Raw genomic sequence first — 122135 nt, forward strand, 5'->3', positions numbered from 1 at the left:
AGACTTTCTTATTTTACCTCTAGTCTGTAATATGTCTTCCTGTACTGTAACTTTGCATTGTATTGTGGTAGCCAAAAGTCTGGTCCTCCATGGGTGTTCCTAAGAAAATGCATGCTCTGGAATATTTTTTGTCACTCCTTTTTTTGTTAGATACACTTTTTCCCAGCCATCTGCTGGCAGCATTCAGCTGAAAGCTACTATTCTAAGGAACACTTTAAGACTGTAGTATCCCAGTAAGGAAAGAAATTAATTATCTTGAAACTCAGTCCTACACATAAAGGAGATAATCATTCTTTCCCTCCTTAGCTCTAAAATTAACTAACGATATCTCCTTTGTCATTACTGTGGGACAGAAGTATTTAAAGTCCATCCCAATTATGTTTTCATATACTGCAAAGATTTTTAACATAGTCGCAGCTTGGCTTTTTTCTATTTATGTGGAAATAAATCCTAACAGGCTAGTATAAAATGCATTCCCAGGTTAATGGACTGAGCATGCATGTGCTGTAGTGTTAAGCAAGCACATTGTGAAACACTGGAGGCTTCATGTGGAAGAATAATGAGGCCAGCAAGATTCTAAAGAAGTCAAATCCTCAATTTATATAGCCATAAATTGATTGAAATCAATGCCATTATTACCATTTGAACGAGTCACAATATGGCTAAAAGTTGCATAAGAGGCTAAAGCTTTTTAAAGGTCTCTTGAAGACTGAATGTATGATTTCTGTTGGGATTGCAGGAAGACTTTAGTGTTCTGTTGGCCTTCTTGTTTTATTTCAACTTGTTTTGACATGTTGCTTTGGTTACTATGTGCATCAGTTAAGACTTTAGGTGCTTCAGATGTTTTTTGTTGTTTTTCTTTGTGGAAACTTGCATATAATCTGAAAAACCCTGAAAGTTTTTAAGAAGAACTTAAAACATTATTATTTACAATTAAATAAAAGATTTGGAAAGCAGATTCTACTCACATAAGAAATTGAGAAAATTTCATCTTTATGGATCAGAGGCAGTAACAGAAGAATATCTGGTGCTGAAATCCTGTTCACTTCTTAATATTTGGAGCCCAAGATATCTTTTTTTCATTGAAGGAGAGGAATATATGTACACATAATAGGGAGAGCTGGTTATGTAAGTGGGAGATAACGAACACGAGTCCAAATACTGGATGTATCAGGTGACTGGCATTTTGATCTACTCTTCTGTCAAAGTCTGTTGTCAACAGAAATGAATGTTTCATTAAACATTTGTTTCTGGAAAAAATGGTGATACATACTGACCTGTACCATCCCAGTGATCCTCACAGAGGAGGTCCTGTCTGTCCTATTTACTCAAGACTAGATGTAGGTTTTTGACTCTTAATGGGATCCTTTGAAGCCCTCTTCCAACAAAGTGCTTAAGTATCTTAATAACTTCTCACACCTGCATTGTCGCATGTGAATCAAAGGAACAACTAACATCTTTAAAATAAAGTCCAGGCTTAAGTGCTTTACTGGGTGAGGGCTGTATGGCACAGGAAGACTGAGATGTTGGCTGTCAAAACAGACTCGGAGACTACACTGAAAAGTCCATTTGCTTTGAGTTAGTCTCTAGGAGATTACACCTTTACAGTGATCTTGAATTAATCTTTGTGAATCACAAAATGCTTTGTGGGGAAGAGGAGAATGAAAATCAAGCATGGAGATGAGCGTATATTTTTCTGTATACTTACTGTTGCTTTGCATAATTGCTTTTGTTATCTGCATAGTTTTGGTAAGGAAAAATGAACTTTCTATTTTTTTTTCTTTCTGTACCAGAAATGCCGATCAAGGACTGTATTGCATTTGAACAATGTCAGGATTTATTTTTACTTTCCAAAGTAAGCAGGAAGGGATTTTAATTAATTATTTTTCAGTGATAACTTTTATTGGAATATGATTTTATTCTTTTCTCTCCTGCTCTGTGATGATCATATTCAGGAACGATAACAAAGGGCAGAGAGAAAACTTAAGGTGCAATGATGATGTTTCCAAACAGAGCTCCTCAGAAATGTGTGTGAGGAGGGTGCAAACGGCATGTGTACCTTTCTGCAGCCTGCTCCACCTTCTTCCACGTTGCCTTTGCTCACCGAGCTTCAGGTCCAGTCTCTTTTGGTAGCTGTGTGGGAAAGAGGATCATGCGTGTTTGTCCTCTATAATGCAGGAGAGCCCTGCAGCTCTGCAGGTTGGTTATCAGCTCTTTCATTGGGTTCAAGTTAGTTCTGTGGGGACTTTTTGATACCTGTGGGATCTGCTCTGATGCTTCTTGATCTTAGTGCAGCAGAAGCTGGCTTGGAGTCTTCACAGGGGTTGAGCACAGCATTTTCTGGCCCAGTCTGGCTCTGGCTCTACTCTGGTGTATCCTCATTCAGGGAGGATTTTGAAGTGCATCAGCTGTCATGGGTTGAGTGGGATGTAAGCACAAGCTTGAATGCTTTCCCAAACAGAACAGTTGTCTTGGCCTGTGTTTGTTTTGGGCCAAGCTTTGTGAGTTAGTTTGAACGCGGTTGAGAAGGACATCGGTTGCTGGAGTAGCAGCAAGGCAGCGCTTCTTTCTGAATGCATGGGTAGAGCTCAGGGTGCAGGTGGACAGCCACAGCATTGGCCTACTTGTTGGGATCCAGGTGTGGAGTAAGAGGAAATTACACACATGCTGCTTTTAACTATGGATACTGTGATTCGGCCAATGAAATTAAAATTCTTTTTGATTTTCATCAACTGGATAGTGGTTTTGGAGATGGTTTATCTCACAGAACCATAGCTGTCTACAAATGAGAGGCCCAGTCTAAGTTAATCACCTACTTTTCTCTGTAATAAAAGGAAGGAAATGTCCATCTCCAGGACGAATGGACCTGAGGTACTTCCATAATTCCTTGAGGTAGGTATTCTTCCTAGTGACTTGAATTCTGGCCCATACAGTGAGTTTTATTATAGCAGTTGCCACATTTGAAGTCATGCCCGTTCCCAGAAGGGTTCAGGGCAGTGTCAGCTGGAGAAGGACTGGATCCTCTTTTTGCCAGTGTGGTTCCAGTTTTTGCAACAGCCGTGAAGTGAATAAATTGAAATGTTAGCAGTGTAATTCAGCTTTCCGGACTTACTGAGCTGTAGTTTACACATTTCTTCTGGTTTCGCAAGCTCCCTCTCTAGTTAATGGGGACTAGCTAGGCAGCTACAGAGGCAATTCTTCACACTGAACTTAGCATCTCATTTGTGGTCTTTCCTAGGCATGTGTTTTGGGCACTGGCAGAAGATTTGGAATTAGGTAATGTGACAAAAAAGTATTGTTTGCTCTCAGGGAGGTACATAACTCTTGCACTGAGTATCAAGGGAGCCTAGGAAGGTACCTTAGATAGTCTGCCTATCTGCTCTGGACACGTCAAGTTAGAGGAGATGAGCCCCTGTACGTTGCAACTTAAGAGCTTAAAGCTTTGGTACTTAGACCTTTGGAGCTGGAAGTTCAAGCAATTTCTTGCTAAAATGGAAACTTGTTAAAACTGATCTTGCATTGTGGGTACCGTAGGACACTTTAACAAGTAGATGTGGTGTTTGAAGTTACCTTGTTTCTGTAGCCCTACTGTAAGTTAGAAAAGGTCTGGACTTCACCCTGAACTCTTGAGTGTTAGGATTGTTGTTTCCTTTTAACATTCACCAGGGCAGCAAAGATCCCTGCCAAAAGCAGGAATATTGGAAAACATCGAGGTTGGTTTTGGCAGTAGCTAGCTATAGGCTCCTCCAGAGCAGTTTGACTGTGGTAGATAATCGGTCTGTATTCCTGCAGAGGGGATCTCAGTGGTAGCTGCAGAGATACTGTCCTACGTGTTGTTCTTTTTATTTTGAGAAAACGATCCATTTTCCTACAAGAACAGCCCGATAGGGTGCAATTGCTCAGGAATTTCTTTCCTTTAGTTCTGCATGGAAAGCCATTTATAAATTACGATAATTTGAAAAGCTGTTGGGAACTAGAAGTAGGCAGAAAATTATACCGTGTCATGTCCTCTGTAACAGTTTGTGACAAGCTGATCATTGCTGTGCCCGTGACACTGCCACACAGCACTAGTGAGTGCATAAATTAAGTGCTGAGTGTCACTGAAGTTAATCATGAGCTCTGCTATTCATGGACAGGGGCAGTAGCATTTTCAGGGATCAACTCCTACTGTCCTGTTCTTAAACACCTGTTTTCATAATACATAAAGAGATTGTTGTAATATATCCCACTGAGTGTTTTTTATAACGGTGGATATCTTTCTGGATCTGTCCAAAAGTTGCAGGTTGAGCCTGCAAGCATAACAAGTTTCCTTTTAATTCTGTGCATATGTAAGCATATTTCCTTTCTGTACACATTTCACATAGAGTTTGTGAAGGAGTAATGGTACCGTAGAGAATGAAATCTAGTTTCAGTGTTTTTATTACTTTGGAATCTTACAATGACCCATAACTTTATGCAGTTGTCAACTGTAGGACCTTCCTTTAAGAGATTTAGATTTCTGTTGAGACCCATTGCTGGCACAGTAAAACAAAGGGTGACCGGTCAAAATACGTATCCTTTGGCACAAGAAATCCCCGTGGCTCAGCCTGCCAGCCTGCATTCTCTGCATTGTTTATGCCTTCAAGATACATCAAGATTTTGTCGACCCATTTTCTTTCTGGGGTCCTCCGTGCAGCCTAGCCCATGCTTACCGATTGCTTGTGTTCTTATTGCTAGATATTCATGGTTGCTGTCCACGTGGGGTGTAAAAATGAGCTGCTTGGGAACAGTGTGAGGTAGGTAGAGTTGGAGGGACGACTTTTAGACTTTTTTGAGCTACCAAATGCCTAATGTGCTGGATCTATGGGTGTGCTTTACTCTTTCAAGAAGCAAAAAAATCTAAAATGTCTTTTTAAGCAGATTGCAAGGTAACATGGAAGTCTTTACTTTTAAGGTTGACGGGGTGTTTTACTTCAGTGGCATCTGTGATGTCTTTTTTTCTGACCCCACTGTAGCTTATTTTAGTAGCCCATTTAGGGTAATCGTTACACAAACTCCTTTCTATTACTTCCAAAAACCAGCTTTCCTGGCCTCAGTGATAATTGTACCAGCCTGTACAAATGTGAATTAGTTGTTGAGCAATTTAAAATAATATGGAAAAAATGCACTTAAATTATGGTAAAAGTAAATTAAATTTAAGGAAAAGATTTCATTGATATATCTAAAAAAGACAAACAAGTCCTGCAGTGTAGCCAAGCCTTTACCTGTGTCAGTAAAGATTTGTGGAATACCTTATCTGAGTCAGTTGACCTTATTGTCAGAAACTGCCCTTGAATCTGTTACTGAATTATTTAACATCTGTTCTTTTGTTTTTAAAGCAAGAGTCAATGCAAGGTATCATTTTAAATCAGCGTGCTAAAGTGTGCATATTCTGTATATCTAATATGTCATTGTTGTCTCTTGTTTCTGTAATGCATTTGCATTACTATGAATCAATTTTATTACGCTTCTCTAGAGACTATTGCTGCCTGCACGCTGTGATATATTTGCACTGTTGTAGATATATATATATACTTATATATAAATATATTATATAAACCATGTCTTTTCCAGGTTGCTTGTTACCTTTGTAGTTTACGCTTACCGGTACAGTGGACCTGAGTAAAAATGTGGGATGTGGGGCATTCTGATGATACATTACAATAATAGACAAATCTTTGTATATTTCTGTATACTTAATACCCGTAAAGAAGAGATTTGTATGTGCATTATTTTCCAAACTAGGGCTTTCTTTTCTGAGACTAGAGAACATTTATGATAATGTAACAAAAAAAAAATTCAAATAAAGTGTTATTATTTTCAGACAGATGCCTGTGTCCCTCTTCTCTCTCAAAGGGAAGCGGTAGGTGCATTGATAGTGATGCATTTTCACTGCCTGCTCCTAGGTTCTGGCAGCCAGCAAGGACATCGAATTGCCTGTTCCAGATGTACATTGTGGTGGTTTCAGGTAACTCCCAGTACAAGTAGGTTACAGAATATGCAGTAAAATTCTTTAAAACATTAATTGCAGTCACATTGCCTCAGAGCAAAGGTCTGTATTGCACAGTACCTGACAGTGAACAACAGCACTGCACAGGGAAGCGTGCACAGGGGGTGCTTCCCTGACAAACCCTGCACAATTTGAGGACTTCCTGAACCAGTGGGTTTATCTTTGTATTTTCTTGCCTTTGATGGATTTTTCTTCCACAGACATATCTTCTGTTCATCTTGACCACGCTACCTCCAAGTGTCGGCAGATGTTCCCCATGCTCTTGGGTTACAGGAGGCAGTAAAGGATCATTCCCCTCTTTACCTCCTGTTCGGCACTCTGGAATGTATACATTTCCTCCTCCCTTGTTCCCAGCCGAAGAGAAACCATGTTTTATTCTGGCAGTCACACCTGTCCATTCCCCATTTTACAAAACATCGTTCTCTCTTGTTCAGCCACAACACCCGTGCTATGTTCTTCTGCAGCCTTCTGCGCTTTTCTGTCATCATGAAAGGTCTCTTCAGCTAGTTTAAAAAGCCAGTATTCTTCTTCACGTGTTTCTCCTGAAGATCCATATTGTTTCCCAAAATATAGTCCATGAGACATTGGGACTGCTGCTTCCTATTGCACTGGCAGGGAAACTCTTGGGCAGAAAAGTCGACCTGTGTAGGGCCCCAAGAACAGCAGTGTCACAAGAAGGGTTGCAGTGTAAGTGTCCCTTACTTTGCCATATACTTTGTTTGGCTGGGTGGCTTTTCATGCTACTAAGCTGTCTGTTTGTGTACTGGACTTAAGCCTACACAACATTGCTGTACTGTGCCACCCCTCCTGACCACCACAGCAACAAAATTGCCTGCTCTGGTCACCTCAGTTCGAAGATAACAGTTGTAACTTCTACAAGTTAGTTAAGCGTCCAGTCCTGGATGACATGAACAGTGATGCTTAAAGGATATATTACCCTAAGGACACAATAGGATTGTATTTTGAGAACTGATGGCAAGACAATTTTCTAATGATAACAAAGATCATACTTTATGTTATGTTTTATAGGCCTGCAAATAATACTAGATTGAAGGAATTACAGTCTCAAAAACTAGATGCCTCCCCATGCCAACTGTCTATAGATCAGGAAGGGAAGAAGAGGAACAGGAGTCCTTCATAGCCTGAGTGGCAACATAAATTACTTTAAGTGGTTTATATTGCAGGTAATGCTATGAAATAAGCCAACCATAAAATTCTCATTGGCGATGCTGCAAAAATTAATATACTTCACATGCAATTACCATCCACTGTGTACTCCAAATGGATTCATAAAATAAAGAGCGTTTGAAAATAAGGGACACTTTATGTTGTATTTTCTAATAGCTATCCATTTAAAACCTGCTTCGTAAGGCAGGTTGAAAGGCATTGGAAGCCAGGAAAGCTGCTACAGGAAGAATGATGACCTCTTTCAGCACGGGAGGATACAAGGATCTGTGCAGTGCCCAGGTGAGCAATGAGCAGCCGTCATGCTGTCAGTCCCTAGCGCTGACATCTTATCTTGGGAGAGCCTTAATAAAGGGCTTGGCGGGGAAGTGTATGTTGCAAGTTCTATTTAGGGCAGTAAAGATGTCAAGGGCTGGATTAATCAAACTGGCACTGACTACATCAATTTCTTTATTTTATTTTAAATTTCATAACCTCATTTGGTTTCTTTGATTTTTTTTTTTCTGTGCCTTGAAGATATTTTCAAGATCCATGAATTTTTTATGCAATGTTAACTTTGTGCAATGGCACTGCTGGGTACCTGACATTTCAGTTTTGTGCCTGTGCCCACACGCACATAGGAAGGCTGAGAAGGAAGTCAGTATCTGGTCTCTTCCACAGATGGAAGATACTATCAAAACACAAAGCTGATCCATTGTCAGCCTCTGCCTGCAAACACACCCGTCAGAGTTGCGCTATATTCCCCCCTCTTCTTTCTAACATATAGTCATTCTCTTGTCCCACTGCCAGTTCATCTGCTCTGCTGGGCAGGTTGAATAAAGCTCCACCTGTTCCTAGGCCTTGCTCATCCCCACCGACATCTGTAGAGTAGATTTCATGGCTTTATCAAGAGTCTTACAGGTGCTTTTTGTCTTTCTCCTGTGTAAGAATCAGAAAGTAGCCCCAAAGTAGAAGAAACAGAAGCTACAGTAAAGATTTTGATTTTGCTCCTTCTGTTGAAACCCGTATCCAAAGTCTTGGTGAAGCATCTCTTGGATGGGGCGTCATGCCAAGTCTGAAAAAGGGTAACAAGCAGGGGAAATCCTACGTTGTGGCAGGAAGGAGCATGTGTCCTGGCTGGGTTTTACTTGCCAAATTTACCTTTCATGAAGCTTCCTGGAAACACCACAGACCAAAAGCATCAAACTGATGATACCTGCTTTCAAACAACCGTCAGTCCGCTCCTGTGTTCAGTCAGAACCAACTAAATTTCATGGGCTTTCAGCGCTGGGAATGTCCTAGAGTTTCTGCAACAAGTTCAGCAATGATGGTGTTTGGCTTGAAATATTTCCATTCTAGACTTCCAGAGTTTCATTTCAATTGTGGCATTTCAGTATTAAATCCCTCAAAATTTCTGTTTTCCAAAACAACCTTTTGTTATGCTCAGAGATGGAAGTGCATGTTGAAGGAAGCCTGGGAGACCTAATTCAGAGACAGATGGGAGCAAGACCCTGCAAAAGCCTGTCTTTGCCTAGCATCTTCTCTGAAGGGAATTTCTGGGTACTCTAATGGATATACAAAGGGTGCTCACAAAGCACAAGAAGTTATCAGAGCTAGATTAATGGATCCAGTAGTCTCCAGCAGAAAAGTAGTTTGTTTTCTTACCCTGCTCACCTCTGATGGGCACACAGAAATCTTACCATTCACTAGCAGGGGAAGTAGCACCAAATGACTGCAGACACTTGAACAAAACGGCGTCCTCTTCTACTGCATTCGTGAGTGCTACTAGTTAGTTCTAGCACTTGAGTGTATTATGCATTGCAGCACACATATTTTAAAACAATTCTATCTTTTGGCCGTTGTCTTCTAGTACTGAGGACTTGTTTGTAGCCTCATCCTCCCGTTGTGTACCTGGTGGAGTATGCTGGGACAGGGACCATGCATGCTGTCTTAGCTAGTCAGGCAGCTCGTTGTTTGTATACTGACACTGGCAGCTTTCAAAAGCTTTAGAGGAAGGTTGAGATGGGGAAAAAGAGGTCTACAGGGCAACAATGGACCATTTGCCCAAAGGGGTTTTGTTTCTGGCAGAGAGCTGCTTGGGAAACTCTCACCTGAGAGCTTCTGAAACTCTCACCTCAACTTTGTTTATAAGGAAGGTTTTGCAACCTGCACCTCAGAGCAGTGAGTTCCCCTTTTTGGACTCAGCCTGGCAGTGAGGGGAACCTCCTGGAAACTGAATCTGGGTCTTGAGATCATCATTCTGCCTGATTTTAACACAGGGAATCAGATGTGGTTCTTGTGTTTTACCTTCTGCTTTCCAAGCTGTTTGATGGCATCATGGTCAAGTTTTCAAGCTTTAATAAAAGCAGTAGCTCATTAGAGACTTGTGGCAGAACTGTGTGATTTAGCTGCTCTCAACACAGGAAGATTTCATTTTCTGTATTTTATTTTTTTTGCGTTGGATTAGCACCTTGTCTGAAACCTTCCTTTTGAACCGGAGCTCTGCTGGAGGAGGTGTGTGATACTAGCTGTAGCAGGAAGCATATCCTTTCCATAGACATTTGGGAATGGTATCTGAAGTAAGCAGGCACATTTTGGAGGTGTTTTCAGTTATATCCCTTTTTCACATTGCTACAGGTTTGTGCTTTGTTGCTAGCACCCATCTGCTCTGAGCTCCTTGTCTGTCCTAGTTTTCTCCCCTGTTAATTCTCCACGTCGGCCAAATACAGCTTTCCTGCATTGCTTCAAAATGAATGATTTCTGAGACATTTTCCTGGCTACAATTGCTTTAAAAAACAGTAGAATATCCTCACTCACTGAAGAACCACACAGGCAATCAATCTGCAATGTCAAACATTTTCTATTCAGCCCTTATTAGAAGCTGAAGCATTGGTTGCACACAGCTGTTATGATTACAGACAGTTTTGGACTACCAGGCATTCGTCATGTTAAACGTCATTCACTATCTTCATAAAAGCCTCATCAGCACAAATACTTTGTGTCGCAAAGAATTGATTCCTGTTACGGTAGCACCTTTGCTGACGAAAGTCATGTAGCTGTGCTACTTTTTTCCCCCCAGAAAAATATTCAGAACTTTGTTTATTTTTTCAGCACTTGCTGTACAGTGGTGGGGGTGTGCAAGCAGAGTTGGCAGAGATACAAAGGGCAAGTCTTCTTTTAGGCTTCTCATATTTGCTTGTTAAAACTGAGTCATGTTTGTGACAGCCCTGCATTTTGTTAGAAGAGCAGCTTCGTTACGTGCTTATCCTGCATCTCTCCTGAGACGACCCTTTTGGTCACTGACAGACAGAGGTCTACATGAACATCTGAAATGACCCAGTGTGGCCACCCATCAGTCTCAAGGTGTTGTGGGTGCACTCGGATTTCTTTCCTTTATATGGATCAATTGGGTAAAGTGGTAAAGTAACCAGCCTGAAACACTGAAAACAGTTTCAAAGTTTCTGTCTTAATTTCTCTTCCTAGTGGTGGATAGGGCTACATACAAGCAAAAAGAACAAAAAGAAAAGACGAAGAAGGGACAGAAAAGGACAGACTTTACACAATCCAATAATGTGAAGCTATTTGAATCGCATTAGCTGGTGAAGTTTATCCATCTATTGACACAAAATAAATGAACGAACTGCTCATGTCTACTTGTGTCTATCTGCTGGCCAGACTGTGAGCTCCAAAAGGCAATCAATTGCCAGCAGCCAGGACACCTCTGTTCCCGTGCAGTGATTTTTCTTTCTTGGGCCTCTGCCACCAGGTGGGCTAGGAAAGCCAGCATCAAGCCAGAAATCTGTGCCAGGGCAGTGGTGATCCCCACCTCTCTCTCTCCCCCATCCCTTGAGTAACTTTCTCCGGGATCAAGAGGCACTGATGGGAAAACCCAAGGAAGGAGAGCAGATCTATGGAGCTGCTTGTCTAGACAACCCTTGGAGCTGGGCAGGAAAGGAGGCCTTTCTGGGCAGTTCAATTCACCCTACTGGGGACATGTGAACTAGCCAGATGATTTCCATCCCAGAGTTGTCTCCTCTCTGAGGGCTGTCAACGGGGCCCGTGGTGGCTGACTCAGGCAAGAGCAGCCCGCAGAGTGACCTTGAAGGTGAGGAGAGGAAGGTCCTTCCTTCTGTAGCCACATCTCTGCAGGTCCTGCACTCTCCTCTTTGGTGTGCATTCCTGTTTTGGCATGTCACTTTGCTCTACCTTGGCTCTGCCTGCCATCTTCAAATCCTCAGTGGCTGTGGCCTTATTCTGTTGTTACCAGCTTGTTTTCTCACCAATAATGTTAATTTTAAGAATGCTAGGTGGGTTTTTTCAAGTGCATTTGGATGGGTATGGATAACAATCTACATAGAGAAACCTCAAACATTTACTTAATGTAAATTCCCATCCGTTACATTTACTTAATGTAAATTCCTAATGTAAATAGCCATCATCCCTCAGGACTAGCTGATTATGACAGATCCTTAGGTCGTAATTCTTCGTACTATGAGCAACTAACTGATTTATAACCTCAAATGTCCGGAGCGACTGCATGAGCCAGTGCCTTGGCTTAGCATGCTGTTGGGAACAGTTTGCTGGTCAGCACACAGCAGTTCGTGGTTTTTGCAGGGGACACCGTGCCCAGGTACAACAAGTAAGCAAGTTCAGCCCATTATGCTTCATCCCTTTGAGGTCAGGCTGCTGTCAGTGCGGCTTTCCTGCACCATCACTGCTGTTTTTCTCCATGCCAACATGCAAACCATTTCAACAGAGGGGCTCGAGCAGTTCCCAGAAATTTTGGGGGCTGTGCCTTGCCAGGCAGACTTTCCCAATCAGGTTTTGCAGCAGAGGACTCCACAATAGTCACCACCCCCCTTAATAAGACATTTCTGTTCATAATTTTTCTTGCAAAGCCAAATACAGCCCCAGTATGCTGTGGCAGGGGAATTTCAGCAGGACCACCGACCTGCGCCTGTCTCACTGGCACAGCCCCAATGGAGAGATCTGGGAGGGTGAGACAGGAGTAGTAAGGAGTTATTCATCTGAGCCTGTCCCTCTGAAATACCTGCATGCCCCCTTACACTCTGTGTCGTGCACGTCAGCACGTGCCTCTGCAGAAGGAAAAGCGTTTCGGTGAGTACGTGTGGCTCAGTGAGAGCTCTGCCCTGGAAGGGCACTGACCCTCGCAGCCTAATTGCAGTCCCTGCAGATCATTTCCCATAGCACTAATTTGTGGTTGCATTTTCATTCTTTCTCCCAGTGAGACTCCTGTGAAGGCCCCAGTACCTGGTGGATGCACCTACCTGTTGCACCAGATTTTACAGTGCAGTATTATCGTGATTACACTGGGCTTAGGCCTTACAAATTCACCTGGGCTACGGTGCCAAACCTTTCTCAGCAAAGACCTTCGAAGTAGACTTGTCAGTTTATTGCTCATATTACAGCCAATATCCTGCCATATTCAAATCCTATTATTGAGCCTATTGCAAACGAGTGATAATGAAGTTTTATGAATCACTAATTTTTGCTCACTTGGATAAACTTACTCATCACAAAAGTGTACTTGGAGAAATCTCTAAGGAGGCATGCATCTCCACCATTTTCTCTCTCCTTGCAGCACAACCCTGCACAACCGTTCTTTCCTGCTAAGCCCTGAGCACGCTTGCTGCCGCGGCAGTCTCGCATTATCCATTTTGTTCCCAACGGTGGTTTTAGAGGCTCTTTACTGCGCTCTCACTCAGCTGAAGCAGGGAAGCATTGGAGCTGCTGTGCCGAGCACTAAAGACACCCAGGAGGAAGCAGCCACGCTCAGCTGGAGACCAGGAGCTTCTCCTGTGTCTGGTGAGACACAGCAGGCTCTGTTTCAGGTATACATCAGGGCCAGCGAGACCTGTGTCTTGCTTTTAGTGTCGCAGAGACTTTTCCTGAGCATGACCCATGGGACCTGCTTGTGGGGACGCCGACTGACAGTGAGAACGCCCGGTGATTCAGCTGCACGTTGTGTAGGGTTCAGTTATATGGAACTTAGTTATTGGGCCTGAAAATAGCTCATGGTCACAAGTCTGTTCCAGGCGCCTTTAGAAGGCCTTGAACAGAATAAATAAGAAGACAGAAGAAGAAAGATCCCAATTAGGAAAACACAGGTGCACATTCCACGATAAAGGGAGCTTGGCACAAACAACCTCAATTCAGGGGCTTATCTTGACCAATTGGACTAAGACAAGTCTTGTATGCTCTAATTAACACAACCAATTATGTCTTGTGTTTGTGCGCGTGGACAGTACCGATGTAACCAATCACCGCTTATGCTTGTGTGTGTGGACACCAAGTGCTTGCATGTAGTAGCCAATCAAAGTCTCTCAACAACTTAGAGAATTGTATAAAAATGATTAGCTAAGCTCAATAAACGGGCGACTTTAATCATCACATTGGTGTTCCGTCGTCCGGGCCCCGCACGGATTAATCCCTAAACCCTACACGTTGCATCAGCAGCCGGGGCCCGTGTTGGGTTAGGTAGGGTACCAGGTAGGTACCTGCCTTCCTGAGCTACTCCGTGCCCCGCTGGGAGCAGCACCGAGGGATTGGCAGCACCAGAAACACAGAGAGCAGGAGGTGTCTGAGCCAGACCAGCTCAGTGGTCAGCTAATAAAGGTACCCTTCCCTACGTCTTGAGAGGAAAAAAACCCACCCAAACCCACAGCTGTAGCCATATAAAGGGAAACACTGAATATTTTCAGTATTCAGAAGGGTGAGTGGCCCGCGTGAAGCCACATATCAGCTAACAAATGCAAGCAGTCACTTGCAAGTGTGAAGTGTAACTAACACAAAAAGCTGAGTGCCATGTTCCTTTCGGAAGTGTTAGTGACTACTGTCTCATCAGCGGGTTGCTAAGATGCTGAATTTCCTGGGAAACGGAGAAATACACAGCTTTAAAATAAAGACAGCAGAGAACTCACGAATGTGTCTTAGTTCTTTTATTACAGTGAAAACCGACATGGTACTAGCCTACTGAAGGAAGAAAAGCTGCAGGTAACTTTTCATCAGAAAGGAGTCAATCCAAGGTAAAAATCACCTAGAAATCATAGCTGTTGCAGACTGTGAAGTCTGAGTTGGGACCTCCGGCTGTTGTCTCCTATTGGACTAGGTCCAGAGATCGCAAGGGTCTCGATGGAAGTTTCTCCTTTAACAAGCTGGGAAGGTAAAGAGGAGAAGCAGATTAAGGGACATGTTTTCTCCACGAATTACACAAAATGCTAGGAAGAGTTTTGCCTAGATGCAGGACATCAAAAAGGCAAATTTTAGCAATTGCTTCCCCCCTCCCCCCATCCGTACATGTGTTTCTTAATGATGATGCAGATCAGTAAAACCAAGTTATGGTGAATTGTTTCCAGTACAAAATACACTGTGGGGTGGGTTGGAATTGGCTGAGGCTCTCGGTTATCTACATTAGATGTGCTGAAAGGTCAATCCTAATTAAAAAACACGTAAGTAGGGGATCAAAAATTTCTGTAAGTTTCGTTCCACATTTCTAAAGCAAAGCCTTTTCTCTCTTGTGATAAAGTAGAGTGAGTTTCGTAGCTGCACCTCTACCATTGCATTAGCTGAGGGCTTGAGCTCAGCCCTGAGCCCAGACTACCTGTGCAGCCACATCGCCCACAAGTCCCTGGCACAGATGCATTGGCAACACCCACCCCTCTGTGCAAGAAAACGGTCATTTTGGGGTTCAGCCATCTCTTTCCCACTCACGCTGGGGGTGAGGAAGCTCTGCACCCACACCGGGAAGGGGGGGGAGACCCCATCCTGCTCGCTCCCTCCCGCCGCGCCGGGCTGGCACAGCTCACCAAGCCCGGGCACAGCACGGACCCTGCCAGGGGCTGTGGTGGGGACGCGGGGATGATGTCTCATGCAGGACGTTACCTTCCTCCACCATGTGGGGGTAGAAGCACCAGGGGACACCAGCGGGTTGTGCCCTGAAGCAGCAGCCCTTCCTTTCGCAGTCCTCAGCCGAGATGCCGGGGAAGCCGCAGTTTGCCCTGGCATGGGGATTGTTGGGACATACTTTCTTCACTGCGTAAAGCAAAAACAAAGGAAGGAGGCTATGTTACTTTACACTCCGTTTACCTTGCGGCATAACTCACAAATAAAAGGCAGGCCATGAAGGTGAGGTCAGTGAGCAGACATGACACCCATGATGACCTTCTCCATACCAATTTCAGGCAGCAGGTTCACCCGACTGCTTACAATGCCTGTTAGGCAAAACTAAACACCAATGGGTGAAGAATTGCTGCTGTCCTCTAGGGGCCAGAGGGGGAAAACTTCATCCCCAGAAGCGTCTGGTAGGCAGCAACCCAGCTTTACCTTTCCTAGATCCAGCAACGTGGTGAAATGCCCTGTGTCTCCCATCATGGTACCACAGACACTGGCCTCGGACAGGGTATATTCATGACCTGACCCAATGCTAACGCCAGAGCAGCCTGGCTAATGCGGGGAGAGGAAAACCCAGCTTCTTCTGCATGCCAGCTTGAGTTATTGAAAGGAGGTAGGTAGGTCATTTAGGAGGAAATCACAGCTCATCCAGGCAACTTAAACTCAAATCACAGGTAAAGATGTTATACCTCCTGGCCTGAGTAATTCAGTTTTCATCTCCCGGAACAGTTCTGCTCAGAAAAGCAGTTCTTTGAAAATGACACTGTAAGTGCTGCAATTTGTTTTTCAAGACTTTCATGAAATGCAAACAGTGTTCAAAAGCAAAATTATTTTTCTGAGCCCTGTTGACCAATCTTGATTCGTATCAAGTTCTTTTATTGGGTAACGTTGCCTTTGCACCATCAATTCCTTTCATTTCACCTGTGCAACTGCTGAGATTGCCCTGAAGTTCTCCGAAGAAGGAGTCACACAGCCTAGCAAACGTAGCTTACGTTCAGCAGTTATGTAAAATATACATGCAGTCCTTGAAGGCCTGGGAGAGCAGCTCTTGCTCTCTCTGAGAATACAAAGGCAAAAAGTGGAAGCAGGACTTCAGAATCTTTAGAAGGAAAAATCTAAAGGAGAAAAGGATTTCCCCTGGGGTATTTTGAAGATTTCATTGAATGAAGACTGGAAGCAAAAATGGGAGCGAAAAAAAGAACCACCAAATGCAATTATGCTAGGAAACAGACAGGAGAGGAAGTAAGTAGCAAGTATCAAAACAGGCTGGAGAAAAGAGCAAAAAACCTAGAAGTTACAGGATGCCTGTGGTGTTTTGTACAGGTGTCAGACGACTACAGAGGGATTCATCTACCGAGGACTTTGACATGCGGTGCTAAAGTCTTCCTCAGTCACACAGAAAACCCATTTAAATAAGCACTGAAGATCCCTTGCTCTACTGATGAATAAGACCACAAATGCAGTGAAATGTTCTTAAATAATCAGCACGGCTTATTTGACAACTAGAAGCCTGAAGGAAGTGGAAATATATTGTGTGAAAAGGATGAGACAAAAGCCTGACAGGTAAGCGAGGTTTGACTTTGCATTTTACTACCAGTCGTCTTCTAATAGAGGTTTGTGCCCACTTTGCTGGCCTAAGAAGAAAAGCAGAGCTGCTCCCCAGTTGTACACATTTCTGCATAAACCACCACTAGGTAAATCAGTGTTTCTGGCAGAGATATTACCTTTCTTTGCCTTAGGAGCAAAGCACCAGGGAACGCCGGCAACTGAATTGCTGAAGCAGCACCCAGCTTTCCTGCATTCCGCTGCTGAGATTCCCGGGTAGCCGCAATTCTTCCGCTCGGTGGGGGCCATTTTACACTGGCACCTTGCTGTTCAGGACAGAAGTAGCAAGTTACTGGGTGTCGGTTTGCACACTTGTTAGCAGCAGTGCATTGATCAGACGTCCACTGACAGCAAGGATCTTTTCCCTACACTGTCCATCTTTGCATGCGTACCTTTTCTGTTGCTTGCTAAGACCAGAATTTGTGTGGTTTAAAAGCTGCTTTTAAACTCGCACCAATTTCAGCAAGGGTTGTACCCCACCCTTGCAGAATCTGTGGTCTTGCAGCCAAACCAGCCCAGCACAGTGGAGTCTGTCCTATAGACCATATCAAATAGTAAAACCCCACAACTTCACATATCGTGCTAGTAAATGTTCGTTGCTTTGCGCAGCTCATGTGAAGAAAGAGTTAAGGGTCCAGTGGATATTCAAACAGGTGTAAAGATAAAAAATCTTTGCATTCTTGTCAGGTGACTATAAAAACACAGGATTACATGCAAATAATTGCAGCTATACTTTTATAGTCTACTGCACAGTCATCTGCAAACAAAAAATTCTGGAGACGTCCCTAGGTGTCTGTCATTGAATTACTTGCTTTGCACTTGTCTAAATGACTTGTCTTTTATTGAGGAGGCAGAGAGAGTCCTTTAAAATTGTATTCACATGGCAAAGTAGCATAAAATAAATGTCAGAACACTACTTAGACAAAGCTAGCTCCTGTTCCAATCTTGGTCCTGTTCTAGTGAGCTTGTGGGCATGGCTGTCCCTCTGCAGCAGGTTCCTGGGTATTCCACCAACACAAGAGTTCACCTGCAGTCTTTTTATATTTTGCCATAGATTCCTCTGAAAAATTTAAAAAGTCGACTCCAACTTTGGTGATGGTTCCAGAGCAAGACATTGGCTGTCTGACACATAAACTGGAGACATGCTCTTGCTGCAGTTACAGTCAGTAGGATCAGGCCCACGTACATACCTGTGAAGGCAACAGCAGATGAATGTACTTACTTGGTAATTTCTTTCCCTCTGCAAAGGTGCTGAGGGACACGATGAGGATGACGGAGAGTGCACAGATCACTTTGAGGTCCATTGCTCTTGGAAGGCAGGTGGAGGAGAGGTGCCGCTCTCCCTGGGAGCAGCTTGTTTTATACGCTCCTCGTGTTTGCCAGGCAAGGTCTGATAACATTGTTCCATCCGATGCTTCACATAGAGGTTGGGTTTTCTTTTGTTTAATTAGGAAATGTTGCTGTGCGTATTCTGATATTCCTGAGATAAATTTCTAGGCTCCCATGAGCTATTGATCACGTATCTATTACGTACCTATAGATACACATCTATTACATGATCCCATAATCTATTAAATGGATGCTGCTGGGTGCCTCTGGTAGCCCCAGCTGATTTTATTGCCATTGAAGGATTTCAGAGCTCTGGGCTGCTTTAAATGGTTGCCACTACTGAAAAATATGTAGATATATTTCCTATCCAAGTGTATCTCTTCTGTCTCAATTTTTCCCTGGCCTTACGGTTTCGGTTATGCTTACTCTGAAACAGGAGGGCTGGAGGTCTGACACCTCCAAGCTTCAAGAGACCACAGGGCAATCTGTGCACCTGAAGAAATACAGAAATGCAGAAGGTGGAAGGTGTGACTGTGAAATACTGAGTCTGGCTGAGGCCGCTGTTTGTTTCCACACATGAGACAATTTGCACCAGTTTGGAGTAGGAAAAGAAGGTAAGATCAGGAAAAAAACCACCAAACAAACCCAAGAGGGACAACAGCATAAAGAGACTCAAGAGAGGAAAGGAGAGTTTATATATGATCTCAGCCTGACCCGCAGGCACGGTGCTCATCCAGGGGTCAGACCCAAGTGTCCCAGCCGATATTTTGGGGTTGCTGTCCTGCACAAAGAGGAAGGTCAGGCTCCTGGAGCAGACACCACCACCCCCCCCACCCCAGTCCGTGGGTCCTGTCCCAGGGGAGCCACAGCAGGGGCTGCCCCCATCCCCGGAGCAGCATACTGCTTTGCAACCCATCCGACACCACAGGCACAGGATTTGCCAAAATAAAACTTCTGAAGCACCATGTTTGACCTATTAATTTCCCAGTTGCTTTTCTCCTGGTTTCAAAGGTGGCCTCTAAGGTAGCCTTTGGGCTGTTTCAGGACAACAGGCCTTGGCACCTGGACTTCCCGGTCAGGCTTTAATCTCCCTTTTGGCCATTTTTCTACCACTGACTGTAACATTCTTAACTTCTAGCTACTTCCCATCGCTTGAACACAAGCAGAGCAGTGCCAGGGAGGGGGAGACAAGCAGTGGGGATGGTTGGACCATCTCTACACCCTCCCCAACACAGACACCTGCAGAGCGGTAGGGCTGGCCACAGCCCCCGTGGTGCTCTGCAGCATCCCTTTTTCATGGGAAAACCACCAGGGAATCCTTCCTGTTCATCACCAAAAAAGGGATTCAATGCATTTTTTTCATCTTTGACAGAATTGTGTCTTCACGCCTTTGATTATTATATATGTTTGGTTTGTGCCTCTTTCCTTGATGAAGTCCCAAGTGAGAACTTTTAACTTCTGTAATTGTGTCTTGAAGGTAATTTTTTTGTTGAAAAGTATTTTGAACCCTGTGGGAGGGATTTTGGTCCACAAAGGAAAAAATAATAGAGCTAATTTTCCTGCTGTTTAACTTATCTAATACTTTATGGACTTTATTTATGTCCCTCCCTATTTAATATGTTGGTGGCATTTCTCATTGCAAGTCATGATTCGTAAACCAGACATTTTGTGTATCTTTCATTTCACAAGATACCAAGCTGCAGGCAGAAGAAGACTGTGTTCCAGCACTCAGCAGTTCATATCACACCTTTAACCTCCATCACTGGGAGAAAACGTCAGACTTACAACTTAAAAATCCAGTTTTCTCCTTACGTGCAATGTCAACAGTGCTCCCAAAGGCCCATTGTGATGCCTGGTACAGCGAAATCTTTAGTAATTTTTCTATCAGCTTTGTTCTCATGGTGCAGGGAGGGAGATTGACTGCAACGTTGCCCGTTCACGAGAGGAAAGCAGTCATCACAAGGAGGGGACCGTGCTGCTTTCAGACCTCCACGGAGTTCTCAATAGATTATCGGCCCATCACATGAGTCAGGTGAAACTGCTGATAACATTCATCCCTCCTGGACATTAATTAAGTCCTTATCTGTTGGCTGTCACCTCTTGGGCCCTATCCCAACCGGCATGCACAAAGGCAAATCTACCATTGAGTTTTTGCTGCGGAAAGAGTGTTTGATTGGCATCTTAAAACAAACACACCAAAAGAAATAAGCTTCTTGCTTTCTGCCAGCGGGTTAGTTTAAGATCTTTAATATGTTTATATAGCAAAGCCTTGAAAATTATCTGGGTTATCCCTGTACATGTGTTTCCTTCCCTGAGGCCAGCACCTACCTAGACGTTTTGGTAACCCAGCATAGGGCACCCAGGCTCTGCAAGTGCCCATGGCCAGAAGGGGCTTGGAGGGCTCCTTCCTCCTCCCCAGCCTTCGTGTCCTCCCTCACCATCCTCCTCTGGTCCCATGGGGCTTTTAGCTGACCTGTGGTGCTCTCATTTCCTTCCCAGCAAGGAAATGGAGAAATCACCATGGCTGGTACGGACCTTCTTGCTGGAAGTCAGTTAACAGGCTGCAACTTTTTATTCTGATATTGCAGAACTTTTAAAGGATGTGGGTATTTTTTTTCTTTTTTCTTTTCATTTAAAAACAAAGAACCAGCAACCAACAGTACAACTTAGTTTTTCATCCTAAAGGGAGTTTTTTGACCTAAAGAGAATTTCCTTTTGTGGTAACTGTTAGGATGAGTGCTGACCTGAGAAATCTGTCACTGGGCCAACACCACTGCATGTGAGCCCACAAAAGAAATGCCAAGTTTTGAGTGCTCTCTAAAATAAATCGTCATAAGAGAGAAAAAAATCAGAGGCAAAGGAGTGGGGGGAGTCTTCAGCAATTTTGCTCCTTCCAGCTGTGCAAGGGGTGCTCAGCAGGAGGAGAGACTCAGGAGCCGGGACAGCCTGACAGCACCACTTCGGTGAACCTCCCTACACGCCACTCGTTCATTGCAATACTGTTTTTTATGAGTGTTTCTAGAAAACACAGCAACGAATAGTACTCTCCTCCCTTATCATTAGGCTTACTGTTTGCCTGGCTTCACGATGGCTGCTGGTGCCCTGCGATATCTCCCTGCCTCTGTCCCTTTTGGAGGTACAGGGGGAGTGGTGTGGGTGCTCTCCCCCCACGGTGTGGTCTGTAGGACCACAACATTTAAAGGGTGTATTTTTCAGGGTGTACTTCCCATGGGGCCCGTAGGACCATGTTGTGGGGCTGCTCTACCGCGACAAGTTCTATGAGCGGTTTGTGTACAGCACCAACACAAACCGTCTATGTGTGTGTATACACAAGGTACCCGCGCAGTGGGCAGCTGCTGCATCCGTGGGCAGGTTCTGGGCTCCCAACGTGGGGACGTTCATCTCGGCATGCATCTCTGGATGAGATGCTGTGGCTGGAATTAGGGACACGGGTCTCTTCCAGCTACTGTTCTGTGGACCCCTGTGTTTTCAATAGGGACATTGTCCTTGCAAGGCATGGCACAGCAATGAGCTTCCTTGCTGCTCCTGTTAAAACCCAGAGAAAATTAAATAAAGATAAATAAAGTAGGAGACTGGATTTGGAGCTGCAGGTTTCTGCATGCAGCAGGGGTCCTGGGCTAATGGCAGAAATCATTCCAGTCCTCCCCAATCCCTGGTGTAAACTAGAGTTACCTGGAGGCTGAAAGACTTGTAATAGAATCTTTAAGTGATATTGCAGTCAATTCCTAATGTTCCTTCCTGTTCTGAGCCTGTACACATTTATTTCCGTGCCAAACACATCTGGGAATGGAAATTTCAAGAGGCCACCAAGGTTGTTGGGATTGTACGGGAGTGTGTGTTTGAACAGACGCAAAAATACCAGGAAGATGTTCCCAGTAAGATTCGCAGCTCAGTGCCCGTAACAAGCATCATGGTCTCAGATTTGTATTGGCCTTCCCTAGCAGAGGTTATTCTCTAGCCCACACAGGAAATCCCCATGTTTTTGAAGCTTAAAGGTCAATATTTTGAGTGTGTGTGGGCGGTGCATAAGCACGTTATTTTTAGATATAGGTCTGTTGTAAAACATGCTGGAAAATTTTGTTTCCCACCAAGCAGGCAGGAGCTGTGCTGCAGCTTGGAGATGTCCGTGCAGGGGGGTACGAACTGTGCTGTGCGCGTGGGTCACCCTTGTTGGGCACGGACTGGGGCTGGCTTTCCCTTTTTCTTTCAGGGTGGCCCCCATTTCATGAGCAATCAGCCAAGCAACGCTTCAGAGGGAAGCTTAAAAATACCACATCTGGGTAAACACAGCTGGACCTAACTATAGCGCATGAGACTGTAAAGGTTGAAACTGTGCATGTTGTTAAACACAGGCCGAAATATGGGACAGGTGAGATTTTTGGAAAAATTTCAACACTCATTTATGTATGTAAAAGTCCCTGGCGTCCAGCCAAAGGTTTTGCAACGCTCCAGTTGCATGGTTGCTGCCTGGCTTACTTTTGCAAGCCATGCTACAGAGAAACCTGTTGCATAAAAATGTCAGCCATCAAACCAGGGGCAGGTATGTGTCACTAGGAAAAACTGACTCAGGAGAAATTGAATATAGAGATGAACTCTGTGACCCTCACGTACGCCGAAATTCAGATGTAGGTTACTGCAGCAGGCAGTGTCCCGCCGTACTTCTTGTCTCCCCAAGCTGCTAAACTTGCTCTCAGTGGGACCAAAATCTGAACAGGTCAGGAGAAGGAACTATAAAAAGAGAAAGAAACATTGAGCTGTAAATGGGGGGCAGAAAAAAAAAAAAAAAAAAGAAGAAGAAGAAAGTAGTAGGGATAAGAGGTACTATACAGGCTCTGACGACCTGTTTGTGTAAGATGTGTTGATCCATGCTTGGAAGCAGTGAGCCAAACCTGGCAACTCTGGTGTAAATGAGGGAGAGGCCATTATCTTCCCCTATATTTTAACTGATGAGTTAGCACACAAAAGCCCTCAAATCTGGATATTATCTGCCTATCTACCAAATAACACCGTGGGTTAAAAAATAAACAGAGAAAACCCTACATCTTAATTCTGGGAATGGACAGTTCAAAGTAACCATTGAGATCCACTGCTTTGATAAACATACCTACCTGAGATATACTAACACAGGTGTCAAAACCAACTTTAACCAGGCGTGTACAGACTCCTTCAGGGGAACTTTGTAAAAGAATATGCCATTTCTACAAACCATAAACAGTGCTGGAGGAGGGCTTTTGTCACCTTTCTGTGGCCAACATCCTTGCACGAGGTAAAATGAAAAAATAATAACATGAAGTTATTCAAATATATAACTCAGAGCTGAGTCAGATCTAAAAGTCTGAATTTCAACATCCAATACATTGCAAAAAGTTTTAATTGCAACTGCAAAGCTTAGTGCCAATTTAGAAATACAGATCCCAGCCTATCATTTTTCCTAATGCTTCTGCCTTCTCCAAGCAGCCCGAGATATCTGCACTGCCAGCATTTGCCTTTTTTTTTTTTTTTGTGAGCACCAAAGTAACACCAGAAAATGCTTATTGTTCCTGTGATGAGATGGGGACCAGCCTGTGGAGAAAAGGACACACTGGCTGTAACCAGCAAGGCAGGAAAAGGTGGGTTTTTTTTTTCTTTTCTAGACCCCATCAGTTTTGCAGTGACCCAGAGAGAGGAAGAAATTCTTGAATGGTGCCTGAGAAACGTGGAAGATCTGGTTCGAGACGTGGCCATTGAAAGGTCTCTTTATGATAGTGGTTGTCATGCATTCCAGTTTACCATGCCCCAAGCAATAAAAAAGCCCAAATCCTGATCTATTACCTTCTAAAAAGGGAAGCATATAAACAAAGGAGACTTATTAAATGGAACTTAAAGGAAGAGTAAAGTGGGTTAAAAGTTTGCAAACAGCAGGGTGCTATTTAAAGACACAACATGAAAGACTCAGGGTAAATATTTACCATCAAACAAAAAATATGAAAAGGATGTCCTCAGGCACACATGTAGACCCAGAATAATTAAATGGCAGAGCAAAGGAACTAGAAGAACTAGAACAAAAGACTTTTTTTCAAAGACAAATTAAAAAAAAAAAAAAACAACAGAAAAAAAATCCTGACCGCAGGAAAGTAAAATCATAAAGAAGTAAACAAATAACTTCTTTTAAGATAGGAGACGAAGGTCAGCAATCACAAGGGAGAGGAGAGGATTTTTGTTGTTCAACATACTCATAAATGATCAGGAAAGCTTGGTGAATAATAAGGCAATGAATATGCTGATGATTCAGAATTATTTTTCATATTTTTCAAAAGTGCAGGTAACTGAACAGTTTCAGAAATATCTTAAAAGACTGACTGGGTGATAAATGGCAAATGAAAGGCAGAGTGGGTAAGTGCAAAGTAAAGTGCATGGAGGAAGAGTAACCTAATTATATAAACACAAAGATGGGCTGCAAATTAGCTATTGTCACTCACATAGCTTTGCATCACTGTGGATATGCCAACTGAATATTCAAAGTGTCAAAAAGGCAAATTGAATTTTAGTAGCTATTAGGAAAGCGACTGAATACAAAGCGGCAAACATAATTTTGATACCACACAGTCCCTGCTGCTCCCTTGCCTCCATCATTTTGTGACGGTCTGGTTGCCCCAAGTTAAAAAGGAGGAAGTGTAATTAGAAGAGATGCTGAGAAAAGCCCCCTGGATCATGGGAGCAATGAGCTATGAAAAAAAGATTTTTAAGAGTGTAAGGGTCTTAGAAACTGAGTTGTCACGGGGCAGACGGGGAAGTTTTCTCCTGGATAAATAACGGGGTTAGAAGCAGACGCCAGGAGCCAGTGGACGGTTGGCACTGTGTGGAGAGGTCACGAGGAGGCTCCTGCAGAGAGTTATGCCGGGACCTTTGCAGCTTAACAAACTCATAAACCATCTGGAAGAGGAGGCGAGAGGGTAAAATTTGTTGACGACACAATATTTCTGTGGTAGTAAAGATATGAGCCAACTGCTTAGATGGATTGTGCAAAATTGAATGACTGCAGAATAAGATGGCAGGTGATGCTTAATGTCCATAAATATGAAGTGATGCACACCTAGGAAAGGAGCAATCCTACCTTTTCAAATAAAATGATGGGCCCTGAGCTGATTACAGTCGCCCAGGTACACACGAGTGTGATGTAAGTACGACATGAGCATACGGAGAATAACAGTTAGTTTTATGAAAACACCAGCTCAGTGCTTAGCAACTGTGAGAAAAGCAAATGGCAGGTTAACAATTATTAGGCAAGGGATAGAGAATCATTCAGATCCACAGTTATGCCATCTTATAAACCCACAGTACGTCCTCTTTTTCATGCTGTGTTCTCAATCTCCAGACTGTAAAAGTCCCGTGTTGGGGATGGCGGTGTGGGACAGCATCCACACCAGGAATGACCACGTACCCTAGCTCCTTCCAGGCTGCGAGCTCCATCCAGGTCACAGGAGGCAGAGCTGCTTGTCTCATCTAATATAAAAGTCTGAGTGACAGGTTAGAAGCACGTGAAGGAAGATGGTTCTTCACCGAACGTGTGGGTAGGACGCAGTTCAGCTGTGGAGCTCCCTTTTGCAGGACGTCGTGGATGCTAAAATTTCACGCAGGTCTGAAAAGCAACTGGATGAACTCATTGAAGAAAAATTGTTTGGGGCTATTAAATCCCCAAACTACACATCTGTCTCAGGAAATGTCTAAGCTGCAGATCACTGGAGGTTGGAAGAGTATTATGTGTTCTGTGAAAGTATCACTGCCCATGGCTGGCAGGACTTTAGCTAATGTTACTCATCATTTCTCAGAATGCCACAACCAGAAGGCATTCAATAAAATAATAAGGCAGGGTTTGTAAATTACAAGAATATGGTGTATGACTGTATTCTCTCTACTCCTTCTTGAAGTTTTCCTGTAAGCACCTGTAAGTGGCCATGCATGGCATAAGGAACTGGGCTAGGGATGGATTTAGCTTAGTCTGGCCAATCTTATGATTTTATCATGGCAACTTTTGATTGTCATCATTTTTCAGGAGCACCTCTTCAAACTCTTCTGAATTGATGAGTTTAATCATCTGGTGAAAGTTTCGAGCTCAAAACCAAGATAATCTAGCCTGGTTTTAATACTGAATCTGGTAAAAATGTCCCAGTTTGGAGAATGGAAAATGCTGTGATAGGTGGAGTTTCACAGGTGCTTCTGAAACTCACCAAAACCAAAGCAAACCCACCCCTGCAGATTGGTTCCGATTACCAGAAGAAAGACCCATATCTAGCATCGCTTGTGAAGTGGGGAGGGTTTCTGGGTCGGTTCCCTCCCATGGTCACTGGTGGGAAGGAGGGAGGGAGGGAGGGAGGGAGGGATGCTCGCAGGTGCAGTGAAATTGTGTCCCCCATGGTGCAGCCAGCAAGGGGTACGAGCAAGCCAAAACTTCTCACGTGCACCCGGGACGGGGGACAGGGAGGCACCGAGACTGGTCAGCAGCTCCCAACACCGACGTGCTGAGGGCAATGGCATGGAACAGCTGATAAATATTGCCCCTATTGTATCATTTTAGCATAATTCATTCATTAATGTCAGAGTAAGTTGTAACATAAATCGGAGCAAGCAGGGGTTAGCAGCCATTAATCCTGCAAGCTAAAGGTAAATGGTCCCCTTTTAGTTTTCTTGCAGCTTCCTAGAGCAGGTTGTGAAGTCTGGTTTTCACCTTACATGTCAAGGACTGAATATTATTCAGGACACATGAGAAAAAAAATAAAAATCCGTGTTTCTCATTTGCTACTATGGGAACAGTGGGTGATCAAAACTTTGAAAACCAGGCAATGCAGGTAAAGGGCTGTAAGGTTCTTTCTGGCACAAATAGCTGAAGAGATAAACACAAATGAGAAATTCCTGAAATAAGAGAAGCAGGAAACCTAGGAAATAATACGTGGGCCTAAGACATCATGTGGGAGGAAAAGGGCATTTCAGAGAAGTTTTGCTGTAGCCATTTCAGAAGTGGGTAGCAAAAAGATACTGCCCCGACTGCTGTCTCTAAATAGCAGTGAGGTCTGGAGAAGGCTCAAAGGGAGGTACAGTGTGGCAGGGTCTGTAAAAAAAAAGCTAGAGGGCAAAAAGTGACCTGGACTGGCTCAGCTGAGCTGCTGGCAAAAATTACCTACAGTGGTGGCAGAGTGGAGTCAAGACAGTTGCTGCTTTTAGCAAGCGTCAGTTATTGCTCTTTTCATTGATGACAGTGAGTGGGGGAAATACCGGCCAGGAAGTGTTTCTTCTGTACCAATTAAATGTGGTTAAAAATAGAGGGAGAAATATTAAACTCTAATGTTAGCAAAAGTATATGAGGATTAATAGGAGAGCTACTTCAGGGGAAAACCCTCTCTCTGTCGTTAAATTCTTCAAAGGAATTAACAAAATAATGAAAGAAAAAAGTTGAAAGTAGAAAGAAAAAAGTCGAAATGTTGAAAGAAAAAAGTCGAAATGTCAAAAGATAAAAGAAGGCTAGCTATAACATTCCTTCAAAACCTTCCTTTTAAGGATTTTAAAGAGAGTGAGCATATGAAAGGTACTGTAAAATTTTGGCAAGAATCGGAAAAGGAAAAAAAATATTTTCCTCCTCTCAAAACTATAAAATTGTAATAAGAACATTTTTCTTTACTGTGTTTTTTATAATACGTTACTGCAGGTGAAAGCATTGCAGAAGCCACAAAGATCTTTAGCCCAGGCCTAGATGAGCATGTTGGCGGTCTCCAGCTGGGATGAAGGCTGCCACGGCAGATGAAATGGGACCTGAGGCTGCCCTTGCTGCGTCCTCCTTATCTGGTGTCACCCAACAAAAGCTGATGCAACACACTGGACTATAGCTGAGGTGCAAGAACTAGATGAAATGTACCCAGCAGGATTAAAACATTGCTCGTTAGAGTTGACTGGGCTTTTTTTCAACCTAAAGATTTGTCAGGATGAGTAGATTGAAATAGAAACTTCATGCCCGCAAGGATTGCATTGGCAAAACACCGCCGTGCCAGTTCTTCCTGATCTGAAGGTGTTTTGGGATGGGACAGACAGCAAGCAAGAGAGCTCTCTGTCAGCTCAACAGAAAGCCATTTACAGCTGTTCCTGGAAGGGAAAATCCATCTGGGTTTTTAAAAATACAAAAATATTACACTTGCTTCATGAGTCTGGAATACCCAGCAGCTGGGAGTATACTTGAAATGAATGCTTGCCCTCTTGGTGTGACCATGGAGGCTGGTGTCTAGGGCTGAAGGCAGCACAGCTTTGCTCTTTCACACTTCTCGAGGACGTGACACCAGCTCGATCTTTTCCCCTTTCATATAAGGCGCTACCTCAGATCTGCGAGGCAAAGTGAGAGCTAAAGCCAGAAAAACACTTTAATAGTGAGAACATAGTGCCGTTTTGGTGCAAATAGGAAAGCAATTGAATTTTGATGATAAAAGATATTGTTCACATTTTCTGTATGTCACACAGAGAATACAGTAGCCCAAGAGGGCTCTCATGTTGGATCACTGGATTAAATCTCTCATTTGTAATACAATAAATTGTCAAACACATTTCTGTCTACAGTAGCAAAACAGTGATTGATTCATGCCCATAAATAGAGGGAGGAAAATGTTAATATTGCCGGAAATCAAGCAGCTTCCCTTTCTATCATATTTTGCTTTTCAGAAGTGAGACCTGAATTCTCAATGTCTCTCTGCTAATGGAAAAATTCTAAAACCTAATTAAAAAGTCTCTATTCAATAGGCTGTGGAGAATTTATAGCAGTGAAATTGTCTGTGTCAGACAAATATGCTATTGATAGTCCTGTGGGAACTAATGATGAAGGGACTACAAATAAGAATAGAGAGAAAGAAAGGAAATGGGCAGTACGCCGGGCGTCGTTTCAGACAGCTGGATGCTGGTGTGCAGTGAGGCTGAGGAAGGGAGAGGGCTGGGGGTATGCTGGTGCCAGCACTTAAATGCCACTCCGGGAGAAGTTTTGGTGGGAGAATCAGAGATGTCCTGTGCGCCTTTACCTTTTCTAAAGCAAGGGGCTGCTGTGGTTTTGGTTAACCAAACGGGCAGTAAATCATCCCACCAGGCATCACTGGCTGGCGACATCACAGATCCCTCTGGAAGGGTGACAATAAATACTGAGGCACAGCACCAGACCATCCTGGACGCTCTGTTACCTCCGGCGACATTTGGCCACCCCGTAGCTGTTTTCTGACAGCCCTTGTCACAGCCTGGCTCGGCTCTAGCTCCCTAGAAGGCTTTTGGGGAGTTCAGGGGCTGCTGCTTCCCTGGGGCTATACCATGAGATATGGATGCTGGGGCTGACCCGCACCCTGGGCTGAAGGAGGACATCGTTGTAGGTGGTGCGGACAGTGCTGCTGGGATCAGCTGTGCACAGAGCTCCATCCACCCCCAACTTTCTCCCCAGGACCTGTGGTATCTGCACTACAGCTCTCAGCTGCACCTCGCTCTTAGGCAAAGGCAGACAAGGCAAGAAGCGCTGGTGATATTCAGTGACTGTTGTAACAGCCATCGAGGCTTCTGGATGCCCCTTTTCAGCACATCTGTGAAGCAGCGTAGGCACCGAGGGCAGGCGTTGCCATTGATGAACTTCACGCAAACCCAACGGACTTCAGGCTGAGTCTGTGGCATTTCTTATTTCACAAGCCAGAGACCAAAGACGGCATTTCTCCCAAAGTGAAACTAGTTTTCCCAAAGCAGGAGGGGATTCTTGCCCAGCTGTTAGAGGCACGTTCATGCCAGGCAGGTAATGGAAAGCAGCCCAGCCCTCTCACCAGTCCTGCCCCACTGAAAACACTTCTTTGGTGGCAAATGCCCCCCTCCCATACCCTTAGGACCCAACACCAGGTCACATCCTGAGCCAGTTACCGGTGCAGAGCACAGGTGCACAGCACTTTGCAGCCAAGAGCTTTGTGATGGCAGCACCCGCTGCTGATGGGAGGGCCAGCAAGATTTAATTACATATAAACTGGACGATGAGTTTCTGGTTGCTGGAACTGACTGGTACTCTGTTCTACAAACATTGTTTCTGGGTTTTAGTCTCAGGCTGGCTGGACTTTGTTTGGAGAGGTTCAAACCCTCTTTATTCATCTCCTTGATAACAAAGGAGAGCTTTAGAAATGTGGAGAACATGAGGCCCCTGTAAGAAAGGGCCTGATTTCTGAACAAAAAGCCAGGCAACCTTACCTTCCTGCCAAATGTCCTCATTAGGCAATAGGATCAGCCACTTTCGCCTAATGCCCATTTAATTGTTTGCATTATGGAGGGCCACCTGCAAGAGGAGAAACTGAGAAGGGAACTACGTGAGTCAGAACGAAGTTGTTGGGAGCCCCAGCTAGGTGCCTTCACCTGAAAGTTTCAGGGTTGGGGGTTTTCCCCTTGTTCTCTCCTCTAGCCTGGACTTGGAGGTAAATCCCTGGATCAGTCCTTTTGCCCCTTTAAAATACTAAAATACTTAGTGAAATTACATTAGCAGTAAGAAGAAGTTCTGCCAATAATTTAATTCAAATGATTTGTTGCCACCTATACAAACTCTGATGTTTGTGTTGGGATCTATTCAGAATAACTATTATTTAGTAAATGTTTTGTTTGCCGTTCCTAAGTGTAGCTTTCTACAAACTTTGATTAGATTGTTCCCTGCCCTGTTACAGGAGCCAACACACTGGTCAGAAATTTTCAGTCAGAGGTTTTCTTCCCATGCTGTTAACTAAACTTGGCCATTGTAACTGTGCGATGTAACAAAATGATTGCTACTTTAAGGGCTAATTTGGTGAATTTTTTGCTATTACATTAGTCTCAGAGATTTTCAATGTTCAAAACAAACAATCCCTGTTGCTGGCCTTTGGGAAATGCAGATCTGCAGCTAGTGCGAATACTGAGATACCCTCAGCTAAAATGCTTCTGAAAAAATAGCTGTCAAACAGACTTCAAGTGGCAGATGCCATCAGGACAGCTAGGAGGTCCTGCAGAAGGTAACTTTGGCAATGAGACTTGCTCCCATTCTGAAAGAGCCTGTCTGGCCGCACGGAGCCAGGAAGGTGAGCTTTGCTGGCTTCAGATGGCCCCAGGGTCAGGGCTTCAGCTTGGCACGAACGTTTGTTTCCCATTCACGTTAGGTGGGTCATCCTAGTGCCAACAGGACTTTCTGCTACTGGCCTGACCTCATCCATTTCACCTTTTAACAGAAAGAAAGAAAAAAATTACGTGAGTTCTTGAAGAGAGCAATGCCTGTGCTGTGGTCGTAGCAAAATGGCTGGATGAGGAGAGCATGAGGACAAACGGCTTTATATGCTCCATCTGTCATCTTTATGTTCCTCTATGATATAGAAATGTGAGTCATCTATCTGTGGGACTGATGGGGAGAAAATAAACCCTTAAATATTGTTTATTTTTCTCTCTCTCTCTTTTGTTTTCTCTCTTTCTCTTCTTAGGTGGTTGAATCAAAGTGGCTCTGGGCATATAGACCTCTGCAAAGCAGATGTGCTTTAAATCCCATGCTTTGTTACACTAACATCTGGGCCGTTCCTGTCTTGAACTCATTACTCTCCCATGACACAGCTGGAATGAGGATGAGGTTCAGGAGAAGGAAATAATTTTCTCTTACTACCCTTTTATAGACATTTTAAAATAAAAAATATACTTGCCATAGGGAATACTTGCTTTAACGGCTTCAGGTCCCCAGTTGCACTACAGGTTACCCCTCCAACTACTTGTCACCTGAAGCTCAGTGTGCGCCAGCGATGGCTTCAGAGGGCTTCACGTGACTGTACCTTGCCACTGGGGAAAAGAACCCAGCAGAAGGCTTATGCTAACGTTGCTGGCTTTTTCCTGCTTGGGCTGGTGGCTTTTAAGCTGATGCACCCTGGACTAGTGTCCAGAGAAATGCAACAGCAGCCCCAGATTTATTTGGCCGGTCACCTTTCCACCTGCCTTCACAAACCCAGAGGCAGCGGGGATGTCTGAGTCCCTCTGTTCACGCTGGGTGGGTGCTCACTCCTGAAGAAATAAGGTTGCACAGGCTGGATCAGCCCTCTGCCCCCAGCTTTGGGTGCTAGCCTTTTCGCCCGAGGTCTTGCCTAGCCCAGTTTGCTCAGAGGACATAGGCAGCAAGTCCCCTCTGCAAGAAAGGAACACGAGGAAAGCGGATTTCAGCAGGTCCTTTGCCTCACCCCTTTCCCATTCTGTTAAACTCGGAAGATGTCTTTCCTCTCCGGTCCTCCATAACAAGCCTCCTGGGCCTAAAAGTTAGCAAAACTTTCTGAAATCCTCTTCCACAGGCAGTAGGGTTAGTTATTCAGAGCTGAAGTCATGGGAGCAAACCCCCTCCGAGATGCAAGATCCTTGTAGGAGATGGAGAGAGATGGGGTCACAGTGTTTGCATTTGGCAGGTTTAACCCTGTGCCCAGCACGCAGCTCTGCTGCCGCAGCCTTTGCCTGCACCAACACCTTGCTGTCTGTAAGCAAGCAGACCCAGGCCCACGGGCTCCCAGCAGATCCACTCGCTCCTTCTGCTGTCCGAGCCTTTTTGCCCCACTTCCCCTGAAAGCACAAGTGTCCAGGGATAAAGCAGCAGAAGTTGAGCTTCAAGTGAGCCACTGGGAGGGCAGAAGCTGCAGCAGCCATGGCTGGGTCTTCCCTGCCTGTCCCTGCCTGTCCCTGCCTGTCCCTGCCTGTCCCTGCCTGCCCACAGCCCTGGACCTGGGGCCATCCCTGGCCAGGAGAGCTGCTGCAGCTCCGGAGAACCACTCCTGCCCTGCCAGCCCCTGGGGGTTGCACGGGAAGGGTTGATAACTGCAAACCCTAATTGCAAACCCTAATTGCAAACCCTGTGTTTTCCTCCTGCTTTTTCTTCTTCAGCAATATTGGGCCAGGAAATATGAAGGGACTAATTACCAGAGGTAAAAGTCTTTATTTTTTTCTTTATAAATTGAGCACATTTGGATCTAGGAAGCGCTGATCATCCATCCAAGGCACTGTGCCCTCCTTTGTGAGTGGGCTTTGCGCTCCCTCTTCTGGCATACGGACCGGCTGTGCAGGGGGAGGAAGAGGAGGGACGGCGGTGGTGGTCCCCTGCAGAAGGGCTGCTAGCTGCTTGCAGGTGCTGGCAATGGGGGGCCCTGCCTGCTCTCGGCCCCGCTGCCACCAGCCCAGCTCTCCCCAGCCGTTTTCACCTATCCAGAGTGGCTTCTGCTTCTCTCTGCAAGGGAAACCACTTGTCCCTCTTTTTCAGAAGCCCCCTGCCCCAGCTGCCTAGGTGCAGGCCCCGGTAGGAGGGTCTCCTTAAACAGAAACCCCACTCTGTGGGTTGCGCTGGTGAAATGACCCTGACGGTGCTTGCTTGTGGGTTTAGGCACGCCAGAATCCCCGAGAGCTTTGCATCAGGGCTCCATTTGGTTGTGTGCACCCCTAGTGCCGGCCGTACTACGCCATGGAGTCTGCGACGCTCCTGGGTGCTGGTCGGTGTCACACGGGACCTGGGGGGCTCGCTGCCGGGCACCCAACACCCAGGTGTGAGCGACCCACCCCAGCCCTCAGCCTCTCTTCCCTGTCACGGTTCCTGTGCACGGGCCACCCAATGCTGCTTGTTTAAAGGGTTCCCGTAATCCATGCACCGCGTGTCCCAGAGAGTTATCCTCCCTCCCACCACCCCCGGCTGAGCACACCCATGCCTCAGCTGCCCCACAGCACTCCAGCTTGCTGCAAGAGAAAGAGATCGATTGTTTCTAGCTAGTTGGGTACTTCATGGCCTCAAGACAGAATCGTTTCCCTTCGGCTCAGGCCAGTACAGGGATAACCCTGAGTTCTTCCTAGCACTTGTTCTTGCTCCCCAGTTGCGCTGGCTCAGAGGAGGAAATCTCTGCTACCAGCACGCAGTGGCGTTTGCCTCCCCCGAATTCCCAAGTGCCTCCTCCCACGCCGCAGCCCTGGTAGATCGGGCACCGAGGTTGCACCACACCACGGGCTGTCTCCTTCTCAGGACCTGAAAGTTGCATGTCACAGGGCCCTGGCATCAGCAGAGGACAGGGGAAGGGGCAGCCTCTCCTTGGCCCTCCGTTCACAGCAGGGCCATACCTGCCGTGCACATTGGCAGGTAGCCAGCCCTATATCTGTGTCATAGCATCGTAGAATCACCTGGGTTGGGAAAGCCCCTTAAGATCATAGAGTCCAACTGTAAACTTAACACCGCCAAGTCCACCACTAAACCATGTCCCTATACCGCATACTGCTTTCCTTCAACCCGTGGCATTGTGCTACCAACCAGCGAGCAACAGAGCTGCAGGTGGTGTGATGTTTAGTTCACCCTGGGATCCATTCTGCAAGGTCCAGCATGGATCTTAAACTGCAGATGCACCGGTGCTGAGCCCTCAGCGTAGCGCAGATCTGGGAGAAAGCCACGGACAGAAAGGCCTGTCATTAAAAACTGCGGAGAACTGGCAGTGCTTCTGGTGGATACTGACCGCCTGGAGACAGGTCTGAAGCACCAGGGCACATTTGGGATGGATGGGTGAAAGCAACACATCTGTTGTAAGCATCACGATGACTTTGTGATGCCTAGAAACCCACGGTTTTCCCTTGCTTTTGGGTACACTTCACAATAATTACAGTCTATCTAAAGCAAAGGATAAGGTAAACAACATGTATATATATGTATATGCCACACAAACATATGCATACACATACATTTATATAAAAATATATAAAAGCATAGAGATGCATAAATATTTTCTCTTTCCTAACTAATGAATGCAGCCACTCCAGGGTCTGCCCAGTCAAATATCAAAAGTAGCTGTGAACTGAGGGGTGTATTGCCTTCCACTATAAATAGGCCCAACACGGGTCAATCCTCTAAGCAAAGTGGTACTTAGTGAAGTAGGTTCTGGTCTTGGCCTGCTATCGGAAGCAGAATATGCTAATCTACACAGTTTAATGGTTTCTCTCTCTTCATGTTAGCCCCTAGCACCTGTCTGTGTGTACGGCCATAACGTTGCAGTGCAGACTGGTACGTCTCTAAACATCGCCCCGAGGAGCCTCCGAGGGGGTGACACTGCCCGGCTCTGCTTCCCCGTGGAAACAGGCTGCTGGCAGCGGTGGCAAGCTGAAAACATCAGGTATTAAAAGCTGGTTAGGTGTAAACATGGAAATGCTCTTCTGCAGCCACCTCACCGAGGATGCTCCAGGGACCCGACAGAGGTCGAGCCGGAGGGTCTGAGTCGTGACAGCTTGTCACACCCTGCCTCGGCACTAACACCCCCAGCAGGAATCCTTTTTCATATTTTGTGGAGTACTGCCCATACACGTGGGACTGCGAACACCTGAGAGACTCTCTGCCTGGCGCTGTGGCTCTTACACTCCTCCTTTGCCAGGGAGCTGAAGGCACCTGTATAAGGAACATTTCTGAGCTTTGCACAGCAAGGATTATACAGGATGATGTTGTGGAAACTTATTTAAATAAATCTTACTTACTTTCTTAACGCTAGATTAACTAAACATTTAGAAAATCCCCTTGGCTTCCGAATATTGGATTATTTTCTGAGTTCATTTAACCAGGAGAATGAAAATTGATTAGATCTTTTGTAATGTAATCCTTTAGGGATGTTCTCAACACCACTTTATTTTTCCTGATGTCACATACACAACAGAGTGAGAGACACCCATGCACAGTTTGAAAGCAGCTACATAGCTGCACTCCCTGATTCTCTGCTAGTAGAATGGGGCTGCTCCTTTTGAGTTGCTGAATTGTTTAAATCCAAAATTAAATCTACTTTTCACCAACTCAAGAAAGGAAAAAAAAGCTGCAGTAATTCCTGATCAGATTCAGGAAAATGTTAGTTTTGAGCTGCTCAAAAAGCAGCGCTGTTGGGAAAGTAGATCTGTGTGTGACTGTGCTACCACAGCTAAGAGAAATAAAAATCATTGGCACTCCAATCTCTCCCCTCCCTCATTCTGACAGGAACAACACTGAAAGTGTCTTAATTTGCTGTGTCCATCATGTCTTTCATGATCCTGTACTGAGTTATGTTTTACCTCTGCACATAGCTTTACACCTATGAGCATAACATTCACTTAATGTTTAGTATTTCATGATAATGAAGCAAGCTCCCTATGAAAAATGTTATTTAGCAGCGCAGGCTAATTTCAGATGGCTTGATTTTACACCTGGAACCACTGCTGCATGCCGATATACAAACTCCTGCACTTACTCTCTGGGGCACTGCTGAGCCCTAAAGCCAGTGAGGTGGTGCGGAGCCAGAACAACGTCTTCTGCATGGCTGTCCTCCATCTGCAGAATTTAGGCAGCATGTGTGTCCACAGAAAAAAAGACACTTTTGAGGCTTTTATTTTATATTGGTTGTGTTTGTCCAAATACTCTGATTTACATTTGCCTGAGGAAGAATTTTTGTGCTGCTTTATTTTTTTCTAGTCACTCTTGATTAACGTGTTATTGGCACATTTGGTGTCCCATAAACAGGCAGATGGCTGATCCTGGGCAAAGGCTGGCATAGATACCCAATTCAGCATCAGGTCTGCGTGGTAGAAATGTTCAGCCATCAAACTGGTCATTCTCACCAGCACTAGCCTGGCTCTCATTTATCACTGGGCGTGTGTACTGCCAGTTGCTAAATAAGCTATCTTCAACACGGTGAATCACCAAGTCAATGCTTTTATGTGTATGTACAGCAATATTTTTATTTATTTCTGAAATTATGCAGGTGATGGGGAGCCTTCAAATAGTGCTCAGTCCAGGGACAAAATGAACAGGGGCTGCAAGTGATAGGGAAAAAAGCAAGAAATGGGGTTTCTTCTTTAGTGATGCACAGATCCAGATGTGAAGGCATTTGCAGAGGGGCTTGTTATTACCCCTCCTTTCTTTTAACAGCGTCTGGTAGATAAGTACCCCCAGGTAAATGGTGGAGGAGCGGTTGTGCATCCCCTCTGCTCCCAGCTCTTACCACCTTGCTGGGTAGCATTGACAGATTGCCTGTAGCACTGGGGAAAATTGGGACTGTGGGTCAGGTGGGGCTGCACTTGTCTCCTTCGTACTGCAAAACCAGTCAGGTTCCCGTGTCTGTCTGTGGTTTCTGTTGCTTCCCAGGAACTTCAACAGGGCTTAATATTACGCTCGTTGCAGTTGCAGATTCTACCCATAAGGACTGATAGTGGCTTAGTCACCATCACAGAGCTGGCGATATCGATGTGGTGAAAGGGGTGACGCTGCTGCCTGCCGCACAGCGTAGGTGGAGGGGTTACCCCAGGTAGGTGCAAGCTGGGTGCAGGCAGCCCTCGGGTGCAGGCAGCCCTCGCAGGGTGCAGGAGCCCTTCCTGGGGACAAGCCTTTGGTGCCAGCTGGGGGGTCTCCCCAAGATCCAGGTGGGTGCTGGCCTTCTCCTGGGATGGCCCCGGGTCTGTCCCTGCTCTGCCACAGTCTTCACACTTCAGAGCGTGTGTGCGTGATTTATGCGATTCCAGCGAGTGACAAATCCCCCGTGACACGCAGGTCTCCGTAAGGATGGGTCTCACAGTGATGTCCCTGGTGGCTCACGAAGGGATGCTGGCATGGCTCAGAGGGCTGCCGGGAACCGCAGTCACCGCTCTCCCCTCCAGCTCACCCATGTCTCAGGGAGGGATGAGGATTGTCAAGTCCCACAGGAGTCAGCGGTCAGCATTTGCTTACTGTCCTACTGCAACGTGAAGGGGAATTAAGTCATCACCTGGAGCAGCATTTCTGAGTCTCTAGTCCCAGTCTGTTAGTGACCAGAGGGTGATCTGCACAGCAGCTGCCGAAAAAAAAAAAAAGAAAAAGAAAAAAAAAAAATCTTTATAATATGAACACATGCCCATGCATACAGGTGGGTGAACAGAAAGAGGAAACGAGCAAAATAAACAAACATTTCTACTTGTAAATAGAAAATCATTTCAGCTGCATGGTGCAAAGTGGTCCCTAGCATTGTTTAAAATAATTCTGTGGCCCTCAGATTCTGAAAGGTGGGAAATGCTGATCCCAGTGTAGCACACATGCAGTACATCTGGCATTACACAGAAGGCAGGGCTGCCAGCAAAAAAGACCTTGCATTTGATGATGCATAAACTAGGATGCTCCCAGTTTGCTCTGCCTGCTGCTGGCAGGGAGGGCAACAGCTCTGAGTCCCTCTGATGGAGGCAGGGTCTCCACCACGGGGGTCCTCGCAGCCACCCGAGGCAGTGAGATGTGCTCTGCCTCTGTAGCTGCTGACCTGGGCTTGATTTTCTCCGTGGAGTCCAATCTCCACCAAACACACCCTTTTGGGGTTGCTCCCGGGCTGAGGGTGGCCATGAACTGGGGGGGGGAGTGCCAAGGTCCTGGAGGGATGCTGAAAATGAACCACAACCATAAAGCTCTTTAGCTTTTCCAAGGTTTTGGTTTGGGTTTGGTTTTTTTGGGTTGGTTTGCTGTCTTATGTTTATTTTCAAGCCTATCTGTCTTTTTCTCTGCTTCATCCAAGAAGAAAAACCCTCAAAGGCTCAAATTCCCCAAGGCCAATGGACGAGGGGCCAGCAGCGCTGCGGTTGCCCTCGGAAGGAGGGGTGCCTGGTGCCCAGACGGCACGGCCACCACGGGGGGCCGCGTGCGGTCCCCCTCGCTGGAACAGGGGAAAAGCACGAGGATGCTCAAGGACCCACGGGGCTGTCGCAGGGCTGCAGGCACGGTGTGACCAGACGCTTCGCCCCGGGAGGGTGAGGAGGTGAGGAGGAGGAGAGGCTGCTACCTTCGGAAGGGAATGAAGGCTCAAAGCTACCCCGTGCCTTGGGGATGCCTGTGGGGTTTTGCCTGTATTTTTGCAAGCAGACAGCATGTTTCCCCTCCTCCTGCCTGGCTTCCCAATCCCCTAATGGCTCCTGAGCCTGTTGGACATTTTAAAGAATTTGAGAGAGAAACTGGAGGAGAAACTATTGAAACAGGCATACCAAGTTCTGGCAAGTTTTGTGCAAATTTGCAGCTGGGAGGAAGAAAGAGATCTGAATGGCAGCTCCCACCGGAGGAAAAGCAGGGAGGTTTCAGGCTCTGGTTTGGCATCAGCAGATGAGCTGCTGGGCTGACTGGCTGGCTGGTGCTTGTCCTGCCTCCTGCCCAGCCAAATGTCACGGGCAGGGGATGCGAGGGGCAGCCAAGGGAGGGAAGATGGGTATTTAGGGATACAGAGGGGTGGAGAAAGCAAAGGGCTTGTGAGGCAAGAAAGAGGTCTTGAGAGGTGGAGAGGATCTAGGGGTATTGCGGAGGAGGCACTATAAAAAGCAGGGATTATCGTGGTGTGGGTGGACGCGGGGTCACAAATCCACGGCGGGGCAGGGACGCAGAGCCCGACTGCAACCTGCCGCTGGCACGGCCGTGCCTTACTCCTGCTGCAGGGAGAAGCAGGAGGAGGAGGTGAAGGAAACCTTGAATAGGTGATCATCTTTCCCTTCACTCTCGCTGCAGCCACAGTGCCATGAAATAATTTGTTTCCAGAGAAGCTTAGCTTCCATTTTCCTACCGGTTTTAAAGGTTTCTTAAAATTAAGCTATCTAATGGGTATCTGCACATGGCTGTAGGTGTCTAGCACTGGGTACCTGTGCAGAAATATTTCTATGTGAGTTACATTTTTGCCCTGACGTCTGTAAGTTGCGACACCATCCTAGTCCTAGTAAAAGTGCTAATAAAAAGGAAGGTTGCTAAATCTCTAAATAAACTTTTTTTCTTTCTGCCATTGGTGAATGACACAAAATAATCTGTAGGGAAAAGGTTCTTTTTTACTGTTATTGTCCAATTATAGCTTCAGTCTCAAAAGGGAATAGTCTAGCCAGGTAGCTGGAGATGTGGATAATATACTGCTCAACGGATCTCTCTGGATCAAAAACAGCTCTGCAGTGACATCTTACTGCTATTCCGCTGTAATTTTATCAAATGTATCACTTTTAAATATATCAAAGCATGAGAAAGTCTGAGGCTGTGACTTCCAGGGCATCCCCTACCACGAGGAGCCAGCAGCACTAACACACAGCACAGCTATGGAGTTTGGGGAGCCAGGGCCAGCACCCCCCAGAGACCTGGGCAGGCATGGGGATGCTCTGACCACACTCCTGGGTGCCTGAGAGTCCCCTCCGCTGCTGGGGAAGCTCCATCTCCCCAGTAACCTCTCCTCAAATAGCCAAGAGCGCGCTGGGAACCATAACTGTGTTTGCATTACCCACTTTTGGTGGTTGAGGCATGAACCGTTGTTGCGGAGGATCCACAGGGGAAATCACGCACAGACCAATGTGATCAAGTGAAGTCCGTTTACTACAACTTTTAACACAGTTATATACCTTATGTGCTTGTGCACACGCCTTATACAATACTCTAATTGGGACAATACCCCGGTTCACGCGACACTATCTTATCCTCTATTGGCTGTGCAAGCTTCTTCACGAGGTGTCCAGCAGTTACTTATCTCATTCTTCGGCATCCAGGAGTTGCTTGTCAGGCTCCTCTTATCTTCCTTTTTCCCAGCGTACAAGGACACAGCGTCCTTGTCTGCTCCAGCACTTTGTAAACTTATGCTTCGTTCCCACCTAACGGCTGGATTGCTCACATGCCCTCGCCCAGCCAAGAAATCCTCAACAAACCGTTTCGGTAGTTAGTTATTTTTTTTTTTAAATAGAGTATGTAGGCAAAATTTTGAAGTATGCTGCCATCTGCTGTGGGCTTAATATTAACATAAGCATTTCAAATTAGTTTCTCATAGAGGTAACGCTGCTGAGGGTAAGGGTGCCCAAATAAATGATACATGGCAGTCATACTAGTTGTAAAAAAAGGATCTAAAACGCCCTTCCGTTTGAACCTCTATGCAAAACGTACTTCAAAAAGTCGGAAATCTGTAGAAAGAAATTATAATTTACCGGTGATTTTATTTTTAAGTGCAAATTATTGCCCCCCTCAAATGCTTTATGCTGTGGTCCTTCAAGACAGTCTTATTCTTTACTCTTCCCTTCTCATTTTTTGCTCCCTCACTGCCCACCCTCTCTCACCCGAAGGCTTCAGGGGGACCATATTTATTTTAAGATCACATATCAGAGAAGGCGGCCTCATTCCCACTACTGCCCTTGGGAGCCACTTTGATTTAATTTAGCAAGAATTAAGCAAATTGTTTCTCGGGAAAGCCACAGGCAGTCACCCAGGCACCGGAGCCCCACCAGCCTGCCCTGCACCAGGCTCAGCAGGGAACAGTCCTTGAAAAAATGGGTGCACAGCATAGCATCCCACTTGCTGCAGCTAATTTCCATTTATTTAGTCCTCTGCTAAAGGATTCAAGCAGTTGCTTTGGCCTAATCTTCTAAGGTTACATTTTGCCGAGCTTCTTTTCACCATGCGGCTGTACCCAGCCCTGGCTATGGGGACACAGACGTGTGCTGGCAACCTCAGAGCAGAGCTCTAACATGGGTGCCCGAGGCAAGGCTGGGCTCCTCATTCAGCTGTCAGTCGTGTGCCTGCATTTACCTTGTGTAAAACCACTCCAGCATTAGGAGATGGGGGATCAGTAATTTTTGCACTCTTGCCCGTTGCACTTTGCACATTCGTATTGCTCAGACTGGCAGCTACCAAGGTGCTCTTCAGGAAAATAAATCAGTTATGGAGTCAATTTTCTTTTAATCAGGAAAAATTGGTCTGATCATTTTGTGCCATCCTCAAGGCTGCATTTTTACCTCTCCCCTGCCAAATTTTGAAGCAAACTGTTCAAAATCCTACCCTTCTAACCAGTGTCAATGCTGGGGGCACAACCTGCTGTCTTGTGCTGGAGCAGCAGCTCCACCAGCAAGAAAACGTGTGACAAAAGCAATAAAACAAACTCAGAAGCCTCTGCTCATGTAAAATACATAAAAACAGAGATTAAAGGCAATGATCAAGTGTACTCTTTCAGTTCAGATAAGAAACACTTCCTTGTACCTTCCCTAAAGTTAAACAGCTGAAGTAAACTCATTTCTTACTGTGCTTTATGTAATCTCAGGCTCCTGCTGCTTGCAAGTGCGATACTGCTTCTCACAGGGCTACTTGCTGAAGAAAATAAAGTTGATCTGCACATCTTAAAATGGTACTACGCTCGCAGAGATACTGGAGAGTGTAGACATTTCAGGGATGCAACTAGGTTTGTCACCAAAACCAGCAAGATTTCCAGTGCAACACTTATATTCTAAGATTTCAACCTGCTTGCTTTGGATGTTGAAGGCAGTCAAAAAATTGGACGAGCCAGATCTATTTTTTTTTTTAAGTTTAATGTACAGTTCTTGAATTTGCATTTACGGACTTATAAGAAACTTGCCAGTGAGACAGCCCCTTTCAGCAGAGCTGTGAGGCATCCTCACCCCTGTGCAGTGATTGCTTCCTTGTGCAGGATGTCTTAGCAAGTTAAAAGCATGTCACCCCTCAGAAAACACTTTGGCTTTCTCAGACACCAAACTTAGGTATTTGTTTTTATGCTTATCTCTGTATCATTACAGAAATTGCCTTTTTATTTGTACATCTCAAGTGAAAAAAAAAAAAAAAAAAAAAAAGAATTTTGGATTTGTCAAAGGAGAGTTTATCCATCTGATGTTTTTCAGTGTGTCTGGGAAAACCACATATTGAATAAAAATCTCATCTGGTTCATCCAAACTTACCAGCTTTGTCTCAGTTTCCAGACTCAACTATAATGATGACAGGAAGAAGTGATGAATGGCAAAGGAATTTTTCTTCACGTGCTGGACATCTCTTGCAAAGTTATACATTGGATTAATTTTCTGAAAGTCTCTTTATTACATGTCGATGCAAGTTTTCTCTACAGGCTGTGCATACAAGCAGGTTGTATTTCTAAGACATACTACAGCTGTAACATAATCCTATGTTAAAGCAACCATTTTAACCAGTGATCTGAGTTCACAAGCTAGAAGCTCTTTCATCAGCCTCTTTAATAATGTAGCAGATATACACTCCTCTAGTATAAAGATCTTAAAACCTTCCAAGGTGTTTACCATGAAATTCCTAATCAGGATTAGTTAAAGTAGAGCTGCCTTTAACCCCACCTGGTCTGGCAAGCCTCTGTACTTGCACACGTGGTGTAGCCAGTTATTTTCTTTGATTAGAGAGAAGAAAATCCAAGGAAAAGGAAAGGCTCAGTAACCTGTCATATAACCTCTTTGAAAAGTTACTTTACTGTCTACCAGTTCATTCCAGCTGTAATACTGACTACCAGAAGAGACCAGCTCATCAATCCCACCTCTCTTTGAATAGGATACAATGCCCATCTCTGTACAAAACCCTTCCCACAGCAAATGTCCTAAACCCCCACATATCTTCACCTGGGTTAAGACAAAGAAATATGCTAATGTTGTGATTATATTTATTTTAAAACCTCTAGCATGTATGTTAATGGCATAAGTTGGGGGAGGAAAATCCACTTTTACAGAGTGAGTCTTTTGTATTCTGCCTATACCTAAGAAACCACAGCAAGGGGCATAACAGAAATCAGAAGAAAGATTTGCAGGCTCCCTGGGCTAGGTCTACCCATAAGCGACTGTCATTGATCCGGGGGTCAATGTGGCTTCTTGTTGGGAAGAGTTTACTAGCATTCTACATTTTACATTGGCTTGCTCTTTAATATAAAGGCAGACCACGATGGATTCTTATTGTACAGTCTTTTTATGGAAGTAGAGGGAATTCAAAAGGAATTTTCAGGGCTCCTTTCAGAAATATGAAATAACAACAGCATGAGCTCAGAGAGCAGTGCCCTCATTTCCAGACTGCTGATAATGCTAAAACATGAGCCATGCTGGGGCTGTGAAAATGTTATGATAATAAACAGTGAACATTAAAACTCCTCTGAAAATGTCTTAGTTACACAAGGTTTCAACAGACTTTGTTTTAATTCTGTCATGGTTCTGTCAAGTTGAAATTTCCCATTTCATTTCAGTTTTTGTGTCCCTCTTCTTTTCAACAACATGCCATTTTTGGAAGTGCTGTTTCCATTTCATTGTAGTTTCTTTAACCAGGGCGAAATGTATTGATGCAGTGTCCTCTGAGATCAAAGTCTGTATCCACAGAGCAATGTGGAGGTTGACAGTTCATGCGGGTTTGCTGTTGTCTCTTGGTTTTGACCTGACGTGTTGCAGCGAGAATGCAGTTCCAGTTCCGCTAGCACTTTTTTGCAGCAGTGGTGGATGACAGTGATGATGCAGATACTGATTCAGAAGCATACAGGCTGCATCCAAAACCACATTTTAAGCAGATCAGCAGCACTTGATCAAACGATAAGATCAATTTTGGCTGATACTGAAAAGCTCTGAAAATATTATCCATTATTCAGCCTACCTAGTCCCTGGCAATCAATTCTTAAAATTGACAACTTTCATCCCAGGATTTTTATAAGGGGCAAGTGCAAAAGGATCAGACATTTGCCAACCTAACAGCACAAGGCTGTTATATTAAAATGGCTGGTAAAACAGGAAACCACAGCAGCACTTCAGATATTTTGTCCCTTGCCTGGCTGGCATCAGTTCATCTGCACCACTGATGTCACCAACAGGTACAAAGAGTGTGGGATCTACACTGTCCTGCCTGCAGAGGAAAGGGGGAAAAACAGGGAAGGAGACTGAATATGAGTTCCTTGGTGAACTGTACTACATGACATGAGCTTGGGAGTATTGAATGGCTATTGCACTGCATGGTGCATCATAGAGCAACGATTTTGGCTCTCTAGCCTATTGAAAGGCAGTAAAGAAGCCCCTCTTCCCTTTAAGACTATTCAGTAATCTCAGAATTTTTCAGTAAAGTTACAGCCTGTGTGTTGCTCATCTCAGAGCTATTCACTACAAGAAAACACCCAAGAACTCAATTTTTAGGGACTTTCGTTCACAGCCACATGATAAAAAATGTGAATCCAGAGGGGTTTTTTTCTAACGAGAGTTGAACATACTTGCCAAATGCTTGCCAAAATTGCCAGCTGCTTGCTTCCTGCTTGTTTTATGGCTTCAGAGAAAGCTGCTGCTGCCTGTGCAACAGAGCATGGATCTTATATATGAATGCTTTCAGGAAAAGTCTTTTTGTAGTCTGGTTTTTGGAAGGTAAGTGCTAAAATAATAGCTAGCAACCTGATCTGAAGTTGCTCTAGTCTTTTAGTCATGATGCCTGCAAAACTTTATTGTGATAGCATAGTGGGTTCTCAGTCTTAGCACTTTCTCTACATATGAAAACTGTAGCTGGCAGTAAATACACATACCCATCATGGAGCATCCAGCTGCCTCTACCATCCAAAAGAGGCTGAATGTGCAACAGTTTTCATTACGTACAGTTACCAGTACCAAAAAGAAATGGTAAAAAGTAGTCTGTAAAAGTACAAAGCTCAGAGTAAGTGTCCAGAAAAGTGTGGTGGGTCCTTCTGTGGGGCTGGAGGCTGATGTGGGCTTTCAGAAGCCCAACGCACCGCCGGTCTCCTCAGGTCTGCAGTTCTTCTCTCTGGGAAGCAAAACCAGTTATGCATCTATTTAAAAGCTCATGTTGCCACCTATTGAGCTCTGAAAGGGAATGACTGGGTTTTCTCCCTGCTCTACTAGGGTCACCAGAAGAACCCGGGGGCTGCTGGAGCCACTTCTGCCAGCTGAAGTTCTTCAGATAAACAGACCACCTCGACAGAAGAGGTGTGGTCCAATTCCCATTACATACGCTGTGAACCTGAGCAAATGCCATCAGCTTCTCTCACTGCTTTAGTTCGCTGGTTCTCAGCCTTGCATGAGCTGAGACAGGAACATAAGGCTCATAAAGAAATATGGTTATGGGGGATGGAGGAATATATTAGTAATGGTGGTAGATACTGCGTGCATGGGACACATGCTTACGGGGAGCTAAGTAGGCTTTGAAGGGGTTTGTTTTATTTCCTCTTAGTTGTTCCATTGCTGGTTTCTCTTTTTTTCTTTTTTTTTTTTTTGCTGGGGTGGGAACCTTTCACGTCTATTCAGATTTAACAGTAGAAGCATAATATTTCTCAGACTGTAATGTATGTAGGTCACTGGCACTCCGCTTAGTGCTATAAACTTTTTGCTTCCGCCCTAGTGGGAGAGCTGTTCAAAATGGAGGCAGCAGAAATTCTTTTCACAGTGTTGGAGAAACATCTTGCTAAATGACATCAACTAATTTTCACCACTTAGTGGAAAGCAATAAAAAACTTTCCTTTGCACTCCTAGGAGAGAGTCTTTAGCAAAGTGTTTGTATCGTCCTGAAAATCTGAGAGACAGGAGTGCTTTATTCAGGTTTCAAAACTGGAAATGGGAGATCAGAAAACACAAATGCCCCTTCTTTGATCATGCCTTGCATTAGATGATTAGCCCTGACAGGTGAGCTGTTATAAAGCTAATTTCCAGAAAGAAAGCTTCTAAGGGCATGCTGCTAGCCAAATTCCTTATCTTGCAATTTTGCATCTCTTAGATCGAAATGGATCTCTTTCCTAACTCCTTTGGTAAGCCTTAGCTATGACAATTAATTCTGTTGGAAGAAAGCGCAGAAACTTCTGGAGACACCAAATGAACCCCAGTCCATGGTGAGCAATAGCAGGTAAGAGCAGATCAGAACCATTACGCCACAATACAGATCTGCCAGGTTCAAGCCATTCCCTTTGCCCCATTTTCAAAGGCACACTAGTTCTACTTTCTTTTGGTTTGTTTCAGAGTCTATTAAAAAGTGTCCATGTTTCTATGCTGCAGTTGAAAATCCTTTCTAAGGGAATAAATTGTTGAATTAATGTTTACATCTGAAGGATGTCCCTGTGAAAAATTATAACATGTCAGCATTTAGCTAAACAAAGATTTAGCTGTACTTTTTTCCCCTTGATCACTTCTTTATAACAGAGACCTGTGCTTTCATTGGATATGAACTCTTCATCTGAAACATCTGGGCTTCTGCATCTGCAAATGAATCACAATGATGTATATATTTGGGGAGGAAGAAAAAAAAGTAATATTAGAGGTCTTAAAGATTTAGAAATGTTATCCTGTCTTCTTTAGCTTTGTTGAGTGACAAATAGGCATGCGATAGCATAAATCTCCATCTGTAATACAGGTTCCGAAAACAGCGTGTGTCCTATGATATACAGATGGGGGGCTGAACCGAAATTGCACACAAAACCTTATTTTAGGCATTTCCTTGTCTGTGAATGCTTGATACTGGCACTTTGGTTTGAGGAGGAAGTCTCACATATTTCACAAGCGAGACGGGAGCAGGAGTGGTTTCGCCGCATACTATCACGGTGGCACGGGCAGCTGTCTGGGCTGGGGGCTGTATTCCTGGTGCTGGAATACCATCATTGCTATTCATTCATTCATTCCAGCAAACTGGGTGCTGGAATAGCAGCACTGGCTTCACTGTCTGTGAGGACCAGGCTAGAGCAGGACGGGACCTACGCTTTGGTCCTTAGGGGGACTTTGCCATGAATCTAAGAAAATGACAATTAAGAGCCTGTGCATAGGTGTCTGCCCATGAGCTGTGTGTCTAGGCTCCTGCCAGGGCAGTGGAGGACGGTTCACTTGCCTTGCACACGCACTATCTAGCGCCACTTGAGGTGTCTTACTGCACTTTGCCTGACCTCTGGCAGTTGGTCCGGAAGGCCTCGGATCTCCCATAGATCCTCTACCACATCTACCTGAGCCATCGCAGGGCATCTGAGACACCCCCATGGGGATGGTGGATACATCATCCCATGGGGCTGGTGGATACAAGGGCTAGATGCAGATCCTTGCCCTTCTGCAGGTACCTGTGAGCCAGGTAGGACAGCCTGGGGTCTCTAAAATGGCTCTAGATGCCTCTCCTTAGGCAACAGATCCCTGCCTGGGAGTCCACCTGAAGCACAACGACTCCTCCTGCTGAGCTGACTGAACCCAGCACCTCCCTGGCAGCGCTGGAGGGGAGCTGACAGCAGAGGACCTCGTCTCCGGAGAGTGGGCGACCCTCAGGTCAGGCGAAGGTGGCTGCAGCGTCCTCCCACTTCCTTGCCTCTGCTCTCCTTTACTTCCAGCCAACACCGTCTCCCCCCATCCCATTTCTTTGGCCCACTCAGCTTCTACTCCCCAGGCTTTTTTTGTAGCAGCCTCACAGCTTCAGGTAAAGTCCCCTAGCATCTCTTCCCTTGGCCCCCATCTCCTTACTCAGCCCTGTCACACCTCCCTGCTCCCTGCTCTGCCCCCCCAGACCCCCTCCCCAGTCACTCCAGTGCTCCTCTCCCCTCTCTACCCCTGCCCCTGTGCCCCCCGCATCTCGCTAAGACCCTCACACCCTGGTCTGCCCACGGACCTGCCCCCATCCCCAAACACCCCCTGGGGCCGCACGTGCCCGTACGACACAACTGAGCCGGGTTACAAATCTGAGCGAAACCCTGGGTGGCACAGGCGGAGCAAAGCGACAACCGGTGATGGAGAGACGGGGCAAAACCAGACCTCCATCTGTTCGTGTATCCAGTCCAGGAAGGAGGTGGTTCGGCTGTAGACGCCCGGCTTGTTCTTTTCTGCACAGCCCACTCCGAAGCTGGTGGTCCCCACCAACTTCCAGATACTCATATCTTCACACGCTAAAGGGCCCCCACTATCTCCCTGGAGGACAAAGAATTAAAACAAACGTCAGTGCCCCAGAAAAGGAGGGGAATGTGTATTTGGGGGAGTAGGGGGAGAGACATAGTCCAGTAATTCAGTCTCCTGTTTCTGCTCTGTTCTGGGTCCTGGGAAAAGCGTATGTTACAGCAGAAGTTGGAGACTTCTTAGAGATGTGTATTAGATCTTATTTTTCTTTCCCCAGTTAGCAGTACAGTACAACAGAAGTAATGTTGAAGCCTGCTGTTAAAACAACATTCAGGTGCTGGGGAGCATGCCTGTCCTGCGGGCAGGGTGTCGCTAATCTGCAGTCTCCGTGCCACGGTCTTGGTCCCTCACAGCTGCTTCTCTCAAAAAGCTCCTAGCTATTGAGCTGAGCCGAGCCCAGGGTTGCAACAAGAAGTTAGTTCCCCACCTCCTTCCCTGCCTGCTCCCGTGTGCAGTCTTGCACACTGCTTTTCTGGCCCTTCCCAGACACATTGCTAAGCAGATTTGACTCAATGGACTCACATCTAAGCACTGAAGACTCCCAATTTATTTTGCTGGGGCGGTTTCCTGCCTTATGAGCAGCAAAGCCAGCACAACAACAGCGAAAAAGGGAGCAGGGCTCGTTTTGTCACTTGGAGCCGTATGCTGAACGTGCTCCCTTTGGGCAACTCTCCCAGGCATAGTGACGTGCTGGTGCCAGGTACCTTGCTGGGACCGTTGCGCAAACCAGTGCTTAAATGAAGATCTATGCACCTAATGCCTTTGCTTTGTCTTGTCCCATGTGTAATTGGGACTGAGCAAATCTGGAAACATGAATTTCCTCCCCAGCCCTTGCTCTTTATCCATGACTAGCTAGGTGAGTCCACATTAGTGTGTATGGGGATGAGACCTGGCACAAGGTGGGCACCGTCATGACTCTGACAGTGATTTTTGAATCATCGCCACACTGTGTTGTGAAGGATCCTCTGATCCATCACTGCTACGAACCCCTCTCCCCCAGAGTCATTGCAAGTCCTCTGAGTTACTCAAAACCTTTCCCTTTCTTCCTTCCCCTGCCTCACTCTTTCCAAAATCACATTCTTCTGCTTCTCTACTGAGATATGCTTTGGCTGCTTTTCACCACAGCGTTTCTACACCTTGCAGGTCTCCGGAGCTGTTCTCAGTGCAGTGCAGAGGCCACAGCCAGGGCAAAGAAAGGATGGCACCATGCTGTAGCACATGCAAGAAGTTAAGAAATGTCTTAAGTAAATTTGGCTTCAGAAGTAGCAGATATGGTCCACAGAAGTATAAGAAGGGAATTGTAGTACATGAATGCGTGCACAGTAACCGATATTCATGGTAAACAGATTAAATGGCAAAACCCCAAATGTTTGCCCAAGAAAAGCCTGGGAGTGCCTTCTGATAACTTATCACCCATGTTTTTCCATTGAAGCTGTTAATGAGCACAGTTGCAGTTTGGAAACTTCCATACCTGGCAGGTGTCTACCCCTCCCTTTAGGAAACCGGCACAAAGCATTGAAGGAGTTATGATCCCACCGTAGACATCCCTGTGATTGCAAATTGCATTAGAAATCAGAGGAACACCTGCATAATTCATGGTGTCAGATGTATCACCTGTTGAAAAAAACAACAACAAAAAAAAGAAAAAAACTGTCTATCTTTGAAGTTAATCTCTATTTATAAACAGAAAATATTTTAGTACATGAAGAATTGGCAAGCAAGGGTGAAAGAAATATGGTTAATGTGACAATATACAAGTAAGGCAACTAGGTGTCTCATCACTTCCAGAATCCAGTAACCAACAACTCTATAGAGCTGTGGATTATCATGGTATATAATATAAAGCTGTACCTTATATGTTTCTGCTTCAAACTAGACAATCAATGACAGTAATGAACTTAAAAACTAATTGGACCCTGTCTTCAGTACTAGTGCCAAAACTTATCTTGAATGTATTGCCTGTTCTGTTAGTCAACAAATCATCTGCAAACATCTGATTTATTTTATTTTTCATTTTATTTTATTTTATTCAGAATGGATCATTTCTATAAATGGGAGTATTTGCACACTGCCTATTGTCAATTTATAGCTGACTTTTTATGTGGTAAACCTTGCTTTCATTTTTTTCCCACCTTTTGCTATTGTCTGTATGTGAGGTAATATGCTGTTCTTGTTCTCTGAACAATGCGAACACGTTAAACGAGATGAATGAAGAACGATAAAAAACAATTACCTGAGAACTCAAGCATTTTCACATGAAAGTGATTTGGTATGTATTACTGACTAACATGGCCTGTGAGTCATGGAAAAAAAAATAGAAAATTTGTTTTCCTTTGTGACATTGTTCACAGATTCAATTTCTGCATCATCCAACCTGCCTGAAAATTTGTACATGCTTTCTCTGAAAACATGGATGGTCGATTCTTGCATTCATGCTGAGCTTTCTGTGCTTGAAGCTGTAAAGGACACAGCCTGTTTGACTGAGGCTGAGTATAAGATTGTGGGCAGTGCTGCTGTCTACATGTCATTTTCAACCTTTTCACAGAGTGTACCCATCTGTTCCTCGTGATAAGGTTTGTGCAGCACTTTTGCAATTCAGGGTAAGCATGAGATTTAGCAATGTGTCTTCTTCCCCCCACCCCAAGATATTCCAGAAAATTTAATGTGGAACAATGCTCCAACCAAATCCTGTATTTACTGTATGTGAGATGTTTTCATGTAGTGTAATCAACAGCAGACCATTTCAAATACCTCCTTCCACGGTTGCTCCCCATCCTGATACCCAACACATTTTCCCTTCCGGGAACTGTTCACCAAAATTAGGCAGACAAATTGGCTCTATGTGACCTATTTTAAAAAAGAGAGAAAGAAGAGAGAATCGCTTTTAAAATTTAGCAAAAAACTGTATGACTCGGTAAAACTTGAGGATTCGGCTTGCTGTGACCTTGTTATGAACACCACCCACTCCCCACACAAATAGCCTGGCAGTTCGGCAGGTCTTTTGTCTTACAGCCAATACCATAGGTTTGGAACAGTACCTACACCAGGCCTAAGTAGTTTCAAGAATAAAGCAACAGAAGGAGGTGTTGGCAGGTCAATAAATTGAAGAATGAGCAAACAAGAAATGCACGGCGTACGCAGCTGATGGGCAGATCAAAGACCCCATGGCATTTCTGGCCTTGGCTAACCACGCCGTGACTACACGGCACCTCCTAACACGTTTTGTGCGGTGGCACGTACAAAGAGCCGTCTGCGCACATCTCTGCGCTCTTCTGAAGGGACAACAAGATGTCCAGGGTGCTCTTTGCTTCCCACCCATCAGCTCATAGAGTTTCAGTGCCTCTGCACTCCGGGGCACTGAATTGCTGTACCTCAAACAGTGTTTGATGCTTGCAGGACCAACTGTGATGTGTCGAGATGAGCTGGCACTGAGCAAAGGGACGGAAGGTACGAGGTATTACTGGGCAATTCCTAGAGGTTCAGCTCTCCACAGTGCAACGATCCCAGCTTAAAGCATCAAGCCCCCAGTGTAGAACCTCCAAGCCCCCCCCCCCTCACGCTGCCCCCAGACGCCCAGGGCATAGTGGGTGTCTCGCTCAGGTGTGGAACCATTACTGTTCTTGACAGCATCCCAGACTTATTCCCGAGCAAAAGAAAACAGCACTAGCTGAGATATAACAAAATCAAGCTTAATTTTCATTCAAACTGGAAGTTTAAAGTATTTCAAGGGAATTGATTTAGGAACTGACAGTCTAGATGCGTCACAGAGAGCCAGCTACCCATTGCAGAGAGCTCACAGGGATTAGGAGGTACTGGCAGGTGATCATTTAAATTCATACAATATTATTATACGTTATTTCAATTCACTAACTGTCAGCTGTAGGTAGCATCCTGCTGAGAAAATAAAAGTAGTTTTAATTTAAAAGCTTCATTATATTTGAATTGCCTTTTCTTCTCTTCAAAATTTAAGCTTGATTTTCAGCTTTGGACACTGCTGGATTTCCCTATACTCACAGAAAGGATGTGATAATAATCTCTGTGACCTCCAAGTAAAATGAGGTAGGGCATTTATTTTAGATAGGAAAAATATTTAGAAAGAATGAAGTTAATGCTTGCCTGTTATTAAATGCCTTCAGTAAGCCAATACCAGAATGGACTGGGAACATTTTGCAGAGCCCTGTGCCCACATTGTTGCTCTCTGTGCCTGGATATCGAGCACAGAGGAATTCCTGATACTGAGGCCGGAGGGTTTCTGCCGGTGCAGTCTGAACAGGGATCGCTGCCTTGCCATCACAGCCGCAGGCTGGCTACACCTACGCCGCACATCTCACTGCTTTCAGAGGTGGCGGGGATCCACTCGACTGTCCTGGGCCACGCATAGGGTGCCAACAGAAATTTCCCTGTCTGTACCAGAAAGACCCTTCTTGCTTTTAGCTAGAAAGTTGGGAAAGTCAAGTGAAAGCTAACAGAAAGAATTACCATTGAGAGTAAGCGGTGCTGTCAGTTTCATCAGTGCTATATCATTTCCCATTGTCTTGGGTTTATAATTGCGATGGTATATAATTTTTTCCACTGAATATGGGTGAACCTGGGTGTCTTGCTGAGTCACAAAACCAACCTGCACACTCCACGAGCTCGGCAAGTACAGGCTGAAACAAAGAGGTAGGAGAGAGAGAGACTTTTTTTCAGTAAAGACTTGCACTCTTGCAAGAAGAGAGAGAGATACGGTTTAAATGTTACAGAGCAAGCCCGTGAAGTAAAGATAACCCAATCTCTCCTGCAGTTTAAGAGAAAGCACAGTGCATTTGCCCTCCTCTGCAGTGGCCCCCCACGCAGACCTGCTGCAAGCGGGGTCAGTGGAGACCCCCAGCAAGGCGATTTATGGACTTACTCGTAGACGCAGTGGGCGGCTGTGACGATCCAGCGTGGGGTGATGACGGACCCTCCGCAGAGGTGGTGCCCGTGGAACTGCAGGCTGACCTGCCAGGGCCACTGACGGGGGGAGGACGCGTTGCCTCCCACGATCCGTGGCCCGTAGCTGGCCCGCATCCCACACGCTGCCAGAAAGCAAAGATTATGGTCCACGGAGGAAACGCAGGCATGGTTTTGGTCACCTTCAGCCCCTCTACTCCCAGCCTTGCTGAGGTTGGGAGGTCTCTGCAGCAGGACCGTCCCCATCACCGTGGTCCACATCTCGGGCTGTGGGTGCCCCCAGAGGTTTCTCCTCCTCCCTCCCATCCCTGCAGCATCATGTCTGGCAGCCGGTATGGGGGCTGTGGGGCTCACATCTTCTCCCCTGCGGTCGTAGCGCTCAGCTGAGCTGCAAACCCCACTGTTCTCCCCTCCTTAAATGCACAGGGTCCCAGGGGCCCCCATAGGCAGGCTGAAGCATCTCCTCTCCCCTGGTGATTATTTTGCGGTTGTTTTTTTGACTTTTCGTATCCCAATCTGAAAACTAGCTGACATGGAGAGGTGTGGGATGAAAGTTCAAATGTTAAGACTGGACTTCCCCTTCCCCGTTGAGATGGCAAAGAGTTGGATTTACAGCATCAGTCCGTGGACTCAACTCACAAACCTTAAACGTCTACTTCCTACTGTGATTCTCACCAAAATGCTCCTGCTACCTGATGCTCCCAAACTGCCCTCCCAGCCTATTCTTACTTTCTGAAATTCTTTTAAATTTTATATAAGAAATACAATTTTTCTTTGGTGTGATAAACTGACAGTATAGTATGCCCTCAGTACACAATTCCTTCCAATTCTTGCCATGCAGTGGATGAAGGACAGTTTCTGATTTTATTTTCCCTTTTCCTGATTCTTACCCAAACATTTTAAGATGATCACGTTGCCAGAAGTGCATTCCTCTCTAAGATGAAAAGACAGTGCAGTATTAGTTCCAATTCACAAATACTTTTTTTTTTCCAATATTGTGTCATCTTCCTGTACAGCTATGTGCACATCAATATAAGTAATTCATATATTGAAAGAAGTGCAAAGTCATGTACTCATCCAATCTACTTAGGGCATTTAGCTGAAATACTTAAGTTAGGAGCTTAGACACCATCAGGAGCCTGCAGACCATATGCTGCCCTGCTGAAGACTGCTTCACTCTTACGCAAGGGGAGGCTCATTAGCAATTTTCAACATGTGATCCGTAGTCTCCTTGGATCCATAGCTTGCTTCTCAGTGAAAGGTAACTAAGAAAAACAAGCAATTGTCAGGAGGAAGAAATGGCCCATAAAAGGTTCATAAGCCCACTGGGAAATATCTAGGGATCTGTAAACTGAAACAAACCGCATCACAATGGAAAAAGATAAGAGCCTGGTGTCTATTCATTTGCGAAAAAAGGGATCATGGGACAAAAAGGCTTTTCAAATAGCTCATTTTAAAGCCTTTGTTGATTTTAATGGGCCTTGGATCAGGCTCTTAATTCGTATTCCAGCAAGACTGGTACTGAACCTTGGTCTATGATGCATGACATCCCCAACCACCTATGAAGTACTACATGCCTGAAAAAAGAGGCAACAATCTCAGACTATTAGTAATTCTCCTTTATTGATTGCTCTCTTTCTGTCAGAATGAACAAGCTGAGGCATACCTGAGGTTTGTTGCGTTGTGCAGGGATGTCACTTGATCAGCTGATAACCAGTGGCTGAGGGACACGAAATGTCTTTGAAACTGTTTCTCAACTGCAGCCACGGGCAGGTAACCTGAACTCACGTAACTGCAAATAAACCATAAACACAGCTTTCTCAGACAGCATTTCAGTAATCTGTTGAAATAATTCAGCAGTTCGGCTAATGAAAACCCAGTGTAGCAACCACAATAATTGGATTCTGACACTTCATGGAGTAATCCTATCCTCCCCAAGAAATACCTCTTATAATGTACATGTATTTTTGCCATAGTCACGTGTGGAAGTCACACATGCTGAGAGGCATTTAACCGGCAGAGAAAGTAAATTTTAATTCTAACATTGTAATAAAGCTTTTATTGTAACTGGTTGGCACATTTCCTGAAACACTAACAAGCTCATTGTCTCATTTTTCTAGAGTTGTGTTTTGCATCAGGGAGGATGAATAATTTGTAATTTTTTTCCTGTCTTTTTTGGTGAACAATTGAGATGTATTTTATCCTAAAGGCAACAAGAATTTATTAAAAGAAGCTTTATGCTGTTAACTATAACGTGCAGAAATCAGAATGACGCCATTGTAAGAAATGACAAAGCATCATTGCAAGTCACAACTTCAAACTCTTTCTCAGTTGTGAAAGTTTGTGAAAGAAATGGCATTTTTCAGGAATGGTATCAACCCAGTAAGAATCGCCTTGCCAGGTTCTTCTCTAATTGTGAGGTGGACCTTAATTCCTAACAGATGTCATGACTTGAATTGTACATATGATTCTTCTACAGAGGAAGTAAAAGAGGTGGAAAATGCTCTTATGTTTTTTAGTGCCTCTCTGACAGGCTGTAAGCTACTCGAGAGACAAGTAAGATTCAGGCACCTGCACCCCATAGGGAAGATTTAACCAAACCATTGTATTTAGCCATCATCCAGGATTTATAGCAGTAATAAACAGTATTTGCAGTGCACAAGTATTCAGGACTATTTCCCACATCATCCCAAATCTCCTCAACCATATTGTTCACAAAGGTGGATTGTTAAACCCATTTTTCTTTCTAAGCACAGACTAATACAAGATTTCATTAGAAAGATTGAAAACCTCAGAGTTTGTTCAAAATGCCAAGCAGGGCTTCTTCCATTGTGTGTTCATACCTCGAGAAACCCAGGTGTTTGCAGGTAGTATTTCCATACTCTGCTTTCCAGTCGTCAGAGCAGACCGTTCGCCAGGATCCAGAAGTGAACACTTGCAGCACTGCTTTCTTGCCACTCAACCTGACTTTGAGATTCAGAAGAAAAGCCTGAGTGAGTTGTGAAGAAGAACCACAGGATACACAACAGCATCAATGCACCACTGTGGCATCCGCATTTCTTGTCTCACTGAGTTTTTGCTATTTGTCTTTTTCATCGCTTGGATCCTTCAACAGAATTTTTCTGTGCCTTTTTGCTTCCCCCTTAAGGAAGACAACCAAGGCACGCTGAGCTAGAACAGCCAGGAGGAAAAGTTCTAGGCTCATGGGAATGGGTAGGGGATGCTAGCTCTAATAGAGATGGAGAGCGCTGCCTTGCCCTCCAGTGAGCCTAAGCAAGTCTTGCTGATTGCAGTGAGTTGGAGCTGCAAGTGCTTGACACTAAGGAAACCTACGATCAAGACACACCATGAGAGGTGGTTGACACCTCCCGCGCTGCACAGCACAGTCAGAGGGGTGGACGTATTTGCACCCTGCCATCCCTGGGCTCCCGTAGAGTTTCCTACCTCCTTCCCTCTGCTCAAATGGGGCTGGCGCGTCTGGGCTGATGAGCGTGTAAAGGCTGGGGAGAGGAGAGATGCGCAGGTTGGGAGCTCGTCTCCCAGGGACTCCCTCCCCGTGCCAGCCCGGTTCTGCTCAGCGCAGCCCTTCCCCACGGGCAGCTCTTCACACCAGCCTGGCCCATGGAGCCGGCACTGCTGCAAGCTGCGCTGCCTCCGGCCAAGAGACCGACGGGGAGATACTGCCGGGGGGGGGGGGGGGCAGGTACAGATTAATCACCCACGGTCCCTTTGTCCTGCGTGTCGCCACGTCTTCCTCACGCCTGCACCCCGCACCACCGCCGCTGCCGGGGCGCAGGGCCCTGGATGAGGAGGAGGCACCTGGACCTGGGAGAGTCCATGTCTACCTGGTCTTCCCAGGGAGAAGGGAGGCCATGCACGTGGTCACTGCCGGACAGGGGGTTCCTCGCAGGCACCCTCGGGGCAGCGTTATGGCATTGCAAAGGCAGACAAGAAAAGCAGACATTTTGCCCACAGGCTCCACTGAGGCCTGAAGCCTCCCTGGGGAAAACGCGCCAAAGGTCGAAAGGGTTGTGCGGGGTTAGCTGCAGCCAAATGCTCATGGTTCTTGTCATTCCTCGTGCTGCGCAGATAGAAAGCCGTGCTGCCTCCCTGCCTGTAGGTGCAGGAGCCAGAATTACAAGTGCACTGATCTAAAAATAAGTTATTCTGTTTACTACTATTAGAGTCCTTGCCCTCCAGTGGCTGCAAACACCACAGTCATCTTCCATAGCACAGGACAGGGAGGGACCATTTAAAATGGCCCTGTGATTCCCTAAACCATTACAGAGAGAAACTCAAGCATCGGAGCATGCATTTCACGCATGAAGCGGCAAACTCCACAGCACTCAATGCACGACAGGCAGTGCTGATCACTCCCCTTCCCACGTCCCCTAAGAAAATAACAGGCTTTTGCAATCTTCAAAAATGACACAACACAACTGTGTGCCAGTGGAATACAGAGAGTGCTGTATATGCACACCATAATGCAGTGCTGGTATACCTTGCAGGCAGAGGAAATGTTAGCAGTCAAAAAGCATCTAGACTTCTAATGGGGAAACATGCCCAATAGGGCAGTAGCAGTATTCAGCAATCATCACATTTACCTTAAGAGCAGTCTGATTTCTCAGAAACTGTAAATCAATACCTCAGAGAGGTTGTTCTTCTGAAGTGGTGATTTAGATAATCCATCAGTCTCTACCTTTCTTGTCTCACCCAAACTCTTTACAACATGCATTTCTTGATAACGTGCCAGATGCTACAGGAGGAGGTAGGAGGGATTTATAATCAAATTTAAATTACCACATCCGTACTCATCCTCCCCTTCTTTACAGTTGAAGACACCATTGCACCTGGCTGATTTCTGGATACACTTAAAGGATGATCGGCAGCGAAACTTCCCAATGCAGTTGTATTGGACTAACAAGAATGAAAGAAAACAGGGTGATGAAAACAGACTTGGATATGAATTTAACACTTCTGACTTCCATTATCTGGCCAGATTTCTGTCTTGCTAAGGAAAAGACAACTCCTGTACTCTAGGAACTTTTGAAATGCAACCTGGAGGTTGCCACATGGTGCTGCTAAACTTATCCATTAGTAATGACTCGTAGGATGAGTCAGCCTTGTTGTCTGTGCTTACTCCTTCCCAGCTCCCTCTACCCAGTTTAAGTTTCACTCCAGGGCGAGTTTTTGCCTGGAGCCTCAGCCCCTCAGCAGCAAAGCAAGGAGACTGTCCTGGTTTCAGCTGGGATGGAGTTAATTGTCTTCCTAGTAGCTGGTACAGTGAGCGGCTGCGTGGTGCTTAGTTGCTGGCTGGGGTTAAACCACAACAGTCCTTGCAAGGGTCTCCCTTGCAAAACATGGCCAGCGCACTCTCTTCCTGAGGGGATGCCTCAACCTCCCGCAAGCTTATCCCCATTGCAGGTGTGAAGGCACTGCTCTAACATCAACACATTTGGCACCTAAACCTGGGCAGGTCACACTTTCCAGTTGCAACTAAACTCATTCTGCATTTTCTTTTCCTTTGTAGAAGTTGTTTGTGATAGGGGAAAGTTCTTTAATTCTTTGAGAACAAACTTAGAGAACTGAATTACAGGACAAAAATATGATGTGTGCTACCTGAAGCCTCCCCCAGTTTCTAAACTCTTAGCTCACCACCCCAGGGGAATCGGTGAAGTTTTACTAGAGAAAGGTTTCCTGGAGCTGTGGGTTCCTCAGTGTTGTTAAGACTACACCAATCCTTTCATGAGTGCCAGATCTATTTTGTCCCTACATGTAAATAAAATTTAAAGCCATCACATCAACAAGATTTTTTGCTTCAGCAAACAAGCCACAGTAGCAGTTTAATTCCATCCTAAGTAAAAGGCTCATGAAAAATTAAGCATTTGAATGGTTAAGCGAGAACTTAATGAATAACTAATTGTACTCACCTCCCAGGCCAATGGCAACTGCTAGGATTACTGCAAGGAATAAACCACAGATATATGGAAAATATTTTAGGGAGATAAAAACATGGCACATTGAAGGTGGTTCGATATCTCCTAGAAGCCAAACAGAGAGAACAGCTTCTGTGAAGTTAAACCAGCTTGAGTTTGCAATGAAAAAGATTTATCTAGCATTAAACTAGATGGCAGTACTAACACCTGCATACACTTTGTGAGCTGACCTGACCCAGAGTGGTTTGGATCCCCCAGCTCAGGGGCTGAGAAGGCTCCAAGTGCTTTGGAGGCGGCTGGTGCTCTCAGACAGCACTTCAGCATTTGCCTCACAAGGGGTCTGAATCTTACCCTTACAGAGCACCTGGCCTGTCCTCTATGCAATCGAGAATATGAGCTCTAAATTTTTATTTTCCTGGGCTACATCACACTGCGAGCTTTAGAAGTATACAAGCACCTCTCCTGCAAACGTGAGTCCCAGAATAAAAATGAAGTTCAGATCTGTTTTGCTTGTGTAATCAAACCTGCGTGCAGGGTACAGGTATACTCTCTGAAGACTTCAGAAAGCTCAAGTGGACTAATAAATTCTTTCAGTGGAAGTAGCAAAGAACAAACTAGGTTGAGTCTCCTCCTTATGACTGTTCCTGTCTGTGATGCCTTCTGACTCTTGCTGGTACCAAGCCTGCGGTCCCAGTGCTCCCTCCAGCTGTAGCCCCACCTGGACACTGCTCTGAGCACTGTGTCTGGGACAACAGAAATCCTGGGACAAGGACAGAGGCCACAGAGCTCTGGCTTGTGCACCAGAGAGCTAAGTCCTGTGCATGATGCATTCCTCCAGAGCTGGCGTAACAGAGGCACAGAAACAAGTAAGAGGAGCCTAAACATTCGAACAGGAGCAAGGATATTGGAAAAAGACAGGACTAGCTAGTAAATAGGTGTTCAAGACAAGAAGGAGGAAAGTCACTGGTCCTTTTGGACTTGGAAGTAAGGTTAACTGAAAATTATAGAAAGCTAAATTTGCAAAAAAAGGGGACCCCCAAACTAGTCTGGAAAAATGTGAGGAAAGGCGTTCCATTCAAAGTTTTGCTATAAAGACAAGGAGACACCTGAGCAATGGTTCAAGCCTGAGTTTTGAGTTTTCAAGGAAAAAAGATGCATACAAAGTTAAAATATATATCAGTAGTAATTGCTGAATACATTTCATGAGCTGGACAAGTCCTGTTCACCAACTACCTCCATAGCTGACCTCAGCTTAGTGATATTGTCAATCTGGAAGACAACAACAGATTCCACTGAAAATAATGAATGGTTCACTTGTTTCAAGTGTATTCTGATATACAAATGGCAAACTGTGGGAAAACAGGATACACAGCTCGGTCATGGGCACACACAGGAACTGGCAGAACCTTGTCTTCAATTACAATTCATGCAGCTCTTAACCCCCTCATTCTTCAAGCTTTGAGTTTGAGATTGGCAGACACTTAAAATTGGTCAAGGATGAGGAGTGTCTCCGACTGCTTATAGACTGACAAGTAAATCCCAGCCTACACAGACTCTCTCAGCAGCAGCTGAATAACTGATGTTGGCAATGGAGTTGGTGTCTGGTATGCCAAAAATCTTAGACAGCTGTAGTAGCTAATGGACTAGAAAATTAAATTGCTCTATTTTCCTCCTTGATGCTCAGCCTGTCCCTGTTGGAGTTAATGATTATTTTTGCCACTAAACCTATGGGAAGTAGCAAACATGCATGCTATTCGTCCAACTGCTGTAATTGTATATTCAGTTTTTTAATAGAACAATTTCCAGGTTGGTAGAATTTCAAATAAGCCGTTCAAAAATGTGTCTGAAAAGCGTGGGCAAATATTTGCTATGTGGCTGAAGCGTGTGAATAATCTGGCTGTGAAAAATGCTTGTGCATGCAAGCCAACACAAGAAGTCATCATCTGTTAATATCCTGGCAAACCTCACGGCTGGGGGAGTGAGGTTGTGTTTCTTCTTCCTCTAAGGGATTGTTTCCTCTGACTGAGTGGGCTAGCATAGTTTTGCAAGGCTAAAGACATACATTAGCCATTTAGATTACAAAGGTCAAAAAGCTGTGCCGTATCCCTACCAGATCCATCTGCAGTGGGGTCCACTTTTGCTTGTGGTATGCAGAAAAATCTTTTGAAGGAAAACTGAATTTCTGGTACTGGTGGTTCATCTTCTGTAATAGAGATGATTTCAAGACTTCCAGTAGTGGGATTTGTCTCTTGTACCTGACTCAACAGGAGAAAAAAGAAAAAAAGAAGATAATCACCTTGTAAAATGTTATCATAGAATGGTTTGGGTTGGAAGTGGCCTTTAAAGCTCATCTAGTCCAACCCCCCTGCAATGAGCAGGGACATCTTCAACTAGATCAGGTTGCTCAGAGTCCCGTCCAACCTGACCTTGAATGCTTCCAGGAACGGAGCATCTACCACCTCTCTGGGCAGCCTCTGCCTGTGTTTCACCACCCTCATTGTAAAAACTTTCTTCCTTGTATCTAGTCTAAATCCACCCTTTTTTAGTTTAACGTCATTAGTCCTTGTCCTATCATGACAGACCCTGCTAAAAAGTTTGTCCCCATCTTTCTTATAAGCCCCCTTTAAGTACTGAAAGGCCTCAATAAGGTGTCCCCAGAGCCTTCTCTTCTCTAGGCTGAACAACCCCAACTCTCTCAGCCTGTCCTCCCAGGAGAGGTGTCCCATCCCTCTGATCATTTTTGTGGCCCTGCTCTGGACCCGCTCCAGCAGGTCCGTGTGCTGAGGGTTCCAGAGCTGGATGCAGTACATTGTTATGTACCTAACGTTCATGAGAGGAGCTCTTATAATTAATTTACCAGCAAACTACTGAAGTTAATTTTTGTTCAAATTTCTCTAAGCACCATAGATACCTTTAATAACTCACACTGGGGGTGTGAATCCATCCCCTGTTCTTTAATTGCAATAGAAAACAAGAGAAAGACTAAAAAGCATATGACACCTGCACAGCACCTGACAGGATACTCATGCAGAGGCCCACTGAATTTTATTCCAGAAAACCTTTAATCACTTTCTACGCAGTGAAAAACAAAACAGGCTACAATAGAATTCAGGGTAAATAGATTTGAAATGCTAATTTCTGAGTCTGGCTCTGCACTATGTCACTGGTAAAACGAATCAGATTTTTGAGCTCACAGTGATGTGAAATAGGTCTAGGTTTGTTAAAGACGGTGGAGCTGGTAAGCTGTAAAAGCAGTGTGTTTGCAGAGTCAGTCCCAGAAAATGTTTACAGTGACACATTATAGGTAAAGAATACGTGTTTTATCTGTGAACACTATATCTTTAAGTCACCTGGAATATCTTTTCACCTTTCAGCAAACAACTAAAATAGGATTTCTTTCATTTGGTAAAATTTCATGTACATTTCAATGAACATAAATTAAATTTTATATAGAATCTGCTAGCTTTAAGGCAGAGAAAAGGACAGCTTGCTGTGCATGATTTTTAAATATTAAAAAAAAAAGCCTTCTAACTCGTATGCCAGCTGTCCATCAGGAAACAAAACAGCATTGCAAAGTATACTACATGAAAGCTAAACACTGATGTGGCATTTATTTAGAGGATATCACATGCTCCTAAAGCTTCACTCACCTCTTCCTGAGAAGTCATAGTTAAAAGCAAAACTGTTTTCTTTCTTCATTATCAAAAGAAACCAAAAGGAAATTCTGAGGTTGCTAAGCCAGTCTGCTCTGGAAAGGTTTTCACTGAGCTGCCCACAGCTGCCCGTTCAGTTATCTGCTGCATACGGCATTACGGCAGCAGCCTGTGTAATTCAACCTGGTGAGGGTATCAGGTAGCCCCGGATGGCATGGCTACGGAAAGGGGAAGATAAAAATTCAGCATGCTTTTTAATTAGCCTAAGAGTGTCAGGTAATCTCGTAGTATTTGCAAACCTTTCTGTAACCCCTCAGCAAAGGAGCACCACAAACGGCACAGGCTGCAGCTTGCTCATCTTTTATCAAAAGTCGTGCAGCTGAGAAGTCTGCTGCCAGCTGTGGGTGGCAGAAGGCAGAAGCCCCAGGTGCTTCAACTCTTCGGCACACGAGGCCCATAGGTTCCCCTTCCTCTTCCTTCCCTTGCTTTAGCCCTTGCTGTGTGCTTGCAGCAAAGCGCACACTTAAAGCGGGTTTTTGAAAAAGACCCATGCTTTACTTATGGATAACTTTTATAATTAAATATTGCACAATATTCTGAAAGTACTTTGCAAGCAGTATCTCATGTTTCTGAAGTATCAGCTCATTTGTACTCTGGGATCTAGAAAATTAAAATATATGCTTAGCTTCATCAAATGCTCAAGAATAGTAATAATTTGGCTTGGGTTTTTTTTAGTAAGAAGAGAGATTGATGACAGAGGGGATGGTGGAAGGAAGAAGGAGGAGGAGAGATTAAGCAAAAAGCCATGGCAGTGTAAGTGAAACAAGGCTTCTGAGAGACAAGGGAAGAAATGAAGATTTTCCATGGCAAAACCCATGTCCTTGGAACATGGCTGCGATGAGGGAAGCTGTTCAGCCCCTTTGCTGTGCGCAATGGAAACTGGCACTGCCAAAGGAGAGGTCGCCACATCACTGTTCACATCTAGACCATGATGTCAAGAGTTCTTCATCATCTTTTATGCCACTCTTTCAGCAGCCTTCCCTGGAAATGGGAAACACAGGGGGACATAAGAAAAGAAAATAAATTAAAAAAAAAAAAAGCAGAGAAGGATGTATAAAGAAAGCTGCACTTCTTGAGTTGCTCTCAGTGCTCTGATGGTCTCCCCACCAGGCTTTAGAGACAAGCATTTGGAAAAGCAGCCCACACTGGCCAAGTGCCCCAAGGGGAACTTCAGCCAAGGGGGAGAAAGTGAGGGCTCATTTCAGGAGACCAGCAGCTCAGGTGACCCTTTCAGTCCACACAGTGAGATGTCCTGTCCTCCCCCGGGAGCAGCGGTACCTTCAATGAGGACAGCCCAGGCCAGAGTAAATTGTCTCCAACCATTTCATCTGTTCTGGCCACGCTGAAAACCCTGGGGACCAGCCAGCGCGACTCTGCGAAGGCTCCCATGATGGGACTGGCACCACTGGAAAGGACAGGCTTCTCCCAGCTGCCACCCTGAGCTGCTCCAAGCCCAGCCTCGGGGTCTGATGTCTAGATTGACATTGGGTTTGACTTTGCACAGTTGGCTACCCCATTGCCTTTGGCTGAGGAGACCAGAGCAGGAGCCATGGATGATAGGGTTGGGAGGACATGAAAATTGAGCCCAAAAGGAAAGAATTTGGCCTGCAGACTAACTTCTTGCGTGCTGAAGGACATCCCTGCTCGCCTCCCCCATGCTGCAGTAGCAGCTCAGGTGGATTTCTTGGCTTTCAGAAAGCAATTTAAAATGAAAGGCTAAAAGATCCCATCTCAGACCCTTCAGCAAGTCCACCCTGGCTGTGGTGTTTACCTTTGGACTACTAGTCTTGCTCTGCTGGGGCGGATGGGGAAAGCCTGCAGGTAGCTTTTGCTTTTTTAGCCACCCTAAACCAAAAAATCGGAGATGCAGATGCTACGAAAACAGGATGTCAGCTTTTGTTAGAAAAGATCACAAGAGGTTTGAGTGTTTTTTTTTTATTTTAGCTGCCTCTTTCTCTTTCTCTCTCTTTCATTTTCTTACTCCCTCCCTTCCTCTCACCCTCCTCCCACCTCCCAATTTCTGTCAGCACTCAGCACACGGCCAGGGGAAGAGCAGAAGAGATGGCGGTGGCGGAGACGCAGCTGTACGCAAAGGTGGCCAACAAGCACAGGAGAAAAAGCACCTCTGTACTCCTTGAGTCCCTCCTCGCCAAAGGATTCCCGGCTCATATCGCGTGAGTAATGTGTTCGGCTGCCTTTGCACAGTAAGATGAATTTAAGATATAAGAGGTATTTCTCATAAGATCCTGACAGCAGGCACCTTGCTTTTTTTCATCAAGAGACCACGCTGTTTCCTGAGGGTGATGTCTCTATACAGGGATCAGACCTGTCTTGCTTTGAATTTCTTGTAGAGCTGTGTGTATTGCTCATACTGCAACAACAACCCGCTCTGTACCCATTTTAAAAAATACTGTGCATATCTGAAGACAAAACACCCTTCCACATCTTCAGGTTGAGAGGCTTCACAATAAGTTAAGAAGTTGATGTCCATAGTTTAGTCTTGGGATATATACCCTGTCATTTTTTTCTGCTTACCACTGTTATTATAAGGGAGTTAAATGTGGATGTAACTTCTACCCAAAGTTTTCTTCAGGCCTGGCAAAGACCTCCTGCTGGATTTTGTCACTGGAAACTCTTTTAAAAGAGTAAGCTTTCCTTAACAAGATGCCACCTAAGTCTGTCGATTTTTCTTCCTGTCTTGAATCAGGATCTTGTTCCACAAGCGTGTCTTACCTGGAAAATGTAATAGTAAAGAATGAGGCGCTACTCTTGGCAACCCGAATGGATGAGAGATTAACTGGTGGCAGCTAACCAAGTTAATAAAAAAGAAACGTGGTGGCCACTCCTCCCCCAAACATCACTGCGGTTGCACAAGGAAGTTTGGGGGAGGATTTTCCAACCTCTGAAGGGCAAGTATGGACACTTTGGTTCAAACTGTTAAAAAAATAAATCTTTTTATTTAAATGTCGAAGAACCCCTCATAAAAATATTTTAGAAAGGAGAGCAATATCTCTCCCTTTTGACTGAAAATTAAGCAAGTTGAAAAGGCTCCATTCAGAAGTGCCATGTTGCTTTTTTAGGAACAGCTGTGTTTAGCAGGTCAACTTTAGACATGATGGGAACAGCTTGCAAGGAAACTGTGGGTCCCTTGTTCCCAGTTGAACATAGTGGAATTTTAGCTGTGCAGCTGAAAACCTGGCTCATCATTTCTCTAGTAATACTATAAGTTTGGCCACCCCAAAGTAACAGCTAGTTTTTGAATTTTTTTGTCCTGTATGTGATGTTCTTCAAATCCTCTTCGAAACAGTTTCTGCTGTTACAGAAATGGCTTTGTGCTTCCCAGGTCAAAATCAAGAAGCAGTGGCAGAAGCACTATGCAAATCAACATAAAATGATAAAATGTCCAAAAGCACTTTATTTTTTAATTTATTTGCTTTTATTGACTTGAAGACCTTCAAAATTTTGATTGCGTTTTATAAAACCTGTTAGCTGTCTCTGCAGTTCCTGGGTTGAACCGTAAATGAAAGTACTGAAAAGTTGTTCTTTTGAGATGTCCTGGCCTGACAAAAACAAGGCTGGGTGGAAATATTACTAAATCTTTCATAAAGTAGAACCAGCATGCCAAAGCAACATTTCCCCAAAGAACAAAAACCAAATATGTGAGGATCAAGCCTAGCATCAGATCAACAAAATGGGCCTTCCCTGGTGCTTTACACAGAACTGAAGAGTGTCAGCAGTTTCTGCTTTAGGGAAGACTCAGTTTGTTCTCACTGTAAAGACACTATTTTTAATACAGATTTTCAAAGATTTATTCCTACTCTCTATCATCTGAAAGAAATTGGTATATACAGAATTTATTCTATGCATTATCTTTCAATCTTCACTGCTCATCTTGGAAGCATAGGATGTCTATCACAGCCTAATGCTCTCCTGTTGCTAAGGGCTCTACAAACCCTGCTGGAAAGCATCCTACAGCCAACATATATGATGAGACAAAAGGTGGGAACAGGCACAGAGAGGAGCACAAGAGAGCGATAGTATTGAGCAGCATGACAGTCCATGGTCTCAGGTCTCGCTTGTCTTATTACATTTACGATTTTGCAGGCCCTATGGTAAAGAAAAGATGAAGTCATGCTCGATTTGCCTTCGGGGCAGCTTGCACAGAGCTTCTCTCCGAGTAGGAGGAGCAGCATGACATGAAGCAGTAAAACACTGACTTTGAGGTGTAACAAGTGGTTGACAAAGTCTGGCATCATTGGCTGAGCAGAGGCAGGCACTGACATTTCAACAGAATACGGCAGGAAGGGCTGTATGGGGAGAATGGCAGAAACATAGGTTGGTTGTGTTTGATGTGATGGACAAGGGAGAGCCAGCAGAGGTGTGGAAAGAAAATGTGCAGTATTCAGTCACAGAGGACACAGGCTAGTTTTAGACAAGCTAGGTCATGGTTTTGCATTGATTTGGCCACGGTAGTTGATTTACTTTATGGAGAAGAAAGGTAGAAGGTAAAGCTTGAGGTAGAAGGTAAAACTCATGTTTAGCCCTCATCCATGTTGAACCCCCACTAAAGAGCCAGGCATGATTGCATAAGTACATTTAAATGTTTTTAACAAGCCCATGTGTAGTTTTTGCACTAGAGAGAAGACAGAAGGCTAGGAGGAACCACCAAGGATGAACCTGAGTCCTGCTGCTTAATGTACTCATTGCATTGCTGGTGCATGCTCGGGTGTCACAGGGATGGGTGGAGGATAAAAATGTGAGGAGACTAAAAGAATGAAGGCCCTCAGGACCCACTGGCCAGAAAGGATGGCCTCAAGAGAGAAGGAAAGACATGAGCAGATGCCAAATAATTTAGCGGGTTTTATTCCACATCCACTGTCTCTACTTCCCCTTCATGTCTCTTCTGAGAAGTTTGTAGGTGGGTTACAGGACTGGAAATGGGATTCATGGGTGCAGGTGCTACTTAAACACTGGAATCCTTCACCCATCACCCAGCATTTAGTCACAGAGACTTGTTCGTATGAAGCCCATAGTTGGCATTTTGAAAGCTCTAGTGAGAAAAGGAAATGGGAATCAAATCCAATCCCAGAGAATGACAGCTGCATTAACAGAGAGAAACGTGAGATATTGTCCCTCATCTTGGACTGAACTGGTGGATTAGATCTGGCTCTCTGCTAGCCTCTGGGAGATCCTCAACCCACATTTTCGAACCCCAACATCAGTATGTCTTGCTTTGTTTATATGTATGGGCTTGGGCCTGACATCTTGAACCAGAACATAACCCTATGTACCGAGCAAACCCTGCTCTTCCAGTGCGTGGTTTACCCAACCCTAAGGAAATCCACATAGTCAGTAGGGCTGCTAAGGAAACACCTCCAGAACACAAAGGAGGACGGGTTAGCAATCTTCAAGGAATTAAAGACTTGTAGCGGAAAAAACTATCTGGAGGGCTTCAAGAATGTTAATATTTGCCAGGAATAACCTAGTTGTTTAAAGGTCCTGTCTGTGCTGGAGAATAGACTTGGTGATGACAGCATGTCCATTCTTTACTTTCTAGAATTTTTCTTTCTGTTATTCTGATGAATCGGTTTTATTTTTTTGTTAGGCAAAAGGCCTTGGCTGCTACTGGACAAAAGACGATAGAAGATGCTGCAAAATGGTAAGTACTTGTGATTTCTAAGGAATGCTTTCAGATTAAACTTGGCTAAAAATCCTTGTTCATGTGCTGATTCTGTCACTGAATGTGAAGTTAGCTGCCATAAAACGCCCTGCATCTGAGTTCTTTTTTTTTTCTTTTTTTTTTTTTTTTTTTTTTTATTTTAGTTCATGCAGAGAAAGAGATTATTTGCAGAAGGTCCAGGGTAAATCAGAAAAGCTGGAGAGGAAAGGGCAGCCTTGGGCAGAAGCATCTACTTTTACCACAGTGATGTTAGTGAATTCATGGGACCAGACACTTCTCCTCAGTTTGAACCCTCCTGCTTATTTATGGCTGTGGCCGCCGAGGTCTGCTCACTGCCTCTGCAAGGGGTTCCCGGGGTCCGAGCCAGGATGCGGCCATGCACTAAGGCATGTTCAGGAAGGTGCTCAGAGCCACCCATGGGGTAAATGTCCTTCTTGCCTCAGCACGGAGCTCACACCTCGTGGTGTGCACCCATGGGCAGCTGGAATGGGACTTGAGGGGGGAACCTGGACTTTCCATCCTGAAGGAAAGGAGGAAGGAAACAGGGAAAATATCTGTAAACCCATGGCTGCAGTTACAAACACGTGCAGTAATAACATGGGGTTAAATGGCAATGGCTGAAGGCAAACAGCCCATCTTCTTCCCTTGAGAAAGGCTCATTATAAAATAAGCTGAAAGGCTGATGATCAGAGGGACTTATCATTAGAGTCAAAATGACTTGTTAGTCTTGAGCTCTACAAAGTTTTTTCTTCTGTACCAAGAGTCCCACAGAGTATTCATATGCTGATAATTGATTTTTTTTCTTTAATCCACTCTCAAATCAAATCCAGTCTTTCCTTGCATTCTTTTCTGGGTTTTGCTGTGGGATTTTTTGGGCTTGGTTTGATTGTTTCTTTCTTTTTTTTTCTTTTTTTTTTCTTTTTTTTTTGGTAAAAAGCCAGAGGAGACATTTGAGAATGGCAGATTCTTCCCAAATAGTTTTTTGTCAGCAATGCCACCACACTTTCCATCAATCACTCCCAATCCAACAGCTGCAAAGCCAAACATACAGCATGTGAAGATCAAGGTGAAGGATGTCATCGCATGGGATATGAGTTTCTGATCTTTGCTTGTACATTTTCTGATTTGTCTTGTTTGCTTTTACTAGGGCTGAATAAAAATGCTAGCTCTTTGGGGGTATTTTTTTAATCTTCAGTTATTTTTCATTTGGGCATTATTCAATATTTTCTACCCATTGCTTCTTTTTCCTCCTCCAGTCCTCTGTTTCCAGTCATGAAAAAGGGGGAAGAATAACCCCCCAAAATCTAAAAATATCTTTTTTGTTGCCTCATTTTCAGACATTGAAAGAAGTGAAGGCACATACTAAAATGTAAAGTACACGAAAAATAAGCAGAAGAAAAACCCGTTCTCCATTAGTTAATATTTCAGAGAGAAAATTTGTAAGGAGCTCTTAATTTAGCTTTTCCTTTGTAAGAGAACAACAAGTTTGTATTTCCTTTTTCTGGTCTCTACTATGGATGCCTTCAACCACAGGAAACAAGAGTAAGCGGTGCACATACTTTACTCTCTGTGATATGCTCTTGATTTCAGGTTGCACTCCCACTGCAACGATCCCTCTTTGGATGACCCAATCCCTCAGGAGTATGCTCTTTACTTGTGTCCCACCGGCCGTTTGCATGACCATCTGCAAGAGTTTTGGAAGGAGAGCAAGCGCCAGTGTGGGAAAAACAGAGCCCACGAGATTTTTCCACACATCACTCTCTGCGACTTCTTCACGGTAAGGCGCAAAAGATGTGCAAGGGTCAAATATAAACTGCTGGTGGGAGTGGACCACCTACAGTTGTCTTACACCAGAAATTCTCCTTGGTGATCAAACTAACATGACCTAGGTCCAGGCGTGTTTGCTTAATATTTGAGTGTTCAGCCCCTGCACAGGCACCGGGGGCTTTCTTCCCACTACCCGCTCTAGCTACCTACCTTAGCCCTTGGCATACCTAAAAATTGGGTGCTGGGGCCAGTGGGATGCTTCAGGGTAGCTGAGTGACAGGTGTCTAGCATCCATCTAGAGCAACTCTGTGCAGTCCAGGCTGCCCGTGGACCTGCCAGCAGTGAAGCACTGGTCCCCACACGCAGCTATCAGCAGGCTAGAGAGACCATGCCCGTTGCTGCATCCATCTAGGATGTTAAACCTTCCTGCCTGGGGCAGCAGTGGCTGGCTTCAGCCAACTGTGCAGCAGTGACAGTGTTATCATAGGATATAGACAACTTTGGTATTATGCCTTTGGGAATCTCAGGGAAATCGCTACCTAGCCCAGAGAGCCCCAGCCAGAAGGTCATTGCTATGGTGGCATGTTCCAGTCTTTACCCTTTCTACTGGAGCTTGGATGTTGTGAAAAAGGGAGAAGCAAAATGCACAGGGATGGAAGGAGCAAGGGGAGCTGGACGGGAGTCCAGCAGTGCAATTGAGTCACTTTGTCAATAATTTCACATGGAAGTTAGGCTCCTGTGCTGGACTCTTGTTGGGCTTTTTTCTGGTTCTGGAGGTGCTACTGTCCTCCTAGCCGGCCTTCTAAGTGAACGGTAACCCTCTAAAGAACTTCCCAGCAGAGCTCCTTCTCCTGCACGGGTGAATACCCCGGTATCAGCAAAGACCAGCAAAGGTCTGGAAAAACTCTGGAGCCAACTGGTATCCAGTTTTCGCACACTGACGGTGTTGCACATGAACACCAGCTGCAGCTGAGATGCGCTGAAACAGATAGGAGCTAGAGTAGCTGGACAAAATTATTATGTTAATCATACTTTCATGCTAAACCATGCTGTGAAGTATAGACAGCGAAAATAAGAGTATTTTGTTGCAAAATATTGAATAGCAGGGTACCCTGTGGCCATTAATCACAATTATACAGAACAAAAATCATGAATTAATAACGAATGCCACGGTGTTGAAGGGTGTCAAGTTTAAAGGCCTGCCCCTGGAAGAGATGACTGAATTGCAACCCTCACCTCAGGCACCTCCGCCCTGTTTCAGGTAGCATATTTCTAGGGATAAATGCCCCCTCCGGTGCTATTCTCTGCTCGTCAGCTGTCAGCAAGAGCTGGCCTGGATGCCTCACAGGCAGAAAGCGAGACTCACTGACCTGCCTCCCACCTCCTTCTCCCGACACAGCCCTCTCCTCTTTCCTGACTCCCCACGTCTTTTGCAGCTCCCGGACTTGTCAGCCCCGGCGGATCCTGCTGCACGGCACTTGCCCTGGTGCAGGATCCCACCTGCCTCTCTCACCCCACAGCCCAGTCTGCCCAGTGCCCCTAATGCCTCTCTCTTCACCACGCCTGAGCCTCGCCAGGCAGTGGGTGTGTGGCTTGAGAAATGCTCAAGAGAGAAAGACGGTCTAAGCAGGAGGAGCTCCTTTCTTCTCTTCTGCTCTTCCCCTTCAACAGTGTGACCTAGTGAAAAGGCTAAATGGAGCAAACAGCCCTGTGGAGGAGACTAAAGCAGTGTGGAAATGGTGCATTGTTAATGTTTTTGTCTCTGATTAGACAGCACAAATTTCACCCTTGTCTCTTCACTGTTTAAATTGCTTAATTGACACTTTCTGTGGAAGCATGGCTCCGTACAATCCTTTAATTTGCTGTGATTAGAGCATTAAGGGTCATAATGACAAAGATGCCTCATAAATTTTGCTAGGTATGTTGCTCAGCATCTGAGATCTTGAAGTTTTAGCAGGAGCTATTTCAGCTGTCAGATAACAATAATGCAAATTCTTACTTAGAATTGAAGAGGGAATTCATGATCCCTGCTTCATTTCAGTCAGGTTACTGCACACCTGTCAGACGGTAAAATCTTTTGGCTCTTTCCTATCCAGCCTCCTGGTAGAAGGCTCCCTCTCCTATTATAGCACCAGGATACTGTGCTGATCAAACTGCCCAATATTACTGATCTTAATACCAGGAATTTCAAGCAAGTTTGTAGGTGTGTTGTCTTTCTCAGGAAGTCTAATTCCTGCATTGTTTTCTGCTATTACTGTATGACACAGGCTACAATAGTGGCTGTTGAGCCAGTGGGTAAAGTCTGTTCCTCCTGTTTTCTTTCAGTGTGAAGACCAGAAAGTGGAAATATTGTATGACACCTTAAAGCGAGTCGGTGACAGCTTTTCACAGTGCTTTCCACCATCTATTTCATTATCACTACATTCATCCACCAGCTACCTTGGCTTCTTCATTGGTGACAGCCATGCAAATATCCTCAAAGAGTTTGCTCTGGCATTCTCGTCAGAGGCTTCAGCCCAGGCAGGTAGGACCAAAATTAGAGGGAAAATGGATGGATCATAGCACAAATGCTTAGGCATATTACTGAAAGTATTTCTTGTGCCTGCAGGGAAGCTTAGCTGATGTTTTATGCCAGCAAACACCCTTTCCTCCTACAGATTTGAAAATAGCATGGCTAGGGAAGCATGGTTTAGACTTTGAAGACACAGTGCTTTTATCTAGAAGCTGAAAAGGTTAGCTGTGTAATTTGATAGGTCAACGATCAGGATATCCAAGATGGGTGGGGATATAATCCTCCCTATCCCCAGACCTCCATCTCCATGGTGCTATGGACCAGCCTAATCGCCTGACTGCATCCTTGAGAAGAAGGTCCTAATCCCCACTCCAATGTCATCCAAGGGAAACTGCATCACCAGTTGAGACTGAGGGGATACAACCCCAGAATAGCTGCGTCTCAGAGAAACAAGTTCAATATATCTCAGGCTGGGAGAGGAATTCAAACCCTGCTCGTTTCTTTTCTCCCAGCTGAAGCCAGGGAGCAAATCAAGTCCAGATTTATGAATCATTTTGGCATGATTAAAATCATGACATTCTGCGAAACAGTTATTCAGCAAAACTCTGATCTACTCCACTACTGATTACTATGGTGTTTCCTGTAGCATGCAAAACATGTAGGACTAAACAAAAAGAGCTTTAAATGACCTTCACTTCTATGTTGTGACATGATTGTTTTATTCCTAGATTGCCATGTGAAGCCCTGCCTAAAGCAGCTCCACCTTACCTTGGCTCACAAATTTTATCCTCACCATCAGAAGACTTTGGAAGAATTGGCCAAATGCATTAACCCGGGGGAGAGCTGCCAGTGGGTAGCTGCTCTCTACTCACGGGACATGCGTTTTGTGCATTACCAGGTACTGTCATCAGATTTATTTAATTTCCCGAGCCCATGGTCAGACTCTTTGCTACAGTCATCTTGCCTTTTTTTTTCCGTGAAGAAAATCAGTGCATGCACAGTACAGTGTTTCAAAAAGCATGGTTATTTCAAGCACCTCTTTGGGTTGAAAAACTGTACTCATGAATCGGTAGAAGATACATTTATGTTAGGCTGTTTGACCTGCATGTCATCAAGGTCTAATTCCCAACTCCAGCAGAAAAAACTAAACTTACCGTGACAGGAAAAAATAAGAGAGACAGGAAATGATGATCTTTGAATATTTGCTAGGATTTGCCAGATCACAGCTTTGCAGTAAAATTCCATTCAGCAAAATCAGTTTTCTTGATTGTTCCAGCCATGATGAAAACTGCACAGTTTAAATATCAGTGAGCAGGGCACAGTTGTCGCTGATGATTTTCTGCTTGACAAACTCCTGGTTAAAACCAGTCGACATTTTTCCAGTTCTCATTTCCAATTTTAAGTTATGGAATGATCAACATTTTTTAGTCAGATCAGTATATTGCTTTGTCACAAGTCTTACATTGGATTTGGGTCACACTCAGGAGAGCTGCAAGTAATCACAAAACCAGCTGACAATGCTTTTGCTATGTTTGCTTCCGTATAAGTCTGTACTAGTTACAGGGAAAAAAGTATTTTTATGAAAACCAAGTGCCCATTTTTACACATACTGCAAATGCAGTAGTGTCTTCCTTTTTTCTCTGCCAAAACGCCATTAAAGAGCATTTGCAGAGCGGAAAACAGTAGCGGTCGCTGCGTCCAGTGGAGAGTGGAACAAGCATCTCCTGAACCGCTGTGGCACGGGCAGCAGCGGGTTCTGGGCAGCAGCCTGACCCTGCTGCGTGTTCCCCCAGACGCTGAGGGCCCTCTTCCAGTACAAGCCCCAGAACATCGACGAACTCATGATCAACGCCGGCGACTTCGTCTACGTTGACCCGACGCAGCAGTCCGACGTGAGCGAAGGCTGGGTGATCGGGACCTCGCATCGGACCGGCTGCAGGGGTTTTATTCCCGAAAACTACACTGAGAGGGCCAGCGAGTCAGACACGTGGGTTAAGCACAGGTAAGGTGGGTTTTCGTGGGTGTTGCTTTGCGTCAGCCACTTTTCCTGCTGGGGAGCCGTGGCAGCGTTCCTCCTCGCCGGGAGCTGTGGGCTGCCAGGCGGGAACTGGAGGCAGCGTGGGCAGAGGAGAGGGGGGTCCTGGGGGTCTGGGTGGGACGCCGAGACTTCTGGAAGAAGGGACATAGGACACGCACCCACAGACACCCGGAGTTCATTAGTTCAGCTGCTCAAGGGATGACCCCTGTTTGGTCTTGAACAACCTGAACATCCTAATGAATTTTAAAAGACCACGTTCTGCCGGGCAGACTGAGTCTTCAGCCTGGCTCAGTGCTTTCTCCGTTCTTCTTTATTCTCATTTCAAAGGCTTGCAAAGTTAACTTGAAATGAAACCACGCAAAGGTTGCTCCACCACCTTGCTCCACCCTTGTCTTGTTGATTTACCCTGTATCAGCAGGCATCTGTCTGGCTTCCTGCACTTTGTTCTGCTGCTGACAGCAGGGCTGATGCCACTTGTAGATTAGAGCTGATTTTTCTAAGCAGGGAGGTGTAGGTGCACTTATTGAGTCCTCAGAGACAGAGGAGGCAACCAGGGAGTTTTTCCTGTTTGAAGATCACACTTCAGCAGAGTTACACACAATATATGCCATCGATTCATATTCTTTTAGATTCATTTTTCCGGGGCAGATTCTAAATCAAGAACAAAGTGATGAAGTGGATTGCAAGTGTGCAAAAAATATTGAACGGAACATGAATCCTGACTTACACGTCTCTGTAGACAAAAATCACAACTTAAAAATCCCTTCTATTTGTGTGTGCACCCATATGTTTGTGTGTGTGTGTGTGTTGCTTCTGCTTTTTCTACAGGCAATATGTTTTTGTAACACCTTCGAGATTATTCACCCAAACTGAAAATGAACCTAATGTAAAGCTGAATGGAAAAGTCCATAATCCCAGTATGTCAAGGAGCGTAACCAATGTACTTTCTCTTCAGGTAATTGTTTTTTTTTCATTTCTAATCTTTGCCGTGTGCTTGTGCAGATATACTATGTATTAAAAGCATTCAGTAAATTTAATATTATTTTCCTTGTTCTCCCTCACATTTTCATGTTAGGTTGTAATGCACATATATACACACACACACACAAATATGCTTATACTGTACAGTATAATATCTCATAAATATTTTGTGACTTATATCATGTGTATTACTCCTGCCTTCTTTCATAAGACTTTTTGTTGCTGTCATAATAGCACAGCATATGAGTTCTCTGCTCAGGTTTCTCTGTGCACAGCCTTACCGGGCAAGCTGTGCAGAGGTATGGTGAAAAGTCTGACAAGTGAGACATGGGCACAACATCCCCTGACTTTCATGTGGGTTCATAGCAGAGTAATTAGAGCAGAATTAGGCTCATTGTTCATTGTTACTTTTATGTCCAGATCCTATGGATGTCACCTTGGTGGTTTACCTGGTCCCAGATCTTGGCACATTTAAATGTTTCATTTTCTTTTGTATTTTTAGATACAGAGTTAATGTAAATAACTGCATAGAACTGCTGCAGGAGAACAGCCAGCTGTAAAGGTTAGCAGCACTGATGGGATTACGTTTTTGTCCCAGTTTCAAAATCCATGTGTATCAGATTTTTCCCCAGGTTTTCCACTGGTCTTCTGGTAGGAAGAGCAAAACAAATAAGGACTCTGGTTTTTTACCTACAGCACATTTGCACCTGCACTGCCCTATTGGCTCTGACTGTCAGGGATGCCAAGACGGTCCTTTCCAGCACGCTGGCATGCTGCAGAAACTCCTTTGGGCTTGCTGGCCCCATGGCCTCTCTTCTGGCTGTGCTGGGGATAACCCTGGGTTCATTTGTGTTAGCATCAGAGAAACTTGAGGGCACCTTGAGGGAACTTCCATCCTGGGGGGTCCCAGGATGCCGTGTGTACAACCGTAAGATGGAAACATCTGCACAAGTCACACGTATGTCCTTCCACCGGCTCTTGATTGCTCTTAGCCTCTCTTATCTAGCTCAGATCTGTGGCAGAGCCACCACTTGGCCTGAGGAACATGTTTTGCAGATGTGCACGTCTCCAGTCTAGGAGTTTCCCCAGCCTCTGGGTTCCTCCTAAGCAGAAGAGCAAGACCACAAAACCCTAGTTTTAAACTCTGATCTTGCGGCGGTTGATTCTTGTTTTATGGCAGAAATGCAGTAACGTTTAGCAGAATACATGAATATAAATCTCATACCACTTCTTAAGAATTCCCTTCTCTGCTGCTGAAGATACACATCGCTAACCTCAGTGCTGCAGCAGTAATGCTGCAATGGGTTGAAAAACTTTTAAAGCCTTTGACCTGTTTCCCCCTATCTTCTCATCTGTACTTAATATGTATTGTATACTAAACTCAAACTACTCAGAATTTATTTGTAATTCCATGCAGTCTGAGTAAAAAGTGGCCTCAGAGGAAAACTGGGTTCACTATTGACTTGGCCACACAGTTATGAAAAGTGTAAAAGTAGTGTTTTCATTAGGAAAAGAAGGATGACCTTGGTGTTAGTCCTGGTGTAGAAAAGAGCATTGCCACTTACATCTTAGCTAGTTTCCCTCTTTTGTTTATACCAACTATATGATAGATATTAAAATTATAATTCCTTCCCACACTGGAATGAAAAGCTCTGTTATCAGCACTACCTTTCACTAGTGTAAACATAGAATTAAAACCTAATCTGTGGCCCATGAAGGTCAGGGATCTCTTTCATTTGCTGTCAGTGGAGAGCCAGTCAGGCTTACTATTGTCCTAAAGATAGGCACCTATTATAGCAGCTCCTTCTCTCCCCCTCTGTGTTTGTTATAAACCTCCCAGGGCAGGTCTGCTCTTCCTTCCTCCATCAGGCAGCATCCAGAAATCCAGACTTTTTATGCAAGGTTATATTTAATATCGTAATGAAAAACCCTTTTTACACAGCTGTCGCAGAATGTCACCCTCCGAAGAGGTGTGCTGGTCACGCGTCATGGGGAAAGAGTTGATCAGGTCTTCGGCAAATCTTGGCTTCAACAGTGCTTGACTGCAGATGGTGAGTAAGATAGTGGAAGGATCTTAGCAAATCAGAACCAAAACCAATTAATCCCAGTCATAGGTACAAGAGAGTCAGTCTCCTACGTGTAAATGTAAACACTGACACAAAAGAGTGAGTAACATTGCAAGTCAGGTACAACACTGCTTTGATCTGCATGCAACCAGTATTTTGTAATGTCCTAAAGTCCTTCATGTTTATGTTGGATAAACTCTGCAGGCCAAGCAAAGCTCTTGTGATACTGATGGATGTGTGTTTCACTGACGGATGTACAAAACACAACATCTCTACCGCTCATTACACAAGGTGGTGGTCATCAGACCCCTCCAAATTTCTGCGCTTCAGTCAGAATCATGGTCTGTTGATCAGTCACAGTACGTCACTAGTCAAATCTGGGGAAGAAGAGCAAGAGCAAACCATGGAGGAAAGGAGATGTCAGCACTGACCTAAATGAAAAGTTGAATTTCTTGGCCCTCTCTCTCAAAAATGTATGTTTTGAGGTGAAGAAAACTGACCCAGAACAGGGAACTGTGTGTCAGGAGGAAGGAGGGTAACAAGAAGGTGGGAGTTCAGAACGGAGAGCTTTACGCTGAAAGTCTCCTTTGTTATGCTGGAGATCTCCTATCTAAAGTGTCCAAAATTCAGGCTAGATAATGAGCATGGTACCTTCTGGCTGCATAATCAATTCATTGGTTTCATTTTCCTTCAGGGCAAATGTTGGGTTTTGTCATTGGCAATGGTAAAAGAATATCAATAGGGAGTGGACTTTCGCTTCATTTGAGCCCCACAAAGCCGAAGTCTCACAATTTCCTGCCCTCTCTCTCCTCCCACATTTTGCTCCTTCGGAACTTGCATAAGAGGTTCTGTTTTGTTAGGACAGGTGATTTCCCAAGCCAGTGTTGTGACCTTAGAATATGGTACCTTTAAGGTAATAGTAGTCACCAGGTTTTTACACCAGTGAGACACTGACTGTGTCTGTAGTACTGAAATAATCCTGTAGGTATCTGAGTTCAGGCACTGCCCCATGATCCCCCAAACTGTCTCCCTGGCGTGGTCTTGGCTGATGGCAGCTCCCCCTCACCCCTACGGTTTCCAGGCGAGGTTTGGGGAGAGCACAGACCAGGGTCGGTCCCCACTGGACAGACAGCACGGGTGTCTGAGGTGGAGGGAAGAGAGACTGGCTCCTTGGGTGGACACCCTGCTTCTTCACTTGCCCTCGTGGCCAGAGAACAGACCCCGACCTGTTTCACTTGCCAGTCGAGATGTCATTCCGGGCTGAGTTTTCAGAACCAGCCGTTCTACCATTCAGAAGAAACGAAGCCATTATAACGAAACGCAGCCTGTGTGTTAGCTGCTGCCTCCCTCGTACAGTGGCAAAATGTCCCACCTCGTTTCAGGAAAATACTACAGAGCTGATCTGAACTTCCCTTCCACCCTGCCGAAGAGGAAAGACAGCATGAAGAATTTTGAGTGCGATCCTCCTTTATCTTCCTGTGGTGTTTTCCAGTCTAGGCTTATAGGTAAGCTGGATAATATCCTCCCGAAAATGGAAGGGCTTGGGAAGCAGGCTTTCATCACCTGCAAAAGCTCCTACTGGCTTTGTAGTAGAAAAACTTCTTAGTAGCGCTCGTTGTGGTAACACTTCCGTATGGGCAACGGCTGCAAGATCTTGTTAAACAGTAAAATAGAGGGTGGGGCTGGTTGCTCATCTTGGAGACCCATTCTGCCAGTTCCTGGCAAAGAAAAAAAAAGAAGCTGCAACACTAGCTGTGCCCTTCTGCGTGTCTCCAAGGGACTAACGTCTTACGTGTTTGTCACTGAGTGGGCAGCGAGGAGCGAAGGGGCTGACCAGAGGAAGCAGCTTCATGTTCAGCAGCATGTGGTCACCTCATCACAGGTGCCTGACGGCTGGCTGCTGGGGGTTAGTCGGACTCAGATCACTCATCAGATGAAGCTGTTTCTGCTCCCTGAGCAGCCACACCTGACTGTGACAATGCAAGTCTGGTGCAAATGTTTATCTCTGATGATTCAGATATATGGAGACACCCAAATACCTAACTGCTGTTTGCAGAATTTGGGCGAATCTTCTAAAATTATTTTCCAAGCACTCGTTTTAAACTTGCTGTTATAACCAGAATGAGCTTTTTAGTGAGCTCAGGCAGCCAACAGTGTGAAAAAAATTGATAGAAAGGGACTGTCAATGTATCCCGTGTCAACGAAACTGAAAAGCTCCAAGCTGTTTTTTGCAGAAAGTATTTTGTGGTATTTTCTCATCTGTCGTGGTTTGTGAAAGAGGAATTCACTTTGCTGTTCCCATCCAGGAGAAGCTTTGCTGGACCAGGGGGTGACAGTCAGCTACGTGTACTCGTCACCCGCGCTCCGCTGCATACAGACAGCTCAACACATACTGCAGGGTAAGGCACCAAAACTGGCCGGGTGCTTTTGCCACGGTGAAAATGTCCTCGTCAAACTTTTGTGAAGTCTCTGAGATGAGTAATTAAGAAGATGTACGACTTTGTGGCTATTTGTTGTTACATTTAAGCAGGGAAGACAAGGTGGTTTTGTCTAGCTTGGTAATACAGGCAGTAACAAACGTGCTGCCACGTGTATGGTCTGGAGAGTACCGTCCCATTAACTCTAGTCCTCGCTAGTTAATGTGGAATCTAATGTCATATGAAACAGTGGTGTTTCACATCAGGTTGAATTCAACATTAGTAGCTGCTCATCAGATCACCACTGCTACCTCTTCCAGAAAGCAAATGTTTCCAGTGCTCTGAAGGATACGTATGTGAATCAGGGAAGACAACTTTCTCCTGAAAGCATTTGCCTTTGCAAGCCAAACTATTTTAATTCCTTCATATTGCAGAACCTCTTTCCTTCTCCTCCCCCTCCCTCTCCTTCTCTTCTTTTTTCCTCTCCTGTCCCCTCCCACAGGTCTGTCAGAGGTTCACAGTTTATTATCATGTTTATATCAGAATTACGATGGGAGTGCATTTCTTCTGGGAACCAGTACCACTCGGTAACCTCTCGAGAATTATCAACAAAATAACGTGTCTTTTGACAAGAGAATTCTATTTTAACACTGTAGGACAATTTATTGCCCCACCGAGGACCACTGAGTAAAATGCTATATAAAAATGGTAAAAACATTTCCTGTCTAAAGTTTATTCAGATTGCAACATTACTGAGGTCTTTATTATCTCCTGTACTTTGCAGATCATCACAAGAGAGCTCCAGAAATAATAATAATAATGTAAGAATTTGTAGTGACTTAACATTAGTCAGACAAGAATATAATGTTGACTTCATTTAATCAACATGATCCTCTTTTTTTGACAATAATTCTTTTTCATTAATGAAAACCTTACAGCCAACAAGGTATAATGTACAGCACAAATGTAACACTTCAAGTGTACCTTTCTCTTCTTAACAAATATTTTTTGTTCTTCCAGGGCTTAAATTAGATCAAAAAGTCAAAATCAGGGTGGAACCAGGACTGTTTGAATGGACCAAGTGGGAAGCAAGCAGAGTAATTCCTAACTTCATGGATGTGACAGAACTGGCAGAGGCCTCTTACAAAATAGACACAAGTTACAGGTAATTGCTCCATATCTAGCTGTTAAAGCAGTTGGGTGTTTTTTTTTTCCCTGAGGTATCTCTTCGTCTTTATATTTGTCGTAAACCACTATGAACACTGCAAAAAATGGGTGATTCTGATCAAATTCAAGTCTGCATGACGTGTTCCCCAAATATGATACGCTGTCAGCTATCTTGTGCCAAGAGTCAACTTTGCTGCTCTGACACAGAGACACACACGCACGCTTGGGAACGTGGGTGCACATAGCACGTGGGTACACCTGCACGTGCACAAACAGCTGATACTTGTGTATGGGACCAGCCCTCCTTTGGTGTCGCCTTCAGATTCGCCGGCTCAGACCCATGGTTTGTCACGCGCAAAAATAGCTGCATTATAGGCATTAGTGACAGGTACCAGGAGTTTTGTTTTTACCTTTGGCTCAAGCAAAGCCCACTTTAGAAACGTGATGAATAACCTGTTGGGGAAATAACATGCTGGTTTTCAGCGACGAAGAAATGTGATTTTCGGAAAGGACAGTAAGCGCTTTTTTTAGGGTCTGCAGGGCAGCAGCGAGAGGTCTGCCCCGCGGCAGAGGGTGAGCACAGGCTGGGAGGTGGCAGGGAGCCCACCTCCACGCCTGAAACGCCGCTGCTTTGCGTCCCTGAACCAACAGCTACAAGAGGAAGGGAAAGCGGGGGGCCACCCCCCGTGCACCCCGGGGCAGATCCATGCAGCGTCTGGGGATGGGGAGAGAGAGGTGAGCCCGACACGAGCCTGCTGTCCTTGCGGTTTTGGGAGCAGGCAGGGTAACGGCGTTTCACTGCAATTGATGTTTGTGCCAAATTCATTCGAGGAGGGGTGGTGTTTTGTTTTGCATCGCTCAAAGGTTAGTACTGTGCTCGTCAAGGACTTTTTGGGGCCCTTGCAACTTGAGGGAGGTGATGCCTTTTCTGAGTGCTTGCAAACCACAGCAGGGTAGGAAATGATAAGCCCCCAGTTCAATCTAGCTCCTCATCTTGGTCGCAAACCAGGCTGCTCTGTGTTTGCACTGCAGAGCCAGATCCAGGAAATTACTCAGCTAATAAAGGTGAGCGTCTCTGGGGTTTCCCACATCTACAAGAAAGGGGGAAAGGAAACTTCTCATGTCTTGGTGCATTTCTTACAGCCAAGCGTCTTCATTTGAAATTGCATGAAGGAGTAAAATGCTTAATTTTCTTGGATCATAGTGCTTTCTGGTGTGTTTTACCACCAGTAGAACTTTTTCCCTAGTTTTTTCAGTACACTTGCCTCAAAAGAAAGTGTGCAAATGCAGAGCAGTGGAAAGTTCAGAGGGGAAGCTCTGAAGCAATGTGAACTACAGGGTTCAGAACCCTCGCACCTCACTCGGGTCCGGGCAAAAATAGGGTGGATGAGCAATTGTCCTGGTTTCAGCTGGGATAGCGTTAACTGTCTTCCTAGTAGCTGGTACAGTGCTATGTTTTGAGTTCAGTATGTGAAGAATGTTGATAACACTGATGTTTTCAGTTGTTGCTCAGTAGTGTTTAGACTAAAGTCAAGGATTTTTCAGCTTCTCATGCCCAGCCAGCGAGAAAGCTGGAGGGGCACAAGAAGCTGGCACAGGACACAGCCAGGGCACCTGACCCAAACTGGCCAACAGGGTATTCCATACCATGGGATGTCACATCCAGTATAGGAACTGGGGGGGAAGCGGGGGAGGGAATGGCCGCTCGGGCACTAGCTGGGTGTCGGTCGGTGGGTGGTGAGCAATTGCCCTGCGCATCATTTGTACATTCCAATCCTTTTATTACTACTGTTGTAATTTTATCAGTGTTATCATTATCATTATTAGTTTCTTCTTTTCTGTTCTACTAAACCGTTCTTATCTCAACCCAGGAGTTTTACTTTTTTTTCCCCGATTTTCTCCCCCGTCCCACTGGATGGGGGGGGGAGTGAGTGAGCAGCTGCGTGGTGCTTAGTTGCTGGCTGGGGTTAAACCACGACAGCAATAAACTTGTACTTATGATACCAGTTTCTTCCCGTCGCATGCAGGGTTCAAAATCCTCAGGTCCCAGGGGCTGGTTTTACCATAGTCACCCACTGCAAATGACAACCTTCAACTAGGCTGTCAGGGCCTCCCAACATCAGGAATTTGGTGTTCCCTGCCCTTGGCACCACTGGCCACTGCAGACTGGAGCCCTGCAGGCTCTTCCCCACTGCCACCGGACTGGGGCAGCCCCCAGCCCTCCTCCCACGGCCGGACAGAGCTGGTGTCCTGGAAGCTGCTGTGGAGCCTTGGGATGGGTCTGTGCAGGGTGCGCGGCACCCACCAACCCAAGCCCTACTGGGTCTGTGGGGCTGCCTTGATTTGCAGCAGTTTGGAGGTCTGGCTCCCGCTTTTTTAGGAAATGTTTATACAGTGCCCGAAGAGCCCTGGCATATAAAAGAAAGAAGGACACCTGGTCCCAGTTGAAGAGCTCAGATACTTAGGAGTGGTGCATTTTGGTGCTGGAAACGCTTTTTTTTTTTTTAACTCTAGGAGTGAAAGTCTTTACTATCCATTTGTCCAGCTAATACAGGTATGCTTCATTTGTTGCTGAGTTTGATTTGATTTGTTTATTAAAGAGACTAACACTGAGGCACCAGATTTGAAAGCATTCACATCGTCAGTGTCTCGCCTTGGTTTGAACTCGGTCGGGATTGCTAGAGCGGGGCGGCTCTGCAAGTCTGCAGTCCATAGCTGGGCAGTGGTCCCTGCTGACCGAATTGCTCAAAGCTTAAGCTTTTCTCAGGCATGAATCCTACTTTAAATAATCTCCACTGTAAACTACAAGTTTTATTAAAGCATGGTTTTCCCTGCGTCTGGTGCCTTATGAGCTATGAGATTTGGCTATAAGATTTAATGGCAATTACCGTGGGGGACACTAATGCTGCATGCAAGCTGAGGCAGCAATATGTCAGCCCAGTCAGTAGAAAAACCTACGTCCTTTTAACCAAGTGCTTTTTCTCTGGTGTAGTCATTCAATAGTGCTGACAATGTCCCAGTATTCATCTAGATTAACATACATTTGTGATTTTATTGTCAGGGGTAACTTCCCACTCTCTTCTCTGGTACCATCGGAAAGTTATGAAGAATATGTAAGCAGAAGCTCTGCGGTTATAAAACAGATCATCACTGCCTGCCCCAGTAAAGGTAAAGGTTTCAGATCTTTGTATATTCTGTCAGAGACTTTCAGTAACAGGAACTGGCAAAGATTTGCCAACAGAAACACATTTAACGTGAGTTGTTTGTATTCAACAGAGCTTAAGGTGAACTCTTAGTCCTTGTCCTGGGCTACGCTAAATTAAAATAAATGCGATTTATGAGATAGAAATGAAAAAGCAAAATTAAACAGGAAACAGTAGACTACTAAATGGCAAGAGTATACTTTGCTTCATCTTTCTACATCGGGATGTAGCTCAGCATAAGATACTATACTTTTCTGGAAGGTTTTTTTTTTTCTCTCTTTTCCTAGCAAATGCTTTTTCTCACTAGCTGGCATGCATATAACACACCAGACTTTTTCTGACCAGCACAGTATACCCTGCCACATTATCAAAAAGGTCTGCAAAGATGAATAGCCCCAAAAGAGCCTCATATCCATCTGCTGATGGGTAACCTGACAGTGCTGCAGCTCCCTTACTACTTTTCTTTGCTTTTTCTGGTGTATCAGGTGTCATCCTCATTGTGGGCCATGGCTCTTCCTTGGCATCTTTCACTCGACCTCTGTTAGGGCTCCCTGCCAGAGACAGCAGCAACTTTGCTCAGGTGGTACGAAAGGTAAGAAGATTTTTTTCAGCAGGAAGCTTTGGTTTTGTTTTATTATACTGTTAATAAGAAGCCTGCTTACGTGGCGAGACATGCACGTAACTGCATGCCAATACCAACAACATTAGCTTTCTCATTACAAACAATCTCATGTAGTTTTAGCAAAGCACAGGAGGTCAAGAGAATGATTTTCTCCTAGTATGTGACTAGCAGCAAAGTCTTTGGAGAAATTTTTTGTCCAACTCCCGTGGAAAGTCAATGCCAGGTAACATTTAACAGAAAAGAGGCACGTTTGGAAACCTCTCCATCTGGACCTAGCCTTCCGTCTCCTCCCCGTGGTGTTGTGAGTGTAACATGCAGCTACATTCAGTGAGTCACTCTTTAAGAAGCTGTGTGTTTTTCAAGTCACTGTAAGTTCACAGCTTCAGTGCTCAGCTGCAGAATGAAGTGGAGAAGGGTTTTCTCTCCAGCTTCACAAGTGGGACCTGTGCTTGAGATTGGTCGCCAATGTTTTTTGTTTACTTTATTTGTGTATTATCACCAGTGGCAGAATTCTTCACCCCAGTTTTCTTTACCATCTGCCTTGGTATGACCAACCAGAGACGTCAGTCTTTAGATATATTTTTACTACCACTGTCAATGCATAAGGAGGAGTGAATATATTTTGATCATCAAATCCAAGTATGAACATGGGAAGATGTCACAAGTTCAGCTTTCACCCCACAGGCCTCAGTCTGGTTTTAGTTCATTTTGGAAGAGGCAAAATGTCCTGGTCTCTCCTCCCAGAACAGTCTCAGGGTCTGCTCTCTTCTGTAGCAAAGCCCCCTCTTTCATGTCAAAGCAACGACCCTGCTAGTAACTCTGCTGGTAACTTCCTTCCTAGATCCCATCGCTGGGCATGTGTTTCTGTGAAGAGCTGAAAGAGGAGAACAAATGGCAGATGGTCAACCCACCAGTGAAGACGTTAACTCATGGAGCAAATGCAGCCTTTAACTGGAGAAATGGTATTGTGGAAGATTAGAAGGCCGGCTCTGCCTTTTGCAGTTGTCAAAAATAAGCCAAAGACAGTTTATGGTTCAGCACAGTCCAGTGTTTCATCCAGAAGACTTACAGTGGATGGGAAATACCATCTCTAAGTTGTCAAAGCACAGAAAAACACTTCCAAGTTTGGTGCCTGAATATTGTTTTTATTTCAGTGGCTGAGAGGAAGGAACACAGGAACTAGTGTGCAAGGGAGAAAGAACTCTTCTGGTGGTGAAGAAAGTACCTTTTAACCTTTTCTGAGTACCAACTTTTAATAAATACAGAACTACCTGATTGTAAATTCCACTGCTAAAGGCACTAACATAGAAAATGTTGCATTTTCCAAGACCAAAATACATACAGTAAGAATTGCTTTTTTTCATGAACTTGGATCTTTTCAGACAAGCAGAGAAACTGGGACTGCAGAAAAGTCATCTCCTACTCAAAGAGGAGACCAGCTTTACCTAAAGCCACTGGGTTTCCTGTTCACTCCATCAGTTTTGTGAGAGCAAATACCCCACTGACTATTTATTTAACTCTTCTACAAAGGGGCTCCATTTTCTGTCACAACAGCTCCCCATTCAGTGATTCCTAAGTGATCCATATTGCAGAAGGGACTAAACGATTCTTTTTTGCAGAAAACTGAACTGATTGCTTTACTGTTGCTGGGACAAAGAAAGATGCCCTGCGTTACTTTACTGGTGACAAAACTGTGGCGTGAGCAACTCTTAACTGCTGAACACTGCCTGAGATGGCACTCTCAGGACAACAGCTTTGCTCTGTCCTGTTCCGTGCCAAATTGTATAAATGGCGACACACCTACCAGATGTGTTACCCAAAATGTGTCTGTAGCTCTTCTCTTGGTGATTTGTTTAATTAAGGGAATGTAGCCCTGAAATTTTATGCACAAACAGGAACATGCCTTTCCACTGTCTGTTTTCCTTTCCAGTTATCCTCTCAGATTACCTCTGGGAAAGCACAAGTGTTTCTTTCAACGAAAGGAAAAAATGGAGGTTTTTCTCTCTCTTAGCATGACTAAAAATGTTTTCATTTTCACTCTTCATCTCCCTGCTCCTTCTTGACATATCTCTGTATGCATGCCGTTAGCTGTCAGGGCATGCGGTAGAGCCCATCCAACATTCAGGCTTTGGGGCTGAGAGGTGTCTGACAAGCACCCCTATCTGTGGGCGTGGAGATTTCGTATCTCGGTCTTGCACCTGAAATGAGTCATTTTGACTTTCCAGCTCTGGTGAAATTGCTTGAGCTCTTGCTTTTCTGACAGCGCTGTAATTTTAAAGTGAAAACCAAAAGCCCCAGGGCCAAGACAGGAGCTCTTTGGCTAGCAAGTGATGCAAAGAAGGGCACAGGACTGCATCACTGGTTGCAGCTCGAATGCTTGAGATGGGTGGCTACGGATGCAGACCTGGGAAAAAGGTGAAAACCTCAAGTGCCATCATGGCCTCTTCTTGCTCCAAGGGAGCAGGATGCCACTGCAGCGCCGAGAAGACCATGGCTTGGTTACTTCTCCACATCTCGCCCCGCCACGCACTCGCTGTCAGCTGAGAGGGGCAGGTGAGGTGAGGGACGATTTTGCCCTGAGCCCCGAAGGCAGTGGCGAGGCTCCTCTGCCGTCTTCAGGGAGGGCTGTGAGTCAGAGGTCTTGCTGAGAAAGGGCCAAGAAAACCAGCCCGTAGGGGAAGAGCAGGGTGATGAGGGAGGGGACAACACCTCCGCCTTGCGCTCAGCCATGCCAACAGCAGCCAGCCAGGGTCTCCCACCCACCACAGCACCTTCTCCCTCGGGCTGGGCTCAGCCCCGGCCATGGGTGCAAGCCCAACCATCCGTTGGTGAAAAGCAGCCCCTTTGGGCGCCCTGTTTCCTCACCAGGGAACCTGTCCAAGTGGGAAGGGAGGAGGAAATGGGGACAGTGGGGCAATGGGGGTGGCATGGGGCAAGGAACTGGTGCTGGGCATGGCACATCTCCGGTCATTCCTGGGAGGTTTGAGCTCATTGCCGGCAGAGGAGTCAGCTCCCACCTCACAGTGCTCCCGTGGGGCTTTCCATTCTATGAAAACTGTTGCTTTTGGTGTGATTTGCTCTGATTTCATCAAGTGATTTCAAGCCATAGGACAGGTGTCAGCTGAGAAGCTGTCACCTCATACTGAACCCCCCATGGGAGAGATGGCCCCAGCTCTGACCAGGACTTGGGGGTACGTAGTACCAAGATGTGTGGGCGTTGGTGTGTGTTTCTGGGTCAAGCTTTTTCTAGGGATACAGCCTCTGGATAGGGACCTGGCTCTGTTTTAACACATGGTAGTGGCGGCTGTGCTTGTTACGGTCCATGCTACTGTTGTCTCTAGCCTCTGAAAAGCTGCCTTTTGAGACAGATTTTGGAGTCTGTGTCCCAGGTTTCAGCCTATTTTCTTTCAGGTTTTTGAGTTGCTCCGGCCTTGGGACTGATCCCTCTTCTCTATGGAGGCTGCCTGGAATGGAAAAAAAAAAAAGCCCAGTTGAGGCTAAGTATGGGTGGGAGTGACAGTGGTCCTCCAGGTTCATGTAGCAAAGGAAAATGCCTGCTGCTCAAACGACACCCCGTGATAGCGGGACATGATGGCACACTGCCCACCTGGGGATGCAGCCAGAGGCAGGTAAGACCTGTGCTCTCCTCCTTACATGACACACCTGCCTGGGGGAGATGGAGTCGGCGCTAACTGATGGGAAAGAGAAAAAGGAAACTTCCTTCAGGAACAGGAGTCTTCAAAGCCACTTAAAAGACTGGCCATTTTTGGAGAATTAATGACATAAAATTTAAGTGCTTTCATGAGTCGTTTTCCTCTCTTTTTAGAAATGATGTGGGGCTTTTTTCCAGAATGATCTTATATATTAATCCTAGAATGTGCTGCAAATACCAATTTGGGTTAAGAATCTGGGTCTTCTTTTCAAACACCAAAATAAGATACCAAGTGATATCTCTCCCTTCACCAAATGGCATAAGAAGCATTGTCAGTGGGAGCCAGTTGTGAAAAGTAACCTGTAAAAACAGCATCATCTCCTTTCTTTGAACAGCTTTCCTACGCTGCTGCCACTGTGTACAACTTAGCAATGAGATACTTCTCTTTGCTTTTCACTCCAGAAATAATGTTACTAAAAGCCAGTTACTCTAATCCAGTTATTGTCCATCAAGTTCCTGCCTGAAACGAGTGCATGCAGGTGTCGAGAGGGGAGAAGGACACGGCTGGGGGAAGTGCCCCTCTGACTGGTAGGACCTTTCTTACAGGTGGGGGCATGGGGGATTCAACCGGTTCACCCAATCTTGGCATCTAGTCAAAGGCCCTCAGAGCATGAAGAACAGCATTTGCAGACTAAGTATACTTAACAGGCAGATTGCTAAGGCACTTGAACCAAAAATCCCACTATGCTTTTTTTTCCAATACAGATGCACTCCAATGAATTTTACTTCAGTGAATGCAATGAAATAAACTTCAGAGCATGTGGGGAAAGAGGGTTTGGGGACTTAAATATTTCTCTTGTGGTGGTTTCTAATCGAGACACTGCAGTGCTAAGCAAGTGAGGACAAATTCTTAGGTGCAAAATACTGTCTTTAACTTATAAAGGCTTCTCTATTTCCACCATCCAAATCACTTGAACAGAAAGAACAGGCAGCGGAAATAGCAAGCCATTGAAACTGTGTCTCAGTCTTAATAACAAAAGGGCAAGGACAAGCTCTTCTACTTACAATGACCCCACTTTTGCCTTTCCTGGGACCCCATGTGAGCACAGGTTCACCGCTAAAGAACACTTTTTAGGATCAGAGCTGAAATTATATTTTTAATGTACGAGGGTTCTTAGCTGTAAAATGTAGTGCTTAGGAGAGAAAAAGAATTCCTAATGTGGTGTGTTAATAATATGAAACTAATTGCTGAACACAGGTGAATTGAAGAAAATATATCCTTGGAAGCTTTGAAGTTGTTTTTGTAGTAAGCGAAAGAAACAGGAAATTCTTTTCTAGTTTCTTGATTTTTTTTAACTTCAAAAAATAGGTGTTGCTTTACTCCATTGCAATTTTCTTTAATTGGATCCATTTCATTACAAAGTTATGTACTTTAATAGGTGCTTTTAGTACTACCTAGAGAACCTGAATGTTTTGCTTGTATCTTAAAAACTGAAAATATAAATTCTTTTGATAGAGACCTACAGTGAAGTTAATATATGGTGACACCTTGTGGGAAAACACCACGTCAGATTTACATGACTAAATAAGATCTGGTGCGATTGAGGGATGGGGAGGAGGAGCAGCAATTTTTCAAACAAAAGTGCTCCTTCTATACACTTTGAAAGGATAGTAACACAGAAATTTATAATAATGTTTGGGACTACTTTTAGGCAGAACTGTTTGGAGAGACACTTGAATCCTGTTCTTCTGAAAAGCAAGATAAAAAAATGCTACAAATGTTTTGTTCCTGAGTTTTACAAAGCTTTTTTCTTGTGCCAGCATTGATACTGGTGCAAGGCTAATGTGCAATTCTGCTGACTCAAAACAGTAGTTATTTCTATCCACTTTGCACAATTTTAAATCATCAGGCGGGGAGTAAAGCAGTTGAGTAGATTTTTTACTGTCTCCTGAGAGCTTTGTTCTAGAAATGCTCTGAAACAAAAGGAAAATTTTTTAAAAGACTGTACGCAGCTATTTATTGTGAGTTCAGATAAATGTATGGGGAATAGAAAGGAGTTAGTGAATCACTGAACTTTATAGTCCAGTTTTTTGTGGAGATCACAAAGAGTCTGGAGAGCACTTTGGGGCTCTTGATTCTAACACTTAGTTAGAAGAAAAACTTGGAGAAAATCTGTGCAAAACCTCCACATGGGATCTCCCCAAGCTTCCTAGGTTCTTGGTGAGGATACCCAGGAGGCAGCATTTCCTACCTCTACAGTTGCAAGAATAAAAACAAAACCATATTGTTAAAAGCATTTAACCTGATTCACCTGAAAGTGCCTCCTTAATGGAACTGCTTGTGTAATTAAGTGTTTTGAAAACCAGTGTCTAAATTCGTAGCATTTTCGTGTTCAGATACTGCTGGGGGCAGGGGTGGGGAGAAAATAGAGAGATGTTACTAATACACATATGCTTTCTAATTCACAGCAGGAATTTCTGTTGTAAATCTGTTTATGGAAATTCATTGATCCAATTTTGACAGAATATATTTAAAACACAATGACCTTATTTCTGTCTTTTAAAGCTCAGTTGTCCCCAAATTTGTCTGATACTAAGATATTATTTCTCAGGTGTTCTGCCAGGTTTCTCTTGCCACCTGTGGGCTAGAAAGCTGAATAAATAATACACAGAATGGAAAAACCCTACGTGCAATATAGCTATTATCTAGTCCAACTTATTCAAAGGAATCTTGCCCAAGCATCAGTCTTTACAAAAACCAGCAAGCTAGATGTATTTAAGAAATGGGGGTTTGTGGTCCCACAGAACCTGCATCAGGAAATTGTTAATTTACTCCACGCTGTGGTGCTAAGTTAAAATCATCTGGTACATCACCGTACTTGAGGACGGTTCAGAAACTGCTCTAGCACATGAGAGTAACTGTGCTATTAAAAAAAACTCTTAAGAGTCATTTGTGGAGATACCTCTGCCAGTGAAAACCTCTGGGATTGTGTGGGTTGGCAAATGAATCGCGAACAATCTCTCGCCTTCAAGAATGGAGCCAAGCTGTGTATTCCCAGCAGAAGAATAAGGAACGCACATGTAAATCTCTTGTACAGCTTTGTTTCCCACTTTACATACAAAGTAGAACTTCAGACTGCAGTCCTCCGAGCTCTTCTGCAGGGCTAAAATGCACAGACACCTGCATCTGCGCTGTAGCTTCTCGCTTCGCTTGCCCACACGGCTCCGCAGCCCTTCGTGCACAGATCTTTGTGTCAGTGCCACACCGGGAGAGATGCTCTCAGCACAGAGCAACACTGATGTTTTTTACCTTAATTATTAACGGTGCCTATTAGCTCAGGCACAGCATTGTGCCAGTGTGGCTACAACTTTGGGACCCTAAGCCTGGAAAGCACTGCGCTGTGCTGGGTGAATGTAAGAGTTAGCGCGGGGACGTGAGCGCTGCATATCTTTACAGAGTCTAGTCGTGTCTTCTTATTTCTCTTAGAGGAGCAGATTATAGATAACCTCTTTGCTGGGCCTACAGGCTGAACAAGGCAGGTTACCAAAGACCTCTTCAAGGGATGTCACCTTTTGGGATACTGTACTGGTTTTGGCTGGGATGGAGTTAACTTTCTTCATAGTGTCTTGTATGGTGCTATGTTTTGGATCTGTGACCAAAACAGTGTTCGTAACACAGGGATGTTTTAGCTGTTGCTGAACAGTGATCACACGGTGTCAAGGCCTTTTCTGCTTCTCACGCTGCCCTGCCAGTGAGTAGTCGGGGATGGGGGGGAGAAGCTGGGAGGGGACACAGCTGGGGCAGCTGACCCCAACTGACCCAAGGGATATCCCAGACTATACGATGTTGTGCTCAGCAATAAAAGCTGAAGGAAGAAGGAGGATCTCTCCGGTTCTCTTCCCCATCCCATTGTGTGGGGCTTAGCCACCTACTGGTGTTAAACCACAACAGGTACACATGTGGGGAAGTTGTTGAATCAATTATAAAAACAATTTCATGTCTCCTTAACCTGTTTTCTTTCCCTAACATTTGATTTCTGATATTATTTCTAACTCAGTAAAAGTCCCCAAGCTGAACATATTTGAAAAGTACATGACCAGTTTAAAAAAACCTACATTACACTATGTAACAAATGTATTGGGCTTTGAAAGGGGGGGGGGGGGGGGGGAAGACAGCCTGCTGGAACCCTTCCAGCACGATCCTCCTAGAGAGGAGGAATGATGTTCACTCATGTTTCACTCTATGTGAAGTCTTTTTAGGAGAGAAAAGGCCCCAATACTGCAAGGTTTCCCTCCTGCAGCCCCTGAAACTTGCGGGAAGTAAGGACTCACAAAATTTGACAGAAGGGATGTTTCCTACATCTTGCATGCATAAGTGCTTAGAAAATGGCTTAAGTCTCCTTAACATGAAGATGATGAAAGAGGGGAAAGCCTGCTTTATGCAACAGCTCAAACAGATCTTTGTTCCCTTATCATCTGTGAATGTAAAATGGACCTCTCTCTGAAGGGGTTTAAAACATTTACATGTTCATGTGCACTCCAAGACCTTCTTGGTGTGAGAAGAACTTGAGAAGCCCAAGTGCCTCATTTAGCTGCAATGAACTGTTGTGACCAGCTTCCATGTCAACTGTGGAAAAAGTGCCATCTCTGGGGAAGAAGCAGCTCTGCAGGTCACACATGATACGGTTTCCTGATGTTTTCCTAAGACATGTGGTGCATAGATACTCTCAGCACCATTTTTTTTTATACACAGCTTTATATGTGGGAGAAAATTACTGACTTACATGTCATTGGTATACCAAGGTCATGTTGGACAGGACTCTGAGCAAGCTGATCTAGTGAAAGACGTCCCTGCCTATGGCAGGCGGGTTGGATGAGATGATCTTTAAAGCTCCCTTCCAACGCAAATCATTCTATGATTTAAAGGCAAAAAGCTGGGCACCTAAAACAATATTAGATGCATAGGTTAAAACAGTCTAATATTTTTAAAGAACACTTTACTACCTTTGGAATAAGTAATTTGAACACCAGAGTGATAATCTAAGAATGAAAAGCTGGAGGGAGAGCTCCAAAGCCTTAAGTTCAACATCATATCCTTGCATTCAGCACATCTTTTTTTTTTTTTACTCTGTTTAGGAAGATGTCTGAAAAATGACTGCTCTACTACTCTCTAAAATGGTCTTTCTTCATTACTGAAAAGTTAAGAGGCAGAAGGATGACAGAGGCTTAGCACACCTCTGTGCAACAAGTTTCAGCAGGGGTTCCTGCCTCTGCAAGATAGGAATGAAGGAACTACTACTAACTAGTTTCCAAATTATCCCTAAGGTGTTTCTGGAATATACAGTGAAATGAAATGTCTCATCCAAAAAAAGCATTGATGGTCTCCGAAAGGAGCAAGCCATCTTCCCAGGAGCACTTTGTAACACATTAGAGAATTCCAGATGTTCTTAATTTTCCTTGATTGTATTCCAGACAAGATGCATTTTTTTTTTGCAGGTATACCACTGGAGGTCACTCATGTACTAATAAACAGTACAGGGCTGCAGGGGAAAAGGTAACACAAATTATCCAAGAATGAACTCGGCTTGACCTGAAGATTACCTTAGAATGCAAGTGAGTTGGGAAATATGTTGTACAGGTATTTCTCAAATTTACTAAGTAAACTATTGATTTTTAGGTTTTTATAAAAAGACAAAAAAAACCCAACATTAGTAAGCCAAGTTTGCTTTGATCTTGCTACACTAATGTTGGAAATGCAGCATTTCTCTTTGCCAAAGAAAGCAAAGGGAGGAAAAGATAACCACATCTGAAAATGCTCACTGGAATCACATCAGTGTGACAAGAAATTGCAAACAAAATGACATGTAAGGTAGGAGGGGAAAGATTGCACGGGAATTTTCTATGAGACATCTGATAGGAAAAATTGCAAGGGAGAAGTAATAAACTCTATTTATTTCATATGACTCGTTTCCTTATCTCCACTTTCTGTTAATCCATTTTTATCACTAACTTTCAAAATTCTGGACATATCTTTGCTGAAATTGTGAGTTGTAGAGAAAAGGAACTTGTTAAAGTGTTTTCCCTCTTGCCCCTAAACTAAAATTTTAGTATAGATTTCCTGCTCTGCGGTGAAGAATAAGAAAATCTAAGTCCTGTTTCAGCAATAGCAGTAAAACATCTCTTATCCCAACTGGGCCAAAACCAGTTATTTTACTTCAAAAGCAACTGCTACTGGCTGGCAACTCTCTACCTCAGGCTCCAGGCCCATCGATATTCGTACCAATATTCTCATAGTATGACACTGTCAATTACAGTCAGACAGATACATATGTTAATAATTAAGGTATTGCTTACATATTATCAGGAAAAAATGTTTCAGAGCAGCTTTATTCCCTTGCAGAAGAGGAGAAAAGATCTGTCTGTGGCATTTAGTGCTTGTACAATACTTTGTGCAGCTCTGCCTCGCTCTGTACTTTTAACTTACTATTTATATAATGCCATTTGATTCCGGTAGCTTCTAGGGGGCTTCTGCAGCTGCTGTCTCCTGCTGGCTGCTTCCTGATTGACAAGTTCTTGAGTTAAAAGGAGCTGCATGTTCAGTTGTTAACTGCCTGCTGATTAGGGGGTGCTGGACTGGTTTTTGTCTGCTGTGTAGGGATGCTTATCCACCTGGGAGATGGGAATACAGCAAGCAGAGCTTTTGGTAATTTGTGTGGGTGCTGGGGAAAGGCAGAAACTCTCCTCCAAAGTGTGGGACTGTGCAACACCAATGTTGATGAGGTACTGGGCCTGAATCTCCAGCACCAGCGAAGAAAGTACCCTTGGCACATCAGTGGTGACAGCCTAGACAGGGTTTGGGCAGAGGGATGTTGTGTCTGAGTGTCTCATGGGGCTGTGGGTGATGGGTTCCTCCCCCGTGGGAGGTGTGTAGTGGTCCAGGTGCTGTGTGTCCAAGGACTTGCAGAAGGTGGTGTGCAGACTGTTTGCTGTTAAGGAGAGTAAATGGGATATCGGAGGAGTCTCCACAGAGGCGAGAGCCTGAGCCTGAGGTGGAGGGATGTCTAGGGGCTGTGCTGCATGGAGTGGTGGATGGGGACTCCTTTGAGGGAAGTTGCTGAAGTTCATGACTTCTGGCAGCAGGAGAAATGTGCCTCCTCCTTACTCAGACCTGGATGCAGAGAGTTGGTATTGAACCTCAATAATATTGAGCCATAGGAAGGGAAGAGATGCTGCTAAGGAAAGCTTCAGAGCCAGCTGTGCCCAGCTTGAGCACCTGCAGCAAGTGGTAGCAGTTGCAGATCCCCTTCTGTAGGGAATAAAGGAACCTCTCTGCTGACCAGACGTGCTGTCATGGGATGTCTCCTGTTTGGCAGATGCCCAGATACTGGGTGTTGCAGAGAGATGGTCAAGGCTCATCTCGTCCCCTGACTGTGATCCTTCATTGCTCATCAGTGCGACCATCAGTGATACTTCTGAGGGACACCTGGAGCAAAACAAGAGTAACTGCAGGATTCTGGGTGGCAAAGGACATGGAAACTCACAGGATGTCCCCTTGATCCTCTATGGGAAGAGGTCAGGTAGGAGGGGGGACAATCCTGAGAGGTAAAACCTGGACATGTGGCTGTTGCCATAGGTAGTCCTTTGGCTTTCCTCACCATGGGTCTCTCTTGGAGGACCAAGGAGGGCTAACAAAGTGGGGTGAGAGTATCTTTGCCAACAGGTTTGCAAATCTGGTGAGGAGAAACTTAAACTTGATACCTTAGAGGATGCTGATAACTGCTTACACTAAGAAATGGAGTTCAGGGGATGTGGGAGCAGCTCGGAACACCTGGCATTTGTTTTCAAGAGTGACCATTAGAATTTGTTGTGCTGCATGTTTGCCAAGCCTTTGAAGAACTACTTTTACAAGGTCAGGTTGGAGGATGGCCTTGTGTAGGCCTGGGAAGATGTGGCTGAAGACGGTCATGAGTGTGTGTATGGAATGTTTTTATCTTTAACTGTTCTGAGGACTGGCAAACATCCCAGCTGAGCCAGATATGCGCTCCTGTGTTAGTAGTATTGGCTGTATGCCGCTAGTGCTTTCTAGATCTTTGTTGAAACATATTTAAGTTGGATTCTTTTGTGAAATACAGGGAATCTTGCGCAGAGAGCTTGAGCGCTTGATTCAGTTGCCGCAGTTGGTGAGCCCGACGTAACCAAGAGAAGAAGACGACGTGATGGAGAGAAGAAGCCGGAGTGATTAAGAGAAGAAAAAGAGGTGATCAAGAGAAGAAGAAAAGAGGTGATTCCCCTTCACTGTGGAGACCACACAATCTAACGGGGAGAGTTTTGAAGAAGTGGCCGTGACTCCGAGAAAATATGTAACAGCAAGCCCTGTGGAACGGGTGAGTTGTGAGATTGTGGTAGCATGGAGCAATCAGCTTCCCAGGAGCATAAGGTCTACTTAAATGTTTTGCAGCAGATTTTATGGGCCTCTGGGTGTAAAATAACAGAGGGACAAATTGCTTCACTTTTAATATGGGTAAAGGATAATTGTACCTGGTTTCCCACAGAGGGAACTTTTGATAGCAAGGTTTGGGAAAGAGTCGGGGAACATTTACAAACGCAAAAAACTTTGGCATTTGGTGTATCAGAAAATTTAATTGTGACATGGAAATTTATTTATACTGTGCTGGTGCATTTGCAGCCCAGACAGAAAATCATGCCAATGCAACCTGATACTGCTTTTGAGGAGACAGTTTGTAAGCAGGCCACCGATGAGCAGGATTCTGATTCTGATAATTCTTTTGCATCAGGCAGGGTGGACTCTGAAAAAGAGCTGGATTTACATCCCTCATTACCTCCACCACAGCCCGCACTAACACTGTTAACGCACAGACCCCGCCGGCAGGCAGACATCGGGTGGGCAGCACGGGCTCCGCGGGGTCGCCGACCCTCACCATGGCATACAGGTCCCTGCCGCCCCGCCGCTGCCTCCCACCGCTTTCGCAACCGCTTCGCCACCACCACCTTTCGCACCCGCGGTCGCCCACCCCCCCACCGCAATCGCCTGGTACTCCCTCTCCAGGATTTGCAGAATTTACAATGGCACCTGGCTTTGCTGCACTGCCTGTATCTCCTTGTCCTACTAATCCTTCTAACTCTATGCCTCTGTCTAATCCTGTGACTCCTGCCTTATAGCTGTGCGGAGAGAAAACTAGAGTGCCTTCAGTTCCGCCTTTAACAGACTTTGATGCTAAATGTGACCATTCACGTAATGATTTGGGAAAAAATTCACATAGCTTAATGCAATGCTGTAGAAAAAAAGCTCTACAGCAAGGAGATATCATGTTTGGTTTTCCTGCTATATACAAACTTCATAATCCACCACAGCCTGATGTTTTACCTTATGAAATGATAAAAAAATTATGGAAATCAACTCGTGAAAATGGGTTACACAATTCATTTACAACGGGACTAGTGGAAACAATTGGAGGCACTTATACTATGACTTCTTGGGACTGGAAATTGCTTATGAAAATGGTGTTGACTTCTGCTCAGTATTCTGTATGGCAATTAGAATACAATGATTTGTCAGTGGAACAAATTATGGAGAACTTATCATCAGGGATACTTATAGATCAAAATATGTTACAAGGAACAGCCCCTTACATTACACCTCAGGCACAAGCAGCTTTGCCAAAGCAAGTTTTCGATCAAGCTACTCATATTGTGATCATGGCTTTATAACGCGTACCCGAAACTGGGCAAGGTATCACTTCATTTGCCTCTATACAACAGGGCTCTCAGGAACCATACGCATCTTTTATTGATCACCTTCAAGCTGCGATAACACGGCAGGTAGGAAATCCAGAAGCTGCAAAAATATTATTATTTCAATTGGCTTATGAGAATGCAAATACAGACTGTCAGGCTGCACTGAAATCAGTTAGAGGAAGAGCTACTGACATTGGGCAATATATTAAAATATGTCAAAACGTAGGGACAGACACTCACAGGATTAAAATGTTAGCTGCTGCACTGTCACAGCAACTAAATGTTAATCAAGTTACTGTGAAATGCTTTGACTGTGGAAAATTGGGACATATGGCTAAGCAATGTCCTAAGCGACAGAAATCCAAACGTGAAAAACCTGTAAATAACTTCTGCCCTCATTGTAGTAAAGGATATCATTGGGCAAATCAACACAAACTGAAATTTGACAAAGAAGGTAATCTCTTCCAGGCAAACTACAGGAGGGGCACGAGACCCGGTGCCCCGCAAACCAACAGGGTCTGGAATTCAGCGCAGGCACCACTAACCGATCGGACTGCTACACAAACAGGCAGCCTGCAAGAACCATCTATGACCTCCAGCCCGCAATTACAGGGAGTGCTGGGCTGGATTTGGCAACAGCAGCCAACCTCTCAGTAAAAGAACAGAGGATTTATATTGTGAGGACTGCAATATTCGGACCTTTGCCTGATGGCATGTTAGCATTAATAATTGGACCATCTAGTACTACAACACTAGATTTGACCTTGGTACCGGGGAAGATTATGGAACGATTTCTCTTGAGAGCACTGACATGGCAAGTCCAGGATGAGAAGGAGATCAGGCCCAGTCAGCATGGGTTTACGAAAGGCAGGTCCTGCTTGACCAACCTGATCTCCTTCTATGACCAGGTGACCCGCCTAGTGAATGAGGGGAAGGCTGTGGATATTGTCTACCTGGACTTCAGCAAGGCCTTTGACACTGTCTCTCATGGCACACTGCTTGAGAAGCTGGCAGCTCATGGCTTGGATAAGTGTACTCTGCTGGGTGAAAAACTGGCTGGATGGCCGAGCCCAGAGGGTTGTAGTGAATGGGGTAAAATCCAGTTGGTGGTGGGTCACAAGTGGTGTTCCCCAGGGCTCGGTGTTGGGCCCTGTTCTGTTTAATATCTTTATCAATGATTTGGATGAGGGGATTGAGTGCACTCTCAGCAAGTTTGCAGATGACCCCAAGTTGGGAGGCAGGGTCGATCTGCTTGAGGGTAGGGAGGCTCTACAGAGAGATCTGGACAGGCTGGATCGATGGGCTGAGGCCAATCGTATGAAGTTCAACAAGGCCAAGTGCCGGCTCCTGCACTTCGGTCACGGCAACCCCATGGGGCGCTACGGGCTTGGGGAAGAGTGGCTGGAAAGCTGCCCGGCAGAGAAAGACCTGGGGGTGCTGGTTGACAGCCGGCTGAATATGAGCCGGCAGTGTGCCCAGGTGGCCACGAAGGCCAACGGCATCCTGGCCTGTAATCAGAAATAGTGTGGCCAGCAGGAGCAGGGAGGTGACTGTCCCCCTGTACTCAGCACTGGTGCAGCCGGACCTCGAGTGCTGTGTTCAGTTTTGGGCCCCTCACTACAGGAAAGACATGGAGGGGCTGGAGCATGTTCAGAGAAGGGCAACCAAGTTGGTGAGGGGCCTGGAGCACAAGTCTTGTGAGGAGCAGCTGAGAGAGCTGGGGCTGTTTAGCCTGGAGAAAAGGAGGCTGAGGGGAGACCTTATCGCTCTCTACAACTACCTGAAGGGGGGTTGTAGTGAGGTGGGTGCTGGTCTCTTCTGTCAGGTGGCTGGAGATAGGACGAGAGGAAATGGCCTCAAGCTGCGGCAAGGGAGATTTAGGTTAGATATTAGGAAAAATTTTTTTACTGAGAGGATTGTCAGACATTGGAATGGGCTGCCCAGGGAAGTGGTTGAGTCACCATCCCTGGAGATATTCAAAAAGCAAGTAGACGGGGTACTTCAGGACATGGTTTATTGGGCATGGTTGATGGTTGGACTCAATGATCTTGAAGGTCTTTTCCAACCTAAATGATTCTATGATTCTATGAACACAGGGAATAATTGTATACCCTGGAGTTATTGATTTGGATTATCAAGGGGAAATTAAAATCATGCTAGCTTCAATGCAAATTCCATGTACAATTCCAGCAAACACAACAATAGCTCAATTAATATTGCTTCCTTGTTGGGTACCTCAAAACATGTAAAATAATCGAGGTGACGGTAGCTTTGGTAGCACCGGGAGACCTTTTGTATTATGGTCACAGGAAATAACACAGCAACAGCTGATTTTAAAATTGCAAATTGAGGGTAGATGGTTTTCAGGATTGCTAGATACCAGAGCAGACATTTCTATAATATCAAAAAAGGACTGGCCAACTTCGTGGCCGCTGCAAATAGCTCTTTCTACAATTGTTGGTACAGGAGGCACTCAACAGCTCATGCAAAGTGCCAAACTTTTGTCAGTAAAGGGGCCTGAGAAGCATGAAACATGGATTCAGCCTTATGTACTTGACTCATCTATAAATTTGTGGGGCAGAGATTTATTGAAACAATGGCACATTACCCTAACTGCAGTCAATTCAAATTTATCCTAAGGGTCACTGATGTAAAACCCCTGCTCAAACTTATGTGGCTAACCTCTGCGCCTGTTTGGGTCGATCAGTGGCCATTAAAAGGGGACAAATTGATACAAGCACATAAATTAATTCAAGAGCAGTTGCAGCAAGGACACATTGTCACTTCAACTAGTCCATGGAACACGTCGATTTTTTTTATTCCAAAAAAGTCAGGAAAATGGAGATTATTACAGGATTTACGAGCGATAAATGCGGTGTTACAACCTATGGGGATTACCCAGCCAGGGACGCCAAATCCTACAATGATCCCTAAAGAGCGGGAATTACAAGTCATTGATTTAAAAGGTTGCTTCTTCACGATTGCTTTACATCCTGATGATTGTGCACATTTTGCCTTTTTAGTGCCTAGTGTAAATAACGCCAAGCCTATGCAGCGTTATCGGTGGACAGTGCTACCTCAGGGCATGATGAATAGTACTACTATATGTCAGATAGTAGTTGCTGCGGCTATTCAACTAAGCCAAGTTGCATTTCCAAATGCTATAATATATATAAAATGCTATAATATATATGTAATATATGGATGATATTTTAATTGCAACAGAAACAACACAGTATTTGGAAAATGTTGTGCAACATCTTGTAAATTCTTTGCAAACCTTTGGACTTCAAATTGCTACAGCAAAAATTCAAAAGATGACACCCGGGAAATATTTAGAGTGGATTCCTACAGAAAGAACAGTACAGCCTCAATCAGTAAAGTTGCAGACAGATATATGAACTCTGAACGATGCTCAAAAATTATTAGGAACAATAAACTGGGTACAACCCATGTTAGGTATAACCACAGAAGAATTAAAAGTAATCTCTTTAACATTCTGAGAGGTGATCCTGATTTAACATCACCACAGATCTTAACTCCAGCTGCCAAGGAAGAGTTAAATCTAGTTTCACAAAAGATATCTATGTTACAAGCCTATAGAAGGGACTTAACTTTACCTGTTGATGTGTATGTAATACAAGGTCTAAAACAACCTTTTGCTATTATAGGGCAACACGATAAGGTCACTCAGAAAATTTTATATTTGGAATGGGTGTTTCACTCTCACACTTTAAAGAAAACTATTACACAGCCTTTAGAAATGATTGTGACCGTGGCACAAAAAGCACAGTCACTTACTCAGTGTCTCATTGCTTTTGATCCCGATACCTTGTATCTTCCTTTTTCAAAACAAGATTTTGATTACCTTTTTGTTCAATCACAATCACTGCAAATCGCATCATCGGCTGACTTCACGAACAAAATTTCTTTCTCACTGCCTAAATGTAAGTTACTGCAAAACCTTCATACATTAAACATCAAACCACAGACAATAGTATCAGATACTCCTGTTGTTAATGCTCGTACAGTTTTTGTAGATGGCTCTGGAAAAACTGGACGAGGTGTAGTTGCCTGGCTGGATAATGGACTATGGCACACATCTGTTGTTTTGTCACACAGTTCCACACACCGTGTGGAATTACAGGCTGTGTTACACGCTTTAGCTTTATTTCCATCGGAACCACTCAATATTGTTTCTGATTCAGAATATGTCACATGTGTTGTACAGTGATTACCAGGATCTTACTTCAAGGACATAAATGATGAAGACTTATTCAACAAATTTTTGGAATTGCAAACTCTTTTGAATAAAAGAGCTTATCCTTTGTTTATTTGTCACACTAGGTCGCAGACTGTGCTGCCAGGACCTTTGACTAAAGGCAATGCCGTGGCTGACTCTTTTACTGTTGGCACAGAGCAATTCCACTCTGCTGTGGCCTCTCTTTCCTTTTTTCACCAAAATGCTGCAGCATTGCAAAATATGTTTAATTTGACAAAAGCACAGGCTAAAGATATAATTCATTCTTGTCCAGATTGTCAAAAAGTTGCTTCTGATGCAGTGAGCATTGAAGTTAACCCACATGGTTTACATTCTAATGCCATTTGGCGAAGTGATGTTACACATATATCTGCCTTTGACTCCTTGAAATTTGTGCATGTTTCTATTGATACCTTTTCCTCTTATATTTGTGCTACTGCTTATTCTGCAGAAAGGGCACGTGATGTTCAGCAACATTGGTCATGATGCTTTGCAATTATGGGGGGTCCTCAAACCATTAAAACTGACAACAGTCCAGGGTATGTAGCTAGATCTACTCAATTACTTTTGCAACAGTGGCAGGTATCCCATGTGACAGGAATTCCACATTCACCTACTGAACAAGCAGTAATTGAGCGTGTGCATCATGCTTTAAAGTTTATGCTACATAAACAAAAAAGGGGGAATATGCCACCACAAGAACAGCTGGATAATGCTATGTTTACTTTGAATTTTTTAAATCGCTCACCAGACTTAATGTCCAGTACAGTGAGAGATCGGCATTTTAAAACTCCTGATTCTATTTCACACAGACCTAAAGTACTGTAGAAAGATCCTTTTAGTGGACCTGGTTGGAATGGACCTGTGGAACTAATCACTTGGGGGCGAGAGTATGCTTGTGTTCTTCTTCCCACAGGAACCAAGTGGATTCCAGCTAAACACACGAAGCCATATCATGAGCTGGCAAAACCACTCGGACAACCCAATCCTGCAGATGAAGACCCTGAATTTGAAAGAGGAGAGATGAATGACGAGGAAGCAGCACATCGAGAATGAAAAAGCTACCACATAGGGACATTTGAAGAGAATGCAACAACAAGCTAATGTGATGATGCAACATGTATCCTACTCCAAAGAATACCTTTTTTAGCATACCTGGCAATAGTGGCCAGCAACAGTATTGTAAGAATTCTGATCTTTTTTCTTTGCAGGGTCACGGTTGCTCGGGTGCAGAATTTTTATTTGGCCCATGGAGGTGTTGCACCTAAGCCACAGTGACTGTATAAGAAACCATTCCTTGTATAAGTTTGAACCGCACTCAGAATCACAAAGATTCGGCGATGATATGTATTTCACATCCTTATGTTTTTGTAGCAGCTCAATTTGTAGATATTGCTTTACGTAACCATGCTTTTGAAACTAATCTGAATTAACCTTGGTATTTTAGTTGTTTTACTCATAAGAATATATCTGAGCTAAGTCTTACAGTAATCATGCCAACGTGATGTCGTGCTGAATTGTGGATCCCTGTAAATATGACCAAATCGTGGGAAAGGGAATCAGGATTAAGTCAATTATCAAGGCTTTTAAAGCGGACAATTAGTCGCCCCAAATGATTTATAGGATGGCTAATTGCCTTTATAATATCAGCTATCATTATCGCAGCTACTGCCGCCGTTGCTACCACGGTGCTTGCAAAATCCACTCAGACTGCTCACACAGTAGCTTATATATTAAAAAATGTTATGGCTGAAATGAATACCCAGGTACAAATTGACCAACAATACTAGCATGATTGGACACTTTAGAAGCAGTGGTAATTTGGCTTGGTGTGTGTTGGGTTTGTGTGGCAAGGTTTTGGTAGTGGGGGGTTACGGGGTGGCTTCTGGGGGGGCTGCTGGGGTTTTTCCCCTGTGTCTGACAGCCAATGCTGGCTGGCTCTAAGACGGACCTGCCACCAGCCAAAGCCGAGCTGATCAGTGATAGTGGTAGCAACTCTGTGCACAGAAAAAAAAGAAAAAAAAAAGAGTAAAAGGAAAGAGAGGGGGAGAGACAGAAAAAAATAATAAAAACAAAACAGCTGGAGAGGGGGAAGAGAAAAGCAGTTGCGGAACACACAGAAATGGCAGCTGAAGAGTGAGAACATGTAAGAGAAATAAACCTGCAGACCCCCAGGTCAGTGAAAAAGGAGGGGGAGGAGATGCTTCAGGTGCCGGCACCGAGATTCCCCTGCAGCCCGTGGTGAAGACCATGGTGAGATGGGTTGTTCCCCTGCAGTCTGTGGAGGTCCATGGTGGAGCAGATCTCCACCTGCAGCCCGGGGAGGACCTCACACCAGAGCAGGTGGGTGCCTGAAGGAGGCTGTGACCCTGTGGGAAGCCCGTGCTGGTGCAGGATCCTGGCAGGACCTGCAGATCTATGGTGAGAGAAGCCCACGGAGCGGGTTTTCTGGCAGGACTTGTGACCCCATGGGGGAACCACGCTGGAGTGGTATGTTCCTGAAGGACTGCACGCCACAGAAAGGACCCATGCTGAAGATCTTCATGGAGAACTGTCTCCTGTGGGAGAGATCCCACGCTGGAACAGGAAAAGACTGTGATGAGTGCTGCCACTGAGGAGGGTGAAGTGACAGAGATAACGTGTGATGAACTGACCGCAAACCTCATTTCCCATTCCCCTGTCCAGCTGAGGAGAGAGTGATAGAATAGCTATGGTGGGCGCCTGGTGTCCAGCCAGGATCAACCCATCACATAGAGATAGACAAAGTGCATTACAAAATAGAATGAAATTACATTGCAATTGGGAACTTCAAAAACAAGGACTCTGTATAACTCCTTTACAATGGAATGAAAGTATATGAGATTGGAATTAGGTGAAGGTGCATTTGCAAGGTGCATTTGCTATTAATATTGCAGGAGACATCTAAGATCTTGCACAGATATTACAAGATCAAATGGGAAATATACAAAATTAGCAGAATAAGGTGTTTTTCAAAGAACTGTCTAATAGTGTTAAATGGTTAAATCCAAAAACATGGTCTGAAGGTTTAAATCTGTGTATCTGAATTTGTATTGCTGTTGGAGGGTTATTAATCATTTGTGTGTTTGCAGCAATCAGAATCATCTGAGGAACGGTACAAGGATTGCGTTGGTTAGAAGCTGGAGTCCTTCCTGCCTTCCTTGTGAATCTGATGTTCCTAAACTAAAAAGAGGGAGATGTGGGAGCAGCTCGGAACACCTGGCATTTGTTTTCAAGAGTGACCATTAGAATTTGTTGTGCTGCATGTTTGCCAAGCCTTTGAAGAACTAGTTTTACAAGGTCAGGTTGGAGGATGGCCTTGTGTAGGCCTGGGAAGATGTGGCTGAAGACAGTCATGAGTCTGTGTATGGAATGTTTTTATCTTTAACTGTTCTGAGGACTGGCAAACATCCCAGCTGAGCCAGATATGCGCTCCTGTGTTAGTAGTATTAGCTGTATGCCGCTAGTACTTTCTAGATCTTTGTTGAAACATATATAAGTTGGATTCTTTTGTGAAATAAAGGGAATCTTGCACAGAGAGCTTGAGCACTTGATTCAGTCACTGCAGGGTTGGTAAGTAAATGGGGCAGGGTGATGGGAGCAAGATACCCCTTGGGAAAGATAAAAGAAGTCTAAAGGGACCCTACCTTAAGTACATGTATACAACTGCATTCAGCCCAGGAAACAAAAAGGAGGAACTAGGAACTGCTCTGTGTGCAGATGCAGAACTGTGACATCCCTGGAAAAACTGAAACATGGTGGGACAGCTCACACAAGTGGAGCTCTCCAATGAATGAAGGGCTCATTAGTAGAGACAGAAAGGGAAAATGAGGAGGAGAGTTTTCCTCTATGTGAACAAGACTATGGACAACCTGCTGGTTGAGAGCTTGTGCATCAGCAAGGCTATTAAGTGTGGGGTAGTTTGGGGAATTTGTTACAGATCTACTTCCTCACCCTGATCAATTGACAGTCTCCTTTAAACAGCTTAAGGAAGGCTACATGGTAAACAAGAAACTTGGGACCAAGCTGCAACACACACACACACACACACAAAAAGTAGTAGTATACGGGAATTGGAAGCAAAACCAGACTACAAAGGAAGAATTTATATGCACCACTGTATTAGGAAAGCAAAATTCAGTTTGAATTCAAACTGACGAGGGGACATTTAGGGCAACAAGAAGAGCTTCTACAGCTACACGAACAATAAAATAAACAAGGAAAATCTAGGCCTGTAATTGGTGGTCTAGTAACAGGGGATACAGATAGAGCTGGCAAGGCCAGTGCTGCTTTTGTCTTTGTCTTCACAAGCAAAACCCCCAAGTCTCTGTACCCAGAGGCAGGGTTCAAGGAAGAGAAGAACTACCAGTAGTAGAAGATTGAGTTTGCTTCTGCAAACTTGTGAGGACACAACTTCATAAATCCAGAATAATCCTGCACTGAATTCAACAACTGACTACCTGCTACACGGAATAAAGTTAGTTGTTCTGAGACAACACACAACATCTCAGAGAATACTCTGAGATCATAAAAGTTTCAGAGATATATATTCCAGACAGAACAGTGACAAAAATGTTTATTCAAAGTATCTTAACTCAGCCTTTTATGAATAAAAATATTGCAGGTTTACCATAATAAATTATTTACTCTGACATTTCTTTTTTTTTTTGGCTCTTTGTCTTTAGCTGTATCCAATTACTCTGCTTCCTTTGATTCGTCCTCCTTATCCTCTAAACTAGCAGTTCCTGTGGAGGCAAAGGAGAGACAGGACATGGAGATGCGTTTTATCACAAAATACTGGAACGTAATCCTAGTAACCTAAAACATAATTCTAGGATTATGCTGTCTACCTCAGTCCTCCTTCCCCACTGCCTTTCACTGCCAATACTTGAATTTAACTGTTATACATTGTTTGTCAGCTGCCAGACAAGACTCAGTATACACATATTGACTGCCAGCCAGCCCATATGTATCTCTGGAATAGCCAAAGAATGTCTCCTATTTAGATGATATCATAAGAAACATGGAGCAAGAAGGATGGAATTCCTGTGTGGAAAAAAATTACGGTAATGGGACAGAGAATATAAGGCTGCAAGAAAACAGATTTTGTTACATCTGCTCTTCACTGTATGCATGTTTTCTTCAAATCATTTCCTCTTACTATAACTTAATCTTGCTAAACATAAAGACAAGGGGAACAATATGTTGTCTAATTAATTATGGATGTAGACCTATGCTGAAAAATGTATAAAATCATCCAACTCTCTGAGTCTAGAAATAAAGAGCTGGAAGGACCTTTGAGAACATCTACCACATTCCTAAGTTTTCTTGCATAGGTATCTGCATCTATGCTGTCTCTGACAGATACTTGGGTCCATTTGTGTTGTTTTTTTTTTAAAAAAAAAGGCAAAACACCACAAAAAACAATGGGGATACCAGAATGTTGTGGTAGGCCAGAAAATTTATTAGAATCAAGTTTAGTCAAAATGGTTTTTTGAGTCCAAGAGACTTTGAGACAAACTTTGAGACAGGCTCAGTGAACTTCTGCCAAATCCAAAGCAGAGCTATGCAGGAAACCTGCTGAGATTTCTGCTGGATCTGATCCAAGCCCAGGGATCCTGTAAGATATCATTCCTACACACCAGATCAGCTAGCTGGCTAGTCTGCCCTGAAGCGGGAGAGCACCTTCAGAGGTGATGGGTAAAAAATGAGAGCAAATAAACTACAAAAATTCCAAGACCTAACCTAAATGTTTCATGTATACCTCCAGGCATTTTCACATGGTTTAATAGTCCTTCTGATCCCAATGGATAGTGCTTTGCTTTGATTTATTGTAAAATGGACTGATTACAAATGGATAAATTTATTTTATGTTTTCATACATCAGATATGTAAGCTTGTAAATGTTAACAATAAATACAAACAACACAGTTGGGTGGAGGTCTATCGGCTGAATATGAGTAAACATAGATGCATCCTTTTGTTGCTTCTTAGTAATTTTGTATTTAAAACAGTCTTCTGAACTGCCTGGAAGAGAACCTGAGTATCTGAATTCCAAATCTCTTTGGTTTGTAGGAGAAACAAATCAACCAGAGACTGTTGAAACCATAATGCATAACAATACCCAAAGTTTGTTTCTTCAGATTTGTTTGGCCTCCTTTTTAAATTCAGTTGAGAGAATAATACACAGTTCCACCCATGAGAGAAAAGTGGTGTGCTCAAAACCCCTTGAATTTCACAGGGTCTGAAATCATCTCTCTCATTTTTGTACCAAAAAAAAAAAAGTTTGCAAATGCAATCACTGACAAACTCAGCTCTGCAAGTGGTGTCAACTGTATGTGCATAGATAATGCTGCACAGAATTGTCACTTCTAATTTGTACTGTTACACTATATGAACTTGACTACTTAAAACCAGTTTATGTCTATAGAGGATGGCCCCCCCTTATTAAAGGTAGAGATTCCCACAGTTTCTTCAGCTTGATAATGGACGTCTCAACAGCAGCATGACTTCAGCTGATTGACATACATAATTTCAAACCCTGATTGGTAATTCAAAAATGAGCATGCATGCCCCATTCTCACCTTGATCCTCCTGATCTTTGCTTTCTTCTTCCCCTCTGCTTCCCTCATCTTCCTCTCCTGCATCCCTTGCTGGGCTAAGAACTTCACTGGATACTTCATGAAGAGAAGGCTCATCATCCCTACCCTCAGCAGGCTCATCAGTGACTGAAATATGAGAAATTAGAAATACCAAAGAAAATTAATTTTACAAATTTGCACTCAGCCACTGTTTTCATGCAGTAGCTAATAACTCCTACTGAAGTCTGCAGTCTTTACTCACATGAGAAATCCCAGAAAATCTTCTGTAACTGTTTATAATCAAGTTTGTATAACAGGCCATGATATAGACTAAAATGATTCACAGGCTTCCCAAGACATTTGTATCTCATTATGCTATGTGAGATAAACCAGACATATATATATTGTGCAGTTTATGAACAGACTTGGAAGTTCCTAACATTCAGTATGTGGTAAATTGGGGGTGGGGGTGGGGTGGGCGTGGGATGTGGAACAACCCTCCCACACTACTTGATATTAAACCTGAAAAACACAGCTTCAGGGGATAATGAAAGCATGGAGTTTTCCAGCTGTCCAGCAGAACAGACCTGCAATTGATGGCATTTTCTCCTCTTCAGTTACTGCTGCTGCTCTTTCTTCCACTGCTGCTGCTGCTGCTGCTGCTGCTCCCACTAGGGAGGCTTCTCTAGGAGACGGTAGGTTTTCCCCATGGGGAGTCCAGAGTGTTAGTTTGGTAATTTCTGATGCTTTCCATTTTGATGCAACAAGCAATGAGGGTTCTTCCTCTTCTTCTCCCTCTCCTTTATCCTAGAAGACAACTCTGGAAATCCAGCATCTCATCTTACAGTTATTAAGGGAGTAACTAAGATGGTGGGTTTGTGTACTAAAACCTCTTTATCTGGGCTCAAAATAGCAATGACATGGCCTTTTAAAGTATTTACAGGTGGAGGAACTTCAGCAGCCGCAAATCTTGGAACAGAACTATACTTTGAACCTTGATAAAATCAGCTGACTATTACTAATGATCAGTGCTTGCCAGCTTGCTTTCTTTAAGGTAAAATTTTTTCTCTCCCTTAAACCGATCAGTTGTGAGGGGCCTATCAACTATGTCTCCTCTTCTGTGCCTGTCTGCAGTATAACAGCAGCAAATAAGACCTGATGCTCTGTCTGGTAGATGCTACACTATTTCACACAGGAACAGAGCGGCAAAACAGCTCTTTCTGCCTCAGTCTTTGCTTAGGAAAGACCTTGGAATGGATCTAGGAAGCAGTAAGGTACTGCACAAAGCTGATGTTTTTGAAATTGGAAGATAATTTTTTTTTATTTAAAAAATCATGCTTTATTTTATCCAAATATGAAGGAGTCTTAGTAATGGAATCATTATCTGTATGGCAGGCTAATTTATTTTAATTTTTTTTTTAAATGGGCCTTGTTTTGCAATTACTTCAACTAAAGCAAAGAGGCAAAATTTAATCTTACTTTAGTGACAGCACTCTCCCTTGCTTTACACAGTCACTACAGCATTCACATGAGAAGAAGTTATTATTCCTGAGAGTAACAATTTTCAGGAGCCTAGTGTTTAACCTTGGGTTTTTAAATTCATGTTTAAACTCCCACATGAATGGCTTAATATTCCAAAATCATTCCAAAATTCCCAACTGAACTGAGGATAGTAGACACACATCACTTTGGCTGCTCATATGAATCTGATACTTAATTTGAGGATCTCTTGCTTTTAGCCAAAAAAGCAAAACAGTCTCCATGTTTTGCAAATCTCTATCACTAATGATAGGATTTTTTTGTTGTTATTTTGTCCTTGTCTTAAGAAACAATTGCTGCATCGGAGAATTTTCAAAGAGTGTGTAATGGGAACTAATGTGTCAGACAACAGAGGTAGCAAACTCTAAGCTAAAATGTGGCATATTTTCTTGAAATCAAACCAGTAATATTGATATATTTCTTATTTCTATAGCTATTTTGCCCCATATCAATCAGAAACATTTCAAAACATTCACACATGAAGGAGAAGGAAAAACAAGCCCTGATCCCAGATGCTCCCTACATTTATTAGGAGCTGTGGATATTAAGCTCCTCCCAGGACCAGGACAAAATAGGACATATTTCCAAAACACGAGTCTGCTGGAAATTACCATTTGTACAAAGAGCAACAAGCAATTCAGAAATATAAGAAGAAATATTTTTCATTGTTTTCTGGTGTTCAGAATGAAGTAGAATACAGGCTAAATGCACAGACAAATACATCTACATTCTTCTGTGCTTTGAAACTTTAAATGTTTTGGGAAGGTCCTGAATCTTCTAAACTTTAAGCAGAAAGGACTCCTGTCTGCAAGTAATGCAAAAATCACACCTTGTACTTGTCAAAACTTACACAGTAGAGAAGCTAAAGAAAAAAGCAAAATGAAGCCTCATTTAGTTCTTAAAAATGCATGAGTTTCTACCCTTTTTTGACTGCTAAGATCTACTTTAACATCAGTGTCTATGAGGCATTTTATAGATTACTCAACAATAGATTTGATTTACTGATTTCTCTGATATTCAGTATAATTTGCACTATTTCTTTTACCTGCTCTGATTGTATGTATTCGCCATGCTGTTCACATCCAATATCAAAGATATATTTGCCACGACCTATAGGCTGCACAAAGATATAAAAAAGTCATCAGAACTATAAAGTTAGTACATTCTAAGCATATAAGTTTAAAATATGCTTTGCTACAAAATTCATACAATAGTCAATAACAATATAGTTTGAAAGCCAAGTTGCAGAGAACCTTGGCATTCTGTCCTACAGATTAATTCAGTTTCATGCTACATTTACGGTACAAGAAATACTACAAAAGATCAGGAGCCTAGCTTTTTATTTTTAAGTGGAAACAGGTCATATTAAGGCAATTCCATGCTAACTGTTCAGATGAATAGAGAGTTTTCCAGCACACTTACATTTCCATTCAAAAACTTGCCCTTAAATCTATGGTTTAGGTGGATAAGTTCAGCTTCTCCTTCCTGGTTTCCATTTACCCAACCACCAACATACTTAGATCCCGTGTCTTTATAGACATATGTACCTTGTCCGTGCCTAAGAAGAAAATAATAATTTTGCTTTATATTACTGAATATTAAGAATTTAGGATGTTGTTATACTTAAGGTATTAAAACTGTATTATTTAAAAAGCTGAAATGACTCGAGATGGACTAAATTGCCAGGGTCACCCAGTAGCACTTGATTTGCTCCAGTCAGCTATGCTTTGAAAATGACCTTTGCATTTTAATGCCATTGGGTGACCTTAAACATCACTGTAAGAATGAAACAAACCTATTGTTGTTAAACCATTCTCCAGTATAGGTGTCTCCATTTGCATATGTATACTCTCCATAGCCGTGTCTCTGGTCATTCACCCAGTCTCCTTTAATGAGAATACCATAAAAACAAGTGAGACATGCTTTATTTCACTGTGTGATTTAGTGGTCAGTTTGTAAAGTTATCATACATGAATTATTAGAGAAGGAAAAGAAAGCTATGACACCATTGTCCTTCCTTACCATTCCTTACACCATTCCTTACTCTAAGCCCTTGCTCTTTTTCCTTCTGTCAGTTCCTCTCCACACATATTTATGCAGCTGCCTGACCTCCCTTTCATTTTGTCCATCACAGTCTGTCTCCATTATCATTATGAACACAAGAAGTCATGTCACATGCAGCTCCTGTCTTTAAATTTGGTAAGGCATTACGGTTGCGTTAGATAATGTGACTCAAATAAAAAGAGGGACTACTTTAGTTTGACTCATTTGCTAAAATTGTCCTGTCAGTCATGGGGCATATATACTCGAAAGGATGCTAGACTGTGTGTCTTAATTACTCTTTATTCAAACTTAAAATAAATTTAAAAAAAAAAAAATCACACGTGCATATGCTCATGTAAGGCAAGACTGGGCTGCTCTTTTTGCTCTCTACTTCTAGCCCTCACAACATGAATGTTCTTTCTTGTCTAGCTTAGAAAGGAGGGGGGGAAATATTGTCCCTTGAAGCCTAACTGATATTCAGAGTTTTTCAGGTAGTCTCCTGGAAGAAGGGAAACAATGCGAGTTTCAGCTTTTTCAAACTTCAGAGGCATCCCAGTCCCTGAGTAAGTGCTCTAATCAGTAGACTATTTTTTAAGGATGGACATAATAAAGTCCTGAAATACTTTATACTGAACGCACCTGTAGTTATAATCATCATTCAGAAATAAGTAACTATACTCTCTTCTACCAAGATTGCACTGATTTGTAAAAGATACTTAATATTTCTCAGGACTTGGAACACCCCACTTGAAAGGAGGACATGACAAGAATAAAACGCTGCTGAATACCAGCTTTCTTACAATAATTGACATAAGTCCCCATAAATAAAACCCACATTTCTCAGAGCTTGTAGTAAAAAAGAAATAAAAGGAAAACGTTTCATAGCAAATTTATCTTCTTAAAGTAATGCATTCTCCAATTCACTATCTCCTTGCATTCGGTGCAGGGTGGGGGAGCGGGGAGAGGGAAAGAATGTGTCCTTTCAGTTACAGAAATCCTTGCAACTGTGTTCATTGTTTTACCTTCATATTTTGATCCATCTGGATAAAAAAAAATACCCTGGCCATGCTTTTTGTTTTGAAGATATTCTCCGGTGTAGCAAGCACCATTTCTAAATCTGTAGGTCCCCTGAAACATATTTGGTATAGATAAAATTCTTGTCAGTTCTCACTCTTCTTTCAATATAGTGCCCAAACTAAAAGAACTGCTGAAACCTAACCACAACCACTGTCTTCTGTCACTGTCTTACCTGGCCACTTCTGAAACCGTGTTCATATTCTCCATCGTATGTATCACCATTGGGTAGACGTGCTTTTCCACGTCCATGTCGCTCACCTTCTGAATTGCGTTCACCATCATACTCCTGATCAAATGTGGGGAAAAAAAAAAAAAAAGTTTAAGAGGGCTAGACCTGACTGAATTTGACCTCATTAGACAGAGGAAAACAAGTGTTTGCTCAAGCTGCTCCAGTTTGGCTTGAATCAGAGACTGCAGGAGCACCTGGCCAACAGATGTACTGCTTATGCAGACACTTTAATCAGATCCTGGCACCCAGAGGCTTTCCTCTCTTCCTGACACATTACTGGAAAGTATGGATGACTTGTCTTCATCCAGCGGAGAAAGTTAGGCAGGTCCCAGCTGAAACGGTACAGCCCCACTTCCGAAACTCCCGTGCCCACGGAAGAAGCGCCTCGGGAGCTCTCCAGGGCTCGGCACGGCCGGCACACAGTATTCACGACCCCCTGACCGGTAACGTTGACTCTTCCCTTCCCCGCCGGCGCTCCCCCACCCCTTTGCCGAGGTGCCCGCGGCCGTGAGCCGCTTCCCGCCCCGCTCCTCCCCAGCGCCCTCGGCGGCGGTTGCTCCCAGCGGGGACGGCGCCCCCTCGCCGCGGCAGGGCCCGGCCGACGGGGGCAGAGCCGCCTCCGCCCGCGCTGCTGAGCCGCCAGCGGCACCCCGACCGCCCCGGCGGACCCCCAGATCGGCCTCGGCCTCCTCGGTCTCCTCAGAGCTCAGGTCCGACATGGCCGCGGCGTCGCCGTCACCGTGGCAACCGGGGCGCGCGGGGGAGGGCGGGGCGCGCGGGGGCTCGCGCTGCTGTCCCGGGTGCTGAGAGCAACGGCCGGCCCCGCCCCTCACCGCCGCCGCGGGCCGGGGGGGGGGGGGGAGGGGGAGCGGGGCCGCGCGCCGCCGCCTCGCCGCCGCCTCGGCTGTGAGGAGAAGGGGGCTGTTAACCGAGAGCGGAGAGCCGCGCCTGACCAGGAGGCCTCCCGGGGTGCCCGGTGGCTCTCGGCGCCGAAGTCCTGGGAGGGCTGCGGCAACCGTGAGAGGACTGGCCGCGTTAGTGAACGCCGTGGGGTGCGGGGCGCCGCCTTTCCCCGGCACTGCCCTCTCTCCTGCTTCTTGCGCCTAGCGCGCCCCGGCCTGTACCGTAAGTGTCGTGAAACAGGCTGGTGGCATTTGAGATGGGACCCGAGTTCCTGCCGTCTTCTGAGAGCTCCCAGTAGTTTGGCCTGTAAACAACATTTTAGATTTATTAAAACCATCCCTGCCTCTAGAATTCTTTTTTTTTTTTTCCTGTCAGGTTTAATTCCAGTCCATGGATCTTATCTTTTATTTTATATCATACAGTTTCAGCCTGATGATGACTCTCATTCACCTGCTCGACAGACCAGACATGTTCCCCCTGCGCAGCCTGGTGAATCCCACTGGAAATTCCGAACACTCCTTAAACTGGAGCCAGAAGGCCAACGGCATTCAGCTCCAGTCTCTGAAACCCCACAGGATCTCCACAGCTGGCTTGACGGTGCACGTCCGATGGCACGGCTGGAGACAGAGGACCCACGTGTACTCCTCAAGAGGTGTCACAGAAACGTGCTTGGGCTGTCACCGGCACACTGTCATACTGTTAGCAGTCAGGCTCTGCATTGCAGGGCACTCTGAAGAGATTCCTCTCTCTTCGCTATGCAAAGCGCAGCAGAACAGTCCATACGGACAACTAACTCGGGGGTCAGGACAGAGGCAGGGAAATGCCCTGACACTAATCACTTCTGGAGCTTAGGCACTGGAAGTCGTCAAACCACCGTGTGATCTGGCCTGGAAAATCCTGTGTTTCTGCATAAATGAATGGAGTGCAACTTAACCTCTTCTGTTATTTTTTCTAAATTGCACTGAACTGCTGTGGTGACAGGGGTGCTGTGCAGTTCTAACAGTGAGACAGCAGAACCATAAGTCAGGTTTTTACATCACTTATACATCTTCTGCTTTCACACATACAACTACTTTTACTTCTGAGGTTTTTTTCTTCTCCTTTCAGCAGCTATAATTCTCAATGATCTTAATATGTAGGAAATTCTCTATATTCTGACTTTTCTCCAAGCCCCTCTACTCAGTCAGCCTCAGCAGTGATCTACATAACTCTGATGACAATTTCAGCCACCTCAGCCAGTCAAGAGCCTCCCATACCAATATGATTGCAGCTAAAACAATGCAGGGAGGCAAGAGAAGGGCTCTCTTTTCTCAAAAGGCCAAGAAGAGTGGAAAGGAGCAGCTCATAAGGAGAAGGAGAGAGTGTAGTACATCATAGTCACCCTCAGTCCATATTAATCAGTAATAATACCCCAAATGGAAAAGACCTGCTTTGTATTTTATGTTGCTTTTTTTTTTAATGTTTCATATGTGAGCTGCGGTATTCAAAAACAACCACTCTTTAAAAAGATCTTACTTGCCTCAATGCAAGGTGGTGCTTTCTTATTCTTTACAGAGAAAACTGCCCTGAAAATCTACCTTGGCTAAGGGAGTTGATGATGACTGCACTACAGCTCATGCCTACATCTGCCTCCCACAGATGGTGAGGATGAGTTGTCTTGCTGAATGCAAGTGGTACCTCACTCCTCTGCAAAGCAGCATCTTCACAGTGCTTGCAGGAGCTTGGCAGGACTCAGGGCCTGCCATTGATAGAGGACTCAGGCAAATCACCTCACTGTCATTTTGCACAGTAATTTAAGGGCTGAGGTTTCACAAGAGGAGCCATGCAAGGATATGTGGTGAAAAGCAGTTAGCTAAATAAGCACTGGGTGGAGGAGGTGACGCCTCTGAGGCAGACAGCAAAAGGAGCAGCACATGGTTGGAAAACGTGGTGGAGGTCACCTTATATCCTACCTCAAAGCTTTACCAACCCCAATGAGAAGAAAAACAGGGTCACCTCTATATAAAGGTGTGCCATATATTCAGGTAATTTTCTTAGTTTTCATAGGTAGGAATCTAAATAGCCAGTATTTAGATAATAAATAAATAGTATTTATTTATTAAGATGAGTCACTTATGTGGCATATGTGTCTTTTTGTTTTCAGTTGGGCAAAGATGAAAAAGGAAGAGAACTATTGCTAAATACCATCATGTTCTTAGCTCTTAGGAAGCATTTGGGCTTCTGAGTTAACACCCAACCCAACCCAGTCTGAAACATTTAAGGACACTGAGACTAAATTTTGTTGGCTGGCAGAGCTTTAAGAAGCTATACATTTATTAACTCAAAATTGTATAGTTATTTCTCTTTTCTCTTTCCTGCACATCCCCAGCATTTGACTAGGGAAGCCTAATTTGCATAATGGCCATACTATTAATAAGTAACTGCACGGTATGCAAACTACTGCTCCGATTGCTTACCTCCTGCAGAACTGGATGTGAGTGCACATTATCTGAAGCATAGCTTCCTCATTTCCTCCTTTCTCACTCTTGATGATGCCTAAGTTTCTTCTTTCACCTAAGGATGGCTCAATTCTTTTACCTGTCATAAGGTAACATCTCTAATTATAAAACTGGTTACTTAGTCTGTGAGTGGCATGCTAATTCTAAGCAGACACTGCGACTCAGAGTTGTAAGGGAAAATATGTTTGGGAAGCATATAGAGGTGCTCCTTGTTAAACTCGATGACAGAAATAACCGGATATGTCTTTTGGCTTCAAAGTTGACACATCCCAGGGAACACCTGTGACACAAACAGGAAGCAGTGACATGCTGTCGGAGACACTCCCCCTAATCATCACTGACTGCTCTTGCTTTATGTATTGTTTCAGAGTCCTGAAGGAGGAAAGGGTCTGAAGGAGGACCAGTTCACTTTTCTTGGGAAACAGCCAAGAACTATTTCTTTATAAAATTTAAACTGCTCTGAATCTAGAAGTGGCAGATAGCACAAACATCTGTATGTCGGGATCACTTAGTTTGACCTAAATGAGGGAGGCATCATTTAAAGTTTTCTATACCTAGAAACTGTCTTTTGAGGATGTCGTGGTTTAACCCCAGCCAGCAACTAAGGACCATGCAGCCGCTCGCTCACTCCTCCCCTACACAGTGGGACACGGGAGAGAATCTGAAAAAAAATAAAACTTGTAGATTGAGATAAAGATGGTTTAACAGGACAGAAAGGAAGAAAACAATAAAGCTAACAATAATAATAAAATGACAATAATAATAATAAAATACTTGAAATATACAAACCAAGTGATGCACAATGCAATTGCTCATCACCTGCCAACCGATGGCCAGTCAGTTCTCGAGCAGCGATCCGCCCCCACCCCAGCCAACTCCCCCCAGTTTATATACTGGGCATGACATCACGCAGTATGGAATACCCCTTTGGCCAGTTTGGGTCAGGTGTCCTGGCTGTGTCCCCTCCCAAACTCTTGTGCCCCTCCAGCCTTCTTGCTGACTGGGCATGAGAAGCTGAAAAATCCCTGACTCTAGTATAAACATTATTTACCAACAACTGAAAACATCACTGTGTTATCAACATTCTTCTCATACTAAATCCAAAAGCACTATACCAGCCACTAGGAAGAAAATTAACTCTATCCCAGCCAAAACCAGGACAGACGTAAACTACAGCTTACACAGATAAATATAATTAATGACAAGGAGGATATATTTTGTAGTTTCTGGTCTTTCAGTTGCATTTGGATGTGTTTCAGCACGAGATTAAAGTTAAGCTTTATGTATGTTACCATTGAAAGAAGGGCTGCTATCATCCTTATTTTCTAGTTCTTTTTCATTTTCCGTCAAAGGACCAACATATTACCATAAATACTCTTAAGGTCCTGCTGATCTTGTATATAAATTTCATTTGGCAAAACGCCGGAGAGGGTTAGTGGATATGCTGATTATCTGCTCTGCTCTTACTTTTGGCTCAGCTGGCAGCTGCCAGCACCGACTGCCAATCACCCTGGCAGGAGAGGGCAGCAGCTGCCATAGCTGCCCTGGAGAGGCTCCTGGTTTGCGGTTTGAGCAGAGGTCCCGCAGAGACAGCGAGCTCCAGAGAACCCGGAGGCCTTTGCTGCCAGAGGTGCTTATGAACAGGGAAAGACAGTGACCTAGCAAAGCAAAAAAGGCTGGTAGGCACAGGACCCCGTAAGGTGCCTTCTGCGGGAGAGGACAGCCCTGGATGCCCTTTTATCCTGCTTTGCAGGTCCTCACTTTGAAGTTAGCCAGAGAGCTCCTCTGGGGGGAGGAATGGCCACAAGGCACTTTTAAGGCCTGCTATGCTCCTGGCTCTCTTTGGACTTTACCCTGAGTTAGGAGAGGGAGGCTTTTGGGCAGCACAGAGGTTTTTGCAGGGAAAATGCTTCTGTGCCAGGCCTGGCCTCAGGCGTTCCTTCCAGCACTGACCAAGCTTTGAAAACACATGTTGCACAATGATTAGAAATGACAGTACTATTTGCTCACCTTTACATTGCAATCAGTGTCTCGCTTCAAAGGGGTGATAAAAATACAGCAGCGTGCACACATTACCTCTGATGTGGTAAAGGTGGTGTGCTTCTTAATTCATGCTAGGTGCACTTTGGAGTTCCTGCCCTCTAGGAGCTCTCTGCTCTATGCCCCTGTCCTACCGTGCATCCTTCTTCCAGGGGCAATGCCTCTGTGAACCGTGATGTGGCTCTAGGGAGCCACCTTTTCAAATTCTGCCAGCACAATTAATAGGAGGAGTGGAAGTAGTTTGCCTGATTCACAGATTGTTTTCCTCACTTCACATACTGTTCAATCATTACTGACAGAGCTGGCTACTTTGTGAGGGCCTGTCCTTGGGCACTCAAATCAGTTTGAGTTTTGCTCTGGGCTGAATTAGAGATGCAAATGACCATTTATTGCTTTTGGTAGGGCAGACTTGGGCAAGATTATGTCTTTTGATAGGAATTTGAAGAACAGAAATCTGTAGGGAAATATTTTGTTATCTCTTAGAAGATAGTAATTTACATCTTTCTCATTGTAAAAGCTAAAACCACAGTCTAGTATACTGCATGGTCAGTATCAGATACTAGCAAAGTGTAAACTGGAGTTGTCAGGAAAAACTTAATGAAATCAACCCTCTTCCTCCTGAAACTTAAATATACACTAGGTTGATTTCATTAGCCTTTTGGAGGAAAACTGTGGGATTAGGGAATTAAAATAATATCTAAAGGGGAGTTCTTGTTTGGGAATACATATTTCAGGCCTTTTTATTATTCTGCAATATATACTATCAGACACACTTAAAGAATTCAAAATATTTCTTAGATTATGGAAACAAACAGTGGACAAAGTGCAATTTATTGTCACTAACTTCCATATATTTTTTTCCTCCAATTCAGAATGAGGCAAGATTCTGAAATGTCAAAACCCTTGGCAAAATGGGAACTTCTCTCTGCACAGTTCTTTTTAAGCTCGTTACAGGCAAAATGAAAGCTGCTCAGTATGTTTGTATGCCAAGTAAAGATAGCCTCTTTTTGTGCTGATAACCGTCAGAAAAACAAGTAAATGACCTTTCTAGCCACTCAGTTTCCAGCTGCTTCCTCCAAGTAGAAATAACATTGGGATATCCTGAAGGTGGGATGATATGAAACAAAAAGTTTGTATGAAAGCCATTCTTGAAATACCAGTAATACTTCTTTGCATCTTGGCCAAATATAACCTTTCAGTTCCCTCCTGCAAAATATCCAAAGGAAAATGTTCTGCTGTATTTATACCCTGCCTCCCACTTTTCTGACCTACTGCTCGTTTTGAAGTACAGACTGCATTCCATTCTTCAGACATATGGGAAAATTGTCAAGTTTTTCTTTTATCTAAGGTGTCTCCACTAAAGTGCAATAGGGACATACACAGGTCAATTCTATTCCATTTAGGAAATTGTTGCTAATGTTTTTTCTCAAGACTTTTACCACAGTCAGTGTTACTATTGCTATCAAAAAAGCAATTGGCATTCATGAGGTAAATATCTTATGGTCAGTGTAAGAATAAAGCAGTGTTACTATTATATTTTTCTCTATTTTTCTCTGGAAGTCGGTTTTGTTTCATTAAATAAACAAAACCCCAAACCTAAGCTGCTTTATTTAGGCATAGCTTATAATGACATAAAGCTAAAGCAGTCCAATCCTTCTATCCATACCATGTGAAGGCCTAACCTGGTAACTCAGAATGAATTCAACAGAGAAGAATGAAACAACTGAGGTAGATGGGACTAATTTGCTGCCTCCTCATTCCTGCCAGCTTGAATACCTTTGTACTTCATCTTCTTATACATGACTTGCAAGGCAATTGCTTTAGTGTAAGTTCTCTG

General features: G+C 44.4%; 4 protein-coding genes across 5 annotated transcripts; 1 reads left to right on the forward strand and 3 right to left on the reverse strand.

The window, feature by feature from the left end:
- Nucleotides 1-14359: 14359 nt before the first annotated feature.
- LOC126053089 (trefoil factor 2-like) lies at nucleotides 14360-36646 on the reverse strand. Its single transcript, XM_049834737.1, is given in 6 exon segments — nucleotides 14360-14367; nucleotides 15095-15244; nucleotides 16828-16970; nucleotides 17927-18016; nucleotides 34543-34694; nucleotides 36593-36646. Coding segments are annotated over 6 exon segments (597 nt in total).
- Nucleotides 36647-45167: 8521 nt separating this feature from the next.
- TMPRSS3 (transmembrane serine protease 3) lies at nucleotides 45168-63313 on the reverse strand. Its single transcript, XM_049835226.1, has 13 exons — nucleotides 63186-63313; nucleotides 61646-61790; nucleotides 59530-59640; nucleotides 58400-58516; nucleotides 56443-56566; nucleotides 55266-55391; nucleotides 54490-54533; nucleotides 53559-53724; nucleotides 53147-53316; nucleotides 51419-51514; nucleotides 50139-50281; nucleotides 48530-48682; nucleotides 45168-45563 (listed from the first exon to the last, which is right to left on the reverse strand). Exons 1-13 carry the CDS (start codon nucleotides 63201-63203, stop codon nucleotides 45543-45545), a joined length of 1434 nt encoding a protein of 477 aa, XP_049691183.1. The 5' UTR covers nucleotides 63204-63313; the 3' UTR covers nucleotides 45168-45542.
- A 1996-nt stretch (nucleotides 63314-65309) lies between these two features.
- UBASH3A (ubiquitin associated and SH3 domain containing A) lies at nucleotides 65310-87527 on the forward strand. 2 transcript variants are annotated; one of them, XM_049835214.1, is made up of 14 exons: nucleotides 65310-65422; nucleotides 68854-68907; nucleotides 70519-70705; nucleotides 73021-73219; nucleotides 73936-74105; nucleotides 75001-75209; nucleotides 76074-76200; nucleotides 78169-78277; nucleotides 79675-79797; nucleotides 80599-80691; nucleotides 81730-81874; nucleotides 84938-85044; nucleotides 85565-85671; nucleotides 86543-87527. In XM_049835214.1, the coding sequence occupies exons 1-14, from the start codon at nucleotides 65310-65312 to the stop codon at nucleotides 86678-86680; spliced, it is 1881 nt and encodes a 626-aa protein (XP_049691171.1). In that variant the 3' UTR covers nucleotides 86681-87527. The 2 variants fall into 2 exon arrangements, with proteins under 2 accessions (XP_049691171.1, XP_049691172.1); XM_049835215.1 differs by having other exon boundaries at nucleotides 78178-78277; nucleotides 84938-85050.
- Nucleotides 87528-107984: 20457 nt separating this feature from the next.
- Nucleotides 107985-115576, reverse strand: RSPH1 (radial spoke head component 1). Its single transcript, XM_049835227.1, has 9 exons — nucleotides 115526-115576; nucleotides 114801-114914; nucleotides 114574-114679; nucleotides 113304-113394; nucleotides 112931-113066; nucleotides 112554-112625; nucleotides 110557-110776; nucleotides 109973-110116; nucleotides 107985-108133 (listed from the first exon to the last, which is right to left on the reverse strand). The coding sequence occupies exons 1-9, from the start codon at nucleotides 115574-115576 to the stop codon at nucleotides 108084-108086; spliced, it is 984 nt and encodes a 327-aa protein (XP_049691184.1). The 3' UTR covers nucleotides 107985-108083.
- Between the last annotated feature and the right edge of the window lie 6559 nt (nucleotides 115577-122135).

The sequence above is a fragment of the Accipiter gentilis genome, chromosome 32 (assembly GCF_929443795.1).
Source record: "Accipiter gentilis chromosome 32, bAccGen1.1, whole genome shotgun sequence".
NCBI lineage: Eukaryota > Metazoa > Chordata > Aves > Accipitriformes > Accipitridae > Astur > Astur gentilis.

Excerpts from the sequence above, each read along its gene's own strand:
- TMPRSS3 (XM_049835226.1), bottom strand. Across the intron at positions 58,517-59,529 it reads AGTTGCCATTGGCCTGGGAG|TCCAATACAACTGCATTGGG; the intron begins GTGAGTACAATT and ends CATTCTTGTTAG. Across the intron at positions 55,392-56,442 it reads AAACACCTGGGTTTCTCGAG|TTACGTGAGTTCAGGTTACC; the intron begins GTATGAACACAC and ends GTTTATTTGCAG.
- UBASH3A (XM_049835214.1), top strand. The coding sequence starts at position 65,310 with ATGGCGGTGGCGGAGACGCAGCTGTACGCAAAGGTGGCCAACAAGCAC. Across the intron at positions 75,210-76,073 it reads GACACGTGGGTTAAGCACAG|GCAATATGTTTTTGTAACAC; the intron begins GTAAGGTGGGTT and ends CTTTTTCTACAG. Across the intron at positions 80,692-81,729 it reads AGCTCAACACATACTGCAGG|GGCTTAAATTAGATCAAAAA; the intron begins GTAAGGCACCAA and ends TTGTTCTTCCAG.
- RSPH1 (XM_049835227.1), bottom strand. The coding sequence starts at position 115,576 with ATGTCGGACCTGAGCTCTGAGGAGACCGAGGAGGCCGAGGCCGATCTG. Across the intron at positions 114,915-115,525 it reads AGGCCGAGGCCGATCTGGGG|GAGTATGATGGTGAACGCAA; the intron begins GTCCGCCGGGGC and ends ACATTTGATCAG. Across the intron at positions 114,680-114,800 it reads ACGGTTTCAGAAGTGGCCAG|GGGACCTACAGATTTAGAAA; the intron begins GTAAGACAGTGA and ends AATATGTTTCAG.